The sequence below is a fragment of the Larus michahellis genome, chromosome 13 (genome assembly GCF_964199755.1).
Source record: "Larus michahellis chromosome 13, bLarMic1.1, whole genome shotgun sequence".
Lineage (NCBI taxonomy): Eukaryota > Metazoa > Chordata > Aves > Charadriiformes > Laridae > Larus > Larus michahellis.
In genome coordinates, this window is record NC_133908.1 from 2,265,286 (window position 1) to 2,370,211 (window position 104,926).

Consider the following 104,926-nt stretch of genomic DNA (forward strand, 5'->3'; position numbering starts at 1 on the left):
CCCGTCCCTGGGAAAGGGCAGGATCCAAAGCCAGACACAGGGGGTGTAACGCCCCCGGCGCTGCTGGGAGCCACCGGGAAGGAGCCGGGTCCCCTCCAGCCCCAGATTTGGGGATGCTCCAGCCCCCCCCCCGAGATGCTGGATGGGGGGGGGGGGTCACAGACCCCTGGCCGTTGCCCCCCTCGTCGGGAGGACTCGGCCACGCAGAGAGTGTGCTGAGAGCGGCTCAGCAGCACCCATGGGTGCTCCCATGGCCCTACACCCACCCGGCACCCATCACCCTGCCCCATCGCATCCTCCCCCCCTCTCTCCCCACATCCCCCCCCCCGCCAGGAGCCCCAGCAGCCCAAGAGCGCTTCAGAAATCCCAGTTTTATTTCAGATCAGAAATAACCAACCAGGAAGGGGGGAGAAAAAAAAAAAAAAAAAAAAAAAAAGCCCACCAACAACCCAAATCCCAAAACAACTCCAAAGAATGAGAAACGGCCCCAAATCCCAACCCGTCCCGTGCCCGGGTGGGTGCTACATACAGGCTGGGGGGGGGGGGGGGGGGTGCAGGGCAGGGGGGGGGATCCCCATCCTTGGGGTCTCTCTGGCTCTTCCCGGGGTGGGAGGGGGAGGGGGTGTCAGCTCAAAGTGCATCAAGCGGGAGGTCAGCGTCGTCCCCCCATCGGGCGGGTGGGGAAACTGAGGCACGGGGACAGGACGGGGGGAGGTGGGGGGTGGGGGGTGGTGTGAAATCCAGCCCTTGGCAGCCAAGTCCATGCAAACGCCCCCACCTCGGACTAGAAACCACCTCAGGCGCGTGTATTGCTTAGGGGATGATTTGGTTTTTATCATAAATATAGAGCTATAGACGCTAGTATCGGTGTATCCGACGGGATCCTACGCCCGGGGGTGGGGGCAACCCGCCCCCGGCGCGGGGAGGGGGCAGCACACGGGGCTCCATGCACGTTACATGCACTTACGGTTGGGTTTGGTGGTTGTTTTTTTTTCCAGCGAGGGGAGGTTTGGGGGTTTTTTTTGTGTGTGTGTTTGTGTGTCTTTCATCCAAGTTGCCATGTTCTGCAGACAGCCAGGCGATCCCATCGCCCCGGGACAGCGGGGACCCGGCGCGGGTCTTCCCCCCCCCTCGGGTTTGCCCCCCTCCCGGGGGGCGTGTGTGTGTCGGGAGGGAGATTTGTGGCTGATTCCAGTATATATGTGTGTGTGTGTATATATCTCTGGACGCCCCGCTGGAGCCGTGGCTCCCCGTCGGTGGGCGCAGGCAGGCGCTCGGGGCGGCCCCCCGTTACTTCATGCCGCTGCGCAGCACCTGGTTGGCGGCGATGAGCATCACGCTGATGATGAAGGCGATGGCGAAGGCGCAGATGAGGCTCTTCCGCACGCAGGTCTGCCGGATCTGCTGGCTGGAACAGGCTGGGAAGGGGGGGGGGAGGGAGAGCCGGGGAGCGGGGGGGTTACCCCACATCCCCCTCCCTGCCCCGTACCCGCTGCCATCCCCGTGGCGTCGGGGTTGGTTGGGGTGGGGGGGGTGTTTGGCCTCCCCGCTGCCCGGCACTCACTCTCCACGTCGACGGGGCACTCCTCGGCCGTGCCCATGTGGCTCTCCTCCTCCGTCATGATGATGTTCTCGATGTCCTTCATGGAGAGGTGCTCGCAGAAGGTGTCGTACAGCAGCCGCTTCAGCTCGTCCACCGTCAGCTTCTGCATGTCGCACTGCGGGGGGGGCGGGCAGGGGGGGTCTCGGGCAGGGGGATAATCCCCATGGTCAGGGGTGGGGGGGGCACAGTGATGCTGGGGGGGGGGGGGGGGGGGGGTTCCCCCGGCACCCTTGGGTGCTGCGTTTTGGGTGGACGACCCCGTTTTTGATGGGGAAAGGGCTGGTGTCCCGCTGACCCCCTGGCAGAGGGGGCTGGTGGCTCCACAGAAGGGCACCCAGTGGGTGCCCGCCATCACCACCCTCTGCCACCCCCGTGCCGTGGCTGGGACAGGAAAGCCTGAGGCTGGTGTAACCCTGACCCCAACCCTGACCCGACTAAGGCTGACCTTTCCACTAACCCTAACCTGGAGCCTGAGCTCTGCTGGACCCTAACCCCAACCCTGACCCCAAACCCTAAACCTGACCCTAACCCTGGTCCTAAACCTAACCTTGACCCTGACCCCAACCCTAACCCCTTACACCAACACTAACCCTGGCCCTGACCCTAATCTGGAGCCCCATCCTGACCTTCCCCCTCACCCTAACTTCAGCTCCAGCCCTGACCCTAATCCTCATCCCGACCCCAACCCTGACCCTGACCCCGACCCCGAGCCGTCCCCCACTGCCCTCGGTGGGGGGGACGGGGCTGCCGCACCCCAGACGGGAGGTGGGGGTCCCCTACCTTCCAGAAGACGGTGTCGAAGTCCGTGCCGTGGAACTTCTCCGGGATGCCCGAGGTGGACAGCTTGGGCCCCAGTAACGTCACAAACTCCTCGAAGTCCACCTGCCCGTCGCCTGTGGGACACGGAGGCTCCTGTCACACCCTGCCCAGGCATGGGGATGTGCGTGACACCCTCCCCATCCCCCCGAAGAGTCCCCATGGGGCTGCCTGGTGGGGAGGGACCCCCCTGCCTGGACTCGGTGATGCTCAGGGTACCCACCCCTCTGCAGCCCAGGGGGGCCCCGCTCCAAACCTCAGTGTTTTTTGGGGAGACCCCCCCCCTCCTGGGCTTGGCACTGCTTGGGGACACCCTACTGCAGGGTCACCCGGGGGGACCCTGTTCCTGGGCAGCACCCAGAGCGCCCCCCCCCCCCATGCCACCCAGGAGTCACTAGTATCCACCCGCGCTGGTCCGGAGCAGCAGCCGGCATTACGGGACCTTGGACTCTTGGACTTCACCAGGCAGGGACCCCCAAACTCGCTGGGCACCCCCAATACCAGCCAGGACCCTGTGGCTGGTCAAGGACCTCCAAAATCAGTCGGGAACCCCGGCAACAGCTGGGGACCCGCAGCAAAGTTAGGGGGTCCCCCAACATTGGCCAGGATGCCCAACAGTGGCTGGGGTCCCCAGTGGCAGCCAGGACCCCAGTGCCGTCTGAGGACCCCTCCCAGTGCTATCTGGAGACGCCCAATGCTGCCTGGGGACCCCTAAAACCAACTAGGGACCCCAACACTGGGATGGGACCTCCAACAAAGTTTGGGGTCCCCCCCAACAGCAGCTGGGATGCCCAACACCGGCTGGGGTCCCCAGTGCCAGACAGGACCCTCGATGCCACCTGGGGACCCCCAGTGCTGGCTGGGGACCCCAATGCCATATGGGGACCCTCTATACTGACTGCCCCTCCCCCCCAGTGCTGGCCGGGGACCCCCAACACCATCAGGGACCCCAAACACCAGCTGAAACCCCAATTCCAGCTGGGACCCTAATGGCAGTTGGGGACGCCCGTGGTGGCCGTGACCCCTCGGGGGGGGGAGGGCACTGGGAAGAGCCGGGGTGACACCAGGCTGTCCGTATCCTGCGGCTGCGGAGGATGCCGGTGTCGGGGCTGTCAGGCCGGCACTAACGATGAGTAATGAAGGGAGCAGCGGCTTGGCAGCGCTGCCGGAAAGGCTTTTAACCGGGGTGGGAGGGCGGTGGGGGAAAGGAAACCAATAAATTAACGAGCTCTTTAAGGTCCCGATGAGCGCGGGAGCGACAGGGACAGGCCGATGGTGGCAGCGAGTGCCGTGCCGGAGGAGCATGGCCAGCATGGCCCGCTGGGGGTGAGGGCATGGCCTGGGGGGCAGGGTCCAACCCGGGGGGCAGGATCCAACCCGGGGCGTAGGATCCAGCCCCGAGTGCAGGATCCGGCCCCAACAGCCCGGTCCCAGCAGGTTTGCCGAGCCAGGAGAGGTGCCGTTCCTGCCTGCAAACGCTCCAGGATGGTTAAATCTTCCAAAACGAAGCGCGGTGGCGATGATGATGATGATGATGATGATGATGATGGGCGAGCAGGAGGGTCTGGGCATGAGGCAGAGCCTGGATCCTCCCGCATCCCGCATCCCGCAGCGGGTCCAGCAGCCACCAGCCAGCGGGGCGGAAACGGGGCAAATTGGGTGTTTCACCAAAGGGAGGGTGCTGGGGGTCCCCGTCCCCGTGCTGGGGTTGCCGGGGCGGGGCGGGGGGGGTGGAGGTTGGGGGGGGGGGTCCTACCGTCCATGTCGAGGCGCTGGATGATGACTTCCAGCTCCACCTCGTTGGGCATGTAGCCCAGGGAGCGCATGGCCGTGCCCAGCTCCTGCTTGGAGATGAAGCCGTTGCCATCCCGGTCGAACACCTTGAAGGCTTCACGGATCTCTGCGGGGGGAGAGCAGGGGTCAGTCTGGCCATTCCCCCCCCCTCCAGCCCCGGTCCCCACAGATCCCCCGTGGGCAGCGCTGGTGGCCCCAAATGGGCCACCCATCCCTCCAGCCCCCACTTACAGAGGGGAAACTGAGGCACGGCGCGAGGGGCTGCCACCCCTGCCGGACCCGAGCCCCATCGGCCTGGTTCCAGCTCCGCATATCGGGAGGGATAAAAAAGGCAGAAACTCCCTCAAAAAGGAGCCAAGCCCCGAGCGCGGCGGGAGGCGGGATGGAGCCGCTGGGCACCGGGAGGCTTTGGGGTGGGGGGGGAGCCACCCGGCGTGGCGTCGCCGTGCCTCAGTTTCCCCGCTGCCCTCTGAGCTTGGCACAGCCACCCCCCCCGGCGATCGTCCCCCACACCCCGGGGCTCTTTTTGAGCCAGAAACCCCAAATCTGATGGGACCAGAGCCCCCACCCCCCACCCAGGTAACACTCTGTGTGTGTGTGTCCTGGTGGGGGGGGTGTTATGGGCTGAGGCGCGATGGCGGGGGGGGGCGTAACTGGAAATGAGTGGGTGATGGGTGTGCATGTGGGTGTTGGGGGGGGTGGTTGGGGGGGGTGGGGGGATACCGGGAGGGGTGTGTGCTCTCGAGCTCAGGGCGCCCATCAGGGTGGGGGCCCGGCGAGGACCATCCCTGCGCCCCCCCCATGATGGCACGGGGAGGGTGCCGGGTGTGCCAGCACCCATGTCCGTCCCCCCCTCCCTGGGGACTCTGCACCCATCCCGGGGTTACGGGGTGGTGCCGGAGCTGCGCCGCGTTTCGGACAAAAAATAACAGCAACCCTTGCCGGGGCTGCGTGGGTGCTCAGCCCTCTCCCGTGCAACGGTGGGGAGAAAGTGGCAGGATTTGGGGTTTCTGGCTCAAAAAGAGCCCCGGGGTGTGGGGGACAATCCCCGGGGGGGGGGTGGCTGTACCAAGCTCAGAGGGCAGCGGGGAAACTGAGGCACGGCGACGCCACGCCGGGTGGCTCCCCCCCCACCCCAAAGCCTCCCGGTGCCCAGCGGCTCCATCCCGCCTCCCGCCGCGCTCGGGGCTTGGCTCCTTTTTGAGGGAGTTTCTGCCTTTTTTATCCCTCCCGATATGCGGAGCTGGAACCAGGCTGATGGGAAAGATGGGACCAGGCGAGATCGTGTCGGGAACGCCGGGAAGCCAGGCCGGGATGGATGTGGGTGCCCTCTTCCCTCGCCAGGCGGCAAAGCTGCCGGCACCGGGCAGCACCAAGGGGCAGGGTACCACGTTGGGTTGTGCTATCGATCCCCAGCGCTTGGGGACGACCCTGCCCAGACGGTGGCCCATCAGTGAGGTCTTCCAAGGTGTTTTGGGGGAGTTTTGGAGGTTTTAGGCTTGCCGGCCTGACGGCTAAAGCATCTCGGTGGACAACATCCCTGCCTGGGCAGGGGGATGCTCCTCGTTCCCCCGGCACTCGCGGCGAGCCCCGCTCCGGCCCAGGCGCCCCCAAAATTCATCCTTCGAGGATGCTCATCCCAGAGGATGCGCTGTCACCCAGCTCAGGGCGCTGGGGGAAAAGCAAGGACGTGTCCCAACGGTGGCCAGACTGGGGTCCTAGCGGGGTGTTGTGTGTCCCCCCCCTAACCTGGGACACCCCGACTCTCCCCGGCCCAGCAGAGGTTTGTCCCTGCATCTTCACGGTTTGCACCCTGCGTCTTCCCAGCCCCACCGCGGAGCCCCGAGGGCCGGGAGTGCGGCTGGGTGTCACACACGTCCCCCCAGAGCGGAGGGTGACCGGGGGAGAGGCGGAAGCGGGTGGCAGCACGTCCCCCCCGGCGCGACGCAGGTGTCTGGCGCCTGGTGGGGTCACCTTGGGGCTCCCGCTGCTGCCATCGATCCCCGCGGCCGCAGGTGGGTGCTGGGGGGGAGGGGGGAGCCCCAGGCCGGGAGCACCCCGGGACCTGCCGGCGCCCCTCGGTGCTGCGCCAGGCTGGGTGCGACCACAGCGCCCCAGCACATGCGGGCGGTGAGTGTGCACGCGTACACACACACACACCACACAATCACACGCTGCAGTGGGGCTGCGTGCACACACAGCTTGCAGCGATCTACTTGTGCGCGCGCACACACACACACACACACAACCACCCTGCAGTGATGCTGTAGGTGTGCGTGCGCGCGCACACAACCACCTTGCAGCGACGTGCTTGTCCACGCGCACACACACACACCTCGCAGTGGTGCTCTATTTGTGCGTGCACACACACAGAGCCACCTTGCAGCGACGTACTCGTGCACACACACACACACACATACACGCACACCCCCCTTGCAGTGACGCTCTACTTGTGTGTGCACACACGGACACACAACACCACGGTGCGGCGATGCTGTATTTGTGCGCACACGCACACACACACACCCCCCCTTGCAGTGACGCTCTACTTGTGTGTGCACACACGGACACACAACACCACAGTGCGGCGATGCTGTATTTGTGCGCACACGCACACACACACACACCCCCCTTGCAGTGATGCTGTACGTGTGCGCGCACACACGCAGACACGCACAGAGCCACAGTGCAGCGCCGTGCTTGTGCACACACAACCACAACCACCTTGCAGTGACGTGCACACACACACACACACACAACCACCTTGCAGTGACGTGCACACACACACCCACAACCACACAACCACCTTGCAGTGATGCTGGAGGTGTGCGCACACACATGCAGGGCCACCGTGCAGTGATGTTCTTGTGCGCGCGTGTACACACACACACAACCACACATCCCTTGCAGGGCTGCCATACTTGTGCGCACACACACACACACAACGCGCTCCCTCTGCAGCGGGGCTGTGCGTACAAACCCGTGCTGCGCTGACGCTGGACGTGTGCGCACACACACGCTGCAGCGACGCTGCCAGTGTGTACACACACACACGCGCGCTGGCACAGACACCCCGTGGCGAGGCCGTGCGTGTGACAACACCGCGCGAGCACACGCACAGGGTGTGCCGTGGGGAGGTGTGCGTGTACACACTCGTGCGCGCACACACACACACACACACAACCCCTGCAGTGAGGCTGTAAATGGGCACAGAACTGCATGCCAACACAACCCGCAGAGCTGTGAACACACACACACACACACACACACGCGCGTCCTCTTGCACACCCAGCGTGAGCCCACGTCCCTGCCTGCTCGGGGGTCCTGGCCAGGATTCGGGGCCGGAGCCCCCCCACTCCCCAACCTTGGGGCTCCGTGCCTCAGTTTCCCCAGGGGGAGTCCCCAGGGGACATCCCCCCTCACCCTCTCCCGAAGGCGCAGCAGGGCCATGTGTGGGGGCCACCCGTGCCTCAGTTTCCCCTGCGGTGCCCATGCTGGGGGCAGCGATGGGGGCCGGGGGTGCTGCAGCCCCTTTCCCCCCGTGCCTGGCAGAGGCGGGGGGGGCTCTCCAGGGACACCCCGAGCCTGAGGGCACCGGTAGCACCCGTCCCGGCAAACTTTTGGGCTGGAAAAAGCCTTTCTGACGATAGCGAGCTGAGCCCGGCCCCGCTCATGGCACGGGTGGGCAGAGCCCCGCCGCCCACTCCTCCCGGCCGGAGCCCGGTGGCACCGGGGCTGCGTGGGGGCTGCCGTGACGCGGGTGGGGTGACACGGGTGACAGCCGCCCCCGGGGCCCCCCGCTCCGCCAGCCACTGTCATATTATGACAGCGGGGAGGGTGGCCCCGCCACGCCGGGGTTGGGGGGGTGGGGGGTGGGTGGAGGGTGGTCCATCCCCGCTCCGCCACCGCCGGTCCCTGCTGTGTCATATTGTCACAACGGCGACACCGGGGCCGGGACACCCCCCCACACACACCCCCCGCCACCCTCTCCCTCTGCCCGGCTCTCTCCCACGCGTTCCTTCCTCCCCCCCCCACCCCCCCCTCCTCCTCCTCCTCCTCCATCCATCCGCATCCCGCTCGCCTTCAGCCTCCCCACGGCGCCCGGGGAGGGGGGGAAGGGGGACGGGGGACGGGACCGCGCACCCCGACCCCCCCCCTCCCCGTCGCAGCCCGCACCCCTCCCCATGGGATGTGTCCCCCCCACCCCACCCCGGATCCCCCCCCCTCCATCCCGCTCACCCTCCAGCTCGTCCTCGGGGATCTCCACGGGGTGCTGCTCGGCGAGGATGTTGGGGATGGTGTAGATCCCCCGGTACATCAAAGCCGCCGTCACCGGGTGGAAAGGCATCTTCGGGGCTCCCCAAAAGCCAAAGTTTAAACCCAAATCTCCTCGGAGGGGGGAGCCGGTACCGGGGCGGCGGGGGGAGGAGGGGGGGGGGGGAAACGGGGACGCTAAAAAAAACCCAAGTTACCGGTGCCCGCCGCCCCCCGCCCGGCACCCACCGGCCGGGGGGGGCCCAGGGCGGGAGGGCGCTCCCCGTCCTCCGGGGGCCGGCGGCGGCGGGACGGGGCTGGCGGCGGAGCCCCTCACCGGGGAGTCAGGGCGCGGGGGGGCTCCGCGCCGGAGGAGGCTGGGGGCGGCCCGGTTCCCCCGCGCACATGCCCGCCCGAAGTGGAAACGGGAGGTGAAAGCATCCAGGCACCGGCTAAATCCCGGCGGCGGCGGCGGCGGCGGCGGGGGGGACGGGGCTGGCCATGCCGCTCCGGGGCCCCCCCTCCGCCAGCCCCGGGCCGCTCACAGCCCCCGGGGGGCCGCTGCCACCGGGCCACGTTCCCCGGCGGGGCCCGGCATGGCGGGGCCGAGGCCGAGGGCGGCCTCTTCTTCTTCCTCTTCCCTCCTCCTCCTCCTCTTCTTCTTCTTCCTCCTCCCCGCTAAGTGTCCCGGGGCTCGGCTCCCCGCCGCTGGCTCAGCCCCCGGCGCCGCGCACACGCTCCCCCCGCGCCGCCGCCGGCAGACGGAGCATCCTCGGCCGCGGCCCCGGAGAAGAGGCGGCGGAATCCGGGGAGAAGCGGCGGGGCCGGGCGGGTTTTGAACGGTCCCGCCTGGCAAATGGGGCTGGGGGCGGGGGGTGGTGCCTTCCCCTCGGGGGAGGGAGGGGTGGGGAGGGGGGGGGGAGTTGCGACAAAGAGGGTGTCACAGCCACCCGTCAGCGTCCCGGGCCGGATCCTGCCCCGCTGCTGCTGGGGGGCACCCGGCCGTGGGGGGGAACACTGGGTGGTGGAGAACGGATGGTGGGTCCTTGTGGCACCCCCTGTCCGGGCAGTTGTCACCCCGAGGTTCCCACACACCGCACCCCAAGGCTGTCATCACCCCCAAGTCCCTGCACGCAGCACCCTGGACCGGCGCAGCCATCACCCCGCGGTCCCCGCAGGTGGCACCCCGCTCCTGGGGCAGCCGTCAGGCCGGGGACCCCGCGCAGCACCCCACAGTGCCACCACCCCCAGGTCCCTGTGCGTGGCACCCCGTGCCCGGGCAGTCGTCAGCCCAGGGTCCCCGTACTGGGTACCCCAGGCTGCCGTCACCCCGAGGTCCCCACAGGCAGCACCCCAGGCCATCACCACCCCGATGTCCCTGCACGCAGCACCCTGGGGCAGGGCACTGGTCACCCTGAGGTCCCCAGGGTGCTGCGGGGGTGGCAGGGACACCAGGGACCTCCTGCTCCCGCACCAGGGCAAAGACGAGCCGTGGAAGAGGATCGAAGCGGGGCCGGGAGCGAAGCCCTCCGTCCCCGTTTCCAGTCACCCCCCGCTTCCCCCCAGGCCCTGATCACATTTTTTTGCCTCATTTCTCGCTTTGTCACTGATTAATCACAGCTGGGCTCGTACACCAGGGCAGGTCCCCGCTGTGCCACGTCCCAGTGGCATCTGTGTCCCCACGGCAGGGATGCAGCCCAGGACCTGGGACCTCTCTCCTGCCACGTCCCACCACCCACCTGCCATGGCTCGTCCCCCTGGGTGAGCATGGCCGTGCCAGACCCCGGCCCGTTGGGAGATGGGGGGGTCACAGTGTCCCCTGTGCCTTGGTGGCATCTCTCTGGCCAGGCACGGTGGCACGGGGAGGCTGCCAAAGCCCCTGGTCCCGGCCGGAGGCTGCTTTGGAGGGGCTGTGGTGGGGGGGAAGGGGTTGGGGACAAGAGGGAAAACGTCCCCGGAGCCATAAGGGGGTGGGAAAGAGAAAAGGGGACGGCCGGCACCTCTCAGGTCCTCCTCTGAATAGCGAGGATGCGCGAGAGCGATGGGGAAACTGAGGCACAGCCGGCCGGGCTCCACACGTGCTTCTCGCCTTGGGACTGTCAGGAGAATCCCCAACATTTTGGAATGGGGTTCCTGCCGTTCCAACCCCTTCATTAAAATCCCCCCCCCCGGCACCCCCCGGCCACGCGCTCAGGCTCAGCCGTTGCCTCATCCAGCCCAACGCTGCCGAGAATTCGGGGGCAGATGGAGGTTCCAACCCTCCCCCGCCGGCCGGGACACCCCCCCACACCCCCCACACCCCCCCCGGGGCTCCCCAAAACCCCTCGCCTTCCCCAGCCGCCTCCTGGCAGTGCCGCCCGTGCAGCCGCCGTTGGTTTTAACCAGTTGGGGTCCCCTTTAAGCTATTTTTTCGCTGGGAGAAATTTCCTTCTCCGACAGCGGAAAACCAACCCTCGGCCGTGCTCCCGAGCTGGGGAATTTCAGGGATGATCCAATCCCCGGTGCTGCGAGGTGTCGGTTCCCTCCCAGGGCAGGATCCTTCCTCCCGGGATGTCACGGCTCGGGGGTGGCTTTTTCATCCTCCCCCGGGGCTCGGGATGGCGCTGGGGGCACATGGGGAGTCTCCGGAGTCTAATACTGCGGTTGCGCTCACACCGCGGCCCTGAGGGGGAGGGTGCTGACAATAATAAGCAACTTTTTGGGGAGAAAGAAGCCCGAAAAGGCAAACCAGCCTAATTGAAAATCTCCTCCTTTTTTCTTAGCGGATCAATTTGCTCCACGATGTTAACGAAGTCGCCCTCCCAATTAATTCTCCATTTGCCCACCGGAGGCCCCGGGGCGGAAACTCATTAATTTCTCACCGCCCAAAACCCAGCAGGAATAATACCGCAAATTGCTGGGCTTTTCCCCACGAATCCCCCCAGATCTCCGCTCTCGGCAGCATCGGGGGACCTGTCGGCGCATCCTTCCCTGCGGAGGCGGGAGGCAGCCGCTCCGGCCCGGCTCCCGCTGCTCCATCCCTGGGGACGGAGCGGGGGGAAAAATAAGAATTAAACAATGGCTTAATGGCATTTGAAGTTGTGATTGGTTTTTCGCTCATTAGGGCTCATCGGCAGAGCGGTCTCGGTGTTTCCCCTGAGACCCGCCAGAGCCCCCCTTCCCGCTCGGCCGCACCGTCCTCTTCCTCCCGGGATGAAGGCTGGGACCTTGCCCCGGTACAAGCTGCGCCCTGCAGCCCCTTGGCTTCCATTTCCTCACTTATTTTGGGTTGAGAAGCTCTGAATCGGTTTCCTCAGCTCTCGGTCCATCACCGCGCGCCAAGGTGATGGGATGGAGGCAGCGGCATCCCCAAACCCCTGGGATTTCAGCTTAAAATCCCAGCCACAGCCGAGTGATCCACGCGTTTCCCGCACCTCTTGGATGTTGCAAATGTTCCTCTTCGTAATTCCTCCATTGTTTTATCGGCGGTTCCTCTTCACCCTTCTCCCTTTTTTCCCCTGGGGGCTGGGGCCAGCAGGTCAATGCCACCTCTCCCTCCATCCCTTTGTCCCTCCCGTGGCAGCAGCACCTTCCCCGACACCCGCGGGCGGTACCCTAATTAGCCGATCCCGCTAACGAGGCAGGAGAAGCGCAATCCAGGCCTGGTGTTTTGCATCTTATTCGCAGCTTTGCGAGGATCTCGCCCTCAAGAGCGCTTGCTCCCGGGTTCGCATCCCAACATCATCGTCTTTATTTCTCTCAGGAAGATGGGAAGGGGGGGGAATTAAAAGGAATAAAGCCGTGCTGGCACAGGGATGGCGCTGGTTTATCTTTAATTTAATCTTCTTGTCCCATTTGTTACTGAGCCTCCCCTGGCAGGGCCGAGGTGCCCTTCTCCCTTCCCGCCATCCCCCTGCCCGGCAGAGACTCCGGTGCTGGATCCTCTCCCTGCCCAGAGCGTGTCCTGCCAACTCCATTTGTCCGGGCGTTTGCAAGTCTGGGTTCTGCCACGTCCCCCAGTTGAAATTCCCAATTGTCCTTGCTGAGGAGAGAAGGAACCTGGCAGGGATGGGATGGGGATTGGGGATGAGATAGGATTAGATGGGGATGAGGATGGGATAGGGACGGGAATGGGGTTGAAGATGGGATGGGGATTGGGTTGGAGACGGAATGGGATGGGATGAGATGGGGATGAGGATGAGGATGGGATGGGATGGGGATGGGGATGGGATGGGGATGAGGATGGGATGGGATGAGATGGGGATGAGGATGAGGATGGGGATGGGGATGGGGATGGGAGGGGATGGGATGAGATGGGGATGAGGATGGGGAAGGGGATGGGATGGGATGAGATGGGGATGAGGATGGGGATGGGGATGGGATGGGACGAGATGGGGATGGGAGGGGATGAGATAGGGATGAGGATGGGATGGGGACAGGCTTGGAGACAGGACAGGACGGGATGAGGATGGGGATGGGGATGGAATGGGGATCCCTCACGGGGGTGGGGATGGGGATAGGATGGGGATGGCACGGGGATGAGACAGGGATGGTGTTGGAGATGGGATGGGGACGGGGTTGGAGATGGGATGGGGATGGGATGGGTACCCCTGGCAGAGATGGGGGTGGGATGGTGCAAACGTGGTCTGGGTGCCCTCAAATCCCGCAGGACAACCCCACGGATAACTCACCCCGGTGCAGCCTGAGGATCCTGGGGTGGGGGCAGCACCACGGTGTCCTCCAGGACGTAACACCGCTCACCCTGAGCACAGGGAGGGGACGTGAGCGGCCCGGGGTGGCCGTTGTGTCATTTTAAAGTCACCGACTGGCATCGAGCCCTCGGAGACGCCGGAGGCATCAATCTCCCGGGGCCCTCGCTGTCAGCTGGGTATTTAGTGAAATGTTTCTTAAATGAACGCTTGATGGAAGAAGAGGGATGGCTGCAACGTACCGAGCCGCAAGGTTATCCCCGCTGCCGCGCCGGCTGCCAGCTCCCAGCGCCTGATATTAAACCCGGGGAGGGCGGCCGCGATAACCCACCGGGGAGGTTTCGGAGCCGCTACCCGGCATGACTCTGGGATGTATTTTGGAGCAAACCACTCCCGCGATGAGGGAAACGGCGGGAAAAGCGCTGGGCAGATGACGCAGGTGGGGAGGGAAGGGAGAAAGGGAAAGGCTTGGAGAGCCCCGTTTAAGTTGGGTTCTCAGGAGGCAAAATAGCCCCTCCATGGGACGAGGCTAGACTTCTGCTTAGGGTTAGTTTTTCGTTATGAAAACTGGGAAAAATTGAAATGAGCCTGTTCTTAGCATCCCTCCAGCGGATGCAGCCTGGCATGCTAAGGGTGGCGGCGACTCCGCTTGCTCCTGCCAAGAGACCGAGTGGGGACACAACTCCCAGTCAAGGACCTTCTTAAACTCTTTAACTGCAATAAAAAATAAAAGATCCCCGGGAAGCACAGCCTGCCCGGGAAGGATCTGGGTTTTCGAGAGCAGCACACAAGAAGGGAGCGAAAGCGATGGCAGAGCCGTGCTCAGCCCCAGAGGCACCACGTGAGGTTGACCTTCAGCCCCTGCCCTCAGCGACAGCCCCAGGAAGAGGAATAAATGCAGCAAAATCCGCATTACGGCGCCTGTGCGTCGGTGACACGGGTGGATGCTGGTACCCGGCAGGTCACCGAGCGGCTTTTCTTTGCTACAGCCAAGGCTGAAGTCAGACCCCAAAGCAAACCCCTTGGCCAAGCATTAAGACTGTTGAGAAACGGCCCCAACAACCCTCTTTCCAAGAAGACGTGCCTTCAGGACACAGCTGTGCTGGGCCAGGCCCCGCTCCCATCCTGCCGTCGGCACACAGGCCGTGCTCGCCAGGAGACTCCCGCCATCAGCAACGCCATCAGGTAGCAACATTCGCTCCGTCTCTCCAGGATGCTGCGAGCCGCTGCTGGCCCCGGGGTGGCCTGGCACAATGATGCCAGGGTCTGGTGGTACCCGGTGCCGTGATGCCAGGACCCGGCAGTGCCCAATGCTGTGATGCCAGGACATGGTGGTACCCAGCACCACGATGCCCAGGCCAGCTGCAGGCAGCATCCCAGCAGGATCCTGATGATGCCCAATGTCCCCACAGCAGGTGATACCGTGTCCGGGTGGGAGGAGGTGATGGGAGCAGGATTCCAGCATTCCTGGTCCGGATCCGGCCCCGGGGCTCCCCGAGCAGTGGAGGCAGCAGATGCCTGAGGAGGCCAGGAGGGATGATGCTGCCCAAGGTGATTATTAGGGGAGGGAAAGTTAATGACGAGGGTGAAGGGATCCTGGCTGGTGGGATCCTGGCTGAGGTGGCGTCTCCTTCCCCAGGGCCATGTCCCCATCAGGGCCACGTGCTGGTCGGCAGCGCCGGCTCAGTCTCTTCCGTGCCTGGGAAAATATTGGCCCTTGTGCTCTCAGGGCAGCAGCTCCTGAGCTCTCTTGGACAATGGCTGGTCCCAGGTGTGTTGTATGGGCCTACACCGAACTGTGTGGTCTTGCACCCCACGGCATTGTCCTGCATCCCACCGTGTGGTCCTGTGCCCCACCACGTGGTCCTACACCCAGCTGCATGCTTGCACACCCTGCTGCATGGTCCTGTACCAAATCACAGCATCCTGCACCCCTGTGCGGTCCTGCACCCCACTACAAGGTCAGGCACCCCATCGCATGATCCCGCACCCCACCATGTCGTCTTGAAACCCATGGCATGATCCTGCAACCCGGCACATGGTCCTGCATCCCACCATGCCGTCCCACACCCCACGGCGCGGTCCTGCACCCCATCGCATGGCCTCGCACCCCACGGCATGGTCCTGCACCCCACAACATGGTCCTGCACCCCATCACCCCTCGCCCAGCATCCCCCCGCTCGGCCCGAGCAGCCTCCGGCGATTCATCCTCCGCCCGCGGGGAAATTGCGGTGGCTGGAGCAGCTCCATGTGCTTTTTATTTTATAGCATCCGTATATCATCCCCTCCCCGGTGCTCTGCCGCGGTGGCTGAGGGGGCACCGCTGGTACCAGCTGGAGGTTTCGGCTCCGGAGTTGCAGCTTCCCCACCGTCAATCCTCCCTCTTAGCCTGTTAAGCCCCTAATTAAGCCGACAAGACACACGTCGTCGGGCTTTTAATTACAGCTTTGCGGCAGCTGCCCCAGGGGAGGTGTCGGGGCAGGGGGAGATGCACTGAGCTGGCCGGGTCTCTGCGCAGAGCAGGGCGGCCCTGGGGGCCATCCCCCCGGCGAGGCTGCCTCTCCCCTCTCCTCTCCCTCCTCATTTCATTTTCTTTCCCTTTTTTCTCCCTGGAAGACAAAGGGCTGGGAAGAGGCAAAGGTGGAGGGACGCAGACGGCAGCGCTGTGCCGGCCATCAGCCCGTACCGGCGGGGATGGATGAGGATGGATGAGGATGGATGAGGATGGATGAGGACAGCGGGGATGCCACGAGGCTGGCAGCTGCTGGCAAAGGGAGGAATAAGGTCCCCATGTCCCCAAGACGCTGTCCCTGGAGAGCAGGACCCTGCCTGGCTTTGCCCCTGGGGAGCAGCATTTTACATTGTCATCCTGCAACCCAGACCCGAACCACCTGGGGGCTGAGCACCCATGGGTGCCCCGAGCTCCCCAGGGTGCCCAAGACCAGCGATGGGGTGTCCCATGGGCTGCTCCCCTAGTTCCCTCTGCTGGCTCCTGTTGCTGGTGGGTAGAGAGCGACCCCGCAAGAGCCACCCATAGCTGTTGGGTGCCCCGGCCCCCCCCCCAGCTCCAGCCTGTGCCCACGGTGGCCTGTGGCCAGGTGCCTGCCGTGCCACGCTGTGCCGTGCCATGGCGTGTCAGCCTGAATCCATTAAGCCATGAGTCAGAGCCGGCCCCGTGCTGACTAACTCCCATGTGCCGGCTCCGAGCACCCGTCCTGTGTGCCAGGGCGCCCGCTGCCCCCCGACATGGCTGGGGTGCGGGACTGCACTTCCCTGCTTCACCTCCCCGTGCAAACGCACCTCCCCAGGCACCCCCAGCCCCGTGCAGACACACTTCCCCTACGGAAACCGCAGAATGGTTCAGGTTGGAAGGGACCTTAAAGCCCACCCAGTGCCACCCCCTGCCCTGGGCAGGGACACCTCCCACCAGCCCAGGTTGCTCCAAGCCCCGTCCAACCTGGCCTTGAACCCCTCCAGGGATGGGGCAGCCACAGCTTCTCTGGGCACCCTGGGCCAGGGGCTCACCACTCTCAAAATGAAGAATTTCTTCCTGAGACCTAGTCTAAATCTGACCTTTCTCAGTGTAAAACCATCCACCCTCATCCCATGGCTCCCCTCCCTGCTCCAGAGTCCCTCCCCAGCTTTCCTGGAGCCCCTTTAGGGACTGGAAGGGGCTCCAAGGTCTCCCCGGAGCCTTCTCTTCTCCAGGCTGAACCCCCCCAGCTCTCTCAGCCTGTCCTCCCAGCAGAGGGGCTCCAGCCCTCCCAGCAGCTCCGGGGCCTCCTCTGGCCCCGCTCCAACAGCTCCGTGTCCTTCTGCTGTTGGTGCACCCAGCGCCAGCGCAGCACCCCGTGGTGCAGGGGGGTGGCCGGGGGTGTGGAGTTGGAGTTTTGGGTGTGGGGAGGCCACACTAGAGCCATCCCTGCCTCAGTTTCCCCATCCATCCCGTCTTTCCCCCCCCAAAAGGCCCTTTCCGGCCAGGTTTTGCCAGCCGAAGCCGTGCACATTTTGGGTGGGCACCAAACCAGCACCCTGACCCCCCCCGCAGGCTCCTGGTCCTGGCCTGGACACCCACGGGCCACCCTGCGGCCCCTCCACCCCAGTGGCCCCCACATCCATGGGTGCCATCCCCGGCTTCTCAGCGTTTCATTCTATTTTTTGAGAGTATTTAATGGTTTGAAAGGGAAAAACCCGTGAGTCGAGGAGGCTTTGGGGACAGGGACACTCATGGAACCAACAAATCGCCCTTATCCGAGCGCTGGGCACAAACCTGTCCCCAAGCCAGTGACAAAGCCACCCCCAGCGCACGGAGAACCGCTGCCGAAACGCTCAGTTACTGCCTGGGCTTAGCAAAAAAAATCACGATTTCCTTCCTAAAGAATCCGTGGCAGGAGGAGGGCGTCGGGAGAGGTACTTGGGAATCACCCAAGTGGGTGATTGGGGTACTTGGGATGGGGTTTTTTTCGTTGGGCAAAGTCATTGCAAGGCAACCCCCCCCACACCACCACCACCACCACCTTGCTGCTGCCGCCGCTCTGGTGGGTTTAATTCTGCTCAAAGGGGAAAAAAAAAAAAAAAAAGAGAATGAGATTTCCTCTGAAAGCGGAGGAACGGCCCCGGTGGTGCCGCGGGAGGGTGGGCAGGGAGCCAGTACCTGGGCCAGGTTGCGAGTGTGCCAGGTTGCGAGTGTGCCAGGCTGTGAGTGTGCAAACGGGGAGCCGGGGGGGCGGGGGGGGGCGCTGCCAGTGTGCCAGGCTACAAACGTGCAGGGCGGGAGGCATGGGATGCTGTGAGCGTGCCAGGCTGCGAGCGTGCAACCCTGTCCACACACAAGGCCGCGAGCGCGCGATGCCACGCAATGCTGCGGGCGCAGGGTGCTGCAAGCGTGCGACGCTGGGAGCATGCGGGACTGCAAGTGCTCATGGCAGCGCTGGGAGCGCGCAGGGCTGGAAATGCGCAACCCCACACGCACACAAGGCTGCGAGTGTGCAATGCCGGGAGCGTGCAACGCTGTGGGCGCAGGGTGCTGCGAGCGTGCAGTGCCGTCAGTGTGCAGTGCTGCGAGCGTGCAATGGTGCGGGCACACGGTGCTGTGAGTGTGCGGTGCTGTGAGGGTGCGTGGTTGCAAGCAAGCGGTGCTGTGAGCACCTGGGATTGCGAGTGTGCAACGCTGTAAGCACGCAGCGCTAGGGGTGCGCAAGGCTGGAAGTGCGCAACTCTACACACACACAAGGCTGCGAGTGTGCAATGCCGTGAGTGCGCAATGCTGCGGGCGCAGGGTGCTGTGAGCATGCAGTGCTGCGGGTGCAGGGTGCTGCAAACGTGCAACGCTGAGAGCATGTGGGATTACAAGCGTGCAATGCCGTGAACGTGCAGTGCTGGGAGTGTGCGAGGTTGGAAATGCGCAACCCCACACACACACAAGGCTGCGAGCGTGCAGTGCCGGGAGCGTGCAATGTTGCGGGCGCAGGGTGCTGTGAGCGTGCAGTGCTGCGAGTGTGCAATGGTGCAGGCACACGGTGCTGCGAGTGCGCGGTGCTGTGAGCGTGCGTGGTCGCAAGCGTGCGGTGCTGTGAGCACCTGGGATTGCGAGTGTGCAACGCTGTAAGCACGCAGCGCTGGGAGTGCGCAAGGCTGGAAGTGCGCAACTCTACACGCACACTAGGCTGCGAGTGTGCAATGCCGTGAGTGCGCAACGCTGTGGGTGCGGGGTGCTGTGAGCGTGCAATGCTGCGGGTGCGTGCAATGCTGCGGGTGCGTGCAGTGCTGCGGCTGCAGGGTGCCGCAAGCGCGCAGTGCTGTGAGCGTGCGGGGTCCCACTGCACGCGGCCCCTCTGAGGGATCGGGGACCCTCCTGCGCTGGCCCCGGCCCCCGTCGCAGGCGCTGCATCCCCCAGCGCTGCCGCCCCGGCCCCGCTGCCACGGCCCGGGCTGGGAAAGGCCTTTTCGGCTTCGCTTTGGGGCCAAATCCCCAGCTCTGCCCGCTCCCTGCAGGTAGTGCAGGCAGGGAAGGCAGGGCAGGCAGCAGGCAGCGCAGGCAGGGCAATGCAGGCAATGCAGGCAGCACAAGCAGCACAGGCAGCGCAATGCAGGCAGCGCAGGCAGTGCAGGCAGTGCAGGCAGTGCAATGCAGGCAGCGCAGGCAGGGCAGGCAGCGCAGGCGGGACAGGCAGCACAGGCAGTGCAATGCAGGCAGCGCAGTGGGCACAGGCAGGCAACTGCAGGCAGGGCAGCCAGCGCAGGCAGGACAGGCGGGGCAGGCAGTGCAATGCAGGCAGCGCAGGCAGACCAAGCAGCGCAGGCAGTGCAATGCAGGCAGGGCAGCCAGCGCAGGCAGGACAGGCAGGGCAGGCAGCACAGGCAGTGCAATGCAGGCAGCGCAGGCAGTGCAGGCAGTGCAGGCAGTGCAATGCAGGCAGGGCAGGCAGCACAGGCAGCACAGGCAGTGCAATGCAGGCAGGGTAGCCAGCGCAGGCAGGACAGGCAGGGCAGGCAGTGCAATGAAGGCAGGGCAGGCAGGGCAGGCAGCACACCAGCTGCATTATTGACACGGGCGGCTGCGGGCAGCGCTCCCACCCCACGCGTGGGAAATCAGGTCACCCTCCGCTTCCCTCGCCCGCTGCCTCCCCGCAGCCCCGAAATCTCCCCTGCTCCCCCACCAGCATCCCCGTGCCAAACCACCCCCCCCCACCCCATCCCGCCTCCCTCAGCCCTGCTTAAAACAACAAAAAAGGGGAAAAAAAAAATAAAACCACCAACCCTCATCGCCCCCAGCCCACCCGAGGACGAGCCCTCGCCAGGAGCTGCGTTTCGTCTCCCGGGGTTTGGCTGCCGTGAGCGGATAAACAAGCGCATCCATCCATCGCTGAGCGCATCCCGTCGCAGCGGGGCCGGGGGGGGTACGACCGGGAGCAGCCCCTACCCCCCGCCGCGCTGGGTCTTGCCCGGCCGTGGTGAGGTTTGGCACAGACGGTGCTTCGGTGCAGCCCCACCGGCAGCCCCAGCTCAGGGCTGGCAGCTCAGCCGGGTCCCCAAAGGGGTTTTATCGGTGATTAATTAAAAAATGGAGGTCAATGCAGCGTATCGGTTATTTATTCCAGGCATGTTGAGTGCAGGCAGCCACGGGCAGAGCCCCGGGGATGGCAAACATGGGGCTCAGCCCCCCGCCGGGCACCCCGAACCCCGGGAGGGAAACGGGCAGCAAGCAGGGATGGAGGAGCCCACGGGAGTGGGGACAGCGGGACCCCCGGAGCGACGGGGAGCGGGATGCCACCCCGGCTCCGCAGAGAGCTCCCGGAGGGATCCCACGGCCCCAGACGTGCTTCCCATTAAAACCTCCCCATTAAAACCTCCCCCCCTGCTTTTAACTGCCGCAGCGAAGGGCTTTGGGAGGTTTTTCCCCAAGAAAAAAGACCGAACAAGTCCCAGCTCCCCCTCCTAGTGCTTTGAATTTTTATTAAAACAAATGAGAAAACGGTTATTTCTTCCCAGTACAAGAGTCCAGGGGAACGGGAAAGCGGCTGTGCCAGGCCACGGGCAGCCGAATCGCAGCCACGTGCGGGGAGTCGATCCGAGGCAGAGCTGTTTTAAATAAAAAAAGGGTTCAGGACGCGATTTACGAGGTGCTGAGCCCCAGGGGCTGACCCTCCGGAGTGGCTGTGGGTCAGGTGAGGTTGTGGGAGGGAGGAATTGGGGGTCCCCAGGGGATGCGGGGGATGCTCAGGGCAGCACCGGCTCCCTTAAAGGGTAAATCGCAGCTGGAAGGGAGGTTTTCCACCACCCCCCCACCCACCCCCCCACCCCCCGGTCCCGAGCAGAGGGCAGGATTTGGGATGGAGACACGAAGGAAAAGTCAAGGCATCCCCGTTCCCCCCCCGCGGCCGCCGCCGGGGGGGTAAGAGCTGTGAGCAAAGGCACCCGCTTAAGGACGGGCAGGAGCAGGCAGCCCAGGGAGGGGCTCGGAGGAGCTGGGGGGGGGGGGGGGCACATCGTGTGGGGGGGCTGCCAGACCGGGGCACCCAGCAGGAGCCCAGCCCTCAGCCCCCAGAGCCCCCCCTTGGCCTCAAGCTGCACAGGTTTGTCACAGTTTGCAGGAAAAAAAACCAAACAATAATAATAATAATAAAAAAAGGTTTCATTTGGTTGGCATTAGCTGTTCTCCTGCTCCTTATCCCTTGCGGAGAGGAGGAGGAGGAGGGGGCCTTCCTCCCCACCTCCTGCCCTAATCCCCGCAGCCCGGGGCCCCCGCTGCCATCCCGCTCCCTGCCCGCCTGCCTCCTGCCTCCCACCTCTGCCGGGCGCCGGCGCGCTGGCCCCTGATTTACAGCACTCCACTAGGACATGCTCTGCCTTCCTAATGGAGCTCCGGCCATCACCGGAGAAGGCTCCGGGACCGGCAGGAGAAGGCAGCCCGGAGGGACGGCATCCCCGCTGAGGGACACCCTTCCGCACGCTGCCCCGTTGGCTGCCAGGCTTGGGTTGAGGGGGGAGGCACTGTCACAGCCCCCACCCCGGCACCAAGCGGAAGGCCAAGGCTAAAAAAACTAGGCTAGAAAAAAATCACAGAAAAAGGCTGGGAAAACCAAAAAAAAAAAAAAAAAAAGAGGGCCAGGGAGGAGGGTGAAGGGACGCTAAGCTAGAGAACGTCACACAGTCCGTGGGCACCCGAGTCCGTCGGCGTGCAGAGGTTGGCAGCACCCCGCGGCGGGGGGGGCAGGACACCGGGGGGCAATGCCCGGCTCCCCCGGCCCCGTTTGGGGCACGCCGATGCTGTAGGGGTGGGGGGGGGATGCTCCGTTCAGCGGGCAGCAGTGGTGCGGAGCGGCTGGTCGCATCCTAGAGCTCCTCGAAGAAGGCCACGCGGGACTTGGTGCTCTGTAGGGTGAGCTGCAAGAGAGCAGAGGGGGTGGCTGAAGGGGGACGGGCACCCGGCCCCAGCTTCATCCCCCAGCAGGGGGGGCACCAGGCTGGGCAGGAGGGAGCTGCTGCCTCCATCCATCCCCTCCTGGCCCAGCCCCTGTCCCTCCCGAAACACCAGGGAAGGCAGAAGCAGGGATGTTCGTGCACGGCCTCAGCAGCCCCAGCCCAGGGACCTCCACCGATCCCCAGCTCCAACAAGCACGGCCCGAAGGCAAAGCGCAGGGCAAGGGGGGGGCAGGTTGGGCTGGGGGACAGAATCATGGAATGGTTTGGGTTGGAAGGGACCTTAAAGCCCACCCAGTGCCACCCCCCTGCCCTGGGCAGGGACACCTCCCACCAGCCCAGGTTGCTCCAAGCCCCGGCCAACCTGGCCTTGAACCCCTCCAGGGATGGGGCAGCCACAGCTTCTCTGGGCAACCTGGGCCAGGGGCTCACCGCCCTCACAGCCAAGAATTGCTTCCTCACATCTCATCTCAATCTCCCCTCTCCCAGTGTAAAACCATTCCCTGTGATCCTGTGGCTCCCCTCCCTGCTCCAGAGCCCCTCCCCAGCTTTCCTGGAGCCCCTTTAGGGACTGGAAGGGGCTCCAAGGTCTCCCCGGAGCCTTCTCTCCTCCAGGCTGAACCCCCCCAGCTCTCTCAGCCTGTCCTCCCAGCAGAGGGGCTCCAGCCCTCCCAGCAGCTCCGGGGCCTCCTCTGGCCCCGCTCCAACAGCTCCGTGTCCTTCTGCTGTTGGTGCCCCAGCGCTGGAGGCAGCACTGCAGGGGGGTCTCACAGAGCGGAGCAGAGGGGCAGAATCCCCCCCTCGCCCTGCTGCCCACGCTGCTGGGGATGCAGCCCGGGCTGCGGGGGGTTTCTGGGCTGCCAGCGCACGTTGCCGGGGCGTGTGGAGCTTCTCATCCACCAACACCCCCAGGTCCTTCTCCTCAGGGCTGCTCTCCAGCCACCCTCCGCCCAGCCTGGGTTTGGGCATGGGACCACGACTGCTCTCTGCTGCCGACACCACCTTCCCCCCGAGCAAAGGCCACTGAGGGGCCACAGATTCAATCAACGCAATTAGCGTGGCCGCAGCTTTCAGGCTGCATTTGGGAAATGCAGAGAAGCCCTGACGGAAGGCGCCGGTCCCGCTGCGCCTCATCACGGCACAATAAAACCCTTGGGGTCCAGCGTGCTCCTCCTTTCCTTGCCCTGCTGATGGAGGAACTGCGAGGCTGAACTGATGGGGCTCCTGCGAGGCTGGAGGAGAAAAAACCTCCACCAGCCGAGGACAGAGGGAGAACCAGGCTCATCGCTAAACCTATAGCTCCTCCAAGGGCTCTGGGCCAGCCAGGTACGTGTCACCCTCTGTCACCCTCAGTTAGGGACCATCCTCTGTCCCGTGGTTGTGTCCAACCCCAAGCCACAACCTGCAGTGGGATGACCACACGTGCCCAGCTTGCCCCGTGGTGGTCCAAAGCAGTCACAACGTGGCTCGCCACCACCGTCCCGGCACCTGCGTGGGGCTGTCACCTTCCCCTGCACAGGGTCCTCACCCCGAACCCGCTCCCTCCATCCCGCAGGAGGATGGAGCTGGAGAGGCCTCGCTTGCAGGACTGTGTCCTTGGAGCAAAGGCTCTGCAGGACTCGGAAACCCAGCCCAAAAAAGCTTTCCGCGGCGCTATCCAAGAAATAAACCCGCTGGAGGAGCCGCGAGCCAAACGGGCCGAACGAGAGATGAAAGAAACATCCTCGGCGGCGAGGAAGAAATCACAGTATTTACAGATAACCACCCAAAGGAGCGCGGTGGGAGAAGTGCCACCTTCCAACCAGCTGCTGAATCACCGCAAGAGTTTGCCAAACCAGCCGGCTAATTGCAAAGGCTTCTTTTCAGCTGGATTAAGCAGCGGAGCCTTCCGCCGGGGCCGCCAGTTTTGCTGAAACAGGGATCCTAGGATCACGTTACAGTGAGTTAAGCCCCCGCAAGGGAGCTGCCAAGCGCTTCCCCCTCCCCGCTTCCCCCCCACGGCCTTTCCTCGGTAATTCCTTCACAGCTCTAATGCCATTCGGAAAAAAAAAAATCTGTACTGCGGAGGAAATTTCTGCAGGGGCTTAATGCCCTTTGCTGGCAGCATCTCCTGGGCCAGGGCTGGCTCTCCTCCTCCTCCTCCTCCTCCTCGGCATCCCCTCCAGAGCTGGATGGAGGCTGGATGCGATGGGACAGGGGGTCTGCGTGCTATGGGCAGCTCATTTCTCTCTCTCTCAAGGCTGGAGAAGGGAGGAATAAAAGGAGTGGGCAGCCCCAGCCTGCTGCCAGCCCCACTGATGGCTTCGTTTCGGCTCTTCCAGCAGAAATCCCGCCTGCGATCCCAAAGCAGACACCTGGGTGGGAAGGAATTAGGTGTATAAAACCTGAGCGGACATTGCGGCGTGCAGCATGGTCCTTCCCCTTCCAGCAGGGCCGCTGCCGCCTCCCGCCGCAGTGACGTGAAGGATGGGGACTACGGTCGCCCGTCAGAGGAGGGTCCTCATGGGGGTGGGTGAGGATGAGCAGACCCCCATGTTTGCACGAGTGCCGGGGCTCACACCGGAGCCCGTCTGCCCACCACAGCCCGAAATGGGGCAGCTCCCCTTTCCCGTTTCACCTGGGGAGACCCCCGAGAGGGTGGACGCCCCCAAGGAGGAACGTTTACCTGCCAGCTACCTGCTGCCAGCTAATACGCTGCCACTGAATCATCGGTGGCGCATCAAAGCATCCCACCACCTCCCCGGCCCACGGCGGCTCGCCGTGCCGCTCCATTAAAGCACAGCAAGGGGAGATGCCCCCCAGGTCCCCCCCAGCAAACTCCGTGCTCCGCCAGAGAAATGAAAGGAGCCGGCTACAACCGCTGATGAAGCAGAGAGGGGAGATGTTTTCCCCCAGGCTTGTAAGGGAGGTTTGACTGTTTGGAGTCTGCTCTCTGCTTTTAGCTACACGCAGCTCCCCATTAATCCCCCGCGCGCTTTCGCAGTCCTGGGGCACCTCAAAGCACGGCTTCTGTGCCCAAAGCTTAACAAATGTTGCTGCAGCACCGTGTGAAGCACGTGGAGGCAGCGCTCCGAGGGCATCCAGCATGGGCACGAGGAGAAAGAAGAGATTCAGCCCTGTTCCTTCACCAGGGGCTTTCATCCGTGACCTTCAAAGGCTCCCCTGAGCTCCTCAGTGTTGCTTTTTTTACCCATATGGGGAAACTGAGGCACGGGAAGAGCAGCCCAGCTGCCAGCATAGAGGGAGCGGGAGCAAAGATGGGTCTTGATGAGATGAGGTCCTGCAGAGCGGTGCGAGCACTGAATTTCCACGAGGGCCATGCCCTGCTGCTCGGTGGCACTCGACCCCGGCCAGATTTTGCCACCTGAATGGCAAAGAGCAGAGGGATTCCAACGGCGACAGAGCAAGGACCCCCGCTCCTGTCCTGCGGAGGCACCCCCCACCTCTCACCACCCCCACGGTAGGCTCTGGCTGCTTCTGAGAAAGCCAGGAGGCTTGTGCAGAGCTGCCGCCGGGGCAGGGGGGGGGGTTTCTTCCCATTTCGTCTCCCCGAGGAGAAGCCTCCGGCTCTCCTTCTCCCCAGGAACCTGGTGGGCGTTAGAAGGGCATCACACGAGGGGGATACGGGCACAGTTACCCCATTCCCCATTAGCAGGAGCCAGGTTATAGCTAAGACCTCAGCGGTGGCTCGGGCAGAAGGGGCCAGCAACTTCAGGCTGCTCTGCCTCCACCATCCCTGGGGCGAAGGCACCTCCGGCAGCCCCCGGCAGCACCTCCAGTGCCGGGAATGGGGACCGCCATGCAGCTCTCAGGAGCTGCTTCCTCACACCCCATTATAGCCCAGCACGGGAATTAACAGAGAGGAAATCAGGATTGCTCTCCACCACCGATGCTCCGCCGTGCCTGGAGGGAAAAAACTCTCCCCTCTCTCTCCTTTTTTCTTTCTTTTGTTCTTGTTTTTCTTCCTGTTGAGCAATTGCAGGCAGGGTGACCCTCGCTCCCAGCGCAGGTGAAGCGCGGCAGGAGAGCTCTGCCACTGGCCAGTGCTGTGGCCTCGACAGCGAGCGCCGCAGGGCTGCAGCACAGCAAAACCCCAGGGATGCGCTGGAGGCAGAGCCGAGGGACAAAACCCCAGGGATGCGCTGGAGGCAGAGCCGAGGGACAAAACCCCAGGGATGCGCTGGAGGCAGAGCCAAGGGACAAAAACTCCAGGGATGCGCTGGAGGCAGAGCCGAGGGACAAAAACCCCAGGGATGTGCTGGAGGCAGAGCCGAGGGACAAAAACCCCAGGGATGCGCTGGAGGCAGAGCCGAGGGACAAAAACCCCAGGGACGTGCTGGAGGCAGAGGGACAAAAACCCCAGGGATGTGCTGGAGGCAGAGCCGAGGGACAAAAACCCCAGGGATGTGCTGGACGCAGAGGGGCAGAGCCAAGGGATGCTCCTCAGGGCAGCCGGACTCATCCCACCCAGCGCTGCGGGGGCACACGGAGGTGCTGCGTAAGCTGGTGGGTGCAGGGAGCCCCGCAGCCAAGCTCCCCTCCAGTTGCCTTTCGGCTCCCAAAGCACAAGCCCCAAACAGCTCTTTGCAGGGAAATCCCACTCCCTTCACACAGGGAGCAACTGGTTTTGCCCTTTTCTTTTCTGCACCGGGCCATGAAGGCGAGGAGGTGAGCACAGCCCCGCTCGCGCCTCTCCACCACCTGCGGGGGGGAAAACCCGAAGGAGCCTCTACCACCTCCTCAAACTCTCCACACCCTCTGCCTCCCCTTTGCCCGGCCAGGCAAGGAGAAATAAATATACATGCCCGTACCGTAACATTGTGCGAGCGAGGGAGAGTGATTAAGAGCGAGTTACATTCTCGTCAGTGCGGAGAAAGGGGAAAAAAAAAAAAAATTGATTTACAAGCAGTATTATGATAATCTCCTTCCTGCAGGAGGGAGGGTGGGCTCCACAATGCACTACCAGAGTCATCAAAGAAAATTTAGAGAGAGAGAGAGAGAGAGAGAGAGAGAGAGAAAGGCAGGGAGGGAGCGCAATTAAGCGTCCAGAGCTCAAATGAATCAAGATAGGAGAAAGGGAAGAGTCCTGCTCCCTGCATTCCCACGCTGGGGATCCTCTGGGCTCTGCTTTTACCCAGGGCTGCTGGACTGATTTGATTTCAGAAAAACAAACAAAAGCAACCCAATAAGTCCCTCCTAGCCGAACGGGGTTTAGAGCGGCTAACCCAATAACTGCAGGCACATAAAACTTCCGCTGGCCGGGCAAACCAAATAGAGAGAAGCCGGCCGGGCTCCCAGCGAGCCCACCGGAGCCGGTGCCCTCCCCACGCACCGGAGATGGGCACGGGCAGGAGTAGGGGGCTGCAAATCCCATCAACCTTCCCCCACCCTCCCGAGGAACGGGGAGAGGTTCGAAATCTCTCATTTCTTTGCCATTCCCTTGTTTATCCTGCAGCCTGGCCAGGCTGGAGATGAGGGCGATCCGTGCCACCCCCAGCGGCATCGCCTCACCCCAGGCCATGCCGGGGACATCCTCCTGCTGCTGGGCGGGAGATCTACAGTCCCTGCTAAATCGCCACCCAGCGCTGCACACAGTAAATCCTCTTTATTCCCCTCCTATTCCCCTGAATGTCCTTCTCCATCCCTGCCCAATCCCCAGTCCCCACCGGCCAGGTGGACCTTTCAATTCCCACATTTACTTTTCAAACCAAAACCTTCCTATTTCCCCCCCTACCCCACCCCTCGCCGTTTCTGTCTTACTCCCACGCTGCCGTTTATTGTCTCCCAAGCACAACTTTCCCCCGGCCTCCGATGCTTTGATGAGCGCGTTTAAAAGAGAGAAGATGACGCTCCATTTGAAGGAAACGCTTTTCAAAGGCTGCCACAAAAATAGCTGATAGGCCTGACGTTTCCTAGTTTCCTTTCGCTCCTTGTAAACAAGGAAAAGAGGCTGCCGTGTCCCAGTTTAGCTGCCAGGGAGTTTCACTTCCCGGCTCCGAGGAGAAGCAGGGCAAAAAGAAAATGAACCCAGCAGGGACACGGCCTCGCACACGTGGGTATGTGTGGGCAAGACCCATGTGGGTCTCCTCCTGCACTCGGAAAATGTGTGCCCGGAGGCGTCTAGAGCTGCTCTGCTCACCGGGTATCTCCCGGCTCTCGCCTGCATCCCAGCCGGGTGCCAGGCAGGGCGAGAAGCCAGCATCCTCGCGCATCTCTCCTCTCTACCCTCACAGCTCCCGAGGGGATGGGAAACGCCGGTGCTGCTTCTCCCGGGAAGTCCCTTGCTGGTGGTGTGCCCGTTCTGCAGCACGCAACCTTCTCCTCTCCTGGTGGGAGCAGATTACAGAGCGATGCCACGGCAATGCTGCAGTTCTGCAGGAGACTAGAGAGCGTCTCATCCGTGTCCGGGCTGTCACAGGAACCACAGGAAAGGATGGACCCACCTGCATCCAGCTCAGCCGGCTCTGTACCCGCCAGGCTCCCTCCTTTTGCCCTTCCCAGAGCAGAAGTATTTCTTGTGCTGGTCCCCTCCCTCTGCAGGATGAAGCTCCAGCGGGACAATAACGTTCTCCTTCCCTAGAACGGCAGTGGTCCTCCATCTCCCCAGCAAACCACTGGAGCAAAGCGGACCCATTTCACACAGGGAAGCCTGCAAGTCCCAGAAGGGGAGAGGTGAGGAAGGGAGTCCCCAGGAGATGACAAAGAAACCCCTAAAGATTTGTTGAAGTCCCCAAGGGACACGTTTCAATGATCCCTAGCAAGATGTTAGCCAGCACAGCTGGAAAACAGGCAGAGAAGGCATCTGCCCCAGCGACAGCCTCCGGAAAACCTTCAACCTGTCCAGATGATTGAGCAGCCTCGTGACGTTTGGTGATGGCACAGCAGCTTCGTACCCGCATCACGAGAGACGCGGATGGCAGTGCCCATCACTAACTCGCCAGTGTCCTTACAGCGCTGCAGAGGACAGACCACAGCAGATCTCGAAGGTTAGAGGAGAGGAGACAAACTCGCAGAGGTCCGTTTTGCTCTGCCTCGCTCGCCCCTCTGTGCTTGGCAGCCAGGAGCTGCCTAAACCCGAAAGGGACGACGCTGCGTCTGTAGGAACGTGGTAGGACATACCATTCATGGCCCGACGATACAAGAAGCTCCAACTAGTTTACTGGGGATAAATAAGCAGATTTGCAGCAGCCTACCCAAACCCCAAGGGCCTCAATAAGAGAAAAAATCCAACATTAGCCGAGTTGAAGGCAATGCCACGCCGCAACTGGGACGAGCCAGGAGAGGGGCCGGCAAGAGCATCATCAGCAACAGCTCAGCTCGCCACCGTCCACACCATCCCCACGGGCACCAGAAGTGCTGGTCCCAAGGAGCCAGCTCGAGCCCCAGAGAAACGGGGAAAAAAGCCGAGAGCTGCCTGAGAGCCTGGCGGGGAAAGGCCAAGCCCGGCGAAGAACCAGAGCTCTGCTCAAGGACAAAGCCGCTTGTCTGGGAAGAGGCATGGAGATTTGCTCCTTGCCTGGATACTTCAAAGGGCTTAAATCACAGTAAATAAGCGTGACTGTGGGAGAAGAAAGCAACTGGAATGAAAGAGCCGATTGTGTTTTAGAGCAGCAGCCTGTCCTGGGAGCCTTCCTACACCAGAGGATGCGAGGAAGAAGTGGGTTTTTTTCATCTTCTACCGCAGCCTAAGCGGCAAACCCTCCCGACGCCGAGCCAGCTGGAGGCAGCAGCGCCAGCCCACGGCAGAGCGCGCTACGGAGAAGGGAAATCGCTTTCCAGATGAGGTGCTTGTGCTGTGCCCACAGAGCTCATAAAAACGGATTAGCATGTTAACCACGTAATTAAACATGAAAAACTTAGCAGGCGTCTTCAAAGGCAGGCAACAAAACCCAGAGGTCACACCGCCGCACACGCTGTGCATCTGGTTTAATTATTGGGGCTCCTCCCAGGCACCGAATCTCTCCCAGCTGCTGGATTAGCCTTTCCGCAAACTGCCAGGGCTTCATTTCACCTCCTCGTGCTGTGGTCACAAGTGGATTTTGCCCCAGTTTCACCTGCCAGTTTCTCAAGCCAGTTGGGACGGGACAGGAGGTTCCAACCATGGCCAGCCGGCCCTAGAGAGACATCCAACGCCTCTCCCAAGGTGGCCTGGACCTGCAGGGTCACCCCTTGATTCCCCTGTGTCCTCCCTCTTCCCCGAGGAATGCTTAACAACGAGAGCAGTCCGGCTTGGGAACACCTACACTCCCCCAAGAGCGTCCAGGTTTAGGGTTTAGCACAAAACCCTAAACTTGAGTGATTTACAGCGCTGCCTGCAGTCCTGAAAGGGCCGGTCCATTCGAGAACGACACAAACCTGTGCTGATGGCGTCTGGGTACCGGCCAGGGAGAAGTCTGCATCTAAAGCATCCTCCTGCCTCCGCCATAGAGCTCTGGAGGTGCTGAGAAATTGCTCCACAGTCGGCTGTACGTGCCCACCACGCAGGCAGGGCTCTGCAAGCCCTGGGAGGAACTTTGAACGAAGGCTTCTCCCGAGGCGCTCACCACCAGGTTTGCCACCCGCCTTCCCGAGCGCTGCCACGCAGCATCCGCGCTGTTTCTTCCCTTCGCGCTACCGCTCAAAACCCGCTAAACCCTGTGGGTGTGCGAGAACCACGGTTGAGGAAAGAGCAAAAAAGCTTCCCCAGACTCATCCTTCCGAAGGAGGGAGTCGATGCCCTGCGCAGGCGAGGGCAAATCCTCAGAGGAAAGCAGGCTCCAGAAAAAACTGACGTGGCGTTAAGGGAGCAGGAGTCACCGGCACGCTGAAGGAGGCAGGGGACAGGCGGAGGCATCGCAGGCAGGACGGAGAGCGGCTCTGACAGCCGGTGTCCCCAGGCGCGACGGTGACCAACAGCGTTACCTCCAGCACAGTCTCCCTGCATCGCCCCCGGCTGCAGCCTTGCCCAAGAGCCACCTGCAGACCCCGTGTGTCCTCCACCGCCGGCTTCACGTTCCTGCCACGCTTCTCTAACAGGCAGACGCTGATAACGCGTCCACGTGCCGCTCCGCTCCAAGACGGAGGTGTGCATTTTTAGCCCGTTAGACAGTTTTGGCAGCAAAGAGCTGATGGGGTTTGTTTGGTGGTTGCTTTTTAAATCCTGAATTTCTTTCTGCAGCAAACAAGGGGGAAGGTCCTGGTTTACTTCATTAAAGGAATCTTCAAAGGCCACCCTGCACCTCCAATAGATTCCCAGCCACCGGCAGCAGAGCAAAAACAGGCGCGTTTAATTATTTAAGCATCTACGCCTGCACTCCCCCACTGATGTTGCCAACTCAACTTCTGCCAAGAAAGATGCTTCCCAGCACGGAGGATCAGGTGCAAAAACGAATGCGGAGAGGCTGCGAACGCTACCGGGGGAGCGAGAGGGAGCCAGGCAGGGTGGCTGCCTGCGACATGGGGATGGTCAGGGTGCTGCGCCACGGCCAGCCCGGTCTCAGCGGCACCGCAGCCCGCCGGGGTGCGTAAGGAGCGGTGTAGGGATGTAGGGGTGTAGGGCAGCAATGGGAGATGGCGAGAGCGGTGCGGATCGCAGGCAAGCTCATGCACGGGTTAGTATTACAGCCGGTGATCCCATCAACCCACGCCAGAGTACCTTGGAATAACCTACTTTGAAGTCTCAAATGCAGATAGGTCTTCTGCCCTGGGCTTGAGGCTAAACCAGCAAAATAAAATGAACAAAATAATAATAAAAAAAAAAATAACAAAATAATCCTCTGTGATACGAGTAATGTCATTTGTGCAATCTGTACAGTTTGCCCGGAGCGCTGAAGGGATCAGCGGCCTCCAGGTGGGGCAGAGGGTTGGTATTATTTAAGCGTTGCTAAACTGCTATCCCATTCCCAGCGTCTTGCATTTTCCTCTCCATCACAACTGCAAAGACAAAAGCCCTCCTGACTTCCTGGTGGCACGAACAAAAGCAGGCTGTAATTTTATTCTGATGTGCTCCACTAACAGACTGTTATTTAAAACCCTTTGCTCCTCCGGCTGAGACGGGGGAGCCGGGTGGCCTCGGTCCCCTCCTGAAGGAGGGGGGGGGAACAGGACAAGCCTCCAGGTTCAGAGGAAGGAGGACTGACTGCACAGTCCCAATTACAGCGATGAGCCCTGACAGCCGTCGAAATGACGGCCCAGCCACCTTCTTTAAGTGAGACAAATGGGACCATCAGCTCTCTATGAACTCGTCGCTGTCAGAAGTGAAAATTTAGCATTTCCCGTTTAAACCGAGGACTCTGAGCACGGAGACCAAACCGAACAAAACCTACTGGGAGCAGAAACGTCTTCAGATTCTACAGTGACAAAAGCGTCTGTGAAGATTTTTTATATTCTCTGCTCTGGAGGGACAGAACCCGAATAGCTCAGGGCTAGCACGGGGAAACCGGGAAGCAAGACCTGCTAGATTCATTTTCCTGCTCCGATTCAGCAGTCGTAAACTCCCAGCCATGAAAGTCGGCATGAACCGATATTTTCAAATCCTTGCAGATGTTAACTCTCAGCAGGCAGTAGTAAAGAGATAAGGATTTGTTTTTAAAACCTGGAGTTGTTACCACGACCTGCATGCCCTGCCATACAGATTTCCCACTCTTTTACAGGGAGAGAAAGCCAGCCGGGTAAAAGCCTCTGCAGGCGAGCGGGGCTGACCCCTACATCCCACCGCGCTGATGATGGAGGAGCCCCCAGCCCATCGTTACGCTGAGCCCAGCTGGGACAACAGCCGAGCTACTAAGCAAAAGGAAAAAAAGATCGGACGTAAAAATAAAGGACGGGGTTTGTTGTGACGTTTCAGGTGTGACTCCCGGGCTAGCAGACCCAGCCACCCTAACGTTTTGGCTAAGTCATTCATCTCAACCGCGTTCCTAGAGGCAGGCCGCAGCACGGGGGGCAGACACCTCACACAAACCCTGCTAGCAAAAGATTCTGCTGTTAGTATTTGAAGCTGCGCTACAGGTTAGTCGAGAACAGATTAAAAAAAAAAAAGAGGAAGAGTTTTTTGGCTTTTTCTACTAAAAGCCTGTAAGTCAGGAGTATTTTTGCCCTTATTATTCACCAGGAAAGCTCAAGGCTGCTTCCCTGCAGTGCCTGTAGGGAATGGCTGCAATAGGCAAGTAGGGCTTTTCCTCTTCCTGGCGTCACCAGGGTAGCAGATCCCTTCTAACAGCATCTCCGTACAGTTTTTTGTTAAGGTTCAGCAAGACATTCCAACCTCCAGACCTTCGCATCCCTTCACACAGCACTGAAAAGACAAGGCTTGGTTGTGGCAAACACCGACCAGGAGCCACCACCGAAGCTGAAATTCCCTGCACCCCGGTTCCAAGCTAAGCAGCCGGGGAAGAAAGCCTAGATCAAACAATTTTATTATAACAAGTTGTGCAAAAGCTAAACCAAACGGAAGGGTTATCTCGTGGTTGTTTTTAAAGGATTTCATCAGGCGAGATACAAACTGGAGCCCTCCGATACCTTTTTAATAGTGTTGTGCTTGCTGTTGCCTCGGCTGGCGTTCTCGTTGTGCAATATATCCAGAGCTGTCTCTCTCTCCTTTAGCTTCAGCGCCTCGATTTCTGTCTTCAGCTCGTTCAGCTGCTCCTGCAGGTGCTTGCTTTTCTCCATGTACTCTACCCTGGCACACACAAAATTTAAGTCCCGGGTTAGTCCTGGCCAGCTGCACGTGGTGACGCGATACCGTGGCAGCCGGTAACGGAATTATAACAGAAAAATCTTATCTTCGTCATTTCTAGCGTGTGGAACTGAAACCGTTAGTTTACAGCACACAGTAAAGTATTCAAGCAATGATTTGTTTTGTTATTAAAAAGACGACCCAGACAGCTGGCCCCAGAACCAAACTGTAAGTGACGTTATTATAAAAAAAAATAAAGCCAAACTAGAGCCGCTGGTTGATATTTGTAAGTCTCCCCATTTCTGAGCGAAGCTGCACCATGACATAGGTTAACGTGACACAGTTTCGGTCTATGAGACACTGGTTTAAGCCGCGCTGCTCTATTCCACCGCACCCTCTCTCAAACCCAGCTCACAAACTCAAAGGCACGAATTGTTCCAGGAAGGAAGGACCCTGATGTACCGATTTCTCGCGTTGTAGGGGGATTTAGCTTGTAAACCGCGTGGGAGCAGAGCATTTCCCCCAAAATATCAGGTATTGTTTAGACACACGGCATCCCTGGGAGAAAGAAAGGTCTCCCCAAAAAAGAATGAAAGCAAAAAACCCCAAACGCAGCCATTCTCAGGACTCGGCCCTAACTGCCTTCCGCGCTGAAGCCTCAACTGGAGAAACATCGCACCGCGCCAGCCTTGTACTTGTGATTAAAACACCGAGACCCGGGTCAAAGTACCAGCAGACTAACAAGAACCTTTTCGGAGTGCCAAAATTTGTAGCGAGGTTTATCTCGGCCCCCGAGGAAGGCGAACAGCGCCGGAGAAGCCAGCAAAAGCACGCTATTGCTTCCAGCATTCGGCAGAGCCAAGCTCTTCCTGCTTAGGAGAGTGGGGTGACCTAGTTAGCAACCTGGGGACAGAACCGGGAATGATCCTGGTATTTTCAGCTCCTATCTTTTTCCTTCTGGCTTTAGGAAAAGTTTTTCATCTCTGTCTTTAGCATAGGGGTCTGTTCTTTCATACACGGGAGAGGGTTCCCAAATAAACCACCCTCTGGGATCCAGGGGCGTTTCATTGCAGCTCCCAGGAAGTTTTGGCCGGAGCGCTATGGCAGAGCCCTTCTGGCTTTGATCTGCTACCCAATCGATGAACAAAGCACATTATTACTACTGAGATTAAAAATCTGATCTGCTTTGATTGCTGCTAAATTTGTAATTTTGAAGGCTACACTTACACCCTCAGGAAAACACAAGATCAAAGCTCATCATCACATCCAAACTTGCTTGCGCGCACTTTTTATATATAAACATGACACAGATTCCAGGAAAAAGGGGTTAAAGCCCTAACGCGGGACCTTAGCGCAGACTCCTTTACGTTCCACCTAAGGAGAGCCGCTCCACAGCTATCTTTACGTTCTCTGGACACACTGCAAACGCACAAGCGCCAGCCTGCAGCAGCTCAGCGCACCAGCGGTCAGACCGCTGTTAACTCTTCCTACCGACATGGACAATTCAAGCCTAAGCAAGAGTTGGGTCAACCATACGGAGAGGAACTGAGCGGTGCTGGGCTCAGCGTGCTTCAACTCGCCTTTAAGCGGGCAGTAGACATCGTACACCAGGTCCCCACGCAGGGAAATGGTCAGCCAGCAGCTACACCTCCACATTTACTAACGACCCGGCAAACGCGAACCCAAAAGACTTTCATGTCACACCGACGCTCATCCGGAAGGTAAAATTCACGTGCAGCCCTGGTGCAATTCCTTCCACTGCAAGCGAGGCACAAACCCCAGCCTTAGCCCAGACTGGACGTATGCCACATACTTCTCTTTCTCGATTTCCATCGAAAGCCTCTTCATGTCCGTATCCTTGAAGTCAAAGGACAGGCTCTCGCTGATGAGGTTGAAGCTTGGCAGGTCAGTAGGCAGCGCTGTCGTACTTGAGTTCATGGACTGCTAAGGAGAGAGAGTACAAACTAATCACTTTTGGCAACACGAGCGTTCCTAGAGCAAATGTTCTGTAACGCAGAGGTAAAATCAGAGCACCACCTAAAGCATGCAATACAAGGTGCTAATTACTAACGCTGTAATAAGGTCCTGATCTGCTACTTACACAGGTAACAGCACACTCTTCATGGAGATCATAGAATCATGGACTGGTTTGGGTGGGAAGGGACCTTAAAGCGCACCCAGTGCCACCCCCTGCCCTGGGCAGGGACACCTCCTACCAGCCCAGGTTGCTCCAAGCCCCGTCCAACCTGGCCTTGAACCCCTCCAGGGATGGGGCAGCCACAGCTTCTCTGGGCAACCTGCGCCAGGGGCTCACCCCCCTCACAGCAAAGAACTGTGTGTATTCCACCTTGCAGCGGCGCTGAACCAGAAGGATCTCATCATTTGCACGGGGAAAGAGAAGGGGCACCCGTATTCCTCATGCAAGACTGCTCACAACCTCAGTTTTCTGAACCAGCCTCAAACTTTCTGGAGAGTAGATCACATGAGGTTCTTTTTTCAGCTGGTGATCTTTTAACACAGAAGACGGCAAGGACTCCAAAGCGCTGCAGAGGTAGAGCAGCAAACAAGCCCAGCGTCCCAAGCACCAGATCAGCCTGAGCGTCCCCTTGCTCCATTCCCAATTTGCTCTTCAATCCAGAGCTGTTGCTTCTCTGGGACCCTGCTCTTGGTGGTAGTAAACAGGAGACAAAACACCACCTGCCTTCAAAACCTATTGACAAAACTTCGTAAAAACCTAGGGTTTATCACTGCTGTGCCACTTAAAACAATGCGGGACAGCAGCTGCCTCTTGGGAGACATCTGCCAGCTATTTAACATTAAATCAAATTTTAAAAGTGCAAGCTGCGAAGAGGGGCAATGTGAGACCCTGCCTGACAGCAGAGTCCTGCCCTCCGCTGCTTCCCAAGGCGTGAGCAAAGAACAACGTAACCTCAAGGGTCACCTTGAGATGCAAGTTCGGGAAAGTCCAGGGACATGCACCGATACATTTTTCTCTTCATAGTAATTTACAGTTCTAAGTGTTTAGGAACCACTGCTAGATTCAGCTGGAAACGCAGAGATAACACAGGGAATCACTCATATCACACCTGACCAAGGATTTGGGACTTTTCTTCCTCCTGCCAAATGCTGTGATATCCTCCGCTGTCACACACTGCCGGGCCCTCAGATTCTGACCTTCCCCTAAAAAAATGACCCTTCTCTCCCTCAAAAATTCTGCCACACCTCTAATAAATGGGCTCGCTAGCAGTAGAGGAAAAGCCTCCTGACTCAAATCATCACTCCACTCTTCCAATACGGTAGATGAGGTCGCCAGCAGTGGCACGGCGGCTTCAGATGGCAGACTGTGCGCGTGGATCTGAGTCACAGCTGCTGCCGGCATCCTTAGCCCTCATCTTAAATACGAAATCCCGGCATAAATACGATGCCCGGCATCCAAAAGGTCACCCACCTCTCTGCTAGACGCTCCTTCTTGCTTTAAGGGATCCCTGTAATGAAAACAACGTGCCCAAACCAGCCTGGACCGGGGGATGGCAGGAGACGGTGCTGCAGAGACAGGCTGGGATGGTTCTAAGGTACCTGCCCCAACAAACAAGATCTTGAGCTTTGGCTGGCTCGTTCTTTCTTTCCCCTCATTTCTTCTATTTGTGATACTCCAGGGATTGTTTGCAGCTCGCTCCGCTACAAGAACCGCTAGCGCTGGGGTGGTGACAGATTTACTCTGCACCATAACCTGCCTCCTTCCTCGCCGCCAGCCTGGAATGCACAAACAGCCAGGGCTCGTCCCCCGCTCGCTCTTCGGCTGGACAAACCCGAGAGGCACGACATTTCAGCTACCCTGCAGGGGCAAACACCTAGGACAAGCATAAACAAAGCGGCAAAACAAACTGCACTGCTCGGCCTGGCTGGAGCGTCACAGGACAAGAAAATGCTATTTCTTACTCCTCTTTGTGATCAACACAACCGCATTAATTCCGGAGCAGGCGCTGAGAGGGGCAGCTGAGCACCTAAATTCCAGTCTCGAAGGAAAGGGGACAAGTCTGCCAAAGCACTTAACTCATTTAAATACTTGCATCCCATTGTCATTCAAGTCCCTTCCCTGTAAGGCACACAGGTGTCCGCAAAGCCCTTCCCACGTGAGGTTTTACCACCTCTGCTGTGCAGGGGAGTCGGGATCATCAGAACCAGCCTGCTGGCCTTCAAACAACCTCCAGCATTTTTTTCAGCACAAGCTTGTTGGGTTTTGTTTTAAAAAAAAAAAAACAAAACAAAAAAAAACCACCCAAAAACCAGCAGTAACAGTTGAGCAGGAATTTATCTGCTGCAATCATTAAGTCCAGATGCCAATTTGTCAGGGTTCCTACGGCCACCTCTTTGCCTTTCCCCAGCAGCGCTCTTTCATGAAGCAGTGGAAAAATTGGTGAAGGCAGAGAGCAGCAGCAGTGAGGAAGGGTAACGAAAGAGCAAAGAGCACGCCGAGGGCTTTCAAAGGCACAGGAGCAACGCATTTCCCTGCCATTTGCAATAATCCTGGCCAAGTCTTGCACAAGGTGCAGACATTTTTTAATCCGGGGGCCACGGGGGGGTCACCAGGACACGGGGTGACAAAGGGGACACAGACCTTCTCCCTCACGTGTTTCCTCACCTGGAACAAACTGCATAATCCTGTTACTGCATTCAAGCAATTTCGTGGAGTTAACAGAGGCAAGCACCAGGCTGACAGTGGTCATCCCTCTGGAGCACAGAGCAAGCGAGACAGGCGATACGGGGGCAGCACAGAGCAAGCCATGTCCTGAGGCCTCCCCCGCGGGGATCGCTCCTCCTGTTGCTGCCACTGCCTTTGCTTCGCTCAAGAATCTGGGCGAGCCCAAGACAGTCACTTCCTACTTCAAGAGGATCAGAGAAGAGCTGACTGCCTTTAGTCGTGCCACGAGTGGTTCCTGAAGGGCAATGAAGGAGGCAAAGAGCCGCCACCAAGTCAGTAAAGGATGAATTGCTCTCCCAGTCCCGACGGCCCGAGACTCAGATCCACGTCTTATTTTTCATGTAGCACCTACCAGTCATATCACAAAATCAGCCTGGGCTTCAAGGACTAAAAAGACACCAAAACAAGCTTTAAAGAACCAGGATTGGAGACTGGAAAGTTTAAAAAAAATATAAAGATATTTAACCGTTTCTTGCCTTTTCTGCAACACAGAGTTAAGTTAACGGTTGGACTTGATGATCTTAAGGGTCTTTTCCAACCTAAATGATTATATGATTCTATATCCATCCACTCCCCCCTTCCTCTCCTGCTCTTGTTCCCCTAGAGAGAAGCCCTCCCCGGCTCTCAGTGCCAGGGGACAGACAACACAGCGCAAGCCCTGGGACCACAGAAAAGAACAAGCTCAGCGATACACCCTCATTAAGGAAGAGAGGAGCTGGGATCCTGCACCGTTTGGCAGAGCTGCCATTCAGCCGAGGGACATGAGCCTCCCAACAGCAGCTTTCGGAACAGCTTCATCCCTCAGGCTGCCCTGGGCTCCCTCCCTGGGGCTGCGCTTGCCACTGGGTCCCCCCCGGTGCCGGCAGGGGAGGCAGGCTCGCCCCCGTCCAGCTCTTCGGGATGGTGCACAAGAACGGGATCTCAGCACATCTCACCCCAAACATGCAGGTGGCAGAGCCACGAGGGAGCCCACAGGGGAAGGGAGAAGTGGGGCAGGCGTTACAGGGGATGGAAGAGCCCAGCAAGGTGTTGTCACCTGGATAAGGGCACAACAGTCACACTTGCCACCTCCTGACCCTGGAAAACAACAGCCGTGGAGGGGCAGGAGGAGCGGCAGCTGCACGAAGGGACCCTGCCACCTAACTGGGGAGGAAAAAAGCACGTCCCCTTCCCTCCTGGCAACGGCGGCCGTGTCAGGAAGACCAAGGCTCTTTAGGGAAGGGAGAGGAGGCAGCGCCATGTGTCTAGACACGGCAGTTCTGCGTGGATTGCCTCCAGGCAGATGCAGCTGGAGGGGTGGAGCCGAGCGCCGTGCAACCCTACAACATTCCCGCTAATGAGGCTTTAACTCGGCAGGCAGGAACACAGCCCTGCGCCTGCTCACCAGCGCAGGCATGGGGATTTACGCAGAAGGGCGTAAATTCGCTAGAAGGGTTCTGCCTGTTTGACCAGGGATGGACAGAGCAACACGAGGGAACACGGATGCGGAAGAGCTGCCCAAACGTCAATGCTGGGCTGATGTAGCCATGCGGCAGAGCTTCAATGAGGACACTCCACCCTGTGCACAAGTTATACCCAGGATTAAAGAACTGGAGGATCCCAGAATCCCAGGCACTTGTAAAATAAGGAGCTTCATCAAGCACCAAGGTAGCTAGCACTTGACTGAGTGTCCCATCGCTAAGAACATCTAACTATTTTCCATCGCTGCCATTTTTAAAAGCTTCTGAACGTTTTTGCAGGGAACTCCAGAGAATGGGGATGAAAAGCGACTTCATCTCAAGCCCTACTTCAACCTGCTCCTCAAAAGTTTGCAGAGGAGCGGGGAAGGAGCCCGCAGGTACAAATTAAAACCTCAGTACTAGGCGGGTTGGTAACTCCCATGTACAGTTCGTCTGTTGAGTCTGTTCCCGAAGCTGTCGAGCTCTTTCCCCTTCACCCCTCAGGCCAACGAGGAGCCGAACCGCAAGCCGAGGCAGGTGTGAGCTGCGGGGAAGGGAGCACTTGATGGGTTTTGCAGGCCCCGCAGCACAATTCGAGATGCGGAGGAAAGGAACTGCCAGACGGATGGGAGCGATGGTCATTTAGTCTGGCATTTCAGTCCCCGGCAGCAACCGGGACCAGATGCTTCAGAGGAAGGTGTGAAATCCTCTTAATGGGCAATTATGGAATAATCTCCCTTCAAGGAAGTTTTTTTCCAGCACACAGAGGCACAGTGTCCAGTTTATGCCCAAAGAATGAAATGACAGGTTCTGAACAATGTTTATCCCACCTAACAAGAATAAGGACATCCTCCGTTTCAGAAGTATTTAACCCTATTTAAAGGTTACTGCTGAGCTGGTACACTCCACAGGTGCCAGCAAAGCAGGGTTCTGACACGGTTGTTAAATTGGTTTAAAATTTGCTGCCTTTAATTTCACCAGCAGCTGCCTTCCTCTCGTTGCATGAGGCAGGGTAAGTGCCGGAGTGGGGGAAACCAACAGCGAAGTGATGGTCTGCTGGATGAGGTATGGGGATGAAAACGGTAAGCACTGCTACGGGTTTCCGACCAGCTCATACCCCTCCACTGATGGGATGGAGATACGAGACTCCTCCAGGCTACAGAGGGCGGCGCATTTATGGGCTGGGAACTGGGGACTACCATACTGATCGCACTTACTGTGTAGGACGACTTGCTGGTGATCTCCAAAAGCTTCTGCTTTGCTCTCCGCTCCGACTCACGAGCCTCCTGAAGGTCTTGCTTGAGCTGATCAGCCTCCTTCGCCCTACAAATTAAAACAGCAAATGGCAAATATCAGGTCGATGTTGAGAGGAACGAGAAGGTGGAGAAGCAGGGTTACAGTGTAGGTGCAGAATAGGTTGAGATTTGTCCCGCAACAAGACCTAAACTAAGAAATCATTTGAGCAAGGGAAATGCCAGAACCTCGGACACGTGGGACGTTTTGATTAACACACAATTCCACATCATGGAAGGGCAGTTCTGCCCCAGGCTCTGCGTAAGCACGGGTGAGCAAGGCTAAGGGCTGGAGAAGCGTGCCTAAGACATCAGGACGGGGAGAACAACTTCAAAACTTCAGACAGCAGGAGAGGCAGTTTTATGACAAGGAAGCCTCTACTAGCGATTATTTACTACATTCAAAAAGGAAAAAGCACCCAAGATTGCACAGCTTTGCGGGCTCACAGGGCCCAGCAATTCTAGAACTAGTATTTACCCTTGAGGCTCAAGGGCCCCCCACAAGGACAAAGCCAAAGGAGGGAAGGACACTTTCTCTGCTGGATTGAAAATTGAGTGGAGACTTCACAAGACAGAGACCAAGGCAAGAAGAGATGAACAAGGGCAGCTTTCATCCAAGCAGAAGGGCTGACACCAAGCAAGCTCTCACACGGAAAGGTGTAATCAATCGGAAGGAAACAAGGAGGATCTTTTACTTGCTCACTACCAAATGCACCATGGGACCTGGGCTCTGGTATCAAGAGAACGGAAACGGGAGTTTTAACCAGAAGTGAGGACTCCAGGAGCTAAGGAGACCTCAAGACTAACCTGAAACAGAGACCTCACGACTGGTAAGGAGAGCTCAACAACTGCGAGGTAAATAGAGGAATAAAGAGAGAATAGGGAATGTAGATCTACCATACGGAAGAAAAAAGTGTTATTCATGTTGTCAAATACTTTGGGGAACGCAGTGGGTGTTTACAGAAATCACCCAAAAGTAGAGCTGGCTTCTGCTGCTGCCGTCAGGGCACGAGAGGCGTGAAGGCAGAGTGCCAAGGACCACGGTACTTTCTCCCCTGCTAGCTGACAGCCCCTTGCCCTGCCGCTCTCACCACCGTATCTCTCCCAAAGAAGACCAGAGAAGGGCCTCCAGCTCCAATCCAGGGGAAGACCAGGTCCATCACTGCTCTACCAGCACCATTTCCTACCCGGGGACAGCCCAGTTGTGGCAAACAGCGAGATGAAGAGAGAAACCAGCTGAGCCTTAGGGCCCTTTGCTGTTGTCTGCGCGTGGCAGGTCACAGGCTCGCTGCAAACCGCCGGATGGACTAACTCAAGGCGTGAGCTGCTCTTTCAGCTATGTCAGAAGGGGGTTGGAAAGCAAAGCAGAGGCAGCTGCAAGGTTGTACCCTCTGACCTCCTCTCCGACTCCTCCGCCATTTTCAGTGCCAACATCTCTGCCTCTAGCACCTTCTGTTCCATCAGCCGTTTCTCCTCCTCCGTCCGGATGGCCGTGGCTTTGATTCGCTGCATCTCCTGTTCAGCCTCAGCTGCTTTCTGAGCCAGGAGCTTGGCCTCCTCCTCCGTGATCTGAGCCTTCTCAGCCAGCAAGTCTGCTGTCTCTTCAGACCTCATCTGAGAATTAAGGCACATTAAGCCATTAAGCGCACTGAATGTCTCCCCAAATGTGCTTACAACCCCTGGAGCGGGATCCCGAGCTGCTCGCTCCGCAGGGCCGCCATGGCCCATAGAGTCCCTCCCTCCCATGAAAGCCCGCAGCATTCTGCAGCCAAGCCCTGGATGTGCCCAGGCTCTGTCCCAAATCGTCCTCCTTTGTGCTCCTCCCACAGCAGGATGAAATCAGCTCCATCCAGCCTCCTGATCACCGTCCACCACCAGCAGTTTGAGAATAGCCATAGGACAGTCGCAGTGTGCCTTCTAAAATGCTTCAGCAATAGAAACAGTGAGGAACAGCTGCAGTGCCTCGTGAAACAACCTCCCGGAGACTTACCAGAGCCTCGTTGGCCATCGTTGCCTCTTCCTTTAATTGCATCAACCTTCTCTCCAGCTCGTCCCTTGTCCTCTCAGCCTCTTCTCTCATCTGCTTCTCTCGGGCCAAACGCTGCCGTTCCATCTAGGAAAAAGGTATTGGGGAAAGCGAGGAGAAATAACACCCGTTAGAACGGCTTTCCAGAGGATGAGAAAGGGTCACTACGTGGGGGTTAGAGCAGAGGACTGCGCTGCTGTCTCCTCTCCGCTTATCAGCATGGGGAACTTCACTGAACAGGGGTGACCTGAGGCTCCCTGCTCCCTTGAAAAGTGACATTCCTGAGACAATCGCCTATGCCCTGATTAGGCTGCTACCCACAGCACTGACACACAAGCTGTTTGCAGGTGATTACGTCCCCAGACAGCACCCTCTTATGCTGACTCATGGGCAGGGTACGGTCCCAAGAGCTCCAGCTATGCCTAGAACTCTAGTTCTTACAGCAAGTTGAACAGACAGCAAGACCGGGCTTAAGGGCAGTCCGAGGGCATCTTCAAAACATCAAATATAGCCACACCGCAAGGCAGGAGTTTGAAGGATGTCGATAGCTGCTACTTTTGATCAGACATCTCACCCAGCACGCTGGGACCTTCGCTTCCACTCATTTACAGGGGAGGCCACAAAGAGTTCAACCACCTCTATCAATCCCTAGGTTGATAAGATACAATAAACTCTCTCCCTCCAGCTCGGTCTGCAGGAAACAGCAACGCTTCTCCAGGAGGGGAACATCCCAGCCGCGCTGAGACACCCCATCAGAATCTGCCACCTCTTCCCAGAAGACGCCGAGAGCGTTGTGCAGACAGAGTGTGCCCAACAACTGCCTCTCCGCTAGCCAAGCGCCCAAAGGGAGCCATCGGGCTAATTAACACACCTAGTTTAAGCATTCCAGTATGACAGAGATGGGTGCGTTATAAATCTGCACACTGCGGCGCGGACTCGCAGCATCGCACAGGCCACCTGCTGGGTTTAATAAGGGAAGTGAGTGCGACAAGGCACATCTCTCTGCTCCTTGGACACCAACTGTGTTGTGAAAGCGGGACGCCCACTGCTCTAACGGCTCTGCTTCCTTCTATTAAAGGTTCCCCTCATTAATTATCATTACAATCTGCATCCCACTCAGGCCTTCCATTAACAAGAATTCCTGATATAAAAGGATTATCTAGAACCAGTTAACAACAGCGGATCTTGGGGAGGGAGGGGAGAGCAGGCGAGGCAGCACGGTGGCCAGCTTGGGAGAGGGCAGCCAACCCCAGCAAAAGCCTGACCTTTCCCGCAGAGCACAAAAGCTCTGGATTGGAGAGTTCACGGGAGCGATAAGCTCCTGCTGGCTCCCAGTGCCCTCACCTCTCCCGGCAGCCCGACTAGCACAGGATCTCAGGTGTTGCCGGCATTATTCAAATGCATCAAGAACTCACAAGACAGTAAAACCTGTCCCTGGAGCCACCACCGCTTGGACACCACACTGCTCTTCCGAGGAGGACCTTTTGCTCCACTAACGCCAACTCCTTACTGACCAGAGGAATTTCCATGGGAAGCAAGACGCCCCCCTTCCCCAGAGGAGCTGGCCTGGTTACCCTCATAGTGACTCACGTCCTGTCCTCTCCTGCCACCCCACAAGCTACAGGAAGGAGAACTGCTTCAGGAGATGCCTACAAAACAAGCCACCTCACATCTCCACGTCAGCGGAGCACCTCAACGCCAAGTCCAGCACCACGCAGGCACCCCTGTGAACATGCTCAAATCCATTAACTCAGCAGTCCCTTGAGCGTAAGACCCTCCTGGGTGCAGGTGACTGCTTTGGGTTCTTCTAGAGGCTTTATTGAGAAAGCGACGTTTATATTCTAAGCATCAGTACTCAGATTAGCTGTGTGGGTTTCAGTGAGTAGAAAAGGTCTACGAGCAGAAAACAATGATTCATACAATCCAATTTGCTGATATATGCTCATCGGCTACACGCTGCTGCCTCCAAAGAGCCGTTTTCGCTGCCTGGGCTGACCTGCGGCAGATAAAGGAGGCCAGCACCGAATTAGCATGCAGGCTGCACACCCCGAAATGTCGGCGTGCATTCCATCACCATGTAATTAGAAAATGAGGCGAAGAACTACGGCGAAGCGCAGCTCCCCCTCACAGCCCCTGCTTTAATTACAAGCAACTACCCCAACGTACTACGTCTTTCCAGCTACGGAGCCCAGGCATAAACCAAGGCAGATGCACGCACACCTGCAGGACACCCAGATCAGCTCTTCCCTCCTGTCCTCCCCGTTTTGTCCCTGCGTGGGGGCTGGACTCAGCTGCCAAGCTGCCATCAACCTACAGCGCCAAGTTGAGAACGACTGGCAAGGTGAAGCGGGCTACTAAAAAGAAATGTTGAGCTGGACCTTCCCTCAAAGCTGCTCCGTGTGCTTGATGTCATTCGGGAGACTGTTCCTTCCCAAGTTCATTTGCATTTCTGATTTTGGCTCGCGGTCTAGTTATACAAGATGTCTCTCACCTGCTTCCTGGCTTTCTCCTCCCTGGCCTGCGCTTTCATCTGCTGGACCTCCAACGAGTCTGCCTTTCTCCTCCTCATGAAGAGGTCGTGGTTTCCGATGCACAGCTGAAGAATCTATTCCAGTCAAGGGTGAAGAGTGGAGAGAAACAGCTGTACACATGATGATGATGAGGTAGTTTGTATTCTTGACACACAAAAACACTAGAACAGCTTTGGTTTGGTGCTTGTAAGCACTTCCACCCACTGATCTCAAAGCCTATGAGCTCTCGTGCCCATATGAGGGGCAGGGAACCAAGGCAGAGCCGAGTCCCGTACCAAACGCCAGCTCCCCGGCTGGTGCAGCTCTTTCCACAAACCAATTTTCTGTTTTCTGTGCAGCCAGCACAGCACGGTTCTGGCAAGTTTTATACCAGCCCCCAAAAGGCATTAGGCCATATAACAACACAAAGACTTCTACAGCTCCGGCTGGTTCCCTGGTTCTCACTGTCCCCTTTCTTTAGGTTCAAAATGAACTTGCACCTTCTCCCAACTGCATGTTTAAAGCATTGAGATTAAAAAAAAAAAAAAAAACCAAAAAGAAGGAAAACCTCTTTCCATCTTGGACAAGACTACACACAAATAGAAGCCTTATCAAAAACTTCCTTGGACACCTTCAGATACCTTTGCTGAAGGGTTTTGAGCACCAATGTGGTTTCCTCTGGTACTCAAGGAGGCAGACAAGGAAGGTGGCAATACTAGAGGAGGGTTAGCAAAGGGGTGGGTACACAGGAGAGTGAAAGCTCTTTTCAGCAATAAAAGCAGGTTTCTAAACTCGTATTCTTTTCCAAAGGACTGATTCACACACCTGTCTTCCATATCACAAGTCATAAAGGACTTCTCTGGAGTCAGAGGAGCTACAGCACTAAGAACCTGATGAGTGCCATGAATGAGGCCTTTGTTAGGAAGCGGCACATGAAGTACAGGACACCCTGTACCCAGGACAGCAAAGTTCCCCTCCCTCTCTTATAAGGATGGAAAAAATACCCCCCTCTGCTTTCTGCGAGTCTCTCATGTGACTTAACACGGTGCACAGCTACTACAGAATCTGGATCAAAGCTCCTCCGGATACCAAATCCAGAACACTCGCTAAGGCTGGTCTCCAACACAGATGCTGAACAGAACAGGTCAACACAGCCCCCTTCATAGAATCACAGAATGGTTTGGGTTGGAAGGGACCTTAAAGGTCATCTCATTCCAAGCCCCCTGCCCTGGGCAGGGACACCTCCCACCAGCCCAGGTTGCTCCAAGCCCCGGCCAACCTGGCCTTGAACCCCTCCAGGGATGGGGCAGCCACAGCTTCTCTGGGCAACCTGGGCCAGGGGCTCACCACCCTCACAGCAAAGAATTGCTTCCTCACAACTCATCTCAATCTCCCCTCTTCCAGTTTGAAACCGTTCTTCCCCCTCGTCCTGTGGCTCCCCTCCCTGATCCAGAGTCCCTCCCCAGCTTTCCTGGAGCCCCTTTAGGGACTGGAAGGGGCTCGAAGGTCTCCCCAGAGCCCTCTCTCCTGGTTGAACACCCCCAACTCTTCTCATCCCTGTATGGAGAGATTGTCCTCAGCGAGGATCAGCCTAGGAAAAAGCCAGGACTACGACTGATAACAATGTGTCCCGAAACAGGGAGACCTACGTCACAAGGCAGAATGGGTCCGCAGGAGAAGAAAGGAGATCTGGAGCAAAGACAGGGGTGACAAGAAAGTTTTACTTACTAAGCGCTTCCACCATGCAGGTCAGATGTAACCCCAGCTCAGAAAGGGAGCACAAAAACAGGAGAGGGGGGGGGAGAGGTTCTGTGAAGGAGCTTGACTTGATCACCCCCCTTCTCTTCTAGAGGCTATGACCGAGTAGTAAGTGCTACACCAAAGCACATCTACAGGCCAGCACGCTCCCTCCGACTGCTCGAAGGAAAAGCCTCAAAAGAACATTGTCTCGTACTGCCAGCAGAAACTACTGCTGCAGGCAATAAAAATTACTCTGTCTGTAGACTTACCAGCTTATTCACACGCAGCTTTGATGAATTGAATTTAAAAACATCAATCTTTTTGTCCAATGGCTTAATCGTAAACTGAAAAGGAAAAAATAAAGAGGGGGAGAGTTATCACAGAGCAGTGCATTTAATAAAAACGCAGCTATAAAAGTCTTACTGAAAGCTTTGGCTCAGAGGAGGTCAGCAGTGTCAGACAAACAAGGCTGAGAGCTGTCCCCGTGGCTTTTAGCCAAGCCAGAGAACTAGTATCAAAAGCAACCAAGGAGACAACTGTTCCTCCGGTGAGAAAAATGCCAGTGCCACGCAGAAGCGATGAGAGTGCCGTCCACCTACAGACTGCGACGCCCGACAGCCACTGTCCTCTGCCGAGCACCTTGCAGAGGGCAGAGACAGCTCGGCACCTCCTGAGGAAAGGCGAGATGCTGCTCTCCTGGCAGCTGTAGAGAAGGGAGAAGGTACAGCAGAAACTCATGACGCTTCTGACGGGAGGAAGAACCAGCTCAGCTCATGGATGGGCAGGAGGGTCGCATTAGGAACACAGAAACAGGAGCTGCTGTCCTTCCCGTTGACACCTCCACTCGCACAGGGTCCCCAAAGGGATTCTCCAGGCACTTTCTTCTCCAGAAGCCAGCCATGTCACAAGACTGCTCTGCAACTCAAAGTATTATTCCCTTGCTCTAACTTTTATTTAGACTCTCCGTGCCCACCGAACAGCTCTAACCATGGCCTGGGTTTACCCTCCTCAAAGAGCTCTCCCACAGCAGGTCTCTCAAGAGGATCTAGGTGGCATCGCCAGACGCGAGGGTCTGGGTAACACAGAAGACAGACGGAAGACTCTGAACTAACCAAAAGGGTACTTGAAGAGATGGAGTGCTCCACAACACCCCATTTTTTGGAAGGCATGCATATATTCCATCACTCCCCCACAGGCTACAGAAATAACCAGCTGAAGAGTCGGCGCTCAAGCAGGCAGCCTGCGTCCATTAAAGCAGGGCTATTTGTCAATACATTGCACTGCCTGAAAAGGGCTCAGCCGAACTCGCCCTGGCAGTGTTTCGTTTTGTCAGTTTAAGAGCCAATCTTTTAAGACTTTCACACAGGCAGACGTGCGTGAATATGCCCGGACTCGGGCTCCAGCAGAATCCACACCAGTCTTTGAAAGCAACAGCAGAAATATGCCAGGAGAGGAATTTCATTGCCACGTAAAGAGCCAGTCTTTGTTAGGACGCATTAAACCCCTCTGTCATGCGGGCGTAGCTGTCATACCCAGCTGTTAAGCCTGTTTACTATCACGTCAGGTCTACTCGTGGTCATCTTATTACACAGATGACTGACCCGATGGAAGGTGGCAGTTCTTTCCCCCAAGAGGAAGCTCTATTACAGTCTTGTGTCAAGGCCTGGTTAGGGAGGCTTCAGTCCCCAGATTTCTGAGGCAAAGCCTGAGCAGACAGCTTCCACCGCACTCAATCGTCACGGGCAGGAACGCCGTCAAAAGTCACTAAGTGCCGGGCTGTTCTGCAGAGTTGTGAAGCTTTTTATTTTTAAGGAGGAAAATAAGCGAAGGGAATTCCAGCACGGCCTTACTACTTATAAAACTTCACAAGACACTCAATAAACGCAGCTGATGAGAAACCTTTAGCTTTTACCCTGATCAATATCACGTTTGGATTAGAAAACAATTTTTAATTAAGAAGTTCATTTTCCCCCTTACGATGGAGGCAGCTGGTTTTCTTTGAGCATCTCTCACAGGCTGAAAACTGAGCAGCTCAGCTTCCCCTCCGCAGCCAATTTCCCTGCTATTCGCAACTAGGTTTGGTGGCCAACGATTCGGAAGATTCATATTTATGCTCTGGATTTAATCAATACCTATCCAATAGCGGCCTTAAATTACTTAACTTCCTAAAAAGATTCCAGCGGTTATGCCAAGCCCAGCAGCCTGAAAACTCAAGATGATGTAATGATATGGCAAGAGGCAAGAGCCCTTCTCGCCAGGAATACATCTCACTGGATTTCATAAGCCAGTACCTATCCACAGTAATATATACTCTAATATATACAGGAGAGACCTCAACTTCTGAACTTTGATATCTGGGCTGAGCACATCACCAGCCATTTTGGTTTTTTGGAAAAAAAATCGCATAGAGGGTTTGACCGTACTCTAAAACCAAATGGGAGAATAGCTCCCAGTTGACCTCTTGTACGCCCACTCCTGGAAGGTTTCAGGAAGGCTTGGAATTAAGGTTTCAATCGGAGAAGCTGAGCTGCCCTTAGCTAAGCAGAGCAGAGAGAGAAGCTAAGGGAAGTCACTTTAAATCGCAATTGTGTTCTCACTGCTCTCAGGGAAGAGGGGAGACATATCCATACCTCTTTATCGCTGTATGAGATATTCCGGATCTCGTTCCATGGGAAAGAGATTTTAGGGGTCAACCTGTTGTCTGGGTCATAAATGTGAAGACCCAAGGCGTCAACTCCAAGGAGTAGTTCGGTGCCTTTTTTATTCTACAGGAGGAAAGGAAAGAGCAGAAAACCCTTTTATTCCCCTCGGAGGGTGTGAGATGAACCGTTGTTAGCTTCATCAACCAGCCCCGAGCAGCGACCCACCAGCAGTTAAAAGAGCTTCTGCCTCCCAGGGACTCCCACCAAGGCACCGCAGCCCTCTCCCGGGTCTGCCGGCTCTCCAAGGCTCCACTCACCCAATCTCATGCCAACACACAAGATGAAGACTTACACAAGAGCTACGCCGGCAAGAAAAACCATGACCCACAATGTAACACTCACCCTAATCGCAAAATAGTTCACTCCGTACATCTCCAAGTCCTGAGCTATCTTCAAATACTCCATTTCAGCTTCATCTCTGTCAGACAAAAGAAAAGGCCAGTGTTACGATGTTTGGTAGGATCAGAGAGAGGGGGATGGCTGCTCTTTCCAATCCTAAGCACACACAAGGCTTTAAAGCCCGGACTGTCTCTATCGCACAGGTCAAGCTGCTCTTTGCTGGCAGGATCAATAAAGTCCAACAGCAAATCCCACTCCGCAGCTTGCTGGCATCTTAATGGCCGCTGATGCCTGCCCAGTGAGATGCAGCACTGCAAGCCTTGCTTTGTCCCTCTCCCAATCCCTTAAGCATATATAAGAAATCCCTGGCTGGGAGGCCCCTGTTTCACATCCATCTGACTTTAAGCTTATCCCCCAGAAGGAGCATTTTACCGCCCGAGGCAGCGATATACCTCCTCAGTCTGAAGCCCCACTTCTCTTCCTGGCCCCAAAGGCACCCTGGCTCCCTTGGGCGGGCAGGACTGCCTGCCTCCCTGCCCCTTTGCAGGATACTGAGCATCAGTCCTAAATTCTCCAGTGACCAGAGGACAGCAGGGCTTATTTAGAGCAAAGAAAGCCCTCTGCCTTCATGAATCTGCTCCAGAGGCGTGCTGGATTAACCTTGCTGTCAGCACAGCTCATCCGTCACCTGCCCAAGCTCCCCAAACCCTGGTGACTCTTCAGGCGAGGGGACTGACCCCAAGTCACCACTCCAGCACGCGCTCACCTCGCTCTGCCTCGGTGCTCTGCGTACCAGGCTGTTATCCTTTCCTCCCACATCTCCGGAGTCATCTGGTACAGGTTTATTACCTGAGATACGTGAGGAGACAGAGACCAGGTCACACTGTCGCTCTTGCCACAGTCTCCTTAGCCAGCAAGCAAGCCAGAAACACCCCCACCCCCAAGCCACTCCTCGCCAGTCCCAGGTCCCACATCAAGACAGGCAAACCTCAGCAGGGGATGCTCAACCCCATGCCCTGCGATAGCTCAGCACTCCCTCAACCCTCCCAAGTACACAGCACAGGCAAGCCGTCCCCAGGCCATCCCCAGGCAGCTGGGTGCCGGTCTCTTCTCCCAAGTAAAAAGCGACAGGACCGTCCTCAAGCAACGGCCTCAAGTCGCGCCAGGGGAGGTTTAGGAAGGAAAACAGGAACAATTTCTACACCAAAAGGGTGATCAAGCATTGGAACAGGCTGCCCTGGGAAGTGGTGGAGTCGCCATCCCTGGAGGGATTTAAAAGCCGGGCAGACGTGGCACTGAGGGACATGGGTCAGTGGTGGGTCTGTCAGTGTCAGGTTGGTGGTTGGACTCGATGATCTTAAAGGTCTCTTCCAACCTGGGAGATTCTATGATTCTATGCAGGCAGGATGAAACCATGAAAAGAAAAAAAAACATTTCCTTCTGTTTTTATTAAAGTATGTCAGAAAGAGATTGAATTCTCCTCCCTCAATACATCTTTTTGGGTTGTTTGCCTTGGTAAGAACGCCCAAGGAAAGCCAGGCAGGGTGCACCCCGCTGGCACCCTGCCACGCAGACCCTCATTGCAAAGGGCTCAGTTACACAAAAGACCACCAGGCTTGAAGGAAATCTACTCCTGTGCTCGGCTGAGCTCCTTACCCGCTTTGGAAGCAGCTCCTCTTGCGCCAAGAAGCCTCGCTTGTGGACGTTGGGATCGTAATCGCCGTACTGGAAAGAAACACAAATATTGTGCCCACCCCACGTTAACAACACTGGCAAGTTTCAGCCTTAGACATCCATCCCATGGGGAAGTGGCACGTACAGACCGCTTACACCCTTCACATCACAACCTGTTAGAGCAGGCAACGTATGCTGCTCAGTAAATGGAATAACCGTATTTTCTTTGTCATTTGATTGCTAATAGAAACTAAGAACCTCCTCCTACACACGCAGCAGAACAAAACTTCCCACCATCAGGTGACATCCACCATCAGTTGACGTCCCACCATCCGTTGACATCCCACCATCTGTCCACCGGCTGGGCTAGATGATCGTTGTAAGTCCCTTCCAACTGAACTATTCTATTCTACTCTAATTCTCGCAGCCAGAAAGCATTTCCTCCGATGCAAGGAAAGACTCACTCTATAGCTGAGAGGCCCTTGCCCTCCCAGCGGTAGCGAGACAAGGAGTCAAGATACGGACAAAGCCCTGTCCCCAAAGACTGATCGATACCAGTAGTTCGGGGGAGGCAGATGGCGGTTTCTCCGTGGCTGCTCACCACCCTAATAAACAAATATAAAAAAAAAAAAATTACAGGAGTTCAACAGACTCCTCTTGGGCAGGTGTCGGTTTTTCTGCCGCAGGGTCTGTTGCTCAACTGGGCTGTGGAATCCAATTCAGATTTGTTAAGTGCATCCAGTAATTACTAGTATTTGTTTAGATTTACTTCTTTTTGAGCGGCATATAAAGTGACTGAGAAATAAAACTGCTTATTAACGGATTGAAAAGCCGAGCACCCCTGCAGTGCATGCGAAAATGAAATTTACCTCCTGTACAGCTCAAGAGGGCAGGAAACCAGCAGAAAACGGCACCTCAAATAACCCAGCAACTTCAAGAGAAGAGGCCAACGGCTGTGAGGCACGTACATGAAATGCTGCGATTTTCATTCACCTGGCAAACAGGACTCTGCAGTGACATTACCCGATTACACGAGACACGTTTGCTCAAGTCACTCCCTTTGCAAGGGAGACAGCCCTTCCCTCCCTGCTTTTTGAAGGACCTCAGCTCAGAAAGTACAAAACAGTGACGGTTTTTAAAGCCAGACCAAGACGCACAGGGTGGTCACGTAGTTAAGTCGGGAAGCTTTCCATCTCAGCCTCCTTTTACCGACAGAACCATCACATCGTACGCTGAAACCAGAGCTCAGCAGCATCAAAAGCCTACACATACATCCTCTCCGCAGCCCGGCGAGGGACGTTTCATGTAGACGACAAGCAGGGATTAAAGACGCAAATATTGATCCGGAGCCAATGCAGATGTGAAGGAAGCGTGCAACAATCAACACTGACTCAGACTTCAATTAATACAACAAAACCGCCAGGGATTTCATTCAGGAGGGTGCTGAGCAGCGGCAATTGTCTGTCTTCCAAGGTCTAGAGATGCTCGGAGCTCCTCAGAAAGCAGCGCATTGCAGGTACACGTCCCTTGAACCCACATCAAAAGGGAACAGCAATAAAAACGTGTCACCGGCAAAGGAAACAACTCCAATAACCTTGGAGAGGCAGAAAATAAATCATTTTTAGGTGATGAAAACAATAGCAAATAGGATTAGCGCGATTATTTTTTGTTGTGATCTACCGTGGCGATCCAAGACTAAGTATGGATTATGTGATTTTCACGTGGTGAAAAATATTGCCGCGTCCCCAAGGAATATTTGTACCGGGAGGGAGCCTGGATGAGAACATTAATTATTCACAAGTCAAAAATCAACACATGGCTTAAGAACTGCAGTATGTGTTGGCTCAAATGATTCGGCAAACACACTTTTAAAGACCTTTTCAATTAAATCATTACTTCAAAACTGTCACGGAATTTCAGCTCCTGTTAACTGAACTATGTGATGAACACTCACGGTGGCACGTGGAAGTTGCTTTTACCTCCCGGATGAAGACAGGGATGTTCAGCTTCAAACTATTTACACCAAATATTTTTGGTTTGGTGGAAAAAAAAAACACCAAACCCAAAAGCAGAAGAGCCCTTTGATAGCGCTACAAGATTTGAAGCGCCGAGAGGGCTGCAGCACGGCAGCCACCTGCATTTAAGGGGCAAGAAATGGCAGAACCTCCCGGATGTTACCATTTTCTGCCAGGACGTATTTTTTTCAGTAGATTCCACGTCTCTCCCGGCTATTTAAAAACTTCAACCGCCTCCACCGTCTGAAAGCAGCGTGGGCGGTTCGAATGCAGGGCTAGAGGGGAAAACACATGGTAATTCCCCAAACGAACACAACCATTTAGAAATAAATAACCTTTTATTTTTATGACCCACCCGCGTACTTTGTTATTGCAGGTAGGTGTGCAACAACAGCACAAACCAACCTGGCTGTCAATCAAATGGCTACAAACACATCGCTATGTCAGGCTATTATGCCCCTAATCAAGCAAATCAGCACGTTATTAGTGAAAATTACTGTGCTCAGTGGCTGCTTTCTTGTCCAGAGAGGACATCATTACCCTATTTAACTGGAAGGAGATGACCTGCAACATCTTTCTTCCCAGTTCCGTACCAAAGATGTGCTTTCAGCTTTCTCCTTTGCTGAAAAAAAGAAATATAAGCAGAAGGGGAAATCCAGCCTGGAGGGGCAGCAAGGAAAAGCGATGCCTGAGAGAGTTGGGCAGAGAGGAACCTTATGAAATTCAACAAGGGCAAGTGGAGGGTGCTGCACCTGGGGAGGAATAACCCCCCGCACCAGGACAGGTTGGGGGTGACCTGCTGGAGAGCAGCTCTGTGGGAAGAAACCTGGGAGTCCTGGGGGACAACAGGATGCCCATGAGCCAGCAATGGGCCCTGGTGGCCAAGAAGGCCAATGGCATCCTGGAGGACATCAATCAAGAAGAGCGTGGCCAGCAGGTGGAGGGAGGTCATCCTCCCCCTCTGCTCTGCCCTGGGGAGGCCGCACCTGGAGTGCTGGGTCCAGTTCTGGGCTCCCCGGTTCCAGAAGGACAGGGAACTGCTGGAGAGGGGACAGCAAAGGGCTGCCAAGATGCTGAGGGGACTGGAACATCTCTCTTATGAAGAAAGGCTGAGGGATTTGGGTCTTCTTAGTCTGGAAAAAAGACGACTGAGGGGGGACCTTATCAACGCTTATAAATACTGAAAGGGGGGGTGTCAGGAGGATGGGGCCAGGCTCTTCTCAGTGGTGCCCAGGGACAGGACAAGGGGTAACGGGCACAAACTTGACCATGGGAAGTTCCATCCCAACATGAGGAGGAACTTCTTTGCTGTGAGGGTGGCAGAGCCCTGGCACAGGCTGCCCAGAGAGGTGGGGGAGTCTCCGTCTCTGGAGACATTCCAACCCCGCCTGGACGCGTTCCTGTGCCACCTGCTGTGGGTGACCCTGCTCTGGCAGGGGGTGGGACTGGGTGATCTCCAGAGGGCCCTTCCCACCCCTGTGATTCTGTGACGCAGACATGAAAGCACATTAGCAAAGCTGAGAAAAGGCATCCCTCTTCCACCTTCACACAATCTCTGTGCAGAACCAAGACGTGCAAAGGTCAGGAAAACTGCTCTGACTCCAGCTGACCTCCTCGCGACGAGTGAGCGTGGAGCACGTCAAACGTGCTACTGAGCGCAAGGTCGGCAGCCACGCTGTGAGAAGAGAAAGGGGACGACGGCACAACAGCCCTGTACCAAACTACAGCCTGTTCCCGATGGCGCGAGCAGAAGCCGTCACGGCCAAGAGTTAACAGGGCTCAATATTTACCCAACGGTTGATTCACTTTGGCAACCGGAAAAGTCATCCCCTGTGTATCCTCAGCTCAGCAGGTCAACGAAGAAAAAGCCAAGTAAGTGTTTACTCATGCACTCTAATAAAGAGTGATGAATGTTTCAGACAAATAGAAACATTTCTAAAAGCAACTCGCCTTTCCCTGGCTGATGAGTCTCTCGAACAAAATATGGTTTCATCAATATTCTGACTATGAGGAGAAAACATCTTTTTCTAGTAAATTCAGACATTCAGCATCAAAGAACACCGCCGCACGTCACCCGGGGCTGCATTCAGACAAACCAGGCATGGATTAAAGGGTTATGAAGCAGATTATACGGCAACACGGAAAAAGCCACAGGGAAACACCGAGGACCGGCCTCCGTTTCCAACCAGCCGGGATCAGGCCCTCACTTCAGGCAACACAGCCCGATCCCCTCCCCTGCCACCTAAGGTGGTCTCACAGACCAGGGAGCTCCTCTCAGATCACACAGTCGTGCTCCTCGAGGCAAGGGCCAGGGCACGGCCACCTGCCTGCGGTCCTGCGAGCCAAAACGCCTCCCTGAATCACATCCAGAGAGGCCGAACCGAGTATGACCACAAGGTTACACCAGGAACGTGGCTGGGTTGTGATCAGACTCCCGTCCCTCCCCTTCTTCTCCGAAGACATTATCTTTACACGCATAAACTGGAGATTAGTCTTTTTAATTGAGAAGCAGTACATTTTGTGCATAGACAGGGAGAAGTTACTTCCCCTCCTGCAAGAACATCCCCACTTCTGAACCTTGGCCTGTTCCCTCTACACCAGGGGTCCCTCTGCTGCGGGCTGCTGCAAGCTGTCCAAGGCTGCATGCTCCAGACTGGAAAACAGTGTTCTCTGAAATAAATCCTCAACAAAACACACTGACTCTGGGTCCAGAGCAGAATTCAGCCGAGGAATGAGGAGAACTTAGTGACCGTTGACTTCTTCCTCTGTCGAGGAAAACCAAACACCCAAGATCAAAGGAGAAGCCAGGAAGAGCCCTTTAACACCGCAATAACATTTCATGTGGCAAGCTGCAGCACTCAAAATAAAGTACTTATCATGATGACAAGTATTCTGGGGAAGCAGCAGAGCTGCAAGTCCCATGGCTGGCTTGCCTCTGGCTACAACAGCAAGAGCAAGGAGGAGATCCAAAAAAGCACGGGCTCGGGGAATTCACCTGCTCCAGGACTGAGCCACACTTGAGCAGGCACCACAGCCCATAAACTGAGCACTTGCTAAAGAGTCCTGGAAAGAGCAAGGAAAAATCTGTCCAACGTCTGAAGGCAGCCAGGAACCAGCCATGCGGAGAAGGCAACAGCGCTCGTGTAGTCCCCTCGCTTCCTGAGTTTTAACAACTTTCCCTGCCTGCCCCTTCCTCAGGATGCGGGTCCATTGCAAAGCACCTCGCTTCCCGGGAGCAACGCCAACCCATCACCAACGTCAGCAGGCCCTTGGAGACTCCCCCTGTGCCTACCTTGGCTTGGACGGCGTAAGAGGCCAGCAGGACAGAAGCTTCAGGAGGACAGTAGATCTTCTCATCCAAAATCTGCTTCTTCACCTGCACGTGGCAGTAAAGGACACGTAACACACATTTAGTGGAGCAGCGCAAAGCACGACTGTCGCAGCAGATGGTTGCAGTTTGTTTTAACTCGAGCCGTCAACCACAGAGTTAACAATTTTCCTGACACTAATTACAATTCAGGCCCAGGAAGTCTCTGGTGGCTCAGAAGGGAAGGGCTCAGGCTTTCACGGGCCACCTTTTTCAGGCAGGTTTGCGAGAAGAGCTAAATTTATACGTGGAAAACGACAGAACCTGTATCCCACGGCTAAAGGCAAGGCAAGGCGGGGGGGGGAAAGTCTTGCCTGTAAACATGGGGATAAAACCTGTGAAGGCATAAGCTATGGATTGATACGGCATCTATACACAGCACTAAATTAAAACCAGAAGTTTGCAGCCCAGTCTCTGAGCGCACAAGGGTTTTGCTCTGGGATATTCAGGCTTCATTATGAGTCAGTGCTCACCCGCGCTGGAGGCTAATTCCCTCCGATCCCACCGGGAGAGCCGCGGGTCCCCTTCCCGGCAGTGCTTTTAGCAGCGGGCAAAGCCCCGCGGCACGCTCCCAGGAGACCCGACCTGCAGCTCCCAAAAGCCACCAGCTTCACGTTTGCTGGCTTCTGTGCATTAAAAAATTAAACCTGTCATGTTCGATTTTTTTTTTTGGTTTTTGCACACTTAATTTTCCTGAATAAAGATAGAAAAAAAAAAAAAAGCATACTATTTCCCGGGAGACTTAAATGGATTGTCACAGAGATGCAGTAACATCAATTTGAATTTAGAACATGCTTTGAGTCCTCAAAGTTGGTTACAACATAATCACAGAAGATATTCTCCTGCATTAAGATAAAAACAGGAGAGTCTGCCAGCTTATGTGTGCTCCCGTTTCCCAAACGTATTACAGGAGCCCAGGCTCCTCTCATCATCAGAAATCCTAGTAGAAAAGTCACCGTCTGCATTTATAAAATGCAGCTTTAACTGCTTTTCCTCTCCGATTTTCCTTTTCAAAGATGCCAACAGCGTTTTTCCTCATCAAGGATAAAGCCCATGGCAAATCGGACATTTAAAAATAGCCCTACAGAGACACGAGTGCACAGACAGACCTTGGAAATTAGCAGCAACACTTTGCATTTAGAAGCCCTTTAGCTCTGAAGACCAAAGACGAACTTTGGAAGAGCGAGGAGCGCTGCGAAGCCGATGAGATCGCTTTGATGCCCATCTGAAAGGGCAGGGCACGCTGCAGTCCACAGCGGTATTTCCACGAGCATCCAAATGCAGGTTGTCTCTACTTTGGTGTAACAAACGTAAGAATGAGTGTGTTTTGGTTTTTTTTATTTTATTTTTAGAACTTATTTATTTTAAAAACTTCAAATTAACAGCCACAGAGCAGCTGAAACATCCCAACAAGTACCTAGGGGTCTGACCGGGACTATTCCGCTCCCTGTAACCACAGCCGACACAACCCTTTATAGGACATAGTTTCAGAAAATCGATCTTGTCGGAAAGCGAGCTCCTGTGATAGAAGCTCTTCCTTCCCAGCCACGCAGCGCTGCTACAACAACATCAGCTGAGCTGATTTCTCAGGACACAAAGTTGCGTAGCGTACTTTAAATAAAAAAAAAAAAAAAGAAAAAAGCCTGAAGATGCATTCAACCACAGTTTCCAAATGCTTAACATAAGGACAGGAGTTACTGGGGCAGGTGAGACCGTTAGGTTTCCCCTTCTCCTCTGCGTTTGCCATCAGTGTCTGACAGAGCTGTGCTTCTGGGATTTCCTTCTGCTCCAGTTATTTGGAGGCTGTTTGGCGAAGAGGTGAACCTTGCTGTACAGCCCGAACACGAAACAGGTTGGCTGCGTTCTGTTCTTGAGGATGAAATTCCCCTGCTCCCCATAACGACGCTATCGTGTACAAAGGCAACTGCCATCCCTCAGCACAACTGATATCCACACCCTGCGGAGAGGCAGGTGGACGCCAAGGCTGCGTGTGTCGTTCAAGCCCACAACTGACAGATTCATTTCCCTTAGCTACCACACACTAATATTACAAATCACCTAATCATTCCTGACAGCCAGCTTACAAGGTCTGCGAGTCTGGCATCTGGGACTGCTTCATCCAGACAAACCAGCTTTGACCTATTTTAAGAAGTTTTTGTCGTTGAAGACAACTCCCTTCGGAGAGGTGGGAACATAATGATGAGGAGGCACACTCTGCTGACCAACTTTCTGACCCTGGAACCTTCTCGCACTTCTGCTCATCCTGGCTCCTTCTCCCTCGGGCTGGAAAACAGTGTACTGACAGGGCTCCTACCTGCAGGAAGAACAAGTGCTGTGTGATTTCCTGCACCAGCTCCTCCTCCGCGTTCTCAGGATAAAATTTGGCCAGGAAGTGAAAGGTGACGGGCTCCTCTGTTGGAACATCGTGATCCAGAACCTGTAGGATACAAGAGCCATTCAGCTACTCTTTCCAGCTTCTTCAGTGCTCCATCTCTTGGAACCAAGACGCAGCTCCCTTCTGTTCAGATCAGCACATCAAGCACTTCAGACATCTAGAACTGACGAACCAACCTAAGTAGCTCAGCAACCGTAGTTAAAAAAAGAAAACAAACAAACATTTCTGACACTCCTAACGATGCAAGAAAACAAACAAGGCCCAAACAAACAGCATGCGAAATGAGACAGCGAAGGTTGATCCTGATCTGCTGCACACATGTTGCCTCTCCCGAACCTCGCAGAGCGATGCTATATCCTGCTACGCCACCATCCGACTTTCTCGTCGTTTCCCTTGCACTACCTCCTCTCGGATTTCAGTGTTGTTCTGTGCTACCTTTCTGTTGTGCTGGCACCGTCCAGTTCAGATTCATGCTAGTTTAAAACCTTGGCACGCCACGCGAGACACCCAGCCCTCCCCTCCCAGTCTCAATTACCATCCGGTTTTAGCCTAACATCCTTTGGATGCAAACAGAATGACACCTATCTCTCCTCTAACCCACCCCTCAGCAGCCTGCAGGCTCCCATATTCGGGAAGCGTTTCCTCCCTTACCTCCATCTCCCCTTCATTCCTCTGGTTTTCCTCCTCCCTAGCTCTTTGTGCATCAGAAGCCAAGATGCAACTTCACTTTTCCGCTAAATTTTGCCATTCAGGGGCACAGAAAAGAGACTTTCAGGTTTCATTTACATTACAGTCACCCCATTGTCCAGCATCCCAGTACGGCTGTCTCCAAAAGAGGGGATTCAGTGTGCAAGGCCTGAGGATTGACAGCTCAGAAGGAGCTGGGATGGGGTATCCCTGCCAACTCTTCCCCGTATGACTTACAGATGCCGTGGGGATGAGATTTAAATACACTTCACCCAATTCACTTTGATACCACACATAACGCAACCTTGGGGAAGCAAAGAAAGAGAGGGAAAAAAAGCAGGTTCTCCTTTGTCATCCCACACAACCTCTCAAGGGGAATTTGGTTCCAACCTTCTTGTCCATTTTGAGCCAAGCCACCGTATCCTTGATAGTGTACTGAAGCCCGAAGAACCAGGTTTCTCGGAGTCCTAGTGTCCTGCACACGAGATCGAACAGGTCCTTCCCCTTCCACTTTACCTGCAGGAGAGCAAAGAGGAAGCAGTTATAAAGATGGATTTCAGAACTTCATCTCCGTTCGACCGAATCCTTCCTTTTTTTCAACGCACGATGCCTTTGAGAGTGTGGAGAAGGCATCTGGTACAGAGAAGGAAACATCCTACCGAAGCATACATCATAGCCTTCCATTTGATCTCATCTGCCGATCAGCGACTCTTCCCTCACTAGGAAACTGAGATGCGATTTTTTTTCCGCCCCTGCAAACAGCGATGTAAATAAAGCCGCCCTGCTTCTTCCTCTGGCAACCCACTGACATTCAACGGAGGACCTGAAGGTCCTTTTGAGGTTCCTTTTCAGCCATGCGCTGCTACGAGCAACCTGCTTCCAGCAAGAAATAAAAACCGCTCTTAACTGCCCCTCAGTGGCTTTAATGTCTCTACCTACAGCCCCAGGAAGCCCTGCACAAACTCCGGTATCATCCACAGGGTTTCACAGACAAGGGCACAATGCGCTTCCGAAAATCACAAAGGAAACAATCTATGTACGAAGTGGGTTTGTCCACAGCTACTGGCCTTGCACGGGAAAAAGAGGAAAAAAGAGCTCAGGGGAAAAAAAAAATAAAAAAATAATTATCCCTGAAGTCAGCGGTTCTCTCCTAGCACATTTTGATAGAGTCAAATTGCATTTTCCACTGAAAATGTTGGTGACAAAAGCAGCTCAGGAGCGGAGAAAATTGGTCCCGCTCAAAGACTGTGTCTTTTGAGCAATCTCGCAGCTGCATCTATGTTGTTATCGAAGTTTGCTCATAAAAACAGAAGGTGTTGGGAGGCAGAAAGGTGAAGAGGGACATAAAGCAGATGAATCTAATATGCCAAAGCCACTTCGGTCTTCCATCTGCACGGTGGAAACAATTGCTGGACCGAGACATATGGCCATTACTCTAAAGCCCTAGGGCAAAAGGATCTCGGCGCATTCTCTTGTCACTACAACTCAATCTTGGTGCCACCTGGACAGCATCAATATTAATGCTCAGGCAGGGCCGGGAGGGCTGGCGCGGGCGCCGCGCCGCTCCCGCTGTCACCCACTGCCGCCTTGTGGGCAAAGCCGCCGAGGACAAGCTTATTGCCATTCCGCTGGCTGTGATTAAATGACTATATCGCTATTTTCTACCCCCTCCTCCCCGCTCCCAGGGCGCGCACACACACGCTGACAGTCCCAGAATAGAAGAAAGCCGACGCTAGCCTCCAAAACACACCACCCCCGGATGGCTCGCCGCAGCCTCTCCGCAATTCATATCAAGCGCCGTCAACACCTCGAGGTCAAAAACACCAGGAGGAGCAAGTTTTGCAGCGTTGTAATTATACAACCCTAATTTCACACATTTAGCTAGCCTCCAGTCCCCATGACGAGCTCCAGCTCGGCGCAGGATGGCTCAGATTGCGGAAGATCTTTTTCCTGACTATTATTTTAAGAGGGAGGTTAATTCGAGGGTTCAGACAAAACAGAGCGAGACACATTTAAACAGCTATTTTGTACCATTTCTGTAGGCACATAAAAACAGCCTGGCATCAAAGGGCTATTTCCTACCTAGAATTAAACTGCTTTGCATAAAGTATTATCAGCTTTTTTTCTTTTTTTTTTCTTTTTTTCTTTCTTTCTGCAAAGATCCCATTTCAGCCTATCGCTTCGGAGGAGCGACGGGCGCCCGCCCGCACACAGCCCTGCACCAAACCTTTCCCAGGACAGGCTCCCGCTCCAGCAACGAGCGCTAAAGCAAGAGCTTTGTGTGTTTTTTCCACACATACACACCCCCCACACCCCACACCCCCCCCCACGCAATTTTAATTTGGCGACGGGAATATTTTAAGCGATTGCTTCTGCCTCTAGATTTTACACCGCCGCTCTCTCATTGCACGCGGACGTCATGGCAGTAATATATATATTTAACATTCCTGCCTGCACGGTGCTAAAGTCTCCAACCATAACATCGCACAGACATCCTCCCTGACTGTGCTGAATTACCTTCATTAAACGTATAAATGGAACGGCAGCCACTTTTATTTCAACATACATGATTCCATTCCACACCTCGGTACTTAAAATAACGATCTGCATTCAAGTGGCAGCTTTTGACAGCTGAACTCCAACTGTTTTACGGACGTTCAGGACCTCAGCCCTCCTTATCCTTCCTTGATAGGCCTCATATCATTAACTGCTACATTTCCTGGCCATAAAACACAAAAAAAGCCCCCCTCATGCACGGCGAGATGGGGAGAGCTGCCGTCCGAGGCTGGGCAGAGAGCCGGAGGGGGGCCGGCAGCTCCCCATCCCGTCCTCTGCCTGTAATGCTGTTCCCCTGCTCTGCACTGAAGCGACGCCTGAAGCACAAAGAGCATTCTGCAAGCCGTTACGAGGTCCTGAAAACAAAAACAAAGTGGCTTCGAGCAGGGGGGGGAAAAAAATAAAAATCCCCTCTCAGCCATATACCAGAGCAGCTGGCGCGACGCTGTAATAAAGCTCGGTCTCCCACTAAAAAGCTACATCACGATAACCTCAACGCAACGGAGGGGGCTGCGTCACCTCAGCGCCCTCCATCCTCTTTACGTCTGCGGCTCCGCGTTCTCCCAGGAGCGCGACCGCGACACGGGCTGCGAGGCCTCGTCGGCGAGGGGCTGAAGGAAGACGTGGAGACGAGCCGCTTTCCAAACCGGGGAAGCGCTGCACGGCTGTTATTCTGCGGAGCTGGAATTTACGTTCTTTACTAAGTACAGAGCGCTTACGATTTATCAGCAGAGCATTTTAAGTAAACAGCGCTGAACACTTAAAACTCAGCAGCCAGTGGCTAGAAGAGAGCGCTTCCAGTACGGGTTATTGGCATCATCTTTTTCTCCAGCGGAGACATCGCATTTGGCATCTATTAACAGGGTTTGCATTATTTATTAACCTGCACCAAGAGTCATTTCCAACTAGCAGGCAACTGGACAATTTATTTTGGTGCAGAACCTTCCTGTCAAGTTTCACAACCGCTCCTCAGCTAACGAGTCAATAAACCGGCCGCCAAACTGAGCCGAAGGGTTATGAGATCCCCTCGTCATGGGGTGATGAGGAAGGAGGCCAAGCGCTACGAAAAATGGGCACAAAGGGTGCAAGCTTCCAACGCGGAGAGGCTTGAGCAGGGGGTCTACCGACAAAAGCGATTCCCCAAACCCGCTGGCATCGGGTGACGCTTTTCTTCCAATGAGGTCAAATTGAATTTACGCCAGCTACGTGGAAAAAGGGGGAAAAAAAAAAAAGGGGTAATTTTTTAACCAGTTAAGATTAAGGTTCCTCAGGCAAGAAGCTCTCCTTGGACCCGAACTCCGGGGCACGGGACCCGGCTGTGTCCGGGGACGGTGGACGGAGATCTCGCCTTCTTGTCGTCACAAACGCAAACCACTGGAGCTTCAGCCATCCCTGGGGTCAGGCTGGGGAATAAGGGCACAAACAAGGGAGTGGAGGAGATGAAGGCAGCGCTCACCAGCTCAGCCCTGGCACACAAACCCATCGCAACGGTCCCTCCGCGCCCCACACGACGCAACCGCACAGCCTTGAAGAAACGACTAACATCTGTAGAATATATCACTGCAGCCATTTATCCTTAAATAATGCAGAAAATGGCTTTTCACCTTAGCAGATCATTTTATTAAGCGTTAGTTCTGTGCTAGGGATGAGAAGAGAGCGCAGAGCCCCTGCCGCGATGACACGCCAGTCTGAAAGACCACACAGAGAAGGTCTAAAAGACTCAGGGGCTCAGCTTCCACCGTGTGATGTTACTTCCATTTAGAAGAAAGCTTCAACCAGAGGATGTGACACCTCTGGACTGAAAGGAGGGAGCTGGCAGAAGGGAGAGGGCAGGGGCTGCGCAGAGCATCCCCCCCGCTAACCACCGGGGAAACTATAATTGGGCAGGCTCCATGTGTTCCTCACCCCACCAGGAGATGCCCAAACCACCCACCCACAACAGCTTACAACTGAAACGGAGAGAATTTTGAGACCGTCGGCCGCATTTATTTCTCCTTCTGGACTTGAATGATAACAGCAGTGCCACAGACAACCATTTATTTGGATTTAAAGCCCATTTGGAGCAAACGGGGAATCAAATATGCAATATTCTTCCATTTTTTTAAAAATAAAACGATGTCAAATACTTTCAATTGCCACTTACTGAGCCACAAGACAGGGCTGTAAAAGTTATTTTTATTTACTAATGCTACACGACAACTCGATAATGAGCTTTTAATTAAAATCTATTTCTGTTAACCACCAAGGAGGCCAAAAACGCGTCCAGGCGTAACAACACAGATGGTGCAGCCGAGCACATTCCGCGGTGTCTGCCCAAGCCCGAGACAGAGCCGGGTACACGAGAGAACACGCTGCTGCGGCTCCAGCCAGCCGGCACCAACCGGAGTGGGAGAGGCGGAGGCGACAACAACCGATGATATCCTTAAGCCTCACCTCACCCCATAAGCTGGGGATGCGCAATTTAAGAGTTAAAGGGTCAAGGAGCCCGATGCAGGGGAAGAAGCTCCAAGAGGCTGAGAGAAGGATCTTGTTCCTGCAGGGACCTCTGTCCTTCCCGTGCCAAGGATGCTGTTGTGGTTTGAGAAACCCACAACAACTTGTTGTCGTATAGACAATTATTCTCTCACCCGATGACCCAGCCTCACCCAGGAGAACCACTATTGATCCTGATATCAATATAAAATAGACAAGGATTATACTCAGCCCGTTCCATCAGCAGAAGCCGTGCGCTCCCCGCAGGGACAGCCAATGTGGGACCCTGCGAGTGCTGCGGCTTCAGGAGGAAGGGAAGGGCTCAGGGCTCCGGCACCGGGGCAGGGAGTTCTTGGGATGGCAGCCATCAAGGGAGAGAGAGAGAAAGAGAGAGAGAACTCCTCAGCAAACTTCCTAATTTCTATTGAATGTGCCGTTCATGGTATGGAATAACCCTGTTGGCAGCTTGGGTCGAGTGCCCGGGTCTCGCTCCTCCTCGTCCCTGCACCTGGCGAGCTGGAAAACACCAAGACCTTGAAACCCACACCCCAGGGCTGGCTGTAAAGTAAATATTTTCACCAATTCAGACACGAGGGTCTTCTAAAAGTGCCGTTTTCTTAACCATTAGAAATTAGTCCTGTGTGGCTCAAACCAGGACATATGCATAGACATATAATGTCAGAGGGAGCCGTCCCCATGCTGCTGTCGCACGCTCTGCAGTACAGCACACTCCTCCTCGCCCCGGGAAGGGCCCCGCAGGGCAGCGATTCCGGAGCCCAGCCTTCCCTCTGTGCGGGAGCCGGCTTTGCTGATGGACACCGGGTATTTCACAAGCCTGACCTGCTCTGACGATCTCTGGCACGCTGCAGACAGCTTAGCCCAGGGGAAGCCACGCTAGGCTTTAACAAGCCAGCGTTGTCAGCCTTAGGGAGAGAGGGGTGGCCTTGCCCCGGCAACGGTGAGTTTACCTCCGAATGAAGCGAGGCTAAACCACGTACGCTGTGAAATGCCTCTCTTCCAATCTCAAGGGCTGGGCGATTTCCTAACAAAGTGCTGCCTCCCAGCTTCAAGTAGATCGTTTCCAGGGCTGCTTCCCTGTTCAAGTACTTTTCATTTCAAAAACCACCTACTTGAAAGCCGCTGCCTGTACAAAGGGAAAAAAAAAGAGGTATTAAACGGCATCCAAACTGGAAGTACACACACCAAAAGAGCAAGATTTTCTGCCCCAACTGCTTTCCCCTCCACATCAACACACCTCCTCTGGATTAACCACAGAGACAGGACTGACAGCGGTTTTGAACGACGTTTGGAGGGAATGGGATAACACGGAGTTTCATCACCAGCTTAGAAGAGGCTGCAGCAAGACACAGGGGATCCAGAGAGTGGTCTGGGTGCAGGCAGCGAGAAGCCAAGGAGGATCCGTGTTCATAATAAGTCTCATGTGACCTGCACGCAGCTTAAGGGAAGGCAGAATCGAACCGCACCAAGCAAGCCATCTCGGAAAAACGAATTCCCAAATGATACTGTTGCGAATCAGCAGAATTTCTGACTGTTTTCAGCATAAAGCCCTCTAAGACACGAAGTCTCACATTCAAAGAGAAACCAGCAGCAAGCGAACAGCACGAACTCCTGAGCGCTCACAGAGAGACGACGCAGGATCGGGGCAGATGGGCGCTAAGGCACCAGAACATTGACTTGACAGCTGGTATCCCAACAATTTACCGAAGATCATTTCGTAGCTGAGGAGGATTATTTCTCGCAGCTTTTTAAAATAGCTGTTACTGCCCACAGATTGGTCTTTTCCAGTTAACTTTCTGCCTGCTTGCAGAAGCTTAGCAGCACCGAGAGAGGTCACCGCCCGCCCCTACTAGCATCACCGAGCTGCTGCTAAACGTTTAACAGGGGATGAAAGGACCTTTATAAAACCCTTTCCAAGTATTTGGCGCCACAGAAGGAAGCTGTGGGCACTCTGCTCCCTGCTTTCCTTCTCTTGCCTTTTTCTTTTGGTGCGGTGACCAGACAGAACTCAAACCTCAACCCCGATTTACTGTGCCAGCTCTTACTCTAAAACTTACTTGACCACACACAGGTTTTCACTGCCAAATCCTCCCCTGCTCCTGTTTCAGAGGATGAGCTTCCGCAGCTCAGCTACGTTAACTCCCTACCTCCGTTAACAAAGAGACTAACGCTTGGCCACATGCTGCTGAAAATTGGGTCTCCTCTACTTACAAGCGAACAGAAAAGCTTTACAACCAAGCTCATCCAACTGGCCCCACACCGAGAGGGGCACTGGGCTAAAAGGATCCCTTCCAACCAAGATTATTCTCTGGACAGAGAGGAACAGCTTAAGCACTGACGCAGTAACAGGATGCGCGTTTAGACCAGCAAATACATCAGTCCGAACGCGCCTCCTCTTCTTGCCGTTGAATGTTTAAGCTGCTTTTCTAGGTTGGTTGTAAAGCTTTTCTCTTCATTTTTAACTGGAGACCCACAGAAGCTGCTGCGGTCAAAGGATTAAGGCCAGGGAGCAGCTGGGTGACTGGCTGCACCTCGGTGGAGTAACCACCCTGCAGGAGCGTCAGACCCAAGATCGCGGGCGCAAAGGAAAGGGCTAAAGCAAAAAACACCCTTCAGAAAAGGTGCTGTGGCTCCGGAGATGGAGAGCCGCTAACCCGACTGACCACTGCAAAAGGAAGAAACAGGCAAAGCCACGCACAAGACGAAAAGATTGATGGGTTCTCCCATCAACCAGGGAACTTGGTTCCTGGAGGGACAAAAACCTGCACGTGGGAGTGCGTGAGCCCAACCCGAGAGCAGCCACACTACGGCACCACCATCCTGCCGGAGGGACAGGATGAACGATGACTTGGAAGACGTGGACTCAAAAATACTACGGGGTTTTAAGATGTTATGCCAGAGATAATGGATAACTGACTACCTCATCTGGAGAGGCACCACCAAAATCACATTACCTTTGCCACGTCGACTACTTTAATTTGTTTCGGGGCCACCGTCAGCAAGTTTCACCATCAGGGGTGGCAACGGCAGAAGAAACCATCAGCCACAGCAGCATCCTGGCACTGTGCTCTGCGCTGACATCAGGCCATTACTGCAAGTCCCACACCCTGGCAAGCTCTGCTTTACGCTACTGCTGCTTAAAATAGCTTCCTGAATCATTACTTAAGCAGCGTACCACCTATCACGGTCTTAATTGCAGGAGAACATCAACATTAAATGTCTTTCAACAAGGTTTCTCTTGCGCCGCTCTCCAAGCACAGAAAGCCAAGGGACCGCACGGGCTATTGGAGGGCGTTCTCAGGAAGGTGAGGCAGCGAGGGATTGATTTAACACGGGGATTTTAAGAGATATGCAAATATCTAGCCTTCCTCAAGATGCTATCAATTAATTAGGTACCAGGCTCAAACAGCCGCGATGGAAGTAACAAAAAGGAAGACACTTACTTTGGGCCTTCAAGATTTCCCCAAACAAATTATACATCTTTAAAGTGAAACCCCAGCTGTCGTTATTAAGCTTCATCGATGCGTTAGAAAGATTAAGGTTTCATTTCTATGAATTATTTTAGATTTAGGCTCAATTTAGAGACACCATTTGCAGAGCAAACAGATGCAAAGCAGGTTTAATCTCTTAAAATACACAGCTGGGAATTTCTACGGGGCAGCTTGAAAAATTAGCACAGAAAACTGAGTTTTCCCCCCAGTTACGGTGGTGTTGGTGGGGTCAGAAGGGGAGGGACTGCTGGGACGGGAGCACACCTCAAGAGCTCTGGAACAGAGTTTAAAGAAAAAATATCAGTTATATTAATCCCACACAGAAAAGCTGCTACAGCAAAGCACTGATCGTTCAAACGTGTTCACCAGCAAAGCCACCGGTTAAGCCACATTAAAGACAAGCACACGTAGCATCAGCCTCCCCAGAACAGCAATGCACAACCCCGACCGCTCACCGGCCAGGCATCCAGCTCCTGGAGAAGGAAAAGCAGGAAAAAAACAACACCGCAGTGCTCGGAGCAAGGCTGGGAGCACAGAGGAAGGGCATAGAGACGAGCGGTGGTGATTTGCAACAGGGTGGAGGGAGAAGAGGGGCTTCTGGAATGGACGGGACTGAGGGTGTGACAAGATGGCACGGCAGGATGGCAGAAACCAGCCTGCTCTGCCCGAACCGCAGCCTCTCCTCCCCAGGGACCTCCAGCCCCGACACAGGGAAGAGCAGAAGGGAGCAGGAATTGCTCCCTTCTGGGGAGCACTGCCCCATCCTGCCCTGAACACCCACCTCAACAGCTCCCGAGGCTCAAGCAAACGACGCTCCCCGGGACGCCCGCCGAGCAGGATGGGCTCCCTAGGAAGGCAGTTTGGACCTTCTGAGGTGTCAGCATGGATTAGGCAGGAAAACACTCCTGCAGTCCTTCCTCCGCCTTCTCGGCTGCTATTTATCGTGGGGTTTGAAGCCCAAGGCAGGGAGCAGGGTCCAGCACACCTGGTACGCAACAAAACCCAACCAAAGATACAATCCCAGGACTACCAGCCTCGGAGAGGAATTGCTGAGCCCCCAGCTCATTCCCTTGTTGGAGCCAGGAGAGCAGCAACAGCAGAAATGGAAGGGATGAGCCCAGGCAGAAGAAGCCAAGAGGCAGCGGCAGTTGCCCCTGCCAGGCTCGGCAGGGAGCAGCGTGCCACCGGGAACAGGCTACCAAAGAGACCTCCAAAATACCATCAGCTCTCCGTCCCCCACCGCACGAGGTACCATTCATGGGCCGCAAAAACACATCTCAAGAGCCCCCCCAAAAGAGCACGACAGCAAGACTCCCGCTGCACCTCCTTCCACTGATCCTCTAAAGAGTGTGTGGCAGCAGAGGTTTCACCCTCCGCACCCTCCTGCTCAGGTCAGCAGTCCACCTGAAGAAGCCCACCGCATCGATGCACGCAGAGATACTCGGGCAAAAACAGCGCTGCTCCCTCCTCTCCCATCTTGCCCAGCCCAGCAAACCTTCGGAGAGGGGCTGGATCCCTTCAGGGAGGAGCGTGGTCCTCCCCAGACCTTCAATTCTCCCATCCCTTTGACTTTCAGACGGGGTAACCAAGACCACCACAGGCGCAAGCTCTGCTCCTGGCTCCAGGTCTTTGGGCCACTGTCCCATCCCCTCCCTCTGCTCAGCCCCAGCGACTTGAAGCCGCAGGGTGTGCCCGATCCGTCTGCAGCGTCAGGAGTTGGGCTTGGCGCGTTTCTGCAGAGTCAGCAAGCCAAGGAGCCTTCCCCAGAGCCCTACAACCACGCGACAAAGACGGGGGCAGAGACCCGGAGCTGGACTCCTTGAATAAAGCTTGAAGAAAATTCACACCTCACCTGCTCTGGCGTCCTGGTTTGAGCAACACAGGGCTAATTTCTCTTCTAATGCTTGGGAAAACTGCACTTTTAGAAGACTCTAGTGTCTGAATTCATGAAAATATGTACTTTATAGCCAACTGCGGTACGTGGGATTCAAGGTCTCAGTGTTTTCAAGCCTTTCCAGGTGCAGGGACGAGGAGGAGCGAGACCCGGACACTTGACCCAAGCTGCCAACAGGGTTATTTCATACCAGGAATGTCACATTCAGTAGAAATTAGGAAGTTTGCTGAGAAGTTCTCTCTCTCTCTCCCTTGATGGCTGCGATCCCGAGAACTCCTTGCCCCGGTGCCGGAGCCCTGAGCCCTTCCCTTCCTCCCGAAGCCGCAGCACTCGCAGGGTCCCACATTGGCTGTCCCTGCGGGGAGTGCACGGCTTCTGCTGCTGGAATGGGCTGGGCAGAGTCCTTGTGTATTTTATATTGGTATCGGGATCCATACTGGTTCTTTAGTGTTGTTACTGTTAATTGCCTAGTCTTATTCTGTTAAATCTGTTTATATTTCAACCCTTGGGGTTCCTTGTTTTTTCCCCGATTCCTCTTCCTGGGTGGGGAGGGCTCATCGGGTGAGAGAATAATTGTCTAAACGACAATGAACTGTTGTGGGTTCCTCAAACCATAACAGCTAGGCACGGTGTGAAACAGCCCCATCATCCACCTGCACCCAACTATTTCCCTTCCCTCTGCTTAAGCGCTCTGTGCTGAAGGACGCCACCTGAATTCCCTCGCGCACCGGCTCTGTCAAGACCCAGGAGACCCGAGCAGGACCATACACACAGCTCATGAGCTTCTTCCTGTGCTTCCAGAAGGGCTGGACAAGTCTATCTGCAGCGACAAGCTCTTTTGGCAGGAACCTCCCCAAAAAGTCATCTGGAGATGCACAAGTTGCACAGTCAAATCCCACCCGAGAGCGTTGCCTTACCGCTGCACAAACACCCTAATCCCAACATGAAACAACAAGCGGCTGCACCATTAAAAAAAAAAAAAAAAAAAGAAAATTATTTACTTTTCATCATAGGTTATTACTGGCGGCCTCGGAAAAGCATGCAAGAACGGAGCCAGGACACTTAAACTCTCCTGGCAGCGTACCGGTGGGAAGCTCGCACGACTACTGTCTAAAATAAATCCTTAATCCCTGGGAAAGGCGGAAAGTTCTGCAGAGCTGACAGCAGATTTCAAGAGCAAGAAAATTTACGATGACAAACACCCCTCGGCTTACGCGCCCTGGAATTCCATCAAGATTTGGATCAGAATAATGAAATATAAGCTATTAAATAAAGAAGTTAAACTGGGTAGAGATAGTTTTCCATGTTTGCGTGTCCAACCCCTCCAGATTGGCTGAAAACGCAGCAACAACAAACCAGACCCCTGAGGCCTGACAGCAACCGCCCGGGGGAGAACGGTTAAGAATTACCAAGGACCCAAAAAAGGAAAACATCAGTGGAAAACCAGGCACGGCGGGAGCGGGCACTGGGACGCAGCCCCCCAGGAGCACCCCTCGTCCGCAGGACTGAGCCGATAAACCACGAAAACGGGAAAATTTCATCCACGTGCGTTTGCCAAGCACTTCGAGTCGGACGCTGGTGGATTCGAGCTGGGGATACCCCCGGCCTCCTGAGAGCTGCTGCGCGACGGGCGCAATAGCTGTGGCAGAAGGATAAAGCGGAATTATAAAGAAAATAAAGTGGGATTTTATAGAAAATAAAGCGGGATTTTAACTCAGGGTAAAGTGGGATCTTTAGCCCAGGCTAAAACGGGATCTTAAGCCGAGAGTAAAGCGGGATCTTAACCTAGGTAAAGCGGGATTTCAGCCCAGGGCAAAGCGGGATCTTAACCCAGGACAAAGTGGGATAGCAGACGCCCCGCTGTCCCTCCCGTGCACCCCCCAGGCCCGCTCCGTGACCCCCCGGGGCAGCGGGGACCCCCCCGAGCGCAGGCCCGACTCCCCCCCACGGCCCTCTCCCGCCTTCCCCGCCGGCTCCGGGCCGCACCCCCCCTGCTCCCGCCGGCGGCCCGATCCCACACCGGGCCTCGGGCCCGCTGCCGACCGCGGGGAAGCCGCTGTCCGGGCGGGAGAAGCCGCGGAAGCCGGCGGGGGCGCGGCCCACCTCAGGGGGGGACCCCGGCCCGGCCCTCCTCACCTCGCAGCTGAACTCCATCTCGGCGTCCATGGTGGCGATGCGCACGGTGAAGGTCTTGGGCTGCTTCCTCTTCAGCGAGCTGAAGCTCATGCGGGACGCGATGGCCCCGGCCATGGCGGGGGGGGACACAGGCGGCTCAGCGCGGCGGCAGCGCCATGGCGGCGGGGAGGGCCCGGGCCCCCGCCGCTGCGGGCCGCGCCGAGTTGCGCCCGCCCCCGCCGCCTCCCCATTGGTCCCGCCGCGGGCTGCAGCCCGCCCCCACCATGCGTCGCAGCCAACCGTGAGGGTCGCGAGGGAGGAAAGGGAGGGAAGGCGTCTGTGACTGGGGAAAGTAGACGTCGCTCAACAGAAGGGGCGGGGCGGGAACGCCTCTCAGAGGGAGGGGGCGAGGAGCGGGGCAGGGGTGGTGGCGCCCCCTGGCGGCGGGCGGAGCGGGCGCCTGCCAGGCGCATGCGTGAGAGGGGCGGGCGGGGCGGGGATGGGCACTAGGACCCGGCGGCGGCCGAGCGCCCCGGGCAGCCCCACGGTGCCGTGGGGACCGTGACCCGGGGGTGGTCGTGACCCGGTGGGGGTCTGTGACCCGGGGGATGGCCGTGGCCCGGGGGGTTGTCCTGAGCCGTGGGGACGTATCCGTGATCCAGGGGGGTGCCCGTGATCCGGGAGTGTCCGTGATCGGGGGGGTGGCCATGGCCCGGGGGTGGCCGTGACCCGGCGGTGGCCATGATCCCTGGGGACGCGGCCGTGACCCGAGGGGTGTCTGTGACCCGGGGGATGGCTGTGACACTGCGGGACCTCCCCGTGATGCTGCCGGTGGCCGTGCTGCCCGAGAGCGTCCCCTTGGCTTGGGGACACGCAACCTGCCGGGGGGTGTCCCCCCTTCCGTGGGATGTCCCCCCTCCCGTGGGGTGCCCCCCGCTGCCGGGAGGTATCCCCCCTCCCGTGGGGTGTCCCCCTCCCGTAGGTGTCCCCGGTGCCGATAGTGTCCCCCCTACCGTCGGTGTCCCCCTCCCGTGGGGTATCCCCCCTCCTGTGGGATGTCCCCCCTCCCGGGGGTGTCCCCGCTGCCGTGGGGTGTCCCCCTCCCGTGGGATGTCCCCCCTCCCGTGGGGTGTCCCCGCTGCCGTTAGCCACCCCGCAGGACGGGCTGTCCTGGGTGACGCGGGGACCGCGGTGGGTGCCCGCCCCGGGTCCCGCGTGGCCGTGCCGGGGGAGGGGGGTGCCCGGGCGGGGGGAACCCAGGCGTTCCCGGGGGGGGGGCCAGGCATCCGGGCTCCTCCCGCCCCCGACGGGCGCTGCCCAGTTCGGCCCCGGGCGCGGGCGGGGAAGAGACTGGGACCACCGCTGGGATAACGGGACTGGGACAGTACCGGGACAACGGGACAGGAACAGCACTGGGATAACGGGACCGGGACCGGGACAACGGGACAGGAACAGTACTGGGATAACGGGACTGGGACCCTTACTGGGATAATGGCACTGGGACTGGCACTGGGATAACGGGACGGGGACCAGTACCGGGATAACAGGACAGGACCAGTACCGGGATAACGGGACAGGACCAGGACTGGGATAACAGGACCGGGACCAGTACCGGGATAACAGGACTGGGACCAGGGCGGGCAGGACCAGCACTGGGATAGCGGTATGGGACTGGGATTGGAACTGGGACTAGCACTGGGATGATGGGATGGGACTGGGAGCAGAACCAGCGCTGCCATAGGGGAACTGGGACTAGGGAATGGGGACAGGCACAGGGATAATAGGACAGGGACTAGGACAAGCACAGGGGTAGCAGGATGGGACTGGGACCAGGACAGGGATAACGGGATGGGAACTGAGACCCGCACTGCGATAACGGGAGAGGGACTGGGACCAGCACTGGGAGAATGGGATGCGTACTGGGACCAGCACAGGGATAACATGGTGGGACTGGGACCAACACTGGGATAACGGGATGGGAACTGAGACCCGCACTGCGATAATGGGACAGGAACTGGGACCAGCTCATGGTTACCGGGACGGGAACTGGGACCAGCACGGGCTGAGGGGACAGACTTGACCCCCCGCAGGACCAGTGGGAGGCGAGAAGCCCCCCCGGACCCCCCACAGTGGGCCCCTTGTCCCCCGCCAGGGGGGACCCAGGCGCCCGGGGAGCAGCCCCCGCCCCCGCCGGCCCCAGGAGCCCGGGCGCCCCCGCAGCGGGAAGAACGGGGCCTCTGTCCCCGCGGGGACAATGGCGACATTGACAGCCCCCCCCGCTCCCCGCAGGACCCCCATGGCAGACGGCAACGAGCCCCCCCGCCGGGCCTCCGCCCCCGCCGGCACCCAGGTGGGGACTGGGGGGGGGGATGCATGGGGGGGGTATGGGGGAGTATAGGGGACATGGGGGAATATAGGAGGGGAGCTGGGGAGGCATAGGGGGGCGAGCTGGAGGGGGTATGGGGGCTGGGGGTGGTATGGGGAGCTGTGGGGGGGGAGGCATATGGGACCCAAGGGTGACCAGGGGGGCTGATCATGGGGAGCTGGGGAGGGGGGCTGGGAGCATCATGGGGAGCGATGGGGGGGGGGGCGTGGGGGCTGGGGGGCTCAAGAGGAGATATGGCTGCCCCCCCATAGGCAGCTGGGGGGGGGGGACGACGACAAGGGGGACCATGGAGCGCCGAAGGGAGCCCAGGGGAGCTGGGAGCCCATGGGGAGCTGGAGGGGGGGCAAAGGGGCACATGGGGGACCCAAGGGAGCCCGGGGGGGCTGGGGGAGCTATGGGGGGGCATGAGGGCTGTCAAGAGAGCCCAGGGCTCCATGGCGATCTACGGGGCACAAGAGGGGGGCCGGAGGGGGCCATGGCGGGGGGGGGGGCAAGGGAACCCAGGGCTCCATGGGGACGTGTGGGGCACAAAGGGGGGTCGGCGGGGGGGGCCAGGGGAGCCCTGGGGAGCTGGGAGGGGTGTCATTTTGGGGTGTCCGGGTGAAATGGGGTAGGGGGGCTGGTAGGGACCTTGGCAGCCCGGAGTGGGGGGGGGAGGTTGTCGGTGGGGGGGGGCCCCCGCTCTGGGTGAAGCCCCTGCCCAGCCCTGCCGGGCCGTGCCGCGGGTCCACGCCTTCGGGAAGGGGGGGCAGGCGCTGCGGAGGGACCCCCGCGCCCCCCCCGTCATGCGGGGCTGGCTGCACAAGCAGGTGGGGCGGGGGGGGGGGTGGATGGGGCTGGGGGTGGATGGGGTTTGGGGAGGTCCGAATTGGGGGGTTCGGGGGGGGGCTATGGCGTTTGGGGGGGCTGAGGTGGCGGGGAACGGTGCTGCGGGGGATTATGGGGTTGAGGGGGGTCTGAGTTGGGGGGGTCCTGGGAGGTGTTATGGGATTTGGGGGGCGTCCGGGGTGGGAGGAGTCCTGGGGGGGTTTATGGGGTTTGGGGGATCGGAGGGGAGTGGGTGGTGCTGGGGGGGGGGTTATGGAGTTTGGGGGAGTTCTGGGGTGATGCGGGGTGCGGGGGGGGTATGGGAGAGGCTGAGGTGTGGGGTGCTGGTGTGGGGGGGGGTTGGAGGATCGGAAAGGGATGAGGAGAGTCCGGGTGTTGGGTGGTTCTGGGGGGGGTTATGGTGTTTGGGGGGTGTCTGTGGTGGGGGGACTTCTGGGGGGACTTATGAGATTTGGGGGGGTCCGGGATTTGGGGATGCTGGGGGGGGTCATGGGGTTTGGACGGGGTCTGAGTTGGTGGGGGGGTGTTGGGGGAGTTATGGGCTTTAGGGGATCAGTAGGGTTGGGGGGGTTTGGGGCTCCCGGGGGGGGTGATGGGCTGGTGGCGGGGGCGGGGGGCTCAGCCTCGTCCCGCTCCCCCAGGACAGCTCGGGGCTGCGGCTCTGGAAGCGCCGCTGGTTTGTGCTGGTCGATCTCTGCCTCTACTACTACCGTGGTGAGGGGGGGGGGCCTGGGCGGGGGGAGGCAGGACACCCTGGGGGCAGGTGGGGACTGGAGATTGTGTGTGTGGGGGGGTGGCTTGTGTGACCTGGGATCCCCAGGGGGTCCCTGGGGTGTTATGGCTCTCTGGGGGGGGTCAGGGATCCTAGGGGATTGGGGTACCCTGGAGTGGTTGGGGGTCTGTGGGGGGGGTCAGGGAATCCTATGGATCGGGGGACCCTGGAGAAGTTGTGAGTCCCTCGAGTGAGTCCCGGGGGGGTCCCTGGGGCAGTTAAGAGTCCTGGGAGGAATGGGGAGCTCTGGAGCAGTTGGGGGTCAGGGAATCCGGGGGATAGGGGGTGCCTGGGGTGTTGGGGGTCCCTGGGGGGCATGAGGGATCCTGGGGGATCGGGGGTCCCTGGGTGGTTGGGGGTCCTGTGGGGAATGGGGGACTCTGGAGTGGCTGGGGATCCCTGGGGGGCTCAGGGATCCTGGGGGGACTGGGGGACACTGGAGCAGTTGGGGATCCCTGGGATTTTGGGGGGGGGGGCAGAGGTGTGGGAGGTTTGGGGACAGCAGGTGGTACTCAGAGGGGTTCCCCAGTGTCCTCCCTATGGTGCTGGGGGTCCGCGGTGGGGGAGAGCTCGGGGTGCTTGGGGGGGTTCCTGCGGGTTCCCCCCCCCTCCATGAGACCCCCTCTGCCCCCCAGACAGCAGCGAGCAGCGAGTGCGGGGCGGCCTCCCCCTGCCCGGCTACGAGATCCGCATCCTGCCCCCCGCCCCTCGCCCCCCCCGCTTCCTCTTCACGGTCAGCCCCGGCCCCCCGCATCCGGGGGTGCCCTGGGTGGGGTGGGGTGGGGTAGCGGGGGGACAAGGCCTGGACGCTTGGGTCCCCTTCACCATGGCCCCCCCCATCCCCAGGCCGAGCACCCCGGGATGCGCACGTACTGCCTGGGGGCCGAGACCCCCGAGGAGCTGAACGCCTGGGTCTGCGCCCTGCGGCGGGGGGCAGCGCCCCTGCCCGGGTGAGTGGGTACGGGGGGGGGACACAGGGTGTCTTGGGTCCATGGGAGGGGGGGTATGGGGAACCTGAGTAGTGGGGGGGCTGGGGGGGATCCCAGGGGGGCAGGAAGTGACTGTGGGCTTTGGGGGGGGGGTCAGAGAGGGTTTAGAGGGTCTGGGGGCGGGGGGTCACAGAGGGTTGGAGGGGTCTGGGGGGCAGTTAACCCTTTAACCCCTGTTTTCTCCCCCCAGGCCCCCCCGCTCCCTCTCCCTGCAGGTGCCCCAGGAACCCCGGAGTGTGGGTCCCCCCTCGCCCCTATTGCCTGAGCGCCCCCCTGGCTGGTGCTCTGTGTGCCCCTCAAGTGAGGAGCTGGAAGGCCCCCCCCTGCCCCCTCCTCGACGCCCCCCTGTCCCTCCACTGCCCCCCAGCAAGGTGAGCTTGGTGGGGTGGCACTGTGGGGGGTGACCTTCCCACTGTGACCCCCAAACCAGCATCCTGCCCCCCGTCTCCTGGCATCTGGGGACTTGGGGGGGTGGCGGTGTGGAGTAGGTACCCCCAACCTGACCCCAGGTGCCCCCCAAGCTGTTCTGACACCCTCTGACCTGGGGTCCCATAGGTGCTAGGCTGCCCCATGGGTGGTCCATACCCCAGGGACCCTTATGCCCCACTGTGGGGGATTCTGGGGGGCCCTGCTACACCCCCCCACCCAGTCCTGGGGGGGTCCCCACACACCCCAGGGCAGGGCATCCCACAGGACTATGGGGGAAGCCTTGGAGTCCATGGGGCAGGAGGGGCTATGGGGCAGGCTGGGGTGGGGGGCTATTGGGTGGGGGGGGCTATGGGACAGGCTGGGGAGGCTATAAGGCGGGAAGAGGTGTGGGGCAGACTGTGGGGAGCTATGGGCCAGGAGTGGCTACGGGACAGACTGGGGGGGACTATGGAGCAGGCTGGGGGGGCTACGGGGTGGAAAGGGCTATGGGTCAGGCCGAGGGTCTCTGGGGGGCAGCCGTGGGGCAGGACGGAGCAGCGGGCGCCCCGTGCCCTCACAGTGGTCACCCCCGGTGCAGGAGGAGGCCCCGGCCCGGGAGGGGCCCTGCGGGACCGAGCGCAGCCGGGGGGAGCCGCGGGGACGCGCCGCGGGCGCGGCAGCAGCAGGTGGATCCCGGCCCCGCCCCGCCCCCACGACCACGCCCCCTCCTGACCGCGCCCCCACAGCAGGGAGGAGCCCGCGAAAGCTCCGGCCCCCCGGAGCAGAGACCAACCAGCAGCCGCCCAGCAGGGGGTCGGATGCGGCGGAGCAAGACATGGCGGCCAATCAGACACTGGCTTTTCCACATCTCTCTTCTGATTGGCTGCGGGCAGCTGACTCCGATGGGGCCCCACCGATCCGGGGCACCGCCTCCCCGCCGGCAGCCAATGAGACGTCGCCGTGGCGGCGGGCGGGGGCGAGTGGGCGGGGCCGGGAGCGCGAAGGTGTGGCCGGCCGCGGGGCGCGGCGGCCAATCAGAATCACGCTCCTCCAGGCCAGCTTCTGATGGGAGGGCGGGGAGCCACGCCCCCGGAGGGCGTGGCCGGACAGCGGAGGGGCGTGGCTTTACTTAACCCCGCCCCTCCTCGGGCAGGCCCCGCCCCGCTGCGGGGGAAGATGGCGGCGGCGCTGCGGCGGTTGCGGTGGGGCGGCGGCGTCGCCGGCGGATCGCGGTGAGCGGGGCCGGTCCGGGTCTCCCCGCCTCCGGACACCCCCCGCCCCTCATCCCCCTCCCCTCCTTCCAGGGCCCGGTTTCCCCCTCCTCAGACCCCGCTTCCCCTCGGGGCGGGCCCTGGCGCGGTGCCGGGCGGGCCGCGGCGGGGGGGCCCCCCGCGGTTAATGCATCACCCGGAGGGCAAAGGTCCGGCCGGCAGCGCAGCCCCAGGGCGGAGGGGCCCCCGCCTCCCCCCCTCCGTCTCCCTGGGGAGGGCCCCGCCGCTACCGGAGAACCGGGGAGGGCCGCGGGGCAGCCCGTCTGGGGGGGTAGCTGAGCCTGGGGGGGCTCCCATGGGGGGCAGGAGGGCGGCTGCTGGGGGGCTGTCCCCCTTCCCTCATCCCCCCCCCCGGGGCCAGCCTGGCGCCCTGGCTGTGGTCGGGGCAGTGCGGGCCCAAACCCACCCCCCCGCCCCCCGCCGGAGTTTGGGAGGGGGCGAGCTACGCCTTCATTTTCCCCATATATCCCCCCAAAATGGGGGCAGACGCTGCCGTGCCCCGTCCCGTGTCCCCTTCCCCTCCCTTTCCTCCCCCCCGAGATGATCTGAGTGAACCCCGGTGGAGCCCCCCCCAAGATGGACGGTGCTCCCCCGGAGCCGGGAAGGCAGCAAGACCTCTGGTTCCCGAGCCACTGGTATCCCCTCTGGCACGGGGGTGTCGGCGGGTGCTCGGTGTCTTCTCCCCCCCCCATCCCGGGCTGACCCGCCGTCCTGCAGGGGGTACTCGAGGGATGCCGAAGGCAGCTGGTTCCGCTCCCTCTTCGTGCACAAGGTGGATCCCCGCAAGGACGCCCATTCCAACCTCCTCTCCAAGAAGGAAACCAGCAACCTCTACAAGATCCAGTGTGAGCGGTCCCGTGCTGGCCCCTCCTCACCCGGGGGGCACCCCCCCCACACACATCTGCTCTGCCTTGGGCCCTGCTGCCCGCCCCCCCGGGGCTCGGCTCCCCCCCTGGCAGCCCCTCTCTCCTCTCCCCGCAGTTCACAACGTGAAGCCGGAGTGTCTGGAGGCCTACAACAGCCTTACGTGAGCCCCGCCGTGTGTTGGGGGTGTCGGGGGGGGGGGGGCTGCCTGGCATCATGGAGGGGTGTTGGGGTGCTGCGCTGGAGCGAGGGGGGTGGGAGGGCTTGTGCAGAGCTCTTCAAGATGCTGGGTGGATCTGTAGCCCTGCTCCTTGCCTCAGTTTACCTCTCTGTGAAATGGGTGCAATCCCACCTGGCTGTTCCAGATCCCGACAGGGCAGACCCTTCCATGCCCAGACCCCTCGCGCTGGGCTGGGAGGGCAAATGGGGGTATCGGGAGTTGTTTTGGGGTGACTCCCCCCCGCCTCCAGCTGGCCCCCCTGTGTGCCCCCCGCAGAGAGGAGGTGCTGCCCAAGCTCCACTCGGATGCCGACTACCCCTGCGACCTGGTGGGCAACTGGAACACATGGTATGGCGAGCAGGACCAGGCAGGTGAGGGCAGGAGGCCGCGGTGAGGGGCTGCGAGCGAAGGCGAAGACCTCGCCTCGTGTCAGGCGGGATGGGAGCTGGGGGAGAGGGGGTGGGAGCTGCTGGGTGGGATTTCGGGATGTTGCGCCCCCCCCCCCCTCCCCAGCCCCATGTTCTCCTTCCAGTGCACCTCTGGCGCTTCTCGGGGGGGTACCCGGCCCTCATGGACTGCATGAACAAGCTCAAGCAGAATAAGGTACCGCCGGGACAGGGACGAGCTGCCCGAGCTCTGCCCCTCGCCTCTGCCTGTTCCCCCCGGCCCGGGTCACGCGTGTCCCCACCCCAAAACTGCCCCCCCCGGCTGGGGTTGTCCTCCAGGAGTACCTGGATTTCCGCAAGGAGAGGAGCCGGATGCTGCTGTCCCGCAGGAACCAGCTGCTCCTGGAGTTCAGCTTCTGGAACGAGCCCCTGCCCCGCCAAGGACCCAACATCTACGAACTGAGGACCTACAAGCTGAAGGTGAGTGGCCATCGGGGGGCAGAGGGATCCCGCCTGGTGTTTTTTTTCTGGGGGGGCAGCCCCCCAAATTCCTCCCTCCGTGGCAGGAGGAACTGGCAGGATTTGTCTGCTCACTCTGGTTTTTTTTTTTTTTCTTCTCTATTTCCAGCCAGGGACCATGATTGAATGGGGCAACAACTGGTAAGCGACTGGTTTCCTTGGCACGAAGGTGGGAAAAGGTCCCCCTGGAGCAGGGGGTGGCCCTCGAGCCACTCCCCCCGCTATGTTTTTCCTGCTGTGTGCCAGGGCTCGGGCCATTAAGTACCGGCAGGAGAACCAGGAGGCGGTCGGCGGGTTCTTCTCCCAGATCGGGGAGCTGTACGTCGTGCACCACCTCTGGGGTAAGCAGGCTCCCCGTCACCCCCATCCCCCATGGATACCCCCACCGCGGGGGCCGGGGGGGCCCTGGGTGCCAGCCCCATCATCCCCCCTCCCTTCCGCAGCCTACAAGGACCTGCAGTCCCGGGAGGAGACGAGGAACGCGGCCTGGACGAAGAGGGGCTGGGACGAGAATGTGTACTACACGGGTGAGCGCGACCCCCTTCCCGGGACAGGGCCCCCTCCCTACATCGGGGATCCCCTACCCATGCTGGGGCCCCCCTGCCCTCACCCCTCTCTCACTTCCTTTTCCAGTGCCGCTGATCCGGACCATGGAGTCGCGGATAATGATTCCCCTCAAGATCTCACCCCTGCAATGAGCGGGGGGTGTCCACGCCAGGGGTCTGCCTGCGCCGCAGGGCGGGGGGCTCGCTCCCTGCCTGTGCCTCGGCCCTGCTGGGGAAGGGCTGGGGGGGGGGGGTGTCTCTGCTCCGCCGCAGCGCCCAGCTCTCCTTCCCTCCTCCACTCCAATATGAGGGGCTCTGTGGGGGATGAGAGCGGGGAGGGGTCTGCAGCCGGGAGCCCCCCACCCTGCAGCAAGTCCCCCAGAGGGGTAGGGGATGGCGCTGCCCGGGGAGGGGCTGGGCAGGCTGCGGACATTGGGGGGGGTATGTCTTAATTATTCCTGATGGGACCAGTGGGTGCCTTTGCTGCCAATTAAATATTTAATATGCCAAAACCTGGCCTTCTCTGGGGGGAGGGAGGGGCGTCTGGGGGTGCTCGGCCCCCCAGGACAAGGAGCAGACCCCTCACCCTTGTGTTGCCCAGGGGGACACCCCGCTCTGTGCCATGGGTGCCCCCTGCACCGAGGGGAGGGACACCCTGCAGCAAAAGACCCCCACCCCTGGGTGCCCCGATACACTGAGGTTCCCCCCCAAGCTCCTGTTTGCCCCCAGTGCCACTGGGGACCCCATACCATGCCCCCCCAGCCCATGGAGACTCGCAGCCCCACTGGGGACCCCATACCATGTCCTCCCCCCCCCAAGCCCATGGATACTCCCAGTCCCACTGGGGACCCCCCAGACCCATGGATACCCCCATCCTCACTAGGGACCCCATACCGTGTCCCCCCCCCAGCCCCACTGGGGTCCCCATACTGTTTACCCCCCCACCCCAGCCCATGGATACCCCCGGCCCACGCGTGTCCCCACCACGGAGGGACCCGCTCCCCCCGCCCCCCGCCAGCGGGGCTGGTCAATGCGGGCGGTGCCCCCGCCCCTTTAGCCAGGCCCCGCCCCTTTAGCCAGGCCCCGCCCCCCGCCGCTCGTTGCTCGCGGTCCTCCGCAGGGAGGGAGTGTCCGCTAGGGGGCGCCTTTCACGGGCGCCGCTCTGCGCCGCTCTCGTTTGCTCCGCTGGCGTCATTTCCGGGCAGCGCTGAGGCGAGCGGCGCGGTGAGCGGGGTGGGGGGGCCACCGGGACGGGGTCGAGTTAAGGTGGGGGGGACACGGCGTTGGGAGTCTGGGGCGGCTCCGGTGGAACAGAGGCCCCCGGGCCCGGCGTGCTGGGGCCCTGGGGGGGCTCCGGAGGCCCCCAGATCCTGTGTGCTGAGGGTCGGGGGTGGCTCCAGTGGAGCGGAGGCCCGGTGTGCTGAGGGTCGCGGGGGGCTCTGGAGGAGTGGAGGTCCCCAGGCCCGGTGTGCTGGGGGTCTGAGGGGGCTCTGGAGGAGTAGAGGTCCCCAGATCTGGTGTGATGGGGTCTGGGGGCTCTGGAGGAGCGGAAGTCCCCGGGCCTGGTGTGCTGAAGGTCGGGGGTGGCTCCAGTGGAGCGGAGGCCCCCAGATCAGGTGTGCTGAGGGTCAGGGGTGGCTCCGGAGGAGTAGAGGCCCCCGGGCCCGGTGTACTGGATGTCCGGGGGGCTCTGGAAGAGCGTAGGTCCCTGGGCCCGGTGTGCTGGGGATCTGGATGACTCTGAAGGAATAGAGGCCCCCAGGCCCAGTATGTTGGGGGTGTTGGGGGGCTCTGGAGGAGTGGAGGCCCCCAGGCCCAGTGTAGTGGGGATCTGGAGGAGCAGAGGACCCTGGACCTGGTGTGCTGGGAGTCTGGGGGGCTCTGGAGGAGCAGAGGCTATTAGGCTTATGTTGGGGGTCTGGGGGGGTTGAGAGGTGGGATGAGGGAAGCTGGAGGGGAGAAGGCCTGGGACTGGGTGGGCAGGGAGGAAGATGGGGGGTGTAGGGTGGGGAAGAGGCACAGGGACTGTCTGGGCTGGGAGGCTGCAGAGCCCAAGGCAGGCTGGCGGAAGGGAGCACTGGATAACCCCGATCCCAGGCAGCTTCGGCACCCCATGAACGACAGCTTTGCCTTTTCTCCCCCAGTCCTTGACTGGCAGCACCATGTCATCAGACTCCAGCAAGAAGAGGAAACCCAAGGTGATCCGCACGGATGGGGGCCCACAGGAGGGCAAGCGGAGCAAGGCTGATGCCGACCAGGTAGAGTGCCCGGCTGCCTCTCCATGGCCCCACAGACAGAGCCTGCATGCTGCAGCAGGGTGCTTGTGTCCTCCTGCCTTACAAAGGGCTCTTCACTGGCCTTATTCTCCCCTTCAGGAAGTTGTGGGACTGTTCCCCCAGAGCTGAGCCAGCTCCCAATGCCTCTGAAACTCCAGCTCTGAATTTCTGAACCTGCTCCTGTCTCCTTCAGGAAACACAGTGCTCAAGGAGTCAAATGCTTCTCTGGAGTTACAGGGAGAGTGAGCACAAGGCTGAAAGGTCTCGCGGGGGGTTTGCCAGTTGCCTTAAAACACTCCCGCAAGCATCAGGGTAACTGGGGTTCAGCCAAAGTGGGAATAGGGATTGAAGACATAATCACCTTCCTGGTTTATCCTCTGTAGCCACATAGACGCGCTGGTGCAGGATTTTAACAGTTTAAATTTATAACTATGTAAAAGGCAGCCTGAACTTCCTAGGCATTTTAATGCCTGGTGGTGTTTGTCTGGCATGGTTAACCGAGTCCTCTTCCAGCGTATAAAGTCTCCTCAGGTGTGGGATTAACAGACAGAGCCAGGAATTGGGACCAAGCAGTTTGTTTCCTAGTGGCCTTTCCAGGGAAGGTGGAAGGAATGAGCCGCAGAAGGCGCTTTCTGCCTTTGCAGGATGTTAGGTACTACAGTGAGGAGTGCGAGGTGGATCTCCGGGACCCTATCAAAGACTACGAACTCTACAGAGAGACTTGCCAGGAGCTTCAGAGACTGATGGCAGAAATCCAGGAGCTGAAGAGCAGAGGCATCAAGGACAATGTAAGGAGAAGCCTCGGTGCTTGATTTAATGTGTTCTGTTCTTTGATGTCTTTCCTTAATCTGAAAGGAACGGGAGCAGAAGCTACGCCATCTTCTGGGGGGAGTCAGGAAAATGGAACATCCTCCCTTAAATGAAGTAAAATATGATTTAGCTGAGGCATCGCTCTTGACTGAGCAGATATTACACAGACTGTGTTCTTCTAAAGTGTGTCTGGGCTCCTGATGGGTTGGGGGCTCCTGGGGGAGGAATTGAGCCCCTCCTGACCGCAGCAGGGGTGGCCAGGCTCTCGCTGTCCCACAGGGGCCCGGCAGCTCTGTCGTGGCTGGGAAAGGTTTGTGCTGCAGCTGCCTGTGCTGTCCTCTGTGTGGTATTATGGGCATGTCAGGCTCAAATACCTCTCTTCCTACTGCCAAGAAAAGTCACTAGAGTGAGCCCAGACACCCCCCCCCCCCCCCAATTATTTCTAGCAAGTGACTTGCGAGTATGGCAGTGGGAGGCTCCCTCAGAAGCATTAGGGACATGATTTGTGGCTCCACAATGAAGCGCGGAGCCCCCTTTGTGACGGGACTCACAGGAAGTCCCTGCAGTAAAGGGTCTTTGTGGTGCCAGTCATCTCTCCTGCTTCAGACTCCTCTCTCCTGCCACTCAGGCTTCGGAGATCGACGAGCGGCGGATTCAGAGCTGCGTCCACTTCATGACCCTAAAGAAGCTCAACCGGCTGGCTCATATTCGGCTGAAGAAAGGGAGAGATCAAACCCACGAGGTACAGCAGGGCTGGGGGGTGACCGATATGGGTCGGAATTTAGTGGGATCTGAGATGGTGCCATTTCTGACGGGTCTGGGTATGGATGTGTGAGAGGAATTAAACACCAGCCGGGACTGGGGTTTTGAATTAGAGGTTGATTGGGAGAGTCTACTGCAATGAAGTAGAACCTGTAATTATAATGCGTGATGAAGGAGTGCTGTATCTTTCTGCCTCAAATGTAACAGGGAGTCAGAAAGCTCTGTCTCGAGAGTCTGGTGTGCTGCAGGCCTGAGAAATGTGTATATGGTTGGCCCCAAAGCTCCTAACCCAGACATCTCGTAGAGCTTTTCACAGTTCATGAAGAACGCGTATTTTCATTGTACCACTGAGGCATGGAGACGGGAGGGGACTCAGCCCATGTGCCCCAGCAGCTCTCCCCTGTTCTGTGCCTTGTCCCCAAAATGTGCTGCCTCCAGAGCAGAACCAGTTTGACGTGATGACCGTTTGCTTTCCCAGCCCTTGAAAATGTCTTTTTACCCCCCTCCCCCCCCCAAAATTGTTGCATACCCTAAAACCTGCCATCCCTAGCTGATATCGTGAGGGGTGGTGTATTGGTGACTCTCCTGTGGGGTGTGTTTGCGGGGAGGGAGGTAAAAGAGCTTCATCCCCTGCTGTGTCGGTCTTTCAGGCAAAGCAGAAGGTCGACGCGTATCATCTGCAGCTCCAGAACTTGCTCTATGAGGTGATGCACCTGCAGAAAGAGATCACTAAATGCCTGGAGTTCAAGTGAGTTTGGCCTGGGAGGAGAGGGAGGGATGGTGTGTCTGAGGTGGGATGGAGGCCTCGAACATTTGGAATCTCTCGTCACGTTGCCTGAGGTGGCTGTGGGAGGAGAGCGAGTTTTCCAGATGCCTCCGTGCAGGAAAGACGGAGTGTCTCAGAGTTCTTGTGCTGAGACACAGGGAAAGAGGCTTGTGTAAGGAGGAGGGAAGAAGGCATCTGTTGTGACAGAGGGACAGTGGAAGAGGAAATTTCTTCAAGGACTCACTGGCCTCCATATATCAGGAGTTTTCCTCTAAAAGCCAAGCCTTCCATCATGCCCGTTGCATAGGCAGCACTCTGAGCTGCTGCCAGGAAGGCTGTATTTAGACTGCTGCCTCAAACAGCGCTTTGGTTAACTGTGCAGGGAAGGTGTCTCTGTGAAAGGAGGGACCCTGTTCTGACCTTTCTCTCCTCTGCTGAGCTCTGCTGCAGTTCAGCTCGCTGATGCTGTGGTGTTTCGCATAGCAGAGTGAAGCCGGGGCATGGGACATTGGCATTGACCGCTCTTGTGTGAGACATGGTTGAGTTTGGCCGCGCTGCAGCATTTCCCACCTTTCCCTGACCTGATCCATCTGTCCTTGCAGGTCAAAACATGAGGAGATCGAACTGGTGAGCCTGGAGGAGTTTTACAAAGAGGCCCCCCCTGAAATCAGCCGGCCTGCCATCACCCTGTCTGAGCCCCACCAGCAGACCCTGGCCCGCCTGGACTGGGAGCTGGAGCAGCGCAAGAGGTGGGTCTGCGGCGTCTCAGTTTGGTGTCAGCCTGTCCAGCGCTGAGCACGTGGCGTGTGCTGAGCTGTGGGGCTCTTGGCAGACCCCAGGAGTGAGCTGCACAGTGAAGCAAACGTGGGTGATAAAGGTTTTAACACCCTCTTGAAATAGTCAGTGTAGAACAGGCGACAGATTTATTGTGTGACTGAGCCCTTGGCGTGGAGGATCACTCTGTGTGTGGAGCTGGGCTTGGCAGGATCCTTGTTTCATAGATCACAGAGTTTTCTTGCACTTGCCTGATTAAGGAGGGCCCCGGGGATCCTGGGGAGCAGAGAAACCTCCAAACCAGTGTGAGAGAAGCTCTGAGCCAACTGCAGCTGCTGGGCGAGAGGGGCTGCCTGGCTGGGGCTGCGCTGTGTGCTCTGGCTGATGACAACAAAGGCCTCTTGGCTCTCCTGATAAGCCCACACAAGTTCTCTCACCGAGGCAGTGAACATCAGCGCTGGCTCTTGGGTATCAAAGGAAGAAAATTAATTTTATAGCTTGACATTTCCCTGGTGTCTGCTTGGAGGCTTTTGCAGAAGGGAACGGGGACGCTGCCCACCATAGGGGTGATATTGAAGGGTGGGAAGTTATGTGCTTCCATCCAGAACGTGGTTCTGCAAGATGTGTCACGCAGGGCGAAGCGATCCCTGTTTTGTCTGCTGTGCGGTGGTGCGAGGAGTGAAATTAAGCCAAGCTGGTGCTGCTGCTGTTCCTGCCTGCCTGTGCTCCTCACGCTTGCCACGGTGGGGAGCTGCTATCGCAGCTGAGCTGTGACGGACACTGTTGTCCTGGTGCTGGCAACCACCTCCTCAATGCAGGCTCTAACCCCCGTGGTCCCTCAGCTGGCACAGGCCAGGTGGCTCAGCTGCTCTGTCGACTCTTTGCCCATGCAAAAAGCAAATATGACAGAATGTTCCTGTGTTTTGATAACGGTCAGCAGCTTTTTCAGCCAGAGACCAACCTTCTAGAAGGGTCAGCCTGAGCCTGCCAATAGGTCTGCATGAGCAGGGCAGCTCAGCAGAGCAGACTAATGAGAGGTGCTGCGGATGGGTGCTGGGTGGCTCTAAAGCCTCATGCTTCACCTCTCCCAGACCCTTCACGTCAAACCCAGCTGCTTCTGCCTGGTGAAAGGCATCTCTTTGGCTCTGCAGCCAAGATCCTCCGGACGGCTCCACCTGCGGCACACGCTTGCAGAGGAGTGTTCAACCTGGAGATTCTCCTGAGGATTTTCCTTAAAAATGATTGTTCATTGCAAACTGCGAAGAGGTTGAGATGAGCTGAGCTGAACTGAGCCTGACCCGCAGTTGCCCGTTGAATTGCTGAGAAGCCTTGCAATTCTGAGTCCTCACCCCACAGTATCTAGGGGACCTCTTACCACTGTTGTGGTGGGAAGTAGCCACTTCAGCTGCCTCAGGAGCAGATGTTGGTAGTGCTTTGATCACTTTCTGATGCTGATGGGGTTGTTGATGTCCATCTGTAACTGTCACATTGCGGAGTACTGGATTTACCTTGGACTTTATTATGAAAGGTGCTTCTTGAATGGTGTTACAGGGATCTTTGCTGCTCTCACTAGCTTGGGGAGCTCGGTTGAGATGTCTGTAAGCTGGACTCCAAAACTGTGTTGTATAGGAGCCTGTTGGGGGGTGTTGACCCAAGACAAATATAGTTTTGCTTGGAAACAAAAGCGTTTCAGTCCTGCAACGTCAGGGCTGTTGTTCCCCCTCAGAGGGGGTTCCTCTGTACTGTGGGTGCTCTTGTCTGGTGGGGAGCAGGGTCCTGAGAGGAGAGTGCATGAGTTCCCCAAACCGCTGCTCCCCCTGCCATGGTGATGGCTTTTCCTGGGCAGCAGACATCCATACCCAGCTTTCCCTGCTCCTGCCATCAACAGCAATACGGAGATTTAACATGTTCTCCCTAAACACAAGCGTATCCAGGGCTTGGAGGGTCATGGTGAACTTGCGTTTTCCTGGGCTTTCTACCCAGTTATGGAGGAGCACTTGCTGGTGTATTAAACCTCGACTTCCATGAGTTTAACTAAGGAGTTGATGTGACATGAAGTGGCTCTGGTGATATGAAGTGGAAAAGCCTCTTCAGGAGCTTGGTGGGGTCAGCAGGGCTCCGTTGGCGTGGCTGCTGGCACAGGGCTTGGTGTGAGAGCAGAGGGAAGATCCGGTTGCTGTCCCTTTTTGGAGCACAGCACAAGGCTGAGCTTCCACTTTCTCTCCCTGTTCATTTTCTAGCTCTAATCAGTTCTTTTCTGCTTCCATTTGCCCTTGACATTAAGAACTCTTTGTCTGTCACCATGTCTGAGCTCTCCTGGTTCCTGCAGCGACTTTTGCCTGTTCTGGGTCCCCAGGTGGACCCTGGCAGGCTTTATAGCTGTGATGCGTGGCAGTAACCGAATTCCCACCCCTAGGCTGGCAGAGAAGTACAAGGAGTGCCTGACCAGCAAGGAGAAGATCCTGAAGGAGATCGAGGTGAAGAAGGAGTATCTGAGTAGCCTCCAGCCTCGACTCAACAGCATCATGCAGGTACTCGAGCTCTGCAGGGAGGGGAGCATGCCTCTGGGGCCACGCTGGGATCACACTCTGAGGGCTGTGTTAGAGAGGTGCAACGCCCAGGCTGATTCTGCTTTGGAGGCATTTTGCTTCCAGTCAGCATGGACGAGGGGTAGATCTGCCTCATGCCAAGACTCCTCCGGAGTCTCCTTGTTTATGCGGCAATTGCTGCAGAACTGCAGATGGAGGAGTCACTAAATGGGCCTTTCCCTGGAGAGTGATAATTCGGTTCCAGCCTCTTGTGATTGCCTTGGGAGGGAAGAACAGGAGAAGGAACTGGGTTATTTTCAGATCCAAAAGTTTTCCAGCAAAGGAGAGCTGCCAGCCCTTCTCTGGGGGCTCACTGTGCCCATGGCTGCATTTAACCCTGCACCACAGCTGCTGTGCTGGTTTCCAGTCCCCGCTTGGGGTTAAAGGAGGGGGTGAGGAGGGCGAAGTGTTCTGTTCCTAGTGACGAAGGTTAGCCCTCTTCTTCCCCCAGGCCTCCCTGCCTGTCCAGGAGTATCTCTTCATGCCTTTTGACCAGGCACACAAACAGTACGAGACAGCCCGACACCTCCCGCCGCCTCTCTACGTTCTCTTCGTTCAAGCCAGTGCCTACGGTCAGGCCTGCGGTGAGCACCAAGGGGGAGAGCGCAGTCCTCAGTGACACTGCAAAGGGCTGTCATCATCTGGGACTGGGGGGCAATGCTCCCCCCACGGGCCGGATTTCACTAAGAGCACTGCTTTGGGGACGCTTTGGGAGGTCCTTTTCGTCCCATCTGCTGGATTCTGCTGAGCCCAGAGCAGCAGGGTGGCCCCATGGCCAGGCACAATGAGGCAGCAGCATTTGAAACCTTGTTTGCTCAGCTCCCTTGCTGGAAGAACTGCTTGGGAAGCTCACTTCCCACCTCTGCCCTGCTTCTCAAGGTCGGCCGGGACGTTCCTGCAGCCTGCAAGCTGGCTCGGTGCTGACACGACCTCCTGAGAGCTGTCACCCCATGGGGTGGGTGCTATGTGGTGCCACCCGTGGGTGATGGTGACTCCAGAGCAGGCAGTACCTCTGCCTGCCCTTGCAGAGGCCCTTCCCCGCAGCTCACCTGAAAGTCTTCATCCCTTAAGGCAGCTTTGTATTTTGAGGGGCTTTCTGAAACCTCCCTGAGTCAGGAGGGATTTTCCAGCAGGGCTCAGGAATATCTCCCCCGGGCTGTCCCGCATCTCCTATGCGGAGAGGGCTGCAGCATAGCGTGAGCACTGCAATGTCACCTGCTCTCAGGCCGCCCTGGGAGTGGGGCAGGCGGCAGAGGAGCATGGAAGGACCACACTGTGGCACTTGGCCACACCAGGTCCCTGCTAACAGGGATCTGCGACCATGATGACACAGCTCCTCGCTCTCTGCTTGTGCCAGCCATACCCCAGCCCCTCTCGGCTCTTGATAAAGATTTGGCCTTTATGGTTTCCAGGGACAGTCCCTCAAAGCCCAGCATTTTCCCCTCCTATGACCCCACCCTACCCAGGAGATGCAGCGCTGCGGTGGCCCCACAGAGCCCTCTGGAAAATTGCCTGTTCCCACTGACCCTTCCTGTCCAGAGGAAGCTCAAGTGGCTCTGCCTCGTGCAGCCACAAAGTGGGAGCTTTCTGGGGCAGGGCTCCTTCTAACTGCCTTCCCATACACAAGTGGGGTTTGTAGCTTAGTTTTCATGTTTCCTCTGTAGATAAGAAGCTTGTTGTGGCCATTGAAGGGAGCGTAGAGGAAGCCAAAGCCCTGTACAAGCCACCTGAGGACTCGCAGGGTGAGTTGGGGTGGTGTTGCCACAGGCAGGCAGAGGGGGTGGGTAGACAAGCGAGTGGGTGCTGCAATGGCGCGGTGCCTGGTGTCTGCGCTGCTGGATGAAGACCCTGGCAGCTGAGTCCCTCTGTCCCCAGCTCCTCCTTCCTGAGAGATGTTCACAGCCCCGCATCTGTTGGGGATGACCCCTAGTACTGGGGACCTGTTCCCGTGTGTCTGCACCCTGCTTTTGCGGGGCCGGTGATGTCTGTGGAAGTTGTGGTCCTGGAGGAAGGGGTGGTAGTTCTGCTGGTTGTGGGAAAGCTGCTGAGCCCCAGGCGGTCCCCGCTTACACCCCTGTCTTTTGTGCAGATGATGAAAGCGATTCTGACGCGGAGGAGGAGCAGACCACGGTAAGGGATAGCACTGTCCCCTTCTGTGTCCTCTCCCAACATTGTATCATGAGCAAACCGATCTGTGCCTGCTAGCTGAGAGGTGCTGGGCCTTGGTGGGTCTGGGAACTGGTCCTTACCTGCTGGGAGCATGTGTGGAGGTGCACTGGCGTTAAACCCAGCTCTTCCTTGGGAGGAGAGAGGTGCCATTTCCAGTTTCTGTCCCGAATGCAGGAGAGCCAGGTTACAAATCTGCCTCGCTCACATCCCGCCATGCTCGCATCCCACTCGGCAGCGACAGCCGCCTTGCAGCTCTCCGGCTGGAGCTGTTCCACTTTGTATAAATAGCCTCGGGCCGGGGAGGCTGGCATCCGGAGAGCAGGGATGTGTGTCCATCCCCTGCCATCTGCCAAAAGTGTTGAGCTGAGCTCTGCCCCAGGGATTGTTCGGTGCTCCCTCGGGGTGGCATTTAGGTCCTGCAGGTTGTTCTTCAGGATGCTGGGGAGAGGCTGTAGGTGCTGGCTGCCCCCAGCATGGAAGCCCACGGGAGGTGGGTGCCACCACTCCCCACCACCCAGCAGCAGCGCCTGGTGTATTGGGCTGTTGCTGTGGGGAGGAGTAAAGAGAAGGGCCTCAGCTTCTGTCCCTGATGGTGGGGAAGCTTTTGGGGCCAGCAGGTCCTTGACGCCATCTCAGAGGGCAGGGACACTCCTGGGAGCTGAAGGAATGACAGGAACCAGAGGTGGTTTGTCCTTGCCCTGCAGCAGGGCAAGGGTTTCCTACTCCCTTCCCTTTCCAGGGCTGCTCTGTGTCTGCTGCGCTGGCAGATTGGGGAACTAGATTGGTGGGAAGGGACGAGCAGTGGGAGAGTAGGGGCTGAAGGTTCCTGAGGAGCAGGAGAAGGGTCTGACAGTTCTGTTTCGCCCTATCCAGAAGCGGCGCAGGCCTACCCTGGGCGTGCAGCTGGATGACAAGCGCAAGGAGATGCTCAAGCGGCACCCCTTGTCTGTCACCGTCGACCTGAAGTGTAAAGGTGAGTGGGGTTTGGTGGCCCTTGGTGGAGAGTGGAGAAGGGTGTGTGGTAGCAGGTCAGGGAGCAACCCAGCAGCAGCTTGGGATCCTCAGGGAGAGCTCTGGATGCAGAGACGCTTTTCTGCCCTCAGCCCTGCTGCCCCAGCAGGGATGAGCATGGCCTTCCAGGGGAGACTGAACTGTTGTCCTAGCAGGGGAGCACATACATCCCCCTCTGCAGAGTGCTCTGAGCTAGAGCAGACAGCAACATTGCCCCTTTTCTTTTGGCGCAGATGAGAATGTGCTTCATCTGACCTTCTACTACCTGATGAACCTCAACGTCATGACGGTGAAAGCCAAGGTGACCACTGCTGTTGAGATGACAACTGCCATCAGTGCCGGGTAAGGAGAGCCCTGGGGACACTGAGCCCAGGGCTGACTGCGGTGTCATTCCTAGCCCGGAGCTCATCTGGCAGCAACCCCTCCGCTTGCCGTGAGCACCCTGCCCTGGTGTCCTGCCATGCTCTGAACAGTCACCCGCGGGCAGAGCGATGTAGTGCCAATAGCAGCATGCAGTGGCGATGTCCCTCTGCTGAGCCGTAGCTCCTGCACCCAGTGCACCCAGGCACTCCATGCCCAGCTGCCAGCTCCCAGTAGGTGAGGTTTTAATCTTAGTCCCATGTCCTACCTTGCCTGGGGCACCTTAGGGGCCTTTGTGTAGAGCTGCAGTTTCAAAGTGCTGTCTTGGCTTGTCCTTTGATGGGCAAAGGAGACCCCAACGAGCATAGCTGCATCTCTGTCTCTGGGGAGCACTCTCAAGGTGGTCCACTCTCCTGCCCTGTGGTATCCTTCCCCTTAGCTCCAGGGCCCTGCCAGGCTGCTGCAGCCCAGGCAGGAGCATCCTCCTCTTTGTCGCAACAAGCCAGGGGCAGGGAGGTTGGGAACCTCTTAGGGGAGTGGTGCCAGACCTGTCAGGAGCTGGGGGAGAACCTCTCCTGCTTGTCACATTCAATCACTCTGTCGCAGCTCAACTGCTTTCCTCCCTCCTGCAGCCTGTGCCTGGCAGCTCCCTTCACCTGCTTGCTCTGCAAGTCACCTTGTCTTGAGTGCCGGAGATGCGGCTGTCTCTCCCTAGCCTCCCCCGAGACTGGTGGAGCCTGATTTGTGTGAGGAACAGCTGAAATGGCAGCTGTGGGAGCCTGCCCAGGGAGTTCTGATCAGCTGCCAGCTCTCTGGTGGCCCTCCCCAGACCAGGAGGAGGTGTCTGTGGAAGAGGGAGGTGGTAGAGGCTGGTTTGGGCTACTTGGGAGCAAGTGCTGCCTCCTAGTCTGTCCCATGTGAGGCCTCCCAATCCTCTTGGGGTTCTCTTTTTCCCTGTGGGTACCCAAACCCCTCCGTGACAGCAGCTAGAGCCTCTCTGCAGGGTTCCCATGTGCAGGGTGTTCCCTCCCTCGCAGCTGCCCTTGGCTGCCATACCCGAAACCAGTGAGGCTCTGGCTTGAGCCAAATCCTTCAGCCCTTTATGCTTGGTCAGGCTTGTGAGTACGGTCAGACGTGAAGAATTTTATTTCATTAAGCAGAATTCCTCTGCTTAAGCTTGTTGGGTGGCAAACAGCCATCAGGCTGTGCCCTGCTTATGCTGGCGATGTTTTCTCTATCAGCAGGTTTCAGAGTTAATGCACTGGAGTGAGCAGCTTCCTGGGAAACCAGGGAGCTGGTGCTCTGTGCTTTTTGTCATCTTTACAGCCAGGGAGGAAACAGATCTTCTTTTGGATTGTAACTAGGAGAAGGCCATTCTGGTCTTCAAACCCACCTTGTAGAGCTCACAATCCCCTTTTCTGGGCTCAGAGCCTGCTAGTGGCCATCCCAGAGAGACATGGAGCCGGGGCTGCTGCTGATTAATCTCTTTCTTCCTCCTGCCAGTGACCTGCTCTCCCCGGACTCCCTCCTGAACTGCCTCTATCCAGGAGACCACGGGAGGAAAACGCCCAACCCAGCCAACCAGTTCCAGTTTGATAAAGTGGGGTGAGTGGGGCGCTGACCCACGCAGCTGGGGCAGCTTTGCCCAGGCGGTTGGCGTGGCTAACCTGCTCCCCACACGGCACAGCCCTCCCCAGCTTGTCGGGGGGGTGGCTCAGCAGCTGGGAGGCCAGTGTCCTGCCAGTCAGCACCAGGGGGGCTTTTTGGGCACAACTTGGGGTGCAGATGAAGAAGTACCTGCTCCCTCCAGCTCGCTTGCAGGCCGGGTGGTGGAGGGACGGGGGGGAAGCTCTGGGGTGGCATAACCCTTTCTCGTTGTCCCCGCAGCATTCTGACCTTGAGCGACTACGTGACAGAGCTGGGGCACCCTTACGTGTGGGTGCAGAAGCTGGGCGGCCTGCATTTCCCCAAGGATCAGCCTCAGGCATGTCACACCCCCTTTCTTCTCCACCAGAAAGTCAAAATGGGGTTTGGGGAGGTTTTGTTGGACAGTTATGTCCTGTACTGTCCCCCTAGAGCTGGCACCAGCCCTTCCCAAACCACAACTTGCCCTTGGCTGGAACAGGCTCGGTTGGGGTGAATCCGTGCAGTGAGGCCACACCAACGTATTTTATCTCCCACATGTGATAGTTTAAGCCCCGTTACGGGCACTGAGCAGTGCTCTGAGTGTGTGCCTGTCCCCGTGGCTGAGTGGGGTGGCTCCTGGAGCGTGGGGACCTGCAGGCTGGCATGGCAGTGACAGCCCCTCCTGTCCACAGCACACAGTGACTGCGGACAACTCGCTGAGCGCCAGCCACATGGAGCTGACTGTGAAGCTGCTGCGGACAAGGCTGCAGTCCCGCCTGGCTCTCCACAAGCAGTTTGCGTCGCTTGGTGAGTGCCAGGCTCCCCACCCCATGCCTGGGGACGGGGAGTACAGTAGCAGGGTCCTTCTGCAGAAGAGACCTGACTGATGTCACCTTTAACGGTGCTACAGATCTGCAGTGCCACCCTCAGCATTCCCAGTCATTCTGTCTGTCCTTGGTGGTAGCAGGGCTGCGAGGGCTGCCGTATTTTGGGTGGGAGAGGAAGGCTGTGCCCCGTCTTGATCCCCAGCGCCCCTTTGGGACTGGCCATCCCTGCACTGGGAACTGATTTGGGCTGTGGTGGGGGGTGAACGACACACCCACACGTGTCGTGCGCCTGTGGAGCAGGCCAGGCGTGCGCTGCCAGGGCTGTGAGCTCCAGTGGGATTGCAGCCGAGGCCTCCCCTGCTCCTCTCTGGGCTCCCGATGAAGGTGTCAGAAGGATAAGGGTGTCCTCAGGTCTTTATTTTGGAGCATCCCTGCCCACAGGACAGTGACAGAACTCTGTCCCCAGCCCTCCCCTGCTCAGGTGGCCTTGTCCTTGGTTTCAGAGCATGGCGTTGTGCCAGTCTCCAGCGAGTGCCAGCATCTCTTCCCTGCCAAGATCGTCTCACGCCTGGTGAAGTGGGCTGCCATTCCCTATGAAGATTACGCGGTAGGTGCCGAGCGTGTGGCCGTATCCCTTCCAGCTCCCGCACGGCGCTGGCAGCTGCTCACTCCTCTTGTCTCTCCTCACAGGAGCTGCCCTACACCAAAGATGTGATAGAGGCTGGCTTGGCTGAAGACACTCACCTCTACTACATGGCCCTCATAGAAAGGGGAACAGGTAGGCGTGTTTCCTTCCCCTGGCAATTGCTAATTCCCACAGCAGACACTCCCAGGGCAGCTTCTGGGGGTCTTCATGGGACATCCCTCCAGTTGGAGGCCCCATGGGCTGTGGGTGATGTTTCTTCCCTGTTCAGCCAAGCTCCAGGCTGCCGTAGTCCTGAACCCTGGTTACTCCACGCTGCCGCCCATCTTCAGCCTGTGCCTGAACTGGAAAGGAGAGCGAACCAGCAGCAACGATGACAACATTCGGGTAACCCGGGGTGGTGGGAGAGGAGTTGGGAGAACCGCTGGCTTTTGGGGGGTGTTCCCAGCAGTTCTGTGTCCATAACAAGCCGTTGGGGTGAGCTGGTGGCCAGGCAGCTGAGGGCAGGCCCACGAGACCTGCTGGATGCAGCAGCAGGTCCTGGGAGGGCAGAGCAGGGACCCGACCCTGCACCATCCTGTTCCCTCTGCCAGGCCATGGAGAGCGAGATCAACGTCAACTACAAGGAGCTGTGGGGGCCCAAACCGGGCTACCAGCTCCTCACCAACCAGCTGCAGCGCCTCTGCATGGTGCTGGACGTCTACCTGGAGACGGAGCCCCACGACACCAGCGTGGAGGGGCCCAAGGAGTTTCCCCAGGAGAAGATGTGTCTGCGTCTGGTCAGGTGAGACCCTGGGGCGGTGAGGGGCTGGGTGGGGGTGAGGGTGCAGGCACTGCTGTCCCTGGCGTGTGGCCCTGCCTGACCTGATGTCAACCTTCTTTAGCTGCCTGTGGGGATCTGCCCCCCACAGCTGGGCAGTACCCCAGGACCAGGCCCTTTCTGTGGGTGCTGTGGGCTTCCTGACCCCTGTGGGTCAACCTCTCCCTCTTCTCCTCTTCCAGGGGGCCCATGCGCCTGAAGCCCTTCAAGTTCAACTACCCTCAGGGGTTCTTCAGCCATCGCTGAGCACCCCTTGGGCATCGCTCTGGAATGGGCCTCGTCCTGTATGCGGGAGGACAGTCCCCATCCCACTAATTCCGTTTCTTTTCCGAGCTTTTGGATTTCGTTTGAAGGTTTTGTAGCTAAAGGGATTAAATGCTGAAGTGAAGGAAAAGAGCGTGTATGCCTTGTCAGTGCAGAGGGCTGGGATGGGGCAGGGGGGAGCGGGGGCTGCAGCAAGCCCTGTCCCACGTCGCTGGGCTCTGGCAAGTGTCTTGCTGTTGTTATATGCCCTTGCCTGCCTCCACCCCTTCCTCCCCACCGCAGGGCCTCGGAACCGCGGAGCTGAGATAGCTAAAAACTGAGATGGCTAAAAATAGCCCATTTCCGGAGCCCGCACTGCAGCCGCAGCCTGTCCTTGCCTGCGCTGGCCCACAGCCAGCTGACTCTGCACAAACCCCGCAACGAGGGGGGAGCTTCGCTGCTTCCCTGGCTTGCAGCGGGGGAGCAGAGCGGTGTCCTCTGAGACGTAGGACCTCATAGCACCATGCGACGGGTCAGGGCATGGGGTGGGAGCCCCAGCACCCCGGCTCGCCCTGCTGGGTGGTGGTTGGAGGGCGCTGTGAGGGGTCCTGGGGCTGTTCCCCCTCTCTGTTCCCTGCTGGCAGAGTCAGGGCTCCTAAGGTCATTGTCCTTCCTGGCCGCCAGCCTCTCCATGTGTTTTCTCCCCCCGGGAAGGCTGTCAGACCCTCTCCTGCAGCTGGTGCCGTACTGCAGTGCAGGGCGGTGCTGCAGCGCTCGGGTTAAACCAGGCCCTACCAGCCCCTTGGGAAAAGCGCTTTAAAAAGAGAAGGAAGGAAGGAAGGAAGAAAAAAAAAAATAAAAATACTGAAATCCTTTGCAGAGCATGGGAGGGGCTGGCCCTATTTCCAGCCCCCGTGCAGGCAGCCCCCCAAGGACACAGAGGCCTTTGGGGCTGCTGTGGGGTGGACTCGCCCCAAGCAAGACCTGGGCTTCCCTCCTGGGAAACCCTGTGTCACCCCCCCAGCCCTGGGTGACAGATCCCAGCGTCCCCCCCCCCCCCCCCCCGCCAGGCTTTCCTGCCTTCCTGCGCCATCTCTTCCTCCTGCCCTCCCCCAGCCCCAGACAGGAGGCCAGCAGAGCCAGGGATGTCTCCGTAAGCACTTTTATTTGGTTATTGCACAGAAAGCAAATAACAGTGGGCTGAGGTTCCTAGTGCACCGTGTGTGTGTCTGAGCGTTCCTGCAGCGCCCAGCCTCTCCCACCGAAGCCAGCTGCAGCCTGGGTCACCGCTGGGAGGGACACTTGTCACCTCCAGGCCGGGGAAGGACCATGCCAGCTGCCATCTCAAGCAGCTAGAGCTCTGCGTTGCACTCATCCATCGATTGCACATACATTAAATAAATGCACTTATTGGAGAAGGGCGGGCGGTTCCCCGGAGGTCTCTTCTCCTTGGTTATAATTCAAGTGTTTACATGTGGCGCTCAGGGTATATCACATTCTGCTGGGGAAGCTATCGGCCAGCCCGCCGGGGCAGGGCCGCCAGGGGCTGCGTCTCTCACACGGACATATTGCTAAGGTTAAAGCCTGGCCCGGCGCGGGGTGGGGGTGTCCCTACCCCGGGCCCCGCTGTCAGAGGGGAGCGGAGCAGCTCCCGCACCCAGAGGTGCTCTTGAGCGCCCAGGGCTCTGCTCACTTCTTCCCCGCAGTGGGCACCGGCTCCGGGGCTTTGCCCTCCTTGCTGGAGGGGGCCTCGGTCTTGGGGGGCTCTTTACTGGCTTTGGGCTCATCTTTGGGTTTCGCTTTAGCTTTGGGCTCCTCCACCTTCTCCTTCTTGGGCTCCTCCACCTTCTCCTCGGCCTTTGGCTTCTCAGCCTCCTTCGCAGCTGCTTTGCTGACCTCCTGTTGAGGTTTTGGTGGAGCTTCCTTCTCAGCCTTTCCTTCTTCCGCAGGTTTGGGGCTTGGCTTGGCGGCTTCCTTCACCTGTGGGGCTGGAGGCTCCGGCACAGCAGCTGCCTTCTCTTTAGGCTTCTCCTCCACCTTGGCTGGGACATCTTTCTTGGGAGCTTCCTCTTTCCTGCTCTCGGGCTTGGAGGGAGCCTTCACTTCCTTGGGCTGCTCTTCCTTCGCAGGGGCTTTCGGCTCCTTTGGAGGGGAGGGAGTGGGCTCCTTGGCTGGGGCTGCTTCCTTCTGCGGGGATTTGGCCTCCTCCTTCGCAGGAGACTTGACTTTCTCAGGGGACTTCACGGTTGGAGTCTTGGCCTCCTCTTTTGAGGGGGTTGGGGGCTTCTCTGGGGACTTCACAGCTGGGGTCTTGGCCTCCTCTTTTGAGGGGGTTGGGGGCTTCTCTGGGGACTTCACAGCTGGGGTCTTGGCCTCCTCTTTTGAGGGGGTTGGGGGCTTCTCTGGGGACTTCACAGCTGGGGTCTTGGCCTCCTCTTTTGAGGGCGTTGGGGGCTTCTCTGGGGACTTCACAGCTGGGGTCTTGGCCTCCTCCTTAGAGGGGGTTGGGGTTTTTTCTGGGGATTTGACAGCTGGAGTCTTGGCCTCCTCTTTTGAGGGGGGTGCAGGTTGCTCTGGGTACTTCACAGCTGGGGGCTTGGCCTCCTCTTTCAAGGGGGTTGAGGGTTTCTCTGGGGATTTGACAGCGGGAGTCTTGGCCTCCTCTTTTGAGGGGGTGGCAGGTTTCTCTGGGGACTTCACCGCTGGGATCTTGGCTTCCTCCTTTGAGGGGGTTGGTGGCTTTTCTGGAGATTTGACAGCTGGAGTCTTGGCCTCCTCTTTTGAGGGCGTTGGGGGCTTCTCTGGGGACTTCACGGCTGGGCTCTTGGCCTCCTCCTTTGAGGGGGGTGAAGGTTTCTCTGGAGACTTCACAACTGGGCTCTTGGCCTCTTCTTTTGAGGGGGCTGGGGGCTTTTCAGGGGACTTGACAGTTGGGGTTTTGGCGTCTTCCTTTGAGGGCATTGGTGGCTTTTCTGGGGACTTGATGGCTGGAGTCTTGGCCGCCTCCTTTGAGGGGGACTTGGGTTTCTCTGGGGACTTGGCCTCTTCTTTTGCAGGAGACTTGGCCTCCTCTTCTTCACCCCCTGCTTCAGCTTTCTCTTCCTCCTCCTCCTCTTCAGCTTTCTCCTCTTCGGCCTCTTTCTCAGCCTCCTCCTCCTCTGTGACCTCCTCTGTCACCTGGATTTCCTCTGTCTGCTCCTCCACAATCACTGTCTCCTTCTCAGATTTTTCCACCACCTTGATCTTCTCCTCACTCTTCACCTTGATGTTGGTGGTGATGCTGGGAGCTTTGGGGGCCACCTCAGGGAAGGAGATCATCCCAAAGCCTGACTCGATCCGATATTCCTCCCCTTCCAAGAGCTTTCTGCCAGGAAGAGACCAGAGCAAGGCAGTCAGGGATTGCTTCTCACCCAGCTTTCCCCTCCTCCCATGACCAGGAGCTGCCAGCCATGCCCTGCAGCTCCATCTCCCTCCTTGCCCCACGTTCGATGTGCTGGCTGACCCTCCTGCTCCTCCACCCTGGGCTGTGCAGGTTTCCTCACCCTTTTCTCTGCAAGCCCTGTGCAGGGCTGGCTCACCCAGCTGGATGTTGCCCACCATGGTCTCAGGATGGAAGCATCTCACCAAGAAGGGCCTGGGTGTTAGTGAGGGCCCTCGAGGAGCATCCCCTGAGACACCAGCACTAGGGACTGGCTGAGACCCTCTCACCTTCCCCTTGCCCACCCCATACCTATAGGCAGCAATTTCAATGTCCAAGGCCATTTTGACGTTGAGGAGATCCTGGTATTCCCGGAGCTGAGCTGCCATCTCCCACTTGGTGTTCCTCAGCTCGCTGTCAAGCTGCTGGATGGTTTCCTGCGGGACACAGAGCAATTAGTGACATGAGGGGACAGTCCCCAGGAGCAGAGTGACCCAGCACCCCTAAACAGTCCCCTGGTCTCCAGAGGAGGGACAGACTGCTCACCCAGCCCTGGGGTGCCCTCACAGAGGGGTCTGCACCTGCCTCCCCCTGCAGACACGGAGGGAAGGTGACGCATCCAGGGGCTGTTTCAGCATGTCCAGTTCCCTTGGGGGAACTGGCAGGAGCCCTGCACCACATCAGCTGAGCCCCCAGCCACCTCCCAGACCTCCCTCCAACAGGGGTGAGCTGTGGGAACATTTCTAGGACTTGGTCGAGTCTGGTGGCCACCAAACCCCAGCCTGAGGCTGATGGGGCATCACCCTGGGGACAATGTTTCAGTCCATGGCCACCGCATTGAGCAGCAGCTCCGAGCTCTGGGACACAAGACACAGCCTGAACCCTGGACATGGTTCGGTGGTGTCACAGGCAGCTCAAAGCCCGGCAGAGACACGGGACAGCTCCATCATGGGTGAGGGACACAACAGTCGGGATGCAACATCAGGCTCTGGGTACCTGATCACTAGGAGCTGGGGAAGGCTGGCTCTAGACAAAACCCCGAGTATTTCCACTCAAATATTTCCTGAGTCATCACTATCTCTGAAGCCAAAGCACCAGTGCTCCTCCCCCCTGGCAACTGGATGGTCCCTCCCCACCAGATGATGTCTGGGATGCTGCCCATTGCATCACATTACCTGGTAGGATAGGACATCTGCATGATGGCGCTCCTCCGAGTCCTGCCTCTGCCTCTCTAGTGACTCCTGGGTCCCTTTGAGGGCTTCGAGCTCAGTGGTCTTGGACTGGAGCTGGCGGCGGTACTCGCAGATCTCCTCCTGGGCCAAGCGGATGGCGTCCGTGTTCACCTTGGCAACTTCCGAGAGCTTGTCCAGCCTCACTGCGACAGGGGAAAGGAGAAGCTGCAGGGAGGGAGGCAGGCTGCAGTCTGCCCTTCCTGGGGAACGTCAAATCCTTTAAGACTGCACATCCCCTGCGTGTATGTCCTCTGCAGGGGCTCCCTGGGTGTGCCGGCTTCACCCACTCTTGTTCGCACTGTGACAGCGGGTGAAGGTGCCCGGGCAGGACGGGGTGGGGGGAGGAGGGGGGAGGGTTGGGGTTGTGTTTTGACATCCTGGACTTTATCCACTGCAAACCTCCCTCTCCCCTTCAGCTCCTGCCGCAACCCCGCTGACTTAAAGAGCCGCCTGCTCTCCCTATGCACACCGCCTTTGCCACGCCCGGCTATGGCCCGGGGGGAGTCGGAAGGGGGGGAGGAATTTGCCGCAGCGGCCACCCCGGGGGACGGGACGGGGACGGGGACAGAGCCCGCTGCTCCCGGAGCCCGCGGGGAGCACCGCGCCCGCCGCTCTCCAGAGTGCTGAGCCATCGCTGTCCGTGGTGCTGAACTGCCGCTCTCCAGGGTGCTGAACCCCGCCCCGCCCATGGGTGCTGAGCCTCGGGATGCCGATCTCCCCCCCGCAGTGCCCCACCCAGTAGTGCAGCAGGGACACTCCCTGTCCCCCACCCTCCCGCATCAGGGATGCGGCACCTCCCCCCCCACACCCCGCGCTCTAACCCCCTCCCCGCAGTGCACTGCAAACACTCCCGGCCTCGGTCGAGCCGGGGGGGACCCCCGCAGCATTAGGGGGGCGGCACCCCACAGACTTGCGGGGTGGCAGGGCAATAATCGTGTCACCCTCCCCCCGCACTGGGGGCTCGCCAACATACCCAGAGACACCGGGGAGCTGGTGACAGGGGTGGGGTTACCCTAACGCCCTCCCGGAGCGGTGGATATATGGGGGGGGCTCCCCGCTCCCCCCGGGGCGGAGCTGCCGGCGGAGCGGTCCGCGGGGTGCGGAACTCACCGCGGAACCACTCCTCGGCCTGCAGGGTGCTGCGAGCCGCCGTGCCTTCCAGCTGGGCGCGCAGGTCGCGGAGGGCGGCGGTGACCCCGGCGCGCAGGGCGGCGGGAGGCTCGTCGGGGGGCTCGGGGCGAGCCCCGCGCAGCAACGCGCCCACCTCAGCCCGGTGCTGCCTCCGCAGCAGCTCCGCTTCCTCCCGCAGGGCCCGGGCTCGCTCCTCCAGCGGCCCCCGCGCCCGTTCCGCCTGCGCGGAGCGCTGGGCCAGCCCGCGAGCCGCCGCCTCCAGCTCGCTTCGCTGCCGGGCTTCCTCCTCCAGCCGCCCCCGCAGCGCGGCCACGTCCTCAGCCAGGCGCGATCGTTCCAGCCGCAGCTGCCCCTTCTCGGCCCCCAGCCGCAGGACGGTCCCCCGCATGTCGCGCAGCTCCCGCGCGTACAGCTCGCCCATGGCCGAGCGCCCGGCCTGCTGCTGCCGCAGCGCCGCCGCCTCCGCCGCCAGCGCCCGGTTCTGCTGCTCCAGCGCCCGCACCCGCTCGATGTAACCGGCGAAACGATCGTTCAGCGCCTGCAGCAGCTCCTTCTCGTTCCGCGCCCGCGGTTCACCGTTCAGCGAGTCCAGGCTCTCGGTGGAGGAAGCGGCCGCGCTGCCGCCGCCGGCCCCCCCGCCTCGAGCCCGCCCCACCACCGGGCCCGGCCACGAGTGGAAGCCGCTGGAGGCGGCGGAGCGCGGGGCAGCGCGGCCCGGCTCCTTGCGGAGCCCCCCTGGGGGGCCCAGCAGCGTCTCCAGCATCAAGCTCATGACGACCCCCGCCCTCGCTGCGGCACCCTCGCCGCCCGCTTTATAGGGCTCGGGGCGGCTGCTCCGCCCCGCCACCGGCAACGGGGATGGGCACCGGCACCGCCCCGCGCCGCAGCCCCGCGGGGGGGGGGGGAGCATCCCACGGCCACAGCCCTGTGGGGAGAGGGAACTGCGATAGAGAACGGGGGCCAGTCGAGACGGGAGGGAGGACCCCCCCAGGGTCCTCCAGGACAGTGCAGGACCCCCGGGAAGGGCGTGGGGACCCCCGGGAAGGGAACGGGACCTCCGGGAGGAGAACGGAAGCACCAGGAAGGGAGTGGGACCCTGGAAGGGAGTGGAGACCCCC

The 104,926-nt window shown here is 58.2% G+C and overlaps 6 protein-coding genes across 14 annotated transcripts; 3 read left to right on the forward strand and 3 right to left on the reverse strand.

The window, feature by feature from the left end:
* Positions 1–358: 358 nt before the first annotated feature.
* CABP7 (calcium binding protein 7) lies at positions 359–8,704 on the reverse strand. The gene is made up of 5 exons (XM_074606286.1): positions 8,453–8,704; positions 4,176–4,319; positions 2,384–2,496; positions 1,565–1,718; positions 359–1,418 (listed from the first exon to the last, which is right to left on the reverse strand). Exons 1-5 carry the CDS (start codon positions 8,559–8,561, stop codon positions 1,291–1,293), a joined length of 648 nt encoding a protein of 215 aa, XP_074462387.1. The 5' UTR covers positions 8,562–8,704; the 3' UTR covers positions 359–1,290.
* An 11,880-nt stretch (positions 8,705–20,584) lies between these two features.
* NF2 (NF2, moesin-ezrin-radixin like (MERLIN) tumor suppressor) lies at positions 20,585–73,396 on the reverse strand. Of its 6 annotated transcripts, none has more exons than XM_074606262.1 (17): positions 73,186–73,396; positions 61,009–61,134; positions 59,851–59,973; positions 57,462–57,545; positions 52,137–52,205; positions 51,247–51,329; positions 50,484–50,559; positions 50,070–50,204; positions 47,709–47,783; positions 45,681–45,794; positions 43,154–43,276; positions 42,560–42,777; positions 41,089–41,194; positions 35,544–35,674; positions 33,574–33,733; positions 31,727–31,771; positions 20,585–22,041 (listed from the first exon to the last, which is right to left on the reverse strand). In XM_074606262.1, exons 1-16 carry the CDS (start codon positions 73,297–73,299, stop codon positions 31,736–31,738), a joined length of 1,773 nt encoding a protein of 590 aa, XP_074462363.1. In that variant the 5' UTR covers positions 73,300–73,396; the 3' UTR covers positions 20,585–22,041; positions 31,727–31,735. The 6 variants fall into 6 exon arrangements, with proteins under 6 accessions (XP_074462363.1, XP_074462365.1, XP_074462360.1 ...); XM_074606264.1 differs by having other exon boundaries at positions 35,544–35,671; positions 73,186–73,390; XM_074606263.1 differs by having other exon boundaries at positions 21,903–22,041; positions 31,712–31,771.
* A 1,102-nt stretch (positions 73,397–74,498) lies between these two features.
* Positions 74,499–79,776, forward strand: LOC141750877 (uncharacterized). Of its 2 annotated transcripts, XM_074606794.1 has the most exons (9): positions 74,499–74,610; positions 75,451–75,514; positions 76,255–76,359; positions 77,020–77,092; positions 77,786–77,883; positions 77,997–78,100; positions 78,330–78,510; positions 79,146–79,233; positions 79,358–79,776. In XM_074606794.1, exons 2-9 carry the CDS (start codon positions 75,461–75,463, stop codon positions 79,678–79,680), a joined length of 1,026 nt encoding a protein of 341 aa, XP_074462895.1. In that variant the 5' UTR covers positions 74,499–74,610; positions 75,451–75,460; the 3' UTR covers positions 79,681–79,776. The 2 variants fall into 2 exon arrangements, with proteins under 2 accessions (XP_074462895.1, XP_074462894.1); XM_074606793.1 differs by having other exon boundaries at positions 79,146–79,764.
* NIPSNAP1 (nipsnap homolog 1) lies at positions 79,677–82,829 on the forward strand. Its single transcript, XM_074606795.1, has 10 exons — positions 79,677–79,779; positions 80,536–80,663; positions 80,800–80,845; positions 81,179–81,273; positions 81,435–81,505; positions 81,628–81,768; positions 81,917–81,948; positions 82,054–82,148; positions 82,251–82,334; positions 82,441–82,829. The coding sequence occupies exons 1-10, from the start codon at positions 79,724–79,726 to the stop codon at positions 82,503–82,505; spliced, it is 813 nt and encodes a 270-aa protein (XP_074462896.1). The 5' UTR covers positions 79,677–79,723; the 3' UTR covers positions 82,506–82,829.
* Positions 82,830–83,102: 273 nt separating this feature from the next.
* Positions 83,103–98,172, forward strand: THOC5 (THO complex subunit 5). Of its 3 annotated transcripts, none has more exons than XM_074606790.1 (20): positions 83,103–83,576; positions 84,497–84,610; positions 85,273–85,416; positions 86,067–86,180; positions 86,851–86,948; positions 87,569–87,715; positions 90,157–90,271; positions 90,780–90,912; positions 91,993–92,070; positions 92,418–92,458; positions 93,371–93,470; positions 93,742–93,850; positions 95,372–95,473; positions 95,756–95,852; positions 96,187–96,301; positions 96,825–96,928; positions 97,012–97,099; positions 97,236–97,351; positions 97,558–97,748; positions 97,967–98,172. In XM_074606790.1, exons 1-20 carry the CDS (start codon positions 83,103–83,105, stop codon positions 98,028–98,030), a joined length of 2,544 nt encoding a protein of 847 aa, XP_074462891.1. In that variant the 3' UTR covers positions 98,031–98,172. The 3 variants fall into 3 exon arrangements, with proteins under 3 accessions (XP_074462891.1, XP_074462892.1, XP_074462893.1); XM_074606791.1 differs by lacking the exon at positions 83,103–83,576 and adding an exon at positions 83,579–83,968; XM_074606792.1 differs by lacking the exons at positions 83,103–83,576; positions 84,497–84,610 and adding an exon at positions 84,777–84,889.
* Positions 98,173–99,173: 1,001 nt separating this feature from the next.
* NEFH (neurofilament heavy chain) lies at positions 99,174–104,590 on the reverse strand. The gene is made up of 4 exons (XM_074606789.1): positions 103,788–104,590; positions 102,621–102,820; positions 101,758–101,882; positions 99,174–101,391 (listed from the first exon to the last, which is right to left on the reverse strand). Exons 1-4 carry the CDS (start codon positions 104,578–104,580, stop codon positions 99,717–99,719), a joined length of 2,793 nt encoding a protein of 930 aa, XP_074462890.1. The 5' UTR covers positions 104,581–104,590; the 3' UTR covers positions 99,174–99,716.
* Between the last annotated feature and the right edge of the window lie 336 nt (positions 104,591–104,926).

Coding starts and splice junctions, on each gene's coding strand:
- CABP7 (XM_074606286.1), bottom strand. CDS start 8,561: ATGCCTTTCCACCCGGTGACGGCGGCTTTGATGTACCGGGGGATCTAC. Junction 1,719..2,383: donor TCGACACCGTCTTCTGGAAG/GTAGGGGACCCC, acceptor CCCCCCCCGCAG/TGCGACATGCAGAAGCTGAC. Junction 1,419..1,564: donor GTGCCCCGTCGACGTGGAGA/GTGAGTGCCGGG, acceptor CCCCCTTCCCAG/CCTGTTCCAGCCAGCAGATC.
- NF2 (XM_074606265.1), bottom strand. CDS start 73,299: ATGGCCGGGGCCATCGCGTCCCGCATGAGCTTCAGCTCGCTGAAGAGG. Junction 50,560..51,246: donor GAGCACCGAGGCAGAGCGAG/GTGAGCGCGTGC, acceptor TTTGTCTGACAG/AGATGAAGCTGAAATGGAGT. Junction 35,675..41,088: donor CCAGCAAGTCGTCCTACACA/GTAAGTGCGATC, acceptor CTCTCTCCTTAG/CAGTCCATGAACTCAAGTAC.
- LOC141750877 (XM_074606793.1), top strand. CDS start 75,461: ATGGCAGACGGCAACGAGCCCCCCCGCCGGGCCTCCGCCCCCGCCGGC. Junction 78,101..78,329: donor GGGGCAGCGCCCCTGCCCGG/GTGAGTGGGTAC, acceptor TTCTCCCCCCAG/GCCCCCCCGCTCCCTCTCCC. Junction 78,511..79,145: donor CTCCACTGCCCCCCAGCAAG/GTGAGCTTGGTG, acceptor CCCCCGGTGCAG/GAGGAGGCCCCGGCCCGGGA.
- NIPSNAP1 (XM_074606795.1), top strand. CDS start 79,724: ATGGCGGCGGCGCTGCGGCGGTTGCGGTGGGGCGGCGGCGTCGCCGGC. Junction 80,846..81,178: donor GAGGCCTACAACAGCCTTAC/GTGAGCCCCGCC, acceptor TGCCCCCCGCAG/AGAGGAGGTGCTGCCCAAGC. Junction 81,949..82,053: donor ATTGAATGGGGCAACAACTG/GTAAGCGACTGG, acceptor GCTGTGTGCCAG/GGCTCGGGCCATTAAGTACC.
- THOC5 (XM_074606790.1), top strand. CDS start 83,103: ATGCCCCCCCAGCCCATGGAGACTCGCAGCCCCACTGGGGACCCCATA. Junction 85,417..86,066: donor GCAGAGGCATCAAGGACAAT/GTAAGGAGAAGC, acceptor CCTGCCACTCAG/GCTTCGGAGATCGACGAGCG. Junction 95,853..96,186: donor TCCCCAAGGATCAGCCTCAG/GCATGTCACACC, acceptor TCCTGTCCACAG/CACACAGTGACTGCGGACAA.
- NEFH (XM_074606789.1), bottom strand. CDS start 104,580: ATGAGCTTGATGCTGGAGACGCTGCTGGGCCCCCCAGGGGGGCTCCGC. Junction 101,883..102,620: donor CAGATGTCCTATCCTACCAG/GTAATGTGATGC, acceptor TGTGTCCCGCAG/GAAACCATCCAGCAGCTTGA. Junction 101,392..101,757: donor ATTGAAATTGCTGCCTATAG/GTATGGGGTGGG, acceptor TCTTCCTGGCAG/AAAGCTCTTGGAAGGGGAGG.